Source organism: Castor canadensis, chromosome 18, assembly GCF_047511655.1.
Source record: "Castor canadensis chromosome 18, mCasCan1.hap1v2, whole genome shotgun sequence".
Lineage (NCBI taxonomy): Eukaryota > Metazoa > Chordata > Mammalia > Rodentia > Castoridae > Castor > Castor canadensis.
This window is the reverse complement of record NC_133403.1, coordinates 69,456-173,071: the sequence shown is the minus strand read 5'-3', so window position 1 is coordinate 173,071 and position 103,616 is coordinate 69,456. Positions and strand designations below refer to the sequence as shown.

At 53.6% G+C, this 103,616-nt stretch overlaps 2 protein-coding genes across 3 annotated transcripts; one reads left to right on the top strand and one right to left on the bottom strand.

Annotated features, from left to right (window-relative positions):
- The first annotated feature begins 773 nt into the window (after positions 1-773).
- On the top strand, positions 774-6,209 carry Lhfpl7 (LHFPL tetraspan subfamily member 7). The gene is made up of 3 exons (XM_020186883.2): positions 774-974; positions 1,720-1,858; positions 5,956-6,209. The coding sequence occupies exons 1-3, from the start codon at positions 774-776 to the stop codon at positions 6,207-6,209; spliced, it is 594 nt and encodes a 197-aa protein (XP_020042472.2).
- Positions 6,210-9,837: 3,628 nt separating this feature from the next.
- Sgsm1 (small G protein signaling modulator 1) lies at positions 9,838-83,213 on the bottom strand. 2 transcript variants are annotated; one of them, XM_074061195.1, is made up of 26 exons: positions 83,119-83,213; positions 82,991-83,034; positions 60,383-60,458; positions 57,017-57,179; positions 54,852-55,004; positions 52,518-52,585; positions 52,135-52,280; positions 51,873-52,004; positions 48,849-48,973; positions 44,586-44,653; positions 43,461-43,624; positions 43,198-43,330; positions 39,831-39,995; positions 38,049-38,187; positions 36,864-36,928; positions 34,757-34,902; positions 31,024-31,152; positions 25,535-25,717; positions 24,605-24,673; positions 22,353-22,940; positions 18,287-18,411; positions 16,997-17,079; positions 16,052-16,161; positions 13,852-13,948; positions 13,323-13,490; positions 9,838-11,796 (listed from the first exon to the last, which is right to left on the bottom strand). In XM_074061195.1, exons 1-26 carry the CDS (start codon positions 83,135-83,137, stop codon positions 11,708-11,710), a joined length of 3,447 nt encoding a protein of 1,148 aa, XP_073917296.1. In that variant the 5' UTR covers positions 83,138-83,213; the 3' UTR covers positions 9,838-11,707. The 2 variants fall into 2 exon arrangements, with proteins under 2 accessions (XP_073917296.1, XP_073917297.1); XM_074061196.1 differs by lacking the exon at positions 39,831-39,995.
- Between the last annotated feature and the right edge of the window lie 20,403 nt (positions 83,214-103,616).

Below are 103,616 nucleotides of genomic sequence, written 5' to 3'. Positions count from 1 at the left end.
CACGAGAGAGAGAGAGAGAGAGAGAGAGAGAGAGAGAGAGAGAGAGAGCAAGAGCTGAGCTGTGTGCAAGGCCTCTTTTCTTCATAAGTCACCCGGTCTCTTTCCATTGTTACAACAATGGAAAATGGACCAAAACAATGACATGTATAATCCAGGCGCCTTCACGAGTTCCCACAGGACTTGCTATGGGCTGAACATTTGCGCTCCCTAATTCATAGGTTGAAACCCACCCCAGAAGGCAGCACTATTAGGGTACAGGGCCTTTGGGGCCTCTGTAACCAGGACAAACGGGCAACAGGCGTCCATCCTAAACACATCAGCCTGGTGCCTGCAGGGGAAGCTGAGTGCAGCACGCAGAATAAATCCGTCCACACAGGCGCAAGAGGCACGCTGTCCGGCGAGGCAAAAATCCTCCCAAAGCAGTGACCACGTCCCTCAGGGGTGGGCAGGGCGGCTGCTGAAACCCGCTGGCCTTGTGGGCGGCAGCCCTTTGAACAGGGAAGGCTTGCTGAGAGAACGAGCGAGTGAGGGAACCAAGCAGGGATGGATGGATGAACGAGTGGCAGGGAGGGGCCTGGCTGGCCCAGTGCTGCCCCTCAGAGGGGACGGGGCACGGCTTGCAGGCCGACATTGATTCTTGGCCTCAGGAGTTCATCTTCTCCCCCACCTGTGGCCAGTGGCTCCTCCAGCTGCGATGACCTGGACTCTGACCACAGGGCCTGGCCGGGGCACCACTGATCTTACCTTTGATCCACAGGTCACCACGCCTCCTGATGATGGCTGGAGTAAGGGCCACCCTGGGGCTGTCTCTCACCTGCATCTCAGCCCTCAGCCTCGTCTCCCCTGCCTGGTTCCAGATGCCCACCTTCTCCTTTGGCGTCCTCACCTACTGCTCCTGGCCTCAGGGGGACAGCTGGAACCAGAGCTGTGTGACCTTCAGGTCCCTGAAGGACATTCCTGACTTTGCGTGGAAGGTGAGACCTACTTGTCACACCACTGGACCCTGGGAGACACAGTCAAAGCCACCAACACAGAGAAGTGCTCCTGCAGGGTGGGGTCTGAGGTCCTTTCCTCACCACAGGGCGCCCCAGTACCTTTGAGTGGCCCACAAATGTCCCCTGAGAACTGAGCACACAATATCTTAAACCACAGCCCTTTGCACAACTTTGTAAAATGGCCGGTGCTGGGTCCACTTGGAGCTGCTGACTCTGCAGGTGTGGGGTGGCTGGGCTCCCCGTACTTTAGCAAACAGGATGATTCTGAAGCTTTGTGCACGTTAGGACAGGGGACCCCTTCTTCAGGACACTGTGCTGCCACCTGCTGGAAAATCACCCTACCTGGCCACCGTCAGCCCTGTTAGGTTTGATAACGAAAGCCAAATTGTTGAAGACCTTGTTGTGATGCAAGGTGCCAAAATCAACCACCGGGGGGCTGGGAGAATGGGTGCTTAGCCCAGCACGTCTGGGGTTGATTACAGGGCCTTGAAGATGGATGACAAAGGTGGAGTGACAGCCCCGCCCGTGCTGCTCTGGACGAGGCAGGCGTGGTGAGCTGTCAGTCTGGGTTTTCTTTCTGGCTCTGCTGATTCCCTGGGCTGCTGGGGGAACGGGGTTACAGCAGCTCAGACCCCTTGGGAGGTCTGGGTGTCTCAGTAGCCACTTACTGATCAGAGCGAGCCTCCCAGCCCCTTTTCTATCTCTCTCTCTCTCTCCTGGGCAGGTGGCTGCCGCGCCGCTCCTGGGTGGCTGGGTCCTGCTGGCTGGCAGTGCTTTTCTCCTCCTGGCCTGGACCCTGGCCCCCAGAGGGCTGTGCCCAAGAAGGGGCAGTGGCCTTACGCCAGGGGTCCAGGCAGCTGCAGGTAAAGTGTCTGTATTAATATGGAATGAATGACTGAAGGAATGAACGAACGAGCTTGTAAGTCAGGCCTCTGAGGCCAGATCTCCAGGATGAGCACTAGACTTGTGGATTATTCCTAGTCCCTGAACAATTCCAGAGTTGGAGAAGGGAGGGGACACCCTCAGTGCCACCCGTTCTTCACCAACCTCGTTCTAATGCTCTGCCCCCCTTTGTTTTGCCTCACCCATCCACGTTCTGTCACCTTTACCCCAGTTGGGTAGGTTGTGCACTGCACTTGCTAAGCCATGAACACCTGTGCCGTGGGAGGCCTGCTTGTCTCCAAGCCACAGCCCTCGGGGCACCGTTGTGTCGCCTGAGTCTTGATTGGCATCCTCGAACAATTAAATCCTCATCATCCCCACCAGGGTCTCAACAACCAGTGCTTCCAGCCACACACTGGACAAACAGGTCCTGCTGCAAAGGAAATCGGATCCTCGGGCTGGGCTGACTGGCTGTGGTTCCTTCACACTCAGAGTGAAACCCGAACTCAGGGCCCATTTACCAGCCCCCCATCTTCCACCTCTGCCAGGGCTGGTGCTCCCTGGGCCTCCCCTGCCAAGGTCACACTCTCACTGCCTGGCAGGGGTCCTCCCTGAGCCGCCCCCCCCCCCCCCCCGTGTCCTGGTCATGCTTTGCACAGCACACCTGAAACACCCCACCTGCCACCTGGATGGCTTCCGTCTTTCTCCACTGCAAGCTCAGCTCCGGGAGGGAAAGGGCAAGTCCCTCTGCCTCGGTATCTCCAGCACGTAGCTTCACACATGACGGAGACCCCCCCACCCATATTTGTGGAGTCATTGGATGAGGGTACAGCCCTGTCCCAGGCCTGCTGGGGCAGCGTCCAGCCATAATTTGTCTTAGTCTGTTTTGCTTTAGTTTAAGGAAATATCTGAGACTGGATAACTTTATGGAGAAAAGACATTTGTGTTTATCCTGGTTCTGGGGGGTCCAAGGTCAGGGGCTGCATCTGGTGGTGGCCTCCTTGCTGGGAGGGTCCCACATCAGTGCAGGCACCAGGTGCAACAGACAGGGCGTCTATGTGCATCTGTCTCCTCTCTCTCCCTCTCTCTCTCTCTCTCTCTCTCTCTCTCTCTCTCTCTCTCTCTCCCCCTCTCCTTCCTTATAAAGCCACCAGGATTGAGTCATGGGAGCTCCCTCCTGACAGCTTTATCTAACTCTAACCCCTCCCTTGGGCCCTCCTGTAAACACTCTCTGAATTCCCCACAATAGGGATTAAATGTCAACACACAAATCCTAGAGGGACACCCAAGCCACATCCAAACCCCAGCACGACTGACACAGTGGATGGCAGACACCGTGGGAGTGAGCACAGGATGGCAGGAAACCTCGCCGTGCTGAGGGGTGAAAGCACCTGCCTGGGGGCCACTGTGAGCTGAGACCAAAAGGTGACAGGAGTCAGCCAACGGCAGAGGGACATTGCAGCAAGGGCAAGGTGAAGCTGTAGGGAGGCCAGGCAAGTGGACCCTGTGGAGGGGGTCAGCAGAGGGGCACCTGTGGAGGCCAGGGACCCAGCTCATTTCACTAGTGTCTTCATCTCCCACAGTGCCCTTGGCCTCAAATTTATGTTTACTGTTATTATTTTGGGGTACTGGGGTTGAACTTGGGGCCTGGCACTTAATAGGCAGATGCTCTGCCACTGTGGTTTTTAGTTTGTTTTGTGCTGGGGTCACTTTTCCATCTCCTGAGTAGCCGGGATTACAGACATAACCCACCATGCCCAGTCCTGATTCATTATTTTTATATATCTAAGATTCTCAGGATTTATTCTTCAGTCAGGGACCAGTGGCTCACGCCTGTAATCCCAGCTACTCAGATGGTAGAGATCAGGAGGAACATGGTTCAAGTCCAGCGTGGGCAAATAGTTCAAGAGACCCTATCTCAAAAAAAAAAAAAAAGCCCACCACAAAAAAAAGAGCTGGTGGAGTGGCTCAAGTGGTAGAGCGCTTGGCTAGCAAGCCTGAGGCCCCGAGTTCAAACCCCAGCACACACAAAAAAATTACATACAGCTAGATACATAGTTTAAATTATTCCTGAAGACATATACCTTTAAAACAATAGAAATGACTATACTGTTACAAAGGAGATGAAACAATGTATCTTTACTTTGTTGTAATTTAGAGTTATTTTTATTCATGTTATTTAGTGTAAATTTAGGTATTAGTGAAATGCATGGCACTGAATAAGTTTAGGTGTTCTGCTGGTGGACACCACCACCTGTCCACCCATGGAACTTAGTTTATAAACGGAGAGTCTATAACTTACACGCTAACTCTGCACCCCCTCCCTCACCCGTTCTTTCTGTCACCATGAACTTGAGCACAGGTGAATCCGTGCAATCTTTGTCCTTTTGTGGCTGGCTTCTTTCAGAGTTCTTACAGGTTGTAGCGTATCTCAGAATTTCCTTCCTTTTCAAAGGCTTAATAATATTCCATTATCCAAAAGGTATACACATTTCAACAGTACATGTTACACATGTATAACATATACATGTCGCTGAGGCCCAGCGGCTCACGCCTGTAATCTTAGTGATCTGGAACGTGGAGATTAGGAGGACTGGGGTTCAAGGCCAGCCAACGCAAAAGACCCCACCTCAACCAAAGGCTGGGCGTGGTGGTGCCTGCCTGGCATCCCAGCAGACATGTAACTGAGACCCTGTTTCAGAAATAGCAAAGCAAAAATGGCTGGGGTGTGGCTGAAGCAGTAGAGCTCAAATCCTGAATTCAAGCCTTGAGTTCAAACCCCAGTACTCCATAAGTCGGGGGGCGGGCAGGTGGCAGGGTTCCAGCTTCATGGGTGAGGCCACAGTTCACTGTGGTGGTTTCCACTTCTCTGGTGATCACTACATGGCTCTAACAGTGCTGCTGGGTGAATGTGGGTGAATGTGGGTGGGTGGATGGACTGGTGGATAGCTCAGTGAATGGACACGGGTGAGCGGGAAATGGGTGTATTGGGAGATGGTGGGTGGAGGATGGGGAATGGGGTGTTGGAGACAGATGGTTCACATGCACAGGTGTGTCGATGGCAGATGAGTGAATGGATAGGCGGGAAGAGGGAGAAATGAACTGGTTAGAACATGGATGGAAGGGTGGGTGAGTGTGTGCACAGATGGGTGGAAGGGTAGCTGAGAGAAGGGTGGATAGAAGGACATGTGAATTTATAAACAAATGGATGGATGGGTGGATAGATGGATGGGTGGGTGGATGGATGGATGGGTGGATGGATGGATGGATGGATGGGTGGATGGATGGGTGGATAGATGGATGGATGGGTGGGTGGGTGGATGGATGGGTGGATGGATGGGTAGATGGATGGATGGGTGGATGGATGGGTGGATGGATGGGTGGATGGGTGGGTGGGTGGGTGGTTGGATGGATGGATGGGTGGATGGGTGGATGGGTGGGTGGATGGATGGGTGGATGGGTGGGTCGGTGGATGGGTAGATGGGTGAGTGGATGGATGGATGGATGGGTGGATGGGTGGGTGGATGGGTGGATGGGTGGGTGGATGGATGGGTGGATGGGTGGGTGGATGGATGGGTGGGTGGGTGGGTGGTTGGATGGATGGATGGGTGGATGGGTGGATGGATGGGTGGGTGGATGGATGGATGGGTGGATGGATGGGTGGGTGGATGGATGGATGGATGGATGGGTGGATGGATGGATGGGTGGATGGGTGGGTGGGTGAATGGGTGGGTGGATGGATGGGTGGATGGATGGGTGGATGGGTGGGTGGGTGGATGGATGGGTGGATGGATGGGTGGGTGGATGGATGGATGGATGGATGGGTGGATGGATGGGTGGATGGGTGGGTGGGTGAATGGGTGGGTGGATGGATGGGTGGATGGATGGGTGGATGGGTGGGTGGGTGGATGGATGGGTGGATGGGTGGGTGGATGGGTGGGTCGGTGGATGGGTAAATGGGTGGATGGAAAGATGGTGGATATGTGGGTAAGTAGCAGGGTACATGAGTGAGTCCTGGGATGGGAGATTAGTCCATACCCCTTGATCAAACACTGGCTTTCCTTTGTGCTGTCTCCAGCTGTCACCTCCATTGTGGGTCTGTTGGTTTTCCCAGTCACCCTGGCCTCTCCATTTGCCAAAGAAGCCTGTGAAGTCTCCTCCATGTACCATGGTGGGAAGTGCCAGCTGGGCTGGGGCTATGCAACTGCCATCCTCAGTGTGGTGCTGACCACCCTCCTGCCCCTCACTGAGGGGCCACGCATGGCGCAGGCCCAGGTTGTCCTCTTCTCCAGCAACACCCAGAGAATCATCCGTATAGAAATGAATAGATAAAGATCCCCAGGAAGAGCTGAAAATGTCCACAGGATGGAATCCCACTGTGGCTGCGTCCATGCCATGTGACCTCAGGCAAAGCAGGTCACCTCTCTGGACCGTCTTCTTCTCATGTAAAATGGAGCTGAAACCATGCTTGCCTCATGGGGCTGTTGTGAGATTTAACCTGCATGGTGTCTGGCACCTGGCTCTCCCTGGACCATAGCCTGGGGACTGCATCGAGAACTCAATGTCCTCATGACAGTGGGCATTGGCTGTCACTCAGACGGTGTGTCTTTTCAGACGTGGGCATTTTCTCTCTCTTCTACATAATCCCTCCTCTTGAACAATTAGAACATTCTTATTTCCCAGGACTCATCTAGTGAGCGCCTATTGTGTATAAGCTGGTGCTGTGATGGAGGGTGGGGACCCATCTCGCTCCCTGTGCAAATCATCCCAGTGATGTGGAGACATCGGGGCTCACGAGGCCCTTCAGAGCCAGGTCTGACATCTATCTTCAGGCTCCTTGTCACCTGCCCATCCCACACTGGGCCCCCATTTATAATGACCTCGTACAGGCTCCTCCCCCACCCTGCAACTTTAGGTGTGCAATGCCGGGTGCTGGGGTCACTGTGCTTTCTGCTGACCATGACCCATCACTCCTCTTTGAGACCACAGCCCTGATCTTCCCTTGGGAAGTGACCCTGAACTACTCTCTGGACACTGTGGACTTAAAGATGGATGACTGACCCCATTTGGAACACCCAGGCTGGCCAGAATGGCCGGGTCAGAGCTGGGCAGGGGACTTGGGAGAGAAGAACCATGAGATGGAGAGGTGGTGCTCTGGGGACTTCACTGGAGCACCTGGGTCCAGCCATGCCTGCCCTCCATCTGTAGGAGATGTAGGTGCAGTAAGCTTGGCTAATGTAAATCCCAGGAAGGAGTCTGATTGGCCAGCACTGGTCATGTGTCCACCGTGGGCGGGGCCTGCGAGCAGGCAGAGTGGAGGCTGGTGCTAACGGGAGGTGCTGAGCCCATGACAATATTTGATGTTGACCGGCTCACTCTCTAAGGAGGGTTATTTATTATCCCCATTTCACAGAAGGGGAACTGAGGCTCAGAGAGGCAAAGTCACTTGTCCAAAACCACACAGCTGCTCAGTGGCAGAGCTGGGATTTGAACCCAGACCTGTGGACTCCATAGTGGAAGGATTTGCTCGCTGCCCCTCCCACTCAGGTCAGGTTGGTAAAACAGCCTGGCGTCACACGTCCACCCAGGAGTGTCCACTACTCTGAAAACACATGGATCACAGAGAAGGAGCTTGTTTGTCCATCAGAGAGGACAATAAGGAAAACTTGACTTGTTTTTATTTCTCTCTCTCTGCACTATGGAGCTGGGATTTGAACTCAGAGCCCTGTACCTTTGAGGCAGGTGTTTTACCACTTGAGTCCCTAGCCCTTTTTGTCTCTGTTTCTGAGATAGGGTCTCTGTTTACGCCTGGCCAGCCTGGACGGCAATTTTATTTATACTTCCCATACAGCTGGGACGACGAGTGTGTGCACCACCACACCTGGCTTTCATTAGCTGAGATGGGGTCTTCAGAACTTTTCTCCTGTGCTGGCCTTGAACCGTGAGTCTCCTGATCTTCACCTTCTGAGTAGCTGGGATCCCAGGTGTGGCCACCACCTGTCATCCAACAGGTCTGTGCAGGGCAGGCCAGGAAGAGCTGCACAAGGGGGTCTGTGCCTCCTGGGGCTGCAGGCTCAAGTGCTTCAGAAACCTAAGCTCAGAGAGCCACGGCCCTTCCTGACCAAGCAGTCAGAGGCAGAGTCAGTGAGGCATTGCTTCCGCCCAGAGCGTACAGCCTCCCCCAGCCTCTCCCCCCAGCCTCCCCCAGCCTCTCCCGACTCCCCCCAGCCTCAACCCAGTCTCCCCAGCCTCTCTCCACAGCCTCCTCTCAGCCTCTTCCCTCAGCCTCTCCATGCCCTCCTCCAGTGGCCTCCATCAGATCCCACCCTATCTGCATTCTCTTGACCTGCAGAGACTCACCTAGAACCTGACTGAGGCAGATGGTGGGGACACAGGGACAAGGGGTTCCCACCAGGAACGTTGTCCCAATGGCCATGCTGAGGGGCTGCAGTAAGGAGAAGGTCCAGCACAAGCCAGAGCCAAGGGAAGCTTTGTCACCCCAAGTCACAGATGTGAGAAGTCAGGCTTGGAGACACGGAGCTCCTAGCCACGCCACACAGCCCTAGGTAGCAGATCCCCTGCAAACTCCTCCTCAGCTTTGCTGGCCCCTTAGGAAGCCTGGATTTCTCTGTGTAAACCTGGAAGTCGTTTTTTGTTTTGTGTTTTTTTAACTTTTCAGTGCTGGGGAAGAAACCAGGACCTTGTGCACGCCAGGCACCAGCCCCAACCCAGCTGCACACGGCCAGCTCAAACCTGAACTTTCCACGGTGCTCCTGGGAGTGGTCCAGTTTCTGCAACTGAAGACCATGATTTCACTTGGTCCAGGTTTAGAGACCACGGGGTGACCCACTGCCTGGGACTGTGGTCCCAAAAGGCAGCCACCATGAGACGCAGGCAGGGCTGTGGGGACCCAGGCCCTGAGGGGTGTCAGAGGTCTCGGCTGGGAGATGCTGACAGCATCGGGGTATAGGTATTGACCTGAAGGCACAGTCCATGCCAAATGGCTGGCCAAGGGGGCCTGCGGTGCACTGGACTTGGGGGAAGGTAAAGTGGACTGCTTCAAAAAATGGCTCTACAGTCAGCCCTCGGATCTGTGGGAGAGGGGCTCCCAGATGCCTGCGGATACCAACAGCCAGGAGGCCGCAGCCCCTTCCATAAAGCGATGTAGGATTTCACAGAAGCTGACATAAGTCAGGGTCACATCCGATAGATGGAAGTGACCGTCACACTGCATTGTTCAGGGCACAGTGACAGGAAGAAGACCATCTGGATTCAGCACAGAGGCCCAGTTCTTCAGTGAAGTCCTCAGAGGCCGACTTCTTGACCCTGCCTGTGTCCGAGCTCCTTCTCAATGTCGCTTGTCAAACTGCCCCACCTTTGGGTCTGTGCTCTGACAGAATGTGCCAGAGACAAAGGCCAGGCCACAAGACACCTGGCACGTGTCTGCTTACCCTCTTGGATCCGCTGTCACGGCTGTACACAGAAGCCTGAGCTAGCTTTCCAGAGGATGAGAGACATGTGACTCAGTTTCCCCCACTCAGCCCGCAGCCAGCCAGACGCATGACACAGGGTGGCTTCTTTGGTGGCCAGGTGACGATTGACATAGGAAGAGATCAGAAGAGCTGCCCAGCGGAACACAGTCCCAACTGCTGACCACAGAATCAGGAACAAAACACATGGCTACCTGCAGCCATCATCTTTCTGTGGTTTGTTGGGTGCATTGCTGGTGGTGACAGCCAGCTGTGATAAGAAGTCAAGAGTGACTCGAGTCACCAGCCTCAACCTCTCTGGGGAGAAGTCAGGTCGCTGTCGTGAGGCTTTGACCCCACCTGGGGATAGGGTGGGGTGGGTGGGGATCGGGTGCAAGGACTCAAGATTTCAGAAGCAAACACTTATTTTCCTTTCAAATTAAAAAAATAAATAAATCCGAAACCAAGAAACAAAAAAATCAACGCAGATCCACGTGTTTCTCTGCTCATATATATTTTCTCTAGATACAGACACAACTCTTCAGTAAACATTTGCAAGATACGTGGGCAACGCTGACAAAAACGGCACTTGATGGACAGACCAAGTCCCACACAGTCACGTCCAGGACACAGGGACACACACGCAGACAGACGTCAGAACTGAATAAATATGGGTCACTCCACACCATGACCACACGCGCTCGGGAAGTAGGAGGGAAAGCAGAGATCTGTGCTGTGCTCTGAGACTAGTCTGTTACAAAAATAAACAGGAATCAGGAGGTCTGGGACCCGGCCATGCCAAAATAATGTCCTCTGTTGGGACAGCTGAGTGCCAAATAAACCTTTATCTGTCAGGACAGGCTTCCTTCTTGAGTCTTCTCCCATGGCAAGGGGCCAGGGGACTGGGATGGGGGCTGTGACTCTAGCAGCAGCTGAAGGCGTCACCTCCCCTGCTTGGTGACTGGGGCAGGGGCTACTGTCCATCCAGCCTTCCATGGAGCTGTCCACAGGGTCCGGGGGACATCCAGGCCTCTCTCTGTCCATCCCGCCCCCCTGTCTGTCTGCCCATCCTGAGGAGGGTGGGAATCAAATGCAGCAGAGTGAGGCTGAGGGACAGAAGTCATCCCAAGCCAGCAGGGCAAGGGCTCTGTCCGTCCATGCCAGAGCTTCAGTCCCCATGTCCTCCCCTCTTTGAAGTCCTAGCTGGCACCCCAACCACCCAAGAGGCTGCAGATTCTCCCCGCTCTACAAAGGGACACATGGGCTGCAGGACCCGCACGTACTCAGGGCTGTTTGTGGAGAGGTGGCCATTGGCGGGAAGGTGGAAAGGGGACTGTCCTAGACCCAGCATGGCCCTGGCTCCAGTTCTCATGTAAAACACAGGCCAAGTGTCCCCCTCCTTCCTCCTCTTTCCTGAGTGAGCAAAGCCCTCCCTGACGAGGACATCTCTGGGCCTCCGGGCCCCACACCCATAGGAGTGCGGAGAGCCAGGCCTCCCCTGGGAGGAGGACAGTGGGCGCTCTGCCCTGGACGGGGCCTGAACCTCAGACTCTGACATTTCTGGCTCTGTCTCACTTCAAGAATGACCTCTTGCCATTAGGCAGAGAAGAAAAGAAAGAAATGGAAGGAAAAGGCATCCTGGGCTCCAAGGGCAATGTGCGAAGGACTTCCTGTGCTTTTCCTAACTGGGAGCGGGAGGCCCTGGCAGAAGATGGCTTCCTACAAAGAAAGCGGCCAGGTCCCTCTGGAGCCCTCTAAGCCAGTGCTTTTCAACAGGAGGCAGTTTTGCCGGCAGGGGACATCTAGCGATGTCATGACCGGGGTTAGGGCGGTCAGGGGTGCTGTTCAACACCCTACAATGCACAGAGCGTCCCCATCACAGGCAATTTGCTGGCTTCAAACGTCACCAGTGCTGAGAGGAGAGACCCTGCTGTAAGCCAGGCTCCCAGGCATGTTCTGGAATATTCCGAAGGGTTTTAGGGTATGGAGGGAGCCCGAAAGAGCTCTCCTACATCTATTCCCTAAAAAGTGCCTTTCCTAGTCTCACCAGGAAAGATGAGAAAGGGACAGGGGACCAAGGAGGAGGACAGCTGGGATAGGAGGCCTCCTTTACCCACCTATGACCCCAACTCCACGAGAGGGAGAAATCCCAGCCTCGGCCATCTTTGGTCAAACAGGAAAACTTAAAGCTGAGCTGACGGGGCCACCCCCAGTCCCACTGTCCCGAGCCAGTCAGGGGCGTCTTTCTCTCTGCACAGACGTCCATGCTCAGCAGACACCAGGACCTCGCTTGGCCGCTCCGGGAGGAGGAGAGGGCAGAGGACAGGCAGGTGGCGCCCAGCCGGCCGGCCGGCCTGGTCGTCACTTGTTCTCAATCAGTGTCTGCACTTTGTACACGAGGTCCCGGGCCAGCTGCAGGACTTGCTTCGTGTCATGTCGCTCTGCCATTTCTGAAAGAACAGAAGGCAAATCCCATGAGCCACTTCTGTGCTCATCTTGGGAGCCCCCCCACCCCCAGGTAGCAGCACAGAATGGCTCTGGAAGCAGAGACGCGGGGACAAGCTTGCACCTCCAGACCCATTCATAAGGCGAGCAACAGAAAAGCAGCTGAGGTGCAAGGTTACCATGGAGCCAGGTGCCATGTCTCATGCCTGTAATCCCAGCTACTCAGGAGGCAGAGAGCAGGAGGATCATGGAGCAAAGGCAGCCAAGGTAAACAGTTCTCGAGACCCTATCTCAAAAAACCCTTCACAAAAAAGGGCTGGTGGAATGGCTCAAGTGTTAGAGCACCTGCCTAGTAAGTGCAAGGCCCTGAGTTCAAATCCCAGCACCAGCAAAACAAAAAACAGAAAAAAAAGAGCAGAGCCCTGGCAGGCACAGTGTCTGCAGAAGAGGGTGGAGGAGAGAAGGAAAGAGAAACAAAAATAATTGTGAGAGCCACAAAACGTTTAGATCGGCAAACCTTTACATGAAGCAGAATAACCCTATAAACTTAGACATTTATCCCAAAGAAACCAAGACCATGGCTCCTAAGCTGGGTGCCAAGGCTCCCCAGGGCTCCACCATGCGTGAGTGCCAGTCAGTGGGGGACCTCCTCCCACGGCCTGGTTCTCAGGGGCTCAGCACCCTGTGAACACCATGGTGGGACAGGAGATGAGGTGGCAGGTGTGACCTGATGACGGCACAGTCCAACAGGAACAACTCAGAACCCATAATAAGTAAGTGAAGTTATTCAAGAATGAAATTAAAATGTTTCTTTCAATTTGCAGGAGTTATTCTCCTTTGTGGAATGGTTACTAAGCTGATAAGATGTTGCAATTTATTAAGCTGTTCGGACCCAACTACCAAATGGAACTTTTGGCTTTGTCTGCTGTGATTTTTTTGTTTTGTTTTGTTTTTTGAGATGGGGGGGGTCTAGTACGGAGCCCAGGTTGGCCTCGAACTCACAATCCTCCTGCTTCTGCCTCCTGAGTGCTGGGACTACAGGCGTGCACCACCACGCCGGGCTGTACAGGTTTTACAGACACGTTAGAGTACAATGCACTCAGCAAACCCCTAGTTTTAGTTTTTAAATAATGATAACAGTAGCAACAGCTTTCATCTCCAGCCCCGACATGGGCCAGGGGTCATGTGACAAAATGTGTCACGTGGTCTCCTTTGGTCCTGGGGACTGCCCTACAGGGACAGGGTGCTACACCAAGGCCCAGACATGAGAGGTCTGGAGCCCCTCAGTCGCAGCCCCGCCCCCAGCCTCGGCCCCGCCCTCAGTCGCAGCCCCGCCCCCAGCCTCGGCCCCGCCCTCAGCCTCGGCCCCGCCCCCAGCCTCGGCCACGCCCCCAGCTTCGGCCCCCGCCCCCCGTCTCGGCCACGCCCCCAGCTTCGGCCACGCCCCCAGCCTCGGCCACGCCCCCAGTCTCGGCCCCGCCCTCAGCCTCGGCCCCGCCCTCAGCCTCGGCCCCGCCCCGCCGTGCGTCACCATTGAAGAACTTGATGATCTCCGTGAAGTCCATGTTGTTCTCCAGGATGATGTCACGGTAGACCTCCACCAGGGCCAGCGCGATGAACAGCACGTAGTGGGCGGACGACACGTGCTTGGCTGCCCAGATGGTCTCCCAGACGGAGAAGACGTCGTCGTAGACGAGCTCTACAGGGACGGGCGCGGGGACAGCGCGCACCTGGTCAGGTCTCGGATGGCGAAGCTGCACTTCGCACGCGAGGCACGCGCGACATAACCCTATTCCTAGGGTCAGAGGGGCGTCTGCGAAGCAGCGTGACGCTGGCTTTGGAGGTGGCTCTGCCATTCCTGGCTCAGCCCCGGTTGTCACCTGTGACGTGGTGACACGCCCAGCCCGGCTGCACAGCGTCACTGCCAGGCCAGCAGGTGCACCGAGGGTGACACGTGTCCTTCTGCTGCCTAGGCTCCAGGACCTGCATCTCCCCGGGGTTCCCTCCCCTCAGGCTCTGCTGCAGAGTGTGGGGACAAGGCTCCAGTTTGGGGCCCATACCTCGCTTGAAGTCCAGCAGGAACCAGCGGTAGCAGAAGTAGAAGTGAGTGTAATCCCCATTTTGATGCATCAGCTCAAACAGCTCTGAGTCCAGGATCTGTGGGAGGAAGGGCACATCGGTCTTGGGGAGAGGCTGGGGACAGCAGAGTCAATGATGGCCCCAGCAGCCAGGTGCGATGAAAAGTGACCAGAGGATTGGAACAGACATCTCTCCAAAGATTACAAATGATGAGTGAGCACACAGAAGATGCTGGGCCCAGCAATCATTAGGGAAATGCAAGTTAAAGCCAGGCATTTCTCAAGGAGTTAACACAGTTATGGCAAGGTTCCCAATCCCACACGGAGGGTTAATTCCAAGAGAAATGAAGACATATGTCCACAAAAATTTTGTACATGGTCGTGCACAGCAGGACCATTCAAAACAGCCCTCAGCTGGAAATGACCGGAAACAGTCCACATGCAACAGACGAATCGACAAACAAAACGTTGTATGGCGGGTCACAGAATATTATTGTGTAATAAAATGAACATACTAGCAAACAACTCACAGAAAGCAATTCAAATGAATCAAAAGAAAATTTAAAAAAGGAAATATACTAAAAAGGAAATATTAGTATCAAGTAAGGCTGGGGGTTTGGCTCAAGTGGTAAAGCACCTGTGTAGCAAGCGTGAGGTCCTGAGTTCAAACCCTAGTACCACCAAAAAAAGAGACAGCACAAGTAAAATCACATGGAGTTCTAATTGTACCCAAGACATTGGCTGAGACTTGGACGTGTGACAATATCAAGTGAGCGTAGACTGTGTTAAAAACCCTTAGACACTGCAGAGAAACCATATAGTCCTCTGGAGGGACCCGGCCACGTCCAGCAGAGCCACAGACACATAGGATGCACAGACATGCTCTGATGCAGCTGCACATATGGGAGATGTGCACAAACCTTCCACGGCTGCAGAGTTCCTAAAGCCCAAACCCGACCTCCAGGTCCTCCAGACAAACCAAACCAAACCAAAACAGAAACAACCTGGAGCCTACCATCAGGGAAATGGGCAGGTAAAATGGGACCTCACGTGTGATATGCTCCCAAGAGGGAAGGGGGACTTCAAGGACAGTGCTGAAGAGGGTCATACGCCCGAGACTGAGCACAAGGACAGAAAAGCCACACTATTTAAAGTGCTGCATCAGAGGGGAGCTTGAGATTTGAGATTTGGAGTCATCAGTTGTTTAGCAAAGCAGGTTTTGTTTTTGGTGGAACTGGGGCTTGAACTCTGGCCTTTGCACTTTCAAAGCAGGTGCTGTACCACTTAAGCCACACCTCCTTTACATTTTGCTCTGGTTATTTTGGAGATGGGGTCTCAAGAACTATTTTTCTGGGCTGGCCTCAAACCACAATCTTCCTGATCTCAGCATCCCAAGCAGCCAGCTTTACAGGCGTGAGCCACTGGAGTCCAGCTAAAACAGGACTCTTGATAAACATCCCGTCTAGACAGTGGCCACCCCAGGGAGGACAGGAATGGGGTCCTTGAAGGCCGAAATTCGGGCAGGGTGGAAATGTGAGTGTTTGTCGTATTAACGTTTCTACCTATTTTACGTTCAAAATATTTGGTGACATTTTCTAACTTCTCCAAAGAAGAACCAGAACTTGGATTATTTTGTAGTGCCATTGCTGGTGTGTGGATGACAAGGTACCCCATCATTTCCTGGGGTTCACAAACACCTCGCCACCCCTTGCACTCCATGGGGTGAGTGTCTCCATCCCTCTGGGGAGTAGAACGGTGAAAGAGCCAGCATTTCCTTCAGCACTTCCCCAGCTTGACTTTGAGTGAGAGTTAGTGGGGAGCCCCCTAAGACACTGGGCACAAGTCTCAGGGCTTCTGATTGGCTGGGGGAGGAAGTTATAATTTGCATTTATAACAAGTGCTCAAGTCTCAGGGCTTCTGATTGGCCAGAGGAGGAAGCAGTCATTTGCATTTATAACAAGCTCTCCGGTTATGCTGCTGGCCCATAGCAGGCATGGGGCTGAGCCCTATAAATTTAGTCACTTATCTCATTTCCATAACTAATAATTTATTGGGAGTCACATCAGTGGGTAAATAACCCATTTTCCAGATGGGGAAACTGAGACCCTGGAAAGGAAAGCCTATGCCATATACAGCCTCAAGTAGCAGAACAGGGTCCCCAGCAGGACGCACAGGGACGTACCTGGATCAGGGACCTCATGTTGGCGAAGTGGGTGTCCATAGCACCCCCGTGGGGGAAGTTCTGGGTCATCCTCTTCATGAGCTCCGTGAAGCAGCTGAAGGCCAGGGCCTCTGGGGAGCAGCGCAGGACAAGGGTCAGTTGCACCCCTGCCCAGACCGGGGCTCCCACAGGGATGGCCTGGAGCCCAGTGCACTGTACCCGCAGCAAATGGGACAGATGGACAGGTGGACAGACAGGGAGGGCCCGGGGTTCCCATAAAGGGCAGAGCTCTCACAGATCCCCTGCTGTGCTTTCCTGTGAGAGGAGGGGGAGGAGGGGGGATAAAGGGGAGAAGGGGGTTATGTCTTGTCCCTGACCTAGGGGACAGAGGCCAGTGAGTATGGTGCTGGGATTTGTGGGGTTACCATGGTTAGTAAGATCCCTTTTATTTCTAGTTTGTTGAGTTCTTGTCGTGAAACAGTGTTGGACTGTCTGATGTTGCCCTATATCAGTTAAGGTGACTGTGGGTGTTCTGTCCTTTAGTTTATCACTGTGGTGACTTACATCGTCGGATTTTTGTGTGAGTCACCCCTCATTCCTGGAGAAAGCATGGTGTGCAACCCTTTTGTACCTTGCTGGTTCTGCGCTGGTGTTTTGATGAGGTTTTTGCTCTTCTATTCATGAAGGACATTGGTCTGCAGTTCTCGTGGGGGACTTGTCTGGTATGTGAGCAGGGCGGGTGAGGAGCCCTCCCTACCGTCCTGATTCTTCTTTCAGTGCTGAAGGATTCAGGGTGGAGCCCGTGGGCCTGGGGGTTTCTTGGGGTTTCCTATAGATATTCCTACAGTCAGTGATTAGCTGGGGTGTGGCAGGCTCCTGGCGTGGGGCACTGTGGCCTGCGAGAACCTTGACCTCCATGGAGTCACAAGGTGAGGTGGACCCTTCCTGGGGCGGGAGGACACTCACCGTCATCCAGGATGACCAGCAGTGGAGCCAGAAGATCACACATGCCCTGGACATAGCCGATCTCGATGTGCTGCCAGATGTAGCTGCGAGAGAGGAAGGCCCATGATGGTACCAGCTCGGGCCTGCACCCCACTGGACCCAAGGCACCCCGAGTCTCCCCAGCTTGCTTCTTTTTCTGGTGTTTTGAGGCTGGCCTTGAATTTAGATCCTTCTGCCTCCAGGAGGGCACTGCATCTTTTACTTTTCAAAACAGTTATAGGAAATGAGTCTCATTTTGCTCACTCTTCACAGAGGGGGACACTGAGACACGAGAGGTAAATGACACACTTGGTCATCTACTTAGTAATGAATGACATCAGAATATGAACCCAGGACGCCCTACCTGGTGCATGTGGTCATAAATTCCATGTTAAATGCTTTCTTTAGATTTTTCTTAGTTTTATAAAAGTCACTGCCTCTGGGAGGCTCTCCAGGATTTGTCCTCATGCCCATACCAGGCCACAGTCAGTTCAGACTGCCTTCTGTCCAAGCACTACTGTCTTTTTGATGTAATATTCATCATACTGAAGTGTAGCTTAGCAGTGAGAGACCTGTGTCATACACTACCGGATGCAGGGTCTTGCTTGTCTTACCCAGTGTGCAGTGTCCAGTCAATCAGATCTGGCACTTAGTGTCTCACTCTGCACACTCACTAAGCGGCCAGCAGTCTGACTCCAGGCAACAGCCACGACCACAGAAGGGAGGAGACAAACTCTGATTCCCTTCAGCGAGGTGTGGGCCACTGTCACATTTTAGGAAATGCCAAGAGAAATTATTTAATAATGAGCTCCGTCACTGCCTGGCTGGACACCACAGCCATGAGGCTCCCTGAGTGTCACAGTCTCACCAGCGGGTGACACCTGTGTCCCCTGTGGGTGACACTTATTCTACGGACTGATGGAGGACTAAGAGGAGCATGGCAAGCGCTGGCGACAGTGCCGGGTATACAGCAAGTGCTTAATCGAATCCCGTGTTAGCACCGTCACTTAGCTGTCTGCTAACGAAGGACTCCAGCTGGGTGTGGTGCTAGCTGCCCAGGCTGAGGCCCGCGGGATCCCCCTTGTCCCCAACCTGCACCTGATGCTGTGCAGCCCCCACATCACGTCCCACGTCATGTCCCCTCACACCTGCACACGTCACACCCCCGCCCCCGCACATGACGTCACCCGCACACGACGTCATCCTGCACATGACGTCACTCCGCACATGACATCACCCCGCACATGACGTCAGTCCCCCCTCCCCCCGCACCTGCACATGACGTTACGCAGCCGCTCCAGGTTGGCTGGCGTGAAGAACCAGTAGCTGCGGTCGCAGCGCTGCACATCCTTCTCGATGCGGTGCAGGTTCACCGTGTACAGGTCCAGCAGCTCCGGCTACGAGGAGGACACGGTCACCCAGGTCCCCAGGGACGGTCCCCTCCTCCCCCTGGTCCTGTTCTGTCCCCTCCTCCCCCATCCTGTCCTGGGGTCCCCCCATCCTGGGCACATGGGAGGAGCGTCCCCCACAGTGGTCAGCTGCTTGACCCTGGCTGCCGGCTTCCTGGGACCCGTCCCGGGAAACCTCTCCTACTCCGTTCCTTTCTCAAACAGAACCACTGGTGAGGTGTGGGGCCCTCATCTTATGATGAGATGAGGCTAGGCTACAACTGGGGCTGGATCTGCCTGCCCCCCCCAAAAAAAAACCGCACAGGAAGTGAAAGAATTGAAGGCATCCAGTCCTGGAGCCATACTGGACCACAGCCTTGACCACCAACCCCCTGAAATGGATCAATGATAAGGAAAGACAATAAGGAGCTTTTAAGGGTCAAAGTCACCCAGAAAAGCAAGAACCTGGGTTTTGCCTGGAAGGAGCAGGCAAACCTGGAGAATTGAGCACAGGTTTAACTGTTGGTGCCTCTGCCAAGGGATGGATCGAACAAGCGACCTTCCCCAAGCAAGGTGGGGGGGGTGGGAACCACCCCCACCCAGTAAGGAAGACCTAGGAAAAAGCCCCAGTAGTTCTGGGATCCAAACAGAACTGCCCGACTGAACCTTGATCACCAGCAGTAAATTTGGTGTGAACATCTCTCTGGATGACTGGAAGACAACGGTCAGTCTGTAACCCAAATTCCCACTGCCTGGGCCATGTGAAAGGTCAGAGCATCTAGTTTAAAGTCATCTTGGCTTCATTATGCTCCTGGTCCTAGGATAAACAGCTGGGGTGGCTCACATCTGTAATCACCTGTACTTGAGAGGCACACATTAGGAGGATTGTGGTTTGAGGCCAGTTCGGGCAAAAAACTAGCAAGACCCCATCTTAGTCAAGAAGCCAGGTGTGGCGGTGTGCGCCTGTGGTCCCAGCTACACTGGAGACATAGGTAGGAGGACTGTGGTCTGAGGCCAGCCCAGCAAGAACTTATCTGAAAAGCAGCCAAAGCAAAAAGGGCTAGGGGTGCAGCTCTTGTGGTACAGCCATCGCTTCACAAGTGCAAAGCCCTGAGTTCAAACCCAGTATCTCCAAAATCATCCCTCTTGAGGAATCTGCTTCACTCATTGGATAAAATCCCATGAAAAATGAGCTCGAGTTCAAATCACAAAACACTCAGAGAAAGAGGACCATGAACGACAGCAGGAATAGAAGACAACAGAGTCAGAACCACAGGACCTCCGTCAGTACCAGCTCCAGGGACAGAATATAAAATACGTTTGTTTAATACATTTAAAGAAGTAAAGGCAAGAGTCTACAAAATAATCAAGCCAGCCACTTCATAGCCTATTTGAAAAAAACCAAGTAACCTTCAAAAACCGTGTTAAACACTCGTTTAGAGAAACATAATAGAAAATCAGACAGCTTTTTTTTTCACTTGCTGGACAAGTGGTCTACACCGAGCTACAACCCAGCCCAAAAGTGAGGTGCTCGTGAGTGTCCAGTTAAGAACAGGTCTGAGGAGCTCATCTGGGTCCAGCAGGGAAACAGACAGACAGACATGCTGAGGTGAAGCAGAAGGAAAGTACATGGTAGCAGCGTGAGGTCTCACACACATTTAGACCCACAGATGGAGAGAAAAGGGGGACATGGCCACAGCTGCAGGAGTAACAGACACTTTCCAGAACTGAACAAAGACAGCAATTTGCAGATCCACAAAGCCCAACAAATAACTGGGAAGGGAACACAAAAGGAAATCCACATCTCGACACACAATACAGAAAAGAGAATCTTGAAAGTAGAGAGACCGGGTGTGATGGCTCACGCTTGTAATCCCAGCTACTTGGGAGGCTGAGATCAGGAGGATCTCAAATGGAGGCCAGCCTGGGCAAATAGTTCTGGAGACTCCAGCTCCAAAATAAACAGAGCAAAATGGAGTGGAGATGTGGCTCAAGTGGTAGAGCGCAAAGCCCTGGGTTCAAACACCAGTCCCACCAAAAAAAAGAAGAGCAGGCAGTGGGGAAGGTGAGGCTGCGTAAAGGAACCGCAAGTGAACAGGTGGCGTTCTCCACGGCAACCATGGATTCAGAAGGAAGTCAGATGCTCCTCCAGTTAGCCTGGGGTCACAGCCCGCTAAGCTTGTCCTGAGGTGCAGTATGGGGTCAAAACACATTTACTGCCCAGCCGCTGAGCACCGGAGCTCAGCCGCATGCACAGAGGCGATGAGGGCTGTCCCCTCCTGACAGGCTGACTGTGAGTGTCATGGGTGACCGTGAGTGCCATGGGTTGACTGAGTGTCACAGGATGACCGTGAGTGTCTCAGGGATGACTGTTAGTAACACAGGATGACCGTGGGTGTCTTGGGGTGACCATGAGTGTCACCAAATGACCATGAGTGTCACAGGGTGACCATGAGTGTCATGGGTTGACCGTTGTCTTATCACTGAAAAGTTCCACATTCCAGACCGAAAGCCCAGACAGTGCATTCTTGCCCCATTGTGAGGCTGAAAACATCGCAGTGTCCACTCCATCTGGAGCCACACATTCAGTAAGACATCGTCCAAGGACGTCAGAGAGCAAATGCCACTAGAGATGAACTCTGCTCAGAAGGGACATCACAGGCACAGGCACCCAGCCTCCACCATGATGGAAGAACAAACTGTGAGCGACACCGAGGTCAGCGCAAACGTGGGAAGTGAGGACTAGACCCCGGAAACAGGGCCGAGCTGGGGAGAGGACGCCAGGGACCAGGGATGGGGCGCGGGGGCTGTGGCTGGTGAGCAAGGGCGTCTGAGGACACAGCTGGAAACTGCGGAAGGCTGGACGCAGACCAGAGATTGGCAATGTCCAGGGAAAGCGACGTGCTGCACCGAGAAGTCACTGTGGGAAACCAGTCCTGTTCCTGCCCTCGAAACTGGGGGCTGGGGTTGGATGGGGGATCGGAAGCTACGTGTTCTGTTTCCACGGGGTCAATCGATAATGCATAAAACAAACAAACAAAAAAACCTCAAGAAGCAGCAACAGAAGTGCGTGCAGTTGTGCAATCACGGCAGATGTTTGGGCAGAATAAGAAAACACGCGTGACTCTCGGGAGGCTAATGGGGAGAGAAAGGACAGACAGCTGGGGTTTTTTTTTCTCTTTTTTTTCTTTAAGAGATAGAGTCTCGCCATGTCCCTTACAATGTGCCAAAGCACACAGGACTTTAGTGTGACAATTCCGCAAATAACCTGGGAAAAAAGGCACTGAACAGAGGGGGAAATGCCACGGTGATTTGCCAGTGCTGAGACTTGAACCCAGGACTGCTCATGTGCTCCTGAAACCCTTCACTTCTGGGACCAGAAGCACCTGGGGGTTTTTGAGGTTTGGAATTTTTGCAGGTGTACAATGAGCTATTTTGGGTTGGCACCAAGTCTGAACAGGAAGTTCATTTGGCTTCATATCACCTGTGCTCTTACCCTGAAGGTCATTTTGTACATTTTATGTGCAACCCATTATACGAGGTTGGGTGTTGAATTTTCCACCCTGCTGTCAGGTTGGCACTCACAAAGATTCAAATCTTGGAGCATTTTGTTAAACAGGTTTTTAAAAAATTTCTGAGGTGGGGTCTCTCCAGTCTGCCTGGGGTCATGCCATCCTCCCGCTCAGCCTCTCAAGTAGCTGGGACGGACTACAGGCGCGCACCACTGTACCTGGCTGAGGGCATTTGGATTTCGGATTTTCGATTAGAGACATTTGCCCTTTGTTACCCTCTGTCCCTAAAGGGTTTCTACAGTGAATCTCCCATGATAGGGAAAATGAGACAAACCAGACCCCCCTCCTGGGTTGCTCACATTCAGCGAGGTTTGAGGTCCAGCCTCACCTTCCCCAACCTAGAGGTGGAAATTCGTGTGAGGAGTCCCGGGGACTTACGGAGTAGGTCACACCACTGGAAGACACGGGTGATGCCTCATTGTTGGCAGCGGTCACGGCCAGGGAAGCCAGGGCAGGGAAGAGGCTCTCCATCTCCGGCTCCTCTGAGAGATTGTCCTCACTGTCCCCCTGGCTGTGTTTCTCCACCTCGCTGCCCCGCCAGCTCTCCATCGCAGCACCGTCCTTGTCAGGCAGGGCCGCATCCAGGCTGCCAGTGATGGACATGAACTCGTCCATGCTCTCGTTGGCCAGGAGGTCACTCTCCAGGCTGTCCTGCACGGCCAGCTCCTCGCGGGGGGCCTCTTCCCGGGACGTGGTGGTCTCACTGCTCTGCCCGTCGTCCACGCTGCCGTCTCCAGGTCGGAGCACAGGGGGGACGCTGCGCTGGGCGTCCAAGACACTGTCTTCGGTGCTGAGGCTGGGCTCCGAGTGCTCTGACAGGCCCGAGGAGAAGTTGTGGGAAGAAGGGTGACCGGAGTCTGGAGAGCAAGTGCCGTTGGCCAGGCTCCCATTGGGCACCTTGGGCTGTTTCTCCTCCAGCCTGCCTTCCCCCTCCACCTGCTCCACCTCATCCACTGACTCAAACACCTGAGGGGAAGGTGCAAAGAGATGGGCCAGGATGTCTGCTGTAGCCTTGTGTACAGCAGCACCTAAATAGCCAGCTGCGGGGGATCAGGTTCAGCACGGAAAACACACACAGAGGAATACTATACAGCCAGTGAAAAGAGTGAGGTAGAACCAGGAGTAATGTATGCTCCCGTTTGTGACAAATAAATAAGTAATCTGTGCACTGTGTAGCAACAGGACAATCCAGAAGGAATAGAGAGAGCATTGCAGTGGACTCTGAGGAGGGTTTCCAGGGAATTGATGTGAGGACAAAATAACTTTTCACCACACAGACTTTTGTCTTTTAATAAAACTGGATTATTTCCATGTAGCTGAGTCTAATGGGTCAACTTTCAAAACTAGTTAGGAATAGAAACATAAAAATGCCTCCAGAGCACACTTTAAAGATTTATGTGGGGTTTTTTGGAGGAGGGGGTCTTTGGTCTGCATCTATTCAAACACTGACAGTGAAATAAAGGTTCAAAGGCACATGTCCATTTCCCCTCTGTGTGGTGATGTCGCTCACTTGATATAAAGTTAGCTGACCACCTCCATGCTGCTCCACTGTTTCCACAGTGGAGGCAACCCCAATTCTGCACGGATATTGACATTTCCTCCCCTACAGGACATTTTTGGATTTGCATTTTTCTTTAACAGTAAGCGAGATCATGTGACATTATCAAAGCCATCTTTGTTTCTGTGTGCTGAGGCCCCCAGAGGCTCTGGAGGGCCACTGGGGACAATGGCCATGGTCATGAATAGGAGGCAGGGATGGAGGAAGCCTCTGCTGGGAATGTGTTCATGGATCTCCCAGGGGACGCACGTGGTCATGGGGTCTGCGTGTGGCCATGGGGTCTGCGTGTGTGTGTTTATGGCTCTCCCAGGGCACATGGTCATGGGGTCCCTGTGTGTTTATGGATCTCACAGGGGATGTGGTCATGGGGTCCATGGTCCACGTGGCCGGGCGACCACGGATAAGGCGTCACCCTGCTGACCACACAGACGTGTCCTTGTCACTGTATTCCCACAGCACTTACGTTGCATTAGGGGCTGTGAGTCATCAGATGACTTAAAGTATAGGGAGGCCGTGGGCTTGTTCTGTGCAGACACTGCGCCATTTTACAGAAAGGACATTAGTCCCTGGACCTTGGTATCCATGGAAGCACTCCGCTGTGGATACCAAGGGAGGCCCTGCTGTACTTGCGGTCTAAAGTCCATCTTTAACGCTAGTGAGAAGCGAAAGCCCATAAACCAAAGAGTGACCAGCAGGTGATGGACATCCAATCCCAGGATAGGATTGGGGGCGGGGCCTGGGCAGGAGGCGGGGCGTGGGTCAGAGTGGGCATTGGCAGAAGGGGCGGGGGCTTGGGAGGGGCCGGGGGATGTCAATGGGCGGGGTCTGGGCATAGGGAGGAGGGGTGGGGCCACTGGGGGGGCGGTGATGGGGCGGGGCAGGGGAGAGGAGCCGTGGCAGTGGGTGGGGCATTGCAGGAGGGGGCGTGATAGTGGGCGGGACTCAGGCATGGGAAGGGTGTGTGTGGCTTGGGAGGAGGGGCGTGCGGCAGTGGGCGGGGCATGGGAAGAGGCGTGGCAAGTGCGGAGGGCGTGACAGGGGGCGTGGCGGGGGCGTGGCCTCCCGACCTCACCTGCGTGCTGCTGCTGGAGTCGCTCTGCAGGCGGAGGTTCTGGCGGCCGGAGCTGCAGCTCTGCGAAGACTATGGAGAGATGGTAGCAGGGTGGGGGTGAGGCTGGGCTTTCGGCCATGGAGGCTGCGTCCAGCCCTGTCCTCCTGGGGCGTCCCCACCCGGGGCTTCAGCCTCTGAGCTGTGCAGCAGAGAGGGACCTCTCCTGCTTCCCAGAACCTCTTCTTCTGGGGTCCCTGCCTGCCCCCCATAACTGCTCTGTAGGATCTAGTCCTCGTGGCTACCATTGCTGCTCGTGTGAGTGTGGCTAGTTTTCCTCGCCCTGTGACCCCTCCGTCTCTCCCACTCTGCAGCCAATGACATCAGCAGCCTTGGCCAAGCAGTGTGCACAGAGAGGTCAGCACACTGGGGGTGACTGGCCACTGACAGCTGGCACCACAGTGACCCGCGTCCCGTCCAGCTTGGAGCAGGGCCTCCTGCTGATCCCTAGGCCCAGTAGCAAAGCCACCAGCATGTGTTGCTGTAGGAAGTCCCTGGCTTCAGGGACAGCTGTTATGTGGCACTATTATGGTGACTGATGCGCCATGCGAGCTCCAGCTCTGAGCTGTTCAGCTGGAGGTTTTGTGAGGACAGACGTCTTGCTGGACCACTGGGATGCTCTGGGCATTCCCAATGATGCTGGCACAGGACACTCAACAAGCATTCATTGACTTACTGGAGCAGGAGACCCCAGAGCTGGGAGAACCCAGAGTGAGTGCTGGTATCCAAACCCAGATCTAATTCCCAAGTCACCCCCTCCCCACACACAAAGAAAAGCAGCAGCTAAGACTGAGATGGTCCCACAGCCCTGCACACCCAGCTTTCCTGCTTAGAACAGCTGCTGAATGGGTCCTGGCCTTCCCCACCCTTGCCCCCGCCTGCCAGCTGCCTCACCTCGTTGCTGATGGTGGAGTCCCTGTGCACCATCCGGTGCAGGTGGCCGTCCAAGCTGGCCCCCGATGAGCACTTGGCCAAGGCAGCTGCGTGGGACTCCCGCTCCCGTTGCCGCACGATGGCCTCGCAGCCCAGCCACTCGGACATAGTCTGTGTGTAGCAGGCATGGGTCTGCTCGTCCACCTGCCAGGGCACATGTGAGGTCACCTGACGTGCTGGGCCCTGAGCAGAGCCAGCCTGACCTGGAAGGGAATGGCTTGACCCACCTAACCGCCATGCAGGTACCACACACCAGATGTCAACTAAGCACCTATTATGTGACACCTGGCACTCGGAGCACACGTGAGCAGGCCTCTGTCCTCCTTCTCTCCCTCCCTCTCTCCTTTCTCTTTCCCTCTCTCATTTCTCCCTGCCTTCTTTCCTTTCTCTCTCCCCCTTTCTTCCTTCTTCCTGTCTCCCTTCCCCTCTGGTCTTCTCTTCATCCCTCCATCCCTCCTCCTTCTCTTCCCTTTCCCTCCACCTCCTCCCCCATTCCTCTGTCTCCCCCTCCCTCCCTCACACATCCAACTACCTGTTGAGCCCCTACTTGTGCCATAGTCTCCAAGGCTCTAAAAATACCAGCATGAGAAGACCACTTCTTTCCTTTTCCTTCTTGACTTCCTCATTCATTCATCCACCCATTCATTTAACTTGATAATCACCCACTGTATACAAGGCACCAAGATGGGCATATGGAATATGAGCAAGATTCTGATATCCATTCATCCTTCCACTCATCCATCCACCTGTCATCCATCCATTCACCCACCCATTCACCCATCATCCATCCATCCATCCATCCATCCACTCATCCACTCACCCATGACCCATCCATCCACTCATCTATCCATCCATCCACTCATCTATCCATCCATTCACCCACCCATTCACCCATCATCCATCCATCCACCCATCCATCCACCCATCCACCCATCCATCCATCCACCCATCCATCCATCCACCATCCATCCACCCATCTCTCCATCCATCCATCCATCCATCCACCCATCCCTCCATCCATCCATCCATGATCTATCCATCCATCCATCCCTCCATCCATCCCTGCATCCACTCACTCAACTCATTGACTGACAGCATCCTGTGTGTGCATCATGGGCCCAGGAGCTGAAGCTACGAAGAAAAATAAAACGAACATGCTGCCTTTCCTTCCTGGCAGAAGGGCCTGGGATTTCAAGCTGTTTCCTTGCAGGTACTGAAGACAGGTGAGAGCTTTCATTGTTCCCAGTCGTGCAGCCCAGCTGACTGAGCTTCTGCACCTGCCAGATACCTTGGCACCAACAGGACAGACAGCTGATCTGAGGGATGCAGAGGCAGGAGCAGGAGAAGGGAGTGCAGGGGATCTGTCCTCTCCTGGGCCACTCAGACAGGGTCAAGAGCCTGACCTCCCCAAGGCTTCACCTCCCAATCCCCCCACCATCCTAGGCCAAGCTTCCACCACCCCTCACCTGGAGGAGCTTGGCAGCCTCCTCCCAGGTCTCTGCTTGCCCCACCCTGGTCCCTTCTGTTCAGGTCCCACTGTGCAGCCTCTGCCCTTGGTTCCTGTCCAGCTCCCCAGCCATTATGTTACAGCTGTTCATGACCACACCGTTTCTGCATCTCCCACACAAACACATGGGCCACATGCCACATCGTGCTGGCCCCTGAGCCCCTCCTCACCCTCTGCCTCCAAAACAAAGCCCCACCAGCTCCTCTCAGGTCTCCTCTGAGCGGCCTCCCCCCAGCCTGGCTTAGATGCCCTGCTGCTCTTCAGCCTTGGAGTGGCCTTGGGGTACCACTGCAAGAGTCCACCTAGTGCATCTCTGGGTCCCCAGACCCTCAGATTCCTGTTACTGTGGCCACCAGGCATGGGGCAAAGTGTCAGTCACCTCCTGGGGGCTCACAATAAGAGACCACAGGAAGTGACATTATAGGGAGAGGGGTCATTGGTTCTTCTATGCGGCTAGCACCTCCTGCATCCCCACGTTGATAGCACCAGTCACAGTAGCCAGAATAAGGAATCAGCCCATCAGTGGATGAACGGGCAAAGAAAATGTGGTGTATTTGCACAATGGAGTATTATTCAGCCACAAAAAAGAATGAAATTATGTCCTTTGCAGGAAAATGGAACTGGCGATCAAAGTGTTGAGCAAAAGAAGCCAGAATGACAAATACCATGTGTTTTCTCTCACTTGTGGTATCTACTCCCTAAAATGAGTGGCGGGATGTTTGAGGGGTGAAGGGAGGGGGCTTGGGGGTGACCATGCTAGAAGTATGTTAGATATGAAAAGGTGACATTGCTTTCTAAGGGGGGAGGGGAAGAGGGGGAATGAAATGGGTGAATTTGGTCAGAGTACGTGGTATTCCTATCGCAAGATCACCACGAAACCCCTTTGTACAACTAATAAGTGCAAGCAGAGGATGGAAAAGCTCTTTTTACCCAACGCATACCAATTCACACATTTATGGGTTACAGGCAGCCATAGACTGGACACAGCGTGGGGACTGTGTGGAGTACAGTGTCCTTCTCCTCACACGTTTGCCCCGTCTCTCCTGCTGTTTTGAGAGTCTCACGACGCCCAGAGCCCAGGTCGGCCCGGGACTGTCACGTGCTGGGATTACACGTGTGCACCACCATGCCCAGCAGCTCCTGTCACTTCTGTGTCACTTCCAGCCCTCTCGTACTTCTCTATTTGATCAGGGCTGGGCTTCGGCATCAAGTGGGAACCGAGTGACATCAGTCAGTCATATTCTATTCGTCTCTAAGTTAGCAGCTTCTGTTTATAGCAAGTCACACTGGCTCCCTATCCATGCAGGGATACACAATGTCTTCCAAAATAAGCTATATGAGTTTTAAGTGGATCAGTTTCTGTAAGAAAAATGTCAAGGCAAGAATAGTGGCAGGCGACATACAGATAGGAAGAAAAAGTGCCAGCAGATTTAAAAAAACTAATATGAACAAAATCACACAAACTACCTAGTTGGTGAATTTTGTACTGATTATATGTTGAAATGGTAACTTGTTATATACACTGGGCTTGGAAATGTACTATTATAACCAATTTCCCCATGACGGAACATCACACATGCATGTGCTCACGCTTGAATGCATGCACACAGTGAAACACGCACAGTCCCGAATGCACACGTGAGCACACGCGAGCACACACCACACACCACGCATGCACGAGCACACACGTGCACACTGCACGAGCCGATGCAGCATCTGGTGACAGCCCAGGGAGGCCTGGCCCTGGTCGTCCCACAGAGCCCGAGCCTTGGTTTTGTGAACACACTGTTGCTGTGTGAGGTGTCACCAGTGACGGGCTGGGTGATGGGCACCCAGGACCTCTGCAGTATTTCTGCAACTTCCGGTGACTTACAGTTATTTTAAAATATGAATTGCACGCTGTTTTCTGCAGTGCTGGGGATCGAACCTAGGCCCTGCACACACCAGGCAAGTGCTCCACCACTGAGCCGCACCCCAATCCTCTCTTTTTATGTTTTGAATTTGGCTGTTAAAGCATTTCTCCATCACGTGTGCGCTGCTGTCATCCAGACGGCATCAGGTGGACGAACACATGGATCAATGGCCAGAACAGAAACCCAGAAGCAGACACAGGCCCTGTGTGCAATGCAAACCCTTAACACGTGCAACTGTAGCAGCTGGATGCCCAGGGCCACAGATAACCCCCAGCCCACGATGCCTGCGTGGAAATGAGCTCAAAGTGGGTAAGAGAGACGTGAAGGTGATACGCACACCCAGAAAACCTCTACAAAGAACATAGGAGATCTTGAGGGCCTGCCGCTAGGCAGAGAGTCAGACTTGACCCCAAAAGTGTAACTGATGAAAGACCAATCTATAAATTGACTTCATCAAACTAAAAAATGTGTCTCACAAAAGACAGAGTAAGATGAACAGGCGAGTCCAGACTGGGAGGGAGTCGTCACCGACCACTCATGTGACAAAGGTCTGTTCCGTGAGCACAGAGAGACCTCACGCTCAACTCAAACCAAACAGGCCGGCCAGGCGTGTGGTCACCCCTGTAATCCCAGAACTCAGGAGGCTGAGCAGGCGGATGGAGGGTTGGGGGCCAGCCTGGGACATATAGACCCTCTCTCAAAACACCAGTTCCCCCAAAGCAGTCTGCTCAGACAGTGGACAGAGGTGACCAGAGAAGACCTGCAATGGCCGAAAAGCATGCGGAGAGCAGTTCCACTGCGCCAGCCTCTGGAGAGCGTGAGGTAACCACAGTGAGATGTCACCGCACTCCTGACAGTGAAGACACCAGGTGCTGGAAAGGACCCAGGTGTGGATCTCTATTCAGTGCCGGGGGATACAGAATGGTCCATCCGTGCAAAAAAAGTCACCATTCCCAATAAAAGTAAGCACGCAAGCACCTCGTGACCTGGAAATGGCACTATTACGCATTTATCCCAGAGAAACGACAAAAACCTGCAAGTAGGGCTGGGCGAGGCGGCTCATGCCTATAATCCCAGCTTCCTGGGAGGTGGAGATCGAGAGGATCATACTTTGAGTTGAGTCCGGTTCAAAAGAAAGCAAGACCCCATCTCAATCAACAAACTGGGTGTACTGGCACACTCTGGTGCTCCCAACTACATAGGAGGCCTAAGTAGGAGGATGACAGTCTGAGGCCAGCCCCAGGCAAAAACAAGAGAACTTGTCTGAAAAATAACTAAAGCAGACAGGGCAGAGGGTGTGCCTCAAGTATGCCTGTCTAGCAAGTGCAAGCCCTGAGTTCAAATCCCAGTACTGGCGCCCAAAAAATCCCAAACCAAAAACCCACCTGCACTTCAATATCCATTGAAGCTTTATTGTACAGTTGAAAAAAATAATGAAAAAAAAAAAGAGCCACCTTCCAACTGTGGAATATCCACACCAGGGAGTACTACACAGGCATAAAAAGGAGTCCACTGTGCGCAAACTGAGACAAATGTGTGAGTGAGACAAGGTGATAACTGAAGGTTGCATGTTGTGACATTCGGCAGGAAACGGCGAGAGGCTAGCCAGGAGTCAGGGGTGGGCGAGGGAGGGAGACGGGGTGGCTATGAATGTACAAACCAGGCCAGCAGAGCTCAGAGAAGTTCAATGTTGGTGGCCACGTGAACACAGATCTCACGTGAGGATGCGGAAGAGAGCGAGTACACGCACACGAGTAAACGGGCGCACGTGAGGTGGGGACCCCAGAAAGGCAGCAGGGCTGCGTCTGTCAACTGTGGGCTGCTAGTCACCTTCATCACTGTTCCCCAGATGGGGACACAGCATGCCTTCGACTGCACATGAACCTATAATGACCTCAAATACGATTCCACAAGTCTTGGGCTGTGTCCACACTGCCCTCGAGGTTCCTGTGTCCCCACATCTCCCCCACCTAGCTCCAACATGGGGTCAAGGCTCCCAGAGACCCCGGAGGCTGCTCACGGTGACTGACCTCCTTCCTCTCAGCCTCCGTCATCCCAAAGTGGTAGTGGCCCAGGAGGAAGGGCCACACGGCCTTGCGGATCTCGGGTTGGACGCCCCCATAGTACACCAGCCGCAGCAGCTCCTGTTCCTCGTAGCTCTGTAGTGGGCGGGGAGGGGGGTGGACAGGGTTTGGTCAGCAGAGTGCCGGGGCAGCTTGTGACCCCCGTCCTGCTGTGGGCAGCCCGCAGAGGTTCTGGGGTGAATGAGCAAATGCAGCTGTTTACATCTGGAGCATCACAAAGGCCCACGAGCTATAACCCTCGTGGTGGGACCTTTAAGACTGGTGGGCAGTCTTAGGGCATTGGGGGTGTGTCCTTAAAGGGACTCAGCCCCTTATCCTCCTCTGTCTGTCACCCTGGACCCAACAGGGTGAATGGGCCTCATCCACCATGTGCTCCCACCAGGATGGGCTGTGTCCAAAGCAATCAGGTATCATACAGACAGCTTTGCCAATGCTGTGCAGAAGTCAGGAAATTATTGTGGGTGAGGCTGCAAATTCTTCATTACAACTCTACTTCCAGGTTGGGCCTGGTGGTGTGATTCTGTAATCCCGCCCTGGGGAGCTGAGGAAGGAGGACCCTAGTTTGAGGCCGGCCTGGGCTGCACAGTGACACCCTGCCTCCTCTCCTGGAGCCCACTGGACTCCACCCCCAGCATCCTTGGCAGCTAGAAGCTGCCATGTGACTGTCTGGCCAATGGGGCAAGAGAGGAAGGGAGGTAAGCAGTTTCCAGGGCGGGGGAGGAAGCAGGTGGGTGCCCCCCAATCTACTTCCTGTGCTACTTCCCTAGACAGTGGGGTCACAAAGCTAGGGGAACCTGAGCCTGGGAGGAGAACCCACTCACCACAAATGCCCACCAGGACAGAGAGAGAGAGTGAGAGAGAGAGAGAGAGAGAGAGAGAGAGAGACAGACAGAGAGAATGACAGAGAGACAGAGACAGAGAGAGAGACACACACACACACACAGAGACAGTGAAAGACAGACAGAGACAGAGAGACAGACATACAGAAAGAAAGAGAGACAGACAGAGACAGAGAGAAAGGCAGAGACAGAGATACACTGAGAGACAGCGAGAGCATGACAGAGAGAGACAGAGAGAGACAGAGTGAAAGACAGAGACAGAGTGACAGTGAGACAGAAGGACACAGACAGATAGAAAGACAGAGAGAGGCAGACATACAGACAGAGACAGGGTGAGAGAAAGGCAGAGAGATAGAGACAGAGACAGACATAAAGAGAGACAGACAGACAGACAGAGACAGAGAGAAAGGCAGAGAGACAGAGATAGAGAGACAGAGAGAGAGAGAGAGAAACCCCGTGGCTCAGGCAACTAAAGTGGGGAGTGTTTGTTACCGGGGCTCGGCACCCCATGGAGGGTGAGAAGTTGCCATATGCAGTGTTCGGGGAAAACTATCCGTTTCTGATGGATTCCGTGTTTCACCCCGTTTGCCCCTAGACTGAAACCTCCCAAATTCCGCAGTGCTTGGGGAACTTCCAGAAAACACAGACTCGGGCTCCACTCCCAGGCGTGCTAAGTCAGTAAAGCTGGAGCCCAGCCCAGAAATCTATAAATCTTTAAAATTCCTCAGCAAATGTGCACATGCAGAGACTCTCAGGGCTATGAACTGTGACCTTCAAGAAAGCGAGCTGGATCCTCTCTTTAGATTTCAAACACACATCAATCAGTTTGACTTGTAACGTTCAAAATAAAAATGCTGGTACAGAAAGCTACGTGCTCAGAACGGGGGGTTGCAATATTTGAAATAGTTTTTTTAAGTGAGGGAGAAAGAAGTGTGGTGCTCACACCTGTAATCCCAGCACTTGCGAGGTGGAGGAGGGGGATTGAGAGTTTAAGCCAGCCTGGGCTACATAAGGAGACTGTCTCAAAAATAAAATCTGCATCTCTACATATTCATGGCTATATGCGTTTGTATCTATAGATATCGATATAAAATACGGAGAAGCTATAAACGATGTTATATGTAACACAGAGTTACAGATAGCTGTAAAGATACATCTATATATAAATCCATGAAGGATATCTACATAAGATTATAGATAAGCAGGCCAGGTGCAGTGGCTCACACCTGTAATCCCAGCTACTTGGGACATAGAGATTGGGAGGATCACGGTTTGAAACCAGCCTGGGCAAAGAAGTGAGTGAGACCTCATTTCAACAAACAAGCCAGGCATGGAGATGTTTGCCTGTAATCCTAGCTAAGCAGGAGGCACAGGTAGGAGGATTCAGTTCAGGCCAGTCAGGGCACGAATGCAGGACTCTGTGCAAAAATGGCTGGGGGTGTGGGTCAGGAGGAGAGCACCTGCCTAGCCAGGTGGTCAAGGGTTTAAACTCCAGAACCACTAAAAAAAGTTATATGCCTTATTTGTCATTTTTTGGGTTGCTATGCTAAATTGGCATTACTCCTGAAATGTAAAAAACAATTATTTTTGGCCAAAAGAACAACCAGCCTTCTGTTAGTCTAGGTTTGGGACCCGATTTGTTTTACTCACAGAGTCCCCTGTTACCCTGAGGGTGCACGACACAGCTCCTTTATGGGGTGTGGAGCCGCCGGCCTCTGTCCCCCACCCCCCACCCGGCTGCCCAGCAGCTGGTGGTAGAGACGCCTGGCAGGGGCCTCCACGTCCACCGTGATGGGCACACAGCCCTTCTGCAAGCCCACCCTTGCGCAGGTAAGCCAGGGCTTCCCAAAGTGGTTTCCACCTCCCCCGGGCCTCGGGGCCACTTTCCCAACAAAGGAAAGGGTGTTGCTTGTATTTTACTCGGGCAATGATGACCCCAGGTGAACCGTGGAGTGCTGGACCCTCAGGCCCCAAGATGGAGAAAGAGTTCTGGGCAGGTGTGCAAGGTCCTCTTTGCTTTTATTTCCTTGGTGATGTTGGGGTTTGAACTTAGGGTCTTGCATTTGCTAGGCCGGCATCCACCACCCGAGCCACAGCCCAAGCACCTTGTGCCTTTTTCTTTCTCAGACATGGTCTCGAGCTTTTGCCCAGGGCTGACCTCAGACCGTGTGCCTTCTGAGTAGCTGGGATTACAGACGTGCACACCACACCCAGCCCCGAATGGCCCTCCAGCTCCTCCTTTGAGCTTAGCAAATCTCATCAGTTTCAACTGGATTCTGAACTTGAGCCCAAGTCTCAGCAGCCAGTGTAGGGTCGAGCATACAACCGGTGCCTAATGATGAATGCCTAACCACAGATCCATTCTTTACCACTTCCAGGGGAGCACGCCGGCCGGGTATCCCTAGGCAAGAAGTGTTTCAGGCTTCAGATTTTCTTGGATTTTGGAATATTTGCAGACATATAACCAGCTATCTAACACGAAACCCATGACACACTGCCTGAGCTCATGTCATAGGGTGTTTTTAGGGCACATGCATTTTGACTGACCCTGTCACGTGAGGTCAGGTGTGGGATTTTCCACTGGTTTCCCGTCCGTGCTCAGGACATTTTGGATTCTGGGGCATTTTGAGTCTTAGGTTAGTCACGTTCAACCCCCTGACCCTCCACCCTAAGGGCCCACACGAGCTGCGGGTCTGGGGAGCCTCAGGACTTCCTGGGAAGAGAGGGTCAAGGTGTCCAGGTGCACACGGAGCCCAGGCATGGCGACTTGGTCCCCACAGCAGGGTTTATCTCCGTGACAAGACAGCGTCCCTCTAAGACAGCCCGCCTGGCTCACTTACTGTGCTGTCCTGGAGGTACCGCTCCCAGATCCCGGCCGTCAGCCCCCGGCCAGCGTCACAGGGCACGTCTGGAGACACAGCCATGGCATTGACCAGCGCGGACAGGTGGGTCCTCACCGTGGACAGGTGTCGGCAGTAGGCCAGCCCTGGGGGGGCACAAGCACCAGGATCCTCCTGACACCCTCGCCTGTCTCCTGGGGCCTCCACAGCTCTGTCCCTCTCGTCTCCCTGAACCCCATGAGCAGCGAATTCTTGTCACCCCTTTTCCAGACAAGGAAAGCGAGGGTAGGAGTGGCGATGTCACTTTGCTGGCTTGGCTGCTGAACCTAGGGGAGTCTGTCACCTTTGTCTGCCTCAGTCGGGGGTCACCTCCCTCTTCTGCTGGAAGCCAGGGAAGGAAGGGCCAGGGACCCCGGGCTGGGCTCACTGTGCTTTGATCCATGAAGAGAGAGAACGAGAGAACGAGGACTCCCGGCCCCACAGGCTGGAGGATGAGGACGTCATCCTCCAGCAAGTCAGGCCTGGAAGATGCTAGGCACTGCTTTGTTTTCTGAAATGGCCTGGCCCCACTAAAAGATGTCCACAGCATGCCACCCCTCACCAGCTCCACCCTGGGCACCTGGACGGTGCTGGCCCAGTGACCGAGTCAAGGTGGGCAACTGCTGGCTGTGTCCCTTCCTCCTGGCCGTCTCACCCTCAGTCCCCAGAGAGGACCTGAGCAGCGGGAGCCTGAGTACTTGCCCTTCCCAACAGTGGGGTAAACGGTCACAAGGCGACCCCAGGAGAGATGCCCACCCTCCTGAACCCCATATGCAGTGAATTCTTGTCACCCCCTCTCCCAGGCAAGGGATGGAGGGCAGGAATGCAGGATGTCACTTTGCTTCTCTAACCTGGCACACACCACCTGCCAGGGGCTGCTGGCTGGCTTGACTCAGATCATTGATTCCCTACCATACTCCTATGAAGCCATACTGCCTTTGCCTCCATGGTTTAGAGGGGGAAACTAAGGCAAGGCTGCTTACATCTTTTGCCTGGGTTGCCTTTCTAGGAAGTGTGGAGATGGGATTTGGACCCAGGACTCTGAGCTCTCAACCATCATCAGGGATGTCACATGTCACCATCTGATGACATCGTTCCAGGCCCATCCCCACCACACTCCTTCCTCAGGGAGATCGTCCGTTAGGCTCAGGACACACTTGCCCAAGGGCAGCTGGGATCGCGCAGGAGAACCACACCTTTATCTGAGCGGCGCTCACACTGTCCCAACCTCTCCAGTCCCGTGTGAGAGGGTGGCACGGATATTACACAGGCCCAGCCAGGTCTTATGAGACTCGTCTAGTCTAGGGCCAGTCATGGTGGTGCATGACTGTAATCCCAGCTACAAGGGAGGCTTCAGTAGGAAGATCTCAGTCCAGGCCCACTGGGCAAAAAACCTGAGCCCCTATCCCAAAATAACTAAAACAAAAAGATCTGGAATGTGGCTAGAGTGGTAGAGCTCTTGCCTAGAAAGTACAAAGCCCTGGGTTCAAACCCCAGAACCGCCTTCTAGAATCCCTGAAAACACACCGTTTTTTTCCTCTGGCAGCTCAGCTGTGAAGCTGGGAAAATAAAAGAACCAATCTGACAGAGCGAAAAAGACAGGCTGTGGTCGAGCTGGCCAGGGTTCAAGTCCCAGCCCCTGCCTGTGGGTTGTGTGACCCTGGGATGTCACTCTGTCCTCTGTGCCTTGGTCTCCTTGTTTAAGTGGGAATAATTAAATATGTGCATTGCAAATCGAAATTTCAGGGTCAGGCCATCTGACTGACATTGATTGAGCATCTGTAGCTCAATCAATTCAACCCTGGGTCCCTCCACAGCAATGGTGAACACTGAACCAGATTCCTGCCCCCAGGTGGCCCCAGTGTCACTACCTCTCTCAGGACCCAGGGACAAAATTTCTCCCGTCTGTAGAAGGGGAAACCGAGGCTCAGGGAGGTGGATGTAAGTTCCCTGCCACCAGCTGTCCAGGAAATAGAGCTTGAGTTAGGCCCTCCTGACATCGCTGGCATACAGCAAGCACTCAACAAATGGTCCCAGAGATCACACGGGCAACAAGACCTGTACGCACATCCGTAGAAGGCTCTGGAAAGGATCTGGTACTTCATGTTGTCACACAGCAGCTTCAGAGGAGCCCTGAAGGCAGAGAAAGAGGAGGCACTAGGAGGAGACACACACCCACGGCCTCCCCCAACCGTGGCCTCCTCCACTCGCAGCCCTCTTTGCCCAAGGGCCAGCAGGAGGACCATGGGGAGGGCCACCATGAGTTCTAACTTATGGCACCATCGCCACCTGTTTTTCTTTTTGGAATCACCCATTGCTCTTTGCTCTGTGGACTGGGGTGGAGAGGGATAACCATCCAGTACTGACCCCGGCTACAGTCATAGTGATTGGCTCAGAGATGGTCATGTGACCCAGCCCGGGCCAATGAGAATCAGCCCTGAGATTTTGTTGGCATTCCCAGGAAACACACCCTTCTTTTTTTCCTGTGAGTTTCTAAGCCAGTGGGATATGATGGTGGCTTCTGGAAGCCACCTTCACCATCGTTGGTGGCAGTGGGGGGGGGGGGGCGGTGTGCCTGAGAACAGATCCGTCACACAGGCAGGTACAGCCAATGTGTGAAGACCACAGAGGGATTGCTGCTTTGGCACCTGGATCCATGGGCCAGGTGCCATGCTGGTCACCTGACTTTTCCTTATAAAGTCATGTTTGGTGCCATTTTGTGGAGGAGCTGAGACAGATGTGGTTGTTGTCATATGTCTGGGTTTTTCCTTCCAGGCACATGGTAGGGCTGCATTTCCTGGCCCCTTGAGAGTGGGAACACGGAATTCAGAGTACAAAGGATGTGTAATTCTTCTAGGTGGAGCATTTACTGTTGGGTCAATCCCCTCCATTCCCTCTGACACCGTGACACATGGCTGTCCCACAGCCAGGCCTCTTAGTGAGAGGAAGTGGGGCTCCCAGCTGACCCAGGATGGACACACAGCACCTCACATCAACATTTGCTGTCAGAAGCCACCGAGATGTCGAGACTGTTTGTTACTGCAGCATAGCCGTCCTTATCATGGCTGACGTACGTAAGTAAACTCCAAGGGTAGGACTTCAAGGACAAGAGTTAGCCCTGCACCGACTGACTCCCATGCTCTACTCACTGCAGGGCAAGAAACAGGCTCTGCAACCCTCTGGTCCGCAACCGTTAGTCCACAGTCCTTCGTCCATCTCAGTCCCTCCCACCTGTGGCCCAAGCCCTGCCTACCTCTCGTGGTTGCAGCCATTGGTGGAGCTGCCATCTGCCAAGCCACTCTGTGAGCAGGAGGAGCAGGACGACTTCCTGGGGCTGGGTTGCCATAGCGATGGGAGGTTGCCCACGGAGACATCCATCAGATCCTGGGGAACTGCAGTGTTAGAATAAGGGGCAGAAGAAGAGCCCTGGTCAAGTCTATGTGGGTCCCAGAAACCTCACCCCAATGCAAGCTGCTCCCCTTCCCCAGGCTGGCACAGGTATGGAAAGACACCGAATGTGACAGTAGGAAACACAACCCCAGTCACAGTCTCACTCAGGTTCTGAGCCCACCGGATCCAGTGAAAGCCATCACCAAGATATGGAGCTCCAGCAGATGGCAGAGCTAACGAGGTCCAAAGAAAGAAGAGACCACAGCCAAGAAGACCCCAGGCCCAATCCCAGAGCAGGCGGCCTTGCCTTGCCATGTTGTCATCTACGTGGTCCAGGGGTGGAGGGGACCTTGTGGGTGCTTCTGGGGGAGGATGAAGCAACCAAGTCCCCAGAGACAGACCTCCTGGGGCAAGAGGCCCATGGAGTCTGAGGAGCGAGGAGGGCGGCAGGGATGTCCCCATGCTGAGCTGTGAAGCTGCTTCACCAGGTGAATCCAAACAGACGGGTGGCCCCAAGTCACATGACGACCCATCAGAAGGCCATGTGCCCACCTGAGCCCACACAGTGAGGCAGAGACCTCAAGACTGCATTTTCTATAGGGCTTTGTTACAGCAGCCACACTTGAGAAACCCTGCTTTCCTAACTCCTACCTGTTGTGATCCCAGGACACAAGACTCAGTTTCCCTGATTTTTTGTTTTTTCAGCTTTATGAAAACCACATCTACAAAGCTTCAGGAAAAAAACGCTGGTGTGACATGCATCACAATTCTGTCTCTTGGGCAGTTTTGTTTTGTCTATGACGGAGCTTGGTGAACTTGTTCTGTAAAAGGCCAGGTAGTATTTTAGGCTCAGGGGCCATTTGGCCTCAGTCAGTACACCCAGCTCACATGTACCTGTCCACACACAAAGGAACAGAAAGAAGCAGGAGACCGTCCCAACACCTCATGGTGATGGACGCTGCAGTGAACGTCTTGTCGTTCTCACGTCACAAAACGTTACTCACGTGAGAACATAAAAACTGCTCAGTGCGTGACTGAATGGAGTGGGCTGGATTTGGTCATGGTTGGCCGTGGTTTTCGAGCCTGGCTCTAGGAAGTGAGAGGTGCATGTTTTCCCCAGCTGCCGTGGCCCCTCAAGGACATAGCTTTTACCTTGGACCTTCCGTTGAGCTCCAAGAGGAGAGGGACATGTGCACCTGTCCCCCTTGTCATCACAGCTCAGCAGCTGACAGGGTCACAGTACCCGCTGGACAGAGAAGGAAGCCGACTACAGAATGTGGCTTGTACAGCCACCCAAAATAGTTTCCTTCCCATGCAGACCCACCCAAGCTGGCCAAGAGAGCCAGAGAGCCCCCTAAAATGCTCTAGAAAGACACCCCCAGTTCTTAGCTCGTCTCAGGGAAGGATCGCTTGGTGTAGCCCAGGTATGGCGTGCCTAGATCCTAGCCCTCACACTACAGGCTTCACCAGGGTGTCCCTCACTACTGAGCCCAAACACTCCAGCTGTCTCCTGCAGGGGGGATCCTGGGGGGCATAACAACAGCCATTGTCACCTCCTTCCATCTCTCTTGGACCAAGCTTCAAATGACAACATGGCAGAGATGGCTGGCACCCAGCCCCTGGGGGAGGGGAAACCGGACATTACTGGGGGGCTTCTCCCGTAGGCCTGGCGTGGGGAAGGCAGTATCTTGTCTTGCTCGTGCCCACCGAGTTCCCTTGGCCACCACCAGCACGGAGCGCCCAGCAGGAACCATCGTCCAGGAAGGCCCCACAGAGATGAGGCAGGTGCTGCCCAAGAGGTCGGAGGTGACTTAAGACAAAACAAAAGAACCGGTGAGGTGGGAGGCTGAGGTGCGCAGGGCAGGGAGACGCCAGAACCACGTTTACCTGCCCGGCTTGCAGGCATGTTGTGTTTGATTTGAGGAAGAAAGTGGGTGTTCACAGAGTGCCTACTGTGTGCTGGGTGCTGGACTAGTTTTGTCTTATCAACTGTGGGTACTCTATAAAGCGTGCATTTATTTTCCATTTTGCAGAAATAACAGGCTCAGAATGGCGAGACCTGGCTCCACCCAAGCCTTGGCAGTATGTCCAAAATGTCACCATTTTAACACGTGATCAATATAAAATTATTTGATGAAACATTTTAGATTCTTCTTTGTCCATACAAAGTCTTCAAAGCTGGCTGGTGTTTTGCATTTACAGCATGTATGTTTCTGGTGCTCGGTGGGCACAGAGGGCACAGGGGAGATGAGACACTGAAGGCAGGGCCTCTGTGGCCACTTCTCCCTTCCCCCGCTGAAGTTGTTTTCTTATTATTTGGGATGACCATCTGCAATTTCCTTTTTTTCTGTGAAGGGCGGGTGCTAATATTTTTGTCTGTGCCACAATTACTGACTTTGCTGCTGTGGCCACAGACAGTATACAAATGAACGGCTGTGACCGTGTTCTAATAAAACTTTATTCATAGAATCAGGCAGTGGGCCTGATGTGGCTGATGGCAGGGGCTTGTTGACTGCAGAGAGGACGTCATCCTTGTCACAGGTGAAAACCACGGATGACTGTTTCTTGAACGCTGTGTGATTTGGGCCCCTGAGGACATTAGCCAAGGATGGAGGTCACCATTTCCACATGGGCTGAACCTGGCCTTGAGTATGAAGGTGGTGACACCACAGCCCTGTTTCCACCTGTCAGAGTGGTGGTCAGTGCTCTGAAGCTGGACCACCTGCAGCAAAGCCCAGATGTGTCAAGAATTCGCTGTGTGACCTTGGATTGGTGGCTTGACCTTGCTGTGCCTCCGTTTTCCCCTCTGCCCGAGGCTGTGCTGTGGTGAGGAGAGCACAGAGTACAGGAGGAGCAGACTCTGAGCAAAACCTGGGGCAGGGTGTGACAGTGCTGCAGAGCTGAGGGACACAGTGCTGTCTTTTTCCTCTAAGCCAGTGGCTGTCCATGGGGGGGCAGCTTGGTCCCCTTGGAGGACACTTGCAGGTCTAGATGTTTTTCCTGTTGTCTGCTGGAGGGTGCTGGCACCCCACAGGGCCCAGGACAGTCTCCTCGGACAGCATGGGGTGTGCAGCACGGGGTCAGGAGCCCCATCCTAAGCAACAGACTGAGCTGGTCTCCCTCGGAGGCAGACCAGGATTCAAGTGCAGGTGACTTGGAAGCAAGGCAGAGACGGGGGGACGCAGGACAGGGAAGGAAGGGCTGAGGACAATTGTCACCCTGAGCGAGTTTCCACTCTGGGTAGCATGTTTAACTCCCTGGGGATCTCTGGGGACAGCAGTGCACACACCATCTGCTCCCTGAGGGATGAGGCCTCGGGGTGCTTATATACTGGCCCCTGTCTGTCGTGGTCATGGGCTGAGGGTGGCTCCCAGCGTGGCCTATGATCAGGGAGAAGTGACCTTGGTGGCCAGAGAGACCCCTCAGGTGAAGAGGCACTGAGGCAGGGCGCTGGCAGCTGAACAGCAGGCCCAGGATGGGTGCACAGAGGATGACAGGCCCCCAAATAAGCATCTGTCATCCTGCCTGGCTCCCTTCTCTCCTATGGGACAGTTCTGGTGCCACAGAGAGGCCGGGAGGGCTCGGTGCCCCAAGAATGGGCTGGATCAGACGTGGTCATGACTCTAACATGGGGGACATTCAGGAACTGAGGCTTTACTGTGAACTCGCCAGGAAGGAGCATCCCAGGTGAAAACCCTGGAGACGAAAGCTGACTGCCAAGCTGCCCCAGGCCCAGATCAGATTTGGCTGTGGTGAGAGCCAGGATGTCACAGGGCCCAGCACCACTGTCCTCCCCGGCCACAGGACGCTGCTTATTGCCCAGCACATGGTCACTTAAGCAAAGGGAGGCTCAGGACCTCTGCTGGGATCAAATAAAATGGGCTGAGCAGAAAGAACCTGCACTCAACACTGATGTGTGCGCCAGCCACACGCACGGTCCTGAACTAACACCAGGAGCACTTTCCAAAGGTGAATTCCCTGGGTGCTGATGACACTGCGTGATCGTGACACCCCACCATTCCGACACTCCGCGATCATGACACCCGCAATTGTGACACCGTGCAATCATGACACCCCACGATCTGACACCCCACCATCCCAACACCCTGTGATTATGACACCCTGCAATCATGACACCCCACGATCCTGACACCCTGCATTTGTGACACCCCGTGATCCTGACATCCAGCAACTGTGATACCCTGTGATCGTGACACCCCACGATCCTGACACCCCCACGATCTGACACCCTACCATCCTGACACCCCACGATCCTGACACCCTGCATTTGTGGCACCCCGTGATCCTGACACCCCGCAATTGTGACACCCTGCGATCGTGACACCCCACGATCCTGACACCCCGCAATTGTGACACCCTGCGATCGTGACACCCCACGATCCTGACACCCCCACGATCTGACACCCTACCATCCCGACACCCTGCGGCCGTGACAACTGATCTTCATGGCAAGGTGCCATAGCTGAGCACCTGCTTCAGTCACTACAGAAATTGTTTGGCAGCTGCTGTCATCCACGGACCTGGCTCTGTCCTTTGCTGCTCCCGGTGGCTCCAGTACAAGCCCTTATCCCAGGGCTGTGCACCGATGGCCTTTTCATGTCACTGGGCCTCAATAATCAGAAGTAAGACATTAAGGAGAAGCTTGTGGTGATGGGCACATTCGCACATCCTCTGGCCCACACCTTCTGTCACTTCACAGCAGTCCTGGGAGATGGGCCCCACTTTACAGATGAGAAAATGGAGGGCTGAGGTGTCAAGTGACCTGTCCAAGTGCCACCAGGATGCCAGAGCCAGGACACCATTACTACTCCATGTCACCTCCTGCCCAGGGGCATCTAGATTAGCTGGGCAGTTCTCATTCAGGGGAAACTGAGGACACACGGAGGGCAGATCCCCTCCTGGCCAGGACTCCAGGCCCCTTCTTCCAGCTGCAAAGGTTTACAGGAGGGAGCATGGGGGGACGACCCCAGGCCCAGGGACATGGGGCTCACCGAGCTCTGACTGCATGCCAGGGTAGATGATCCGGAACACGTAATCTGTGGCCTCATCGTCCTCCTTGTCTGAAGACGTGGACTCGGAGGAGCCCGGAGGGCTTCGCTTGCGCAGTTTGGGAAATACTTTGCCCTGAAAGACCGAGACCCAGTGCAAGGTCCCCGGGCACAGCTGTCCCCGGGACCTGCACAGCTGAGGGTCTCGGGCCACTCCCCAGGGCTGGTCCCCACCTTAGCCTCCCCAGGACCCCAGGGCCACTCACCTTCCCACGCTGGGACCAGAGGGGAGGGTCCAGCTGCCCGTGGGGGAGCAGCCCGTTCTCCAGGCACGAGAGGAACTGCAGCAGGTGCCCCCCCTTGGGAAAGTGGAAGGGTGACCTCTGGATGCCGTCCTGGCTGACCAGCACCACGGTCCCTCCGCTGTCCACTGCCACCACGACCGGCCAGAGAAGACCAGCAGGAAGTCACTATGAGGCCTAGTGACAGAGCCCACTCTGCAGCCACAGGTTCCCAGGGTTCCCAGCCAGACCCCTGCAGGGCCTGCTCTGAGGCAAGGCCTGGGAGAAAGGTCGATGTGGTTTACCCGCCCCTCCATGTCCACCTCTGGGGACCAGTGTGGGAAAGAGCAAGGAAAGGTCATGAACAGAGTGGTTGGCTTCCCTAATGTGACCAAGACCAGGATGTCCCAGACACCACCCCTCCTCAAGAACCCTCTGCAAATCTACAGGAACTTGTCAGGACCGTGGTGAGCACCTAGTGTGTACCAGCTGGAAGGGTGAGCACTTAGTGTATACAGCTGGCACAGTGAGTGCTTACTGTATACCAGCATGCACATTAAAAGCACTGTCTTTTCCTAACAGCCACAACACCCTCTGTGAGACCTATTTGTAATTGCCTATTTTACATACGATGAAAGCAAGGATCAGAGAGGTTAAGCCTCTTTCTCAAGGTCACACAGCTGATAGGTGGTACAGCCTGGAGTGGAACCCACGCATGTCTCATTAAGAAGGCGTGAGCGGCTGTGCTACACACCTTTGCTTTCTGAGGCGGGACGGCCCTGTGCTGTCTGTTCTGAAAGGAAGACTCAGTTATTCACAGTCTGCAGAGCACAGGGACCAGGGTCCAGCTGCTGCTTCACCTCTAACACGGGAGGTCACTCCTGTCACTGTGTTGTGACGATGACGTGACAGGCACCCCCATTTTACAGATGACATCCAGGCTTGGAGAGGTAAACCCATGTGCTTGAGGTTGCACAGGCAATATGGGGGATCCACCACAACGTCTCACCATGCTAACAGATGGATGGGTGGAGGCAGGCATGGATTCTAGAGAAGCACCAGGCCAGCCCCCTGTGGTCCCCCAGGCCCCCCGGTCCACCTGGTCCCTACCTTGCTGGTGGCAGTGCAGATAGACGATCTCCTCCAGGCGGATGGTCATGGCGTAGTCCCAGTAGACGCTGGAAGGGAACAGAGGGTTAGGCTTGCGGGAAGCCCATGTACGCCATTGTGGAGGTGCTCAGGAAGGCAGAAGCCGCCCGAAGACACCACCACCCTCACCAGTTACCTGGTCCCAGCATCTCGGCTTTCTGAGGGAACCCCTCCCCCACCCACGAGGTTCAGGGGAGCCCCACCCCAGCAGCTCTCCAGTCCAGGACTCTGGAATAGTCATCGGACCCAGACCTGGCCATCAGCACATTCCTGTGTCCTGGGCACAGCGACTGGTGCAGGGATGGCCCCGAGACCCAAGCAGAACCAATGAGATTCAACGATCAGATTTATATCCCAGTGTCTGGGACAGACACTCCCTTCTGTCTGTCCTAGAGAGAGGTGGTGAGGCTAGAAGCCTGGAGGTGTCCAGGACCACGGCTGAGGACAGAGTCAACAGATGAGAGAGTTCAGGTGTCATTACTCGAGTCCCTGGATCCACCTGTGCCTGAAGCTTGCTGACCCTGAATCTTCAGTTCATGGGAACAATATTAAGTCAGCTAGTCACTAGTGTCTAAAGGTCTTGACTAGCCCAGACCACCATGTGTCCACGGGCAGGCGTGAGAACAGCCGATCCACAGCGCTGACCTCATGGGTCGCAGGCTTGAAGGTGACTCTGAGCCTCAGTTTCCTCAGCTGTGATGCAGGGTCTCCGTGAGACACCTCTAGTGAGGATGAAGTGGAAGCAGCTGCTCCCAGCCAGGGCGGCCATCCCCGGGGGAGGAGGGACCCCTCGAACTGCAGCGTCGGCCTGGGGACTCCCAGTCGGTCTGGCTGGATGTTCTCTGAACCGCGCTGCCCGAGTTGTACAATCTGCCCCCTTCCCCTCCCTTCATGGCAGGCAGTGGACGCCATCCCCCTTGGCCCTCCCAGGCCATCCCCCCAACCCTGACAAGGGTCTCCCCATCTGATCCCGTTTTGTCCCATTTCGTGGAGGACCCACAGTAAGAGGCTTCAAGGTCAGGCGGAGTTCGAATCCCGCAGCCTGCCCCCCGCGGCCCTTGGAAATGGCATTGGGGCAGAAACTCCTTCCCTGGCCAGCCACACCAGAGGGTACCGAAGGGGACATCCTTGGATGGTGGTCAAGTGCACGGAAGTAGCCATCTCCTTCCGCTCACTTACGTGACTTCTGGCTCCTAATTTTACAGAAGAGTAAACTGAGGCCCAGGGATGTGAGGCTGACTGTCACCAGTTGGGAAGGAGCAAGGACCAGCTTTATTTTTAGCTTGACACATTTTAACAGCTTTATGGAGCTGTACTTTACATATTGTGAAATCCCTGTTTTCTGAGTACAGTCTGATGATGTGGTAGCATCACCACCACCTTCACAACACCTCCATCACCCCCAAAGCCCCCTCCCGCCTATCTGCAGGTCCTCCAGACCTCCCCCCTGTCCTAGGCAACAGTCTGTGTTGACCATAGGTCGTCCTCTTCTGGACAGTTCACCTAAACAGAACTGTGGTTGGCCTCTTTCATCTCGCACGATGCTCTCAGGACAGCCCATCCTTTTTCTCTAGTAAATAGTAGTTCACTGCATGCTGTAATCGGTTCTTCACTTGATGGACATCTGAGCTGCCTGTAGGTTGGAGCTTTGGAGAAAATGATGTTTGAACATTTGTGTGCAGGGCTTTGCAGCTCTCCTGGGTAGATCCCTGGTGGTGGCATTTCTGGGTCATATGTACGGATGTGGCACAAGAAATGCCCAAACTGTAAAGTGCTGTCCCGCAGCAGTGGAGAAAGGACCCACTGCTCCACACGGCAGGACGGGGAGATTTGAACAAAGTCTGGCATGGCTCCAGAGCCGGTGGTCACCTCTTTGGTGGTATTTCCTCTCTAACACCAGGAAACCTACTGAAAAGCCAGGATCGCAGTTATGTGGGAGGGAGTGACGGCTGGGGACAGACAGAAGAGCTTCTGTGCCTTCTCAAGGGCTGCCTCTTTGTCTCCAACACCTCTTGGTCACAAAGAGGATGCTGAAGCCCCTTCCCCACACGGCAACCCCCACATTTCTGACCCCTGGCTGTTGTTTTCCACTGAGCCCAGGTTCTGGGTGAGAATCCCACAGGGCAGTGACCGTGCAGGTTCAGATTCAGCTGGAACTCATTATTTCAGGACCTACCACGTGCCTGTTCACAAACTGAGGAAAAGATAATGCAGACACGTGGAGCCCCTGCCGTGAGCTGGAGAGACAGGCAATGATGGCGTGAGTTCCTCCCCACAACACTGGCATCCAGCATTTCTGCCCGCACAATCCTGCACTCGCGCCCACACAGTGATCAGGGTCACGTTTAAAGCTGTGATGTCTGTAGAGGACATCGTGTCTGAGAAGCCCCTGGAGGCCCACACGGAATGCTTGAATTCTGGGGAGACCATCGCACCCAACTCCCTCATCTGACAGAAGGGGGAAACTGAGGCCTGAGAGGTGGAGGGACGTGCCCCAGGCCATCCCGAGGGACCTGGCCCTGCAGCCTGGCTGTCCGAGGTCCTCACTAGTGTGACACCTGCTCTGAGAACGTAGAGGTCTTCTTGTCCTCACACAGTGCCTGGCTTGTGGCAGGAGCTCCGTCGTCATCTGATAAAGGAGCCCATGGCTTCCCTGCTTCATTTCACAAAGATCACCTGAGCACCGACTGTGTGCTCAGTCTGTGGGGTGTTGGGGTAAGAGGTGAGCAGCAAGGCAGGGTCCTTGATTTCGACTTCAAGGATCTGATGATCTGAGACCGCAGATAGATGAGGACAGACTGGCCATGTGACTGACCTTCTGTGGATGCTATGAGGAGGGGGTCCCAGGGCTGTGGGAACCACACTCAGCTGGATGGTCAGGGAGGAGCCGATGCCACGATTCAGGGTGAACAGGGGAGGTTCCAGGCCCGGGCTCTCCTTGGCCGATACCTCGGTCCTCCCTGAGAGGCCAGAGCCGAATTACGTCAGCTTGGGATGGACTGCAATCGTCACCGAGGATGGGGAGAGACCTGAGCCGGAAGTGGCCAGTTCAGAAAACCCAGTAATCATGCTAAGGCCCAGATCGATCACAGGCTACCTTTTAAACAGAACACGTATGTGAGGTTATGCTTCTTGAAGAGCCCTCAGCTTTCACAGACATTTACAGATATTCACAGATGGATGTACACGAGGTGTACATGTTGCTTCAGAGTGGTGTGCAGGGCTCAGGGCTTGGCTGGTGGTCACACGAGTTGGGTGATGGGTACCTGTGTCCTCTATTTTATGTTAAAAGTTCTTTATCACAAAAAGGTTTTTAAGAAGGCTAGAAAGTGTGGAAAAAAAGAAAAGACCAGAAGTGGGTTTAGACTAGCCAAAGCACAGCTTTTCCTCCCCAGTGACACCCATGACTCCTTCAGCTGAAATACTTGGGCCTCCTGTGGCACCTTGGGGTCCCCTGACCCTGGCTGAGTCCATCCTCACTGGGCTAGAACACAGGCATTAGGGTTTGGGTCTGGCACATGTGTTAGAGGTGTGGTCACCAGCCTGTGCCACTATGCAGAGGTGGGGGGGCCTTTAAGAGGCGGGGCCTAGTGGGAGGAAGTGAGCCACAGGCCCAGAGGCAACAGTCAGACAACCATGGGTGGAACCTCTGAAACCATGGGCCCAGTAAACCTTTTCTCCTTGTAAATCCTTTATCTCAGGCATTTAGCCACAGTGATGGAAAGTGAGTAACAGAGTGACATTCTGAAGACTTTGCTGGGTCTGACATGTTGCAGACATCACAGGAAAGAAGGCCACGGGACCACCACATGGGTCATCCCATAGGACGCAACGCCACAGGACGGAGACCCACAGGTCACTTCCACAGGAGAAGTAGCCACAGGGACCAGGACCTATGGGTCATTTCCACAGAAGATGAGGCCACGGGAACCGACACCCACAAGTCATCCCATTCCCATCTTACTGAGTGCTGGGGAAGGGTGGGCAGAGATGGGAAAGGTCTTGCCACTGAAGGCTCACGGGACTTTGTAAAGCTCTCTCTCTGGGTAGCAGTATGGCTGGGGTGTCCAGTGGGTCTCCAGACCCTTCCATGTCCCCATTTCCCCATGAGGCCACAGCTGCAGGCACAGTGGTAGGCAGGGACTGAGCACTGGCCTCCCTTCTGCAGGAGGGAGCTACCCTGTGCCAAAGAGAGAAGAGGGACCCGGGGACACAGTGTCCTACCTCTTCTCATAGTCCAGGTCCCCCATTGACCCATTCATTAGCTGGTTGGGTGTCCACTTCAAGGTCATGACATCAGCCGTCTGGTGCAGGGACAGGTACCCTGGCACAGCCTCCATGTCGTCCCTCTGTAGAGAGAGGGGAGGACTCAGGCCTGGCCACTGTGCTGGAAACCCAGTGGACACAGGCCCTGGCCCATCTGACTCAATGATGTGATGGGTGATTCACTTCAAGGTCATGGCCACTCAGAAGACCCTAATCCTCCCAGATGGTCATGCTAAGCAAAGCGCCTGCTGTCACCCTTCCAGGACAGGTTCTACAGAGTCCAGCTGTGAAGCCAGACACCACAGCACTGTCACACTCAGGTCTCCCTCCATGGCTCTGTCAACGAGGCATTTATCTTGGCCAGTCTTAAGGGGGAGAGAGATGGCAGCTGAGCTCATCCTGTAGACATTACCCCAAATCCTGCTTCCCCAGTACCCCATGCTTCTGCCTGCAGCCAGACCCTCTGACCTCCCAGAATTTGCCTGCGGGAATTCTCTCCTGATTTATTTCATACCAAGTGGGTGGGCAGGCAATGTCAACATCGCTCTTACACAAAGGAGGCAGCCCCTCCACCAAGTCCACCCCAACAACAGGCAGACATTTACTGAGCACCAAGTGTGTACGGAGCCTGCCCAGCATCACACGTCTCAGGTGAGCCGCACGTGCTCACAGCCCCACAAGTGAGCAGCACTGTAATATTCCATCCATCCCAAGATGCACGTTCTGCTTCTTTAGCAGTTTAATGTCCCTAAAATGGAGACGTGTCATGGTAAGTGTCCTCTCAAGTGACGTGGCCGTCACTGCCTGGTCTCACAAAAACTCAGCCTCTGCTGCCCACACTGTCATCGCTCACACTGAGTTCTGTGCATGGTGGTGATTTCATTCGGAGGAGGTGCTATTTTAAATGTCTTCAGAACCATAAGGCTGTGATGCAGCACTGAACTGAAAAGTTACTGTGACACAGAGAGGCAGGGAGCAGGCAGCCCCGAGTGCTCGGGTGACACTGGAAAAGGGACACACTGCTCATCCCTGCAGGGCATCCATCATTCCAGAGCCTTTGCACAGCAGCAGCCTGGGACTCTGTGGGACTTCAGAGCCATCTTGAGATGGGAATGGACCTGGGAGGTGTCACCAAACTCTGTGTCAAGGGATTGACAGGGATTATTTTTGCCTTTGTGAGCCATTCAGGCTCAGTTGCAACCACTCAGCTCTGACACCATAGCCTGAAAGCCATCATAGACCATACAAGAACTAATGGTCGTGTTTCAATAAAATTTTATTTACAAATACCAGTGGAGGGCCACATTTGGCCCATGGTCATAGTTTACTGCTCTTTTCTCTTGATGGAACAGAAAACAGCAAGCAGAAAAATTAGGGGATCAGTGTGTGTGCTTAGAAGATGGATGTATGATTAAGATTAAAAGTCAAGCAGGAATATTCTATGTCCAAGTACATCTCAAAGAGCTGTTTCAGAGGTAGGTGGGAATCTGCAAGTAGCACAGAAACTATTTGTGATACAACAGCATTGCACATTTCTGGATGGATTTGTGAAAGCAAGTGGCTTCCTGGCTTCCCACACCCAAGGAAATGGGGTCAGTTCTCACCATGGTGCAGACACTATGGCTCAGAGGGAGATGGGACTTGCTTGGGTCAACCAGTGATCAAAACTGTGACCCCACAGCCCTCCCTGCTTCCTCCTGCTGAGCCCAAACACCATGCTGGCCCTGTGATCTCATGGCCTTAGGGAGGGGACAGTCAAAGGGGACAGAAGCTGTGTATGTGGGAGCCCAGTCAGCTGCTGGAGTGAAGGTGACTGACTAATGGCACCAGCGGGTTTGAGTCAAATCAATGCCACTGCTGAATTCACCTACATGGGCTTCAAGGTTACCATGATGGACGGTACCTATAAGGGCTGTTGTGACAGTTAAATGAGTCAATACAGTTGAAGGAATTTCATGCACCAAATCCCTCAATAGATATCAGTCATGAAGACTGTCTTCTGGACACCCCACCCATCCAGTACACAGCAGGCCAGTGTAAATGTTTACTGAATGAGTGAGCAAATGGATGGAGAGATGGTAGATGGACAGGGATGCAGAGGAATGGAGTAGAATATTAATGGAAAACTGGATGGGTGTAAAAATGGAGAGATGGATGGGTGAGAGGACAAAAATATAAACAGATGAATGAACAAATAGAGGGTAAAGTCATGGAAGGAAAGATGGGTGATGGGCAGAATAGAAGAGAGCTGACTGGCTGGTCAGCCAGCTAGACACCACGGCAGATGGATGGGCAGATGGGTGGGTGGACGGATGGATGGATAGATAGGTGGATTGATGGATAGATGGATGGATAGTGGATGGATAGATTGATGGATGGATGGGTGGATGGATGGATTGGTGGATGGATGGACACATGGATGGATAGGTGGATGGGTGGATGGATGAATGGATGGATAGATGGATGGGTAGGCAGATGGATGGATAGGTGGATTGAAGGATGGATGGATAGATGGATTGATGGATGGATGGATAGATAGGTGGATTGATGGATAGATGGATGAATAGGTGGGTGGATGGATGGATGGATAGTGGATGGATAGATTGATGGATGGATGGGTGGATGGATGGATTGGTGGATGGATGGACACATGGATGGATAGGTGGATGGGTGGATGGATGAATGGATGGATAGATGGATGGGTAGGCAGATGGATGGATGGGTGGATGGATGGATGGACAGATGGATGGATAGGTGGATGATGGATGGATGGGTAGGTGGAAGGGTGGATAAATGGATAGAAGATGGATGGATAGGTGGATGGGTGGGTGGATGGATGGGTAGATGAATGGATAGATGGATAGATAGGTAGATGGATGGATGGCTAGATGGATGGGTGGACAACCTGCAGCCAGAGGGAACTCCTCCTCTCTACTCTGGAGCCATACCCCCATACCATGATCTTGTCCACCATTAACTCACCGGCTGAACCAGGACATTGTTCTTGCCGTAAAGCAGGGTGGCTCTGGAGTTCTGGTGCAGAGACTCCACGTAGTCCCGGGCAGAAAGGGATGGCCGGTCATCCATGCTACCACTTGAATGCCTCTTCTGGATCTGGTCATAAAATGGGAATGGGAGAATGGGGCCTGGAGTGACCTTCAGGCACCTATGCTGCTCCTGCACCCAGACCGAGTCCAGACCATGACCCGAGTCCTTCCCGTGGCACCAGTGCCACATCACTCACACAGAGGGCTGGGCGCTTGGTGGGTGAGTCCTGTCGCAGGTGCGAGCTGTGAATGCGGTGCCTTTGGACCAGCTCGTCGGCTGAGGGGTCGGTCCAGAAGTGATCTGCGGTCTTCATCTTGGTGTACTCCAAGGCACAGGGTCCCACTGCAAAACACACAGGGGCTGGGGACTCAGTTCCCCCAAAGTCCACCCACCCATCTACCGCAGATGGGCTGCCCATTTCAGTGCCCTTCCCCCAGTCAGCCGGGACCCCCCAGGCTCATACACGGATGAGACCAGAACAAGGTCCTGGGAGCACGGGGCAGCTGACTGCTATGTTCTGATGGGGCTGGGCCACTGGAAGACGCTCCTGACACCCGAGCCCAGAGCACCAGGTCTTACCCAGCAAGGACGCAAGGATGGGGCCGTCCACCGGGTCCATCAACAGGGCTTCTTTCTCATAGTATTTACTAGCAAGAGAAAAGGACACGCAGGTTTGGAAGGTGACCAGCAGAGGGCACACAGCTGGCAGGCTGGGCTCAGAGCCTCCGCTGCCCATCTGGAAGGGGACACCAACATTGCAGGGCCATGGAGGACTTGTGAGTGACCACAGCAGGTGAAAGGCATTTAGCGTGGTGTTACGTGTGCACCTGCCTCACACGTGGCTGTGAAAGGCTGTGTGGGGGCCTGGCTGACTCTATCTGTGTCTGTCACACCTCCCACTGGGGACAGGACACCACTGAGAGACTCGGGTGACGCCTGCCATCCCACTGCTGAGGCACAGGGATGCTGTTGTGTGCAGAAAGACTGAGCCAAAGGCTCTGCAGTCATGATAAGTCACGTTGATAGCACTGACTGTGTGCTAAAAAAATCCCCTGAAATCTGGCCGGCACAATATTATGGGATGGCATCTATATGATGTTCGTGCTGAATGTTTGGGGATTTGCTTGCGAGTTATGGTGTGATGGCTTCTAATTCCCTGAAAACTCGTGCAATCTAACCAATTTCCAGGTTAGAAAGGACCGTGTTCTGACCTCCTCAGGACTTTGGGCCCAGAGAGGGTAAGTGACTTGCTCTGAGTCGCACAGCAGGCAGATGAGGCTTGGGCTATGTCCACTGCAACTTGCTCTTGCTGTCATATAGCAGGGGTGAAGCACATAGTCTGGAGTCAGACAGACTGGGTGGGTGTTCAGCTTGGCCATTGTACCTCGCTGTGTGTCCCTGGACAAGTGAACCTCCTCTCTGGGCTTCAGTAGTCCAGGTGTAAAATGGGAAGAATGACAGAATTCACCTCCCTGGGCTACTGGGCAGATTAAACCATGATCTGCATTTACAGCAAGAGCAGAGAGCTCGACACCAGGAGGTCCTGGCTAAACTCTGGCAATGTCACTGTCATCTGACCCCAAGGAAACCCTCAGTCCACCAGAACACTGGCTGAGCCAGGACTGGCCTGCCCTGGACTTGCTGGATATCAGGGTTGAACACTTGGAGTCAACTCTGAAGACAGTGCTTGAAGACATTTCCCACAGTCAGCCTTCATCTCACAAATGGCACCGCCGTGCCTCGGAGACACCCTTACAAAATGGCGGGCAGGACTGGGAACAAGAGGTGACTGTAAAGGAAGGCTTCACGGGATGGTGGAGAGGGGTTATCTGTAGGTTGGTCAGTTCCTCTGGGACAATTCTGTATCCTGATTGGTGTTGGCCACACAAAACCATCCACGAGTTAAAGTTTCATAGCACCATATGCCAAAAAAAAATGTGCGCGTATGTACAACGTGGTGAAATCCAAATGAAGCCTGTAGCTCAGTCAACAGCACTGGTACCAAGGTCAGGTTCCTGGTGTGGACAATGGCACCATTGTTACAGAAGAGGTTATCACTGGGTCGGTGGATAGTGCTGTGGACTAATTTTCAACTTCTTTGTGAATCTGAAGTACAGCTTAATGAAAAACAGCAGGCTGACATTGCTGCTTGCATAAACTCCTAATTCCTTTTGATTGACTTATTCAGCAGAAAACACCAGGTCACTCAGAGACCATAACTAAAGAGACCCAGGACTCACGGGCCTTCATGGGAGGGTGGAGAGGACGGCTGGACACCCGGGCTTGGTGGCTCTTGGTTTCTCTCTTGACTCTTTGCAGCTGTTGGTCTCCCACCGGGGTCACTGTCCCCACCTGCCTGGCTAATGTGGCACCATGTCCCTCAAATGGAGCTCCCTCGTTACTCTCCCAGGACAATTTCCTGGGCCGCCCAGAGATTAAACAGTACCCCATGGGCGGGAACCCCCCCACTCATACGACCATGGTTACTGTTGCTGAATGTGAACTTCCTGAGGAAAGGGACTCTGCTGTGTGCTTGCACACACACCTTCCTAGTAAAGGGCAAAGAATTAAAATAATTAAATAATTTTAAAAAATAATTAAAAATTAATAAATAATACATAATCCTGTGCCATTTAGCAAAGGAGACAACAGAGGCACAGAGAGGTCAAGTGATTCTCCTGAGGGCACACAGTACCAAGTGGAGTTGCCCACAGGAGAAGAAACCCAAGACCGCTACTTCCTGCATGGTGATCAAACACCTAGATCTTCTCAGGTCCCGGGGTCCGCCAGCTTAGGCACACACCCCAGAGGCTGTTTTATTAGTCAATCACTTACAAAGCTAACATGACAAGGAAGCAGCTTGTGCATGAGGCTGCGATTCCCACAGCCGCTAGTGGGGGAGGCAGAGCGCACCTGCTGTTTTCCACCAGGTAATGCACGACTTTGTCCAGGACTTTCTCAAACAAGGCCGTGCGGATCCACAGGTGCTTGATTGCTAGCGGGGACAGGTTGGGCAGCTTCGGCAGCTTCCGCACGTTGTCCTGGAGGCCCTGGATCTGGTTTCGCCTTGAAGACCAGTGAGAGAGAAGATTCTCACCAAAGAGGGCATCCCCAGGGTGACTGGACGATGGTCACTCTAGGAGATGGATGAGCTGGAACCGCTCCTCGCAATGGGACATTGAAAACAGTGAGGGTGAAGATGAGGCTAAAAAGACACTTTCACATGGTGTTGATGAGCAAGGAGAGCCCTCTCCTCTGTCCTCTCTCAGCCTTCTTCCTCCGATTCTCTCTCCCCTCTCTCTCTGTCCCCTCCCTCCTTTTCCTCTCTTTCCTCTGCTTCCCTCTCTCTCCCTCTCTCTCTCTCTCTCTCTCTCTCTCTGAGAAAGGACTTCTGGCCAAGAGGACCTTGGACTGCAGACTCTTCAGTGGCTCCCACTGCCCCCAGGCAGGAGGCTTTTCATCATGGCAGCAGGGCACTCTGAGGTGTCCTCCTTGTCCCTGTCCCCTGCCCCCCAGCCTCCCATTCCATCCACTCGGCCAGGGGGGCTCTGCACAGGTGCCGAGGCTCCCGGCTCTCCTCTGAAATCTTTCCATGGCTTCTGCTTCCTCTTACCCCATTCCTGCTGGTCCCTCCTCACTCCTGAGGTCTCAGAAGCATCTCCTCCTACAGGAAGCCCTCCTGGACCACTAAAGCTGCCCTGCGCTCCCTCAGCCTGCTCCCTTTCCTGTCTCTCCTCCACTCTGTGATCCTGTGCACTAAGAGATTCATTTTTTGTATATAAAATACTTTCTGGGAGTCCCCCATGTGACAAGCTCAGGTCCCCTTCACCTCCAGGGTCCAGCATTCAGGGGCGGCCCAGAGCCAGTGTGCCTGGATGAGTGACGGCATAAACGAACGAAGGCTCCTAGTCACTCTGGGGCCTCTCTGACCCCCGCACTGGGAAGCCCCCCATGTGTGAGGCCCCTGGAATCCACCCTTGAAAGTTATCTGCACCCAGGAGTTCAGCAGATGGACTAGAAGTCACCCAAGTCCAGGTGCTGGCAGAGCCCAGCCCCAAGCTCTGCACTGGTCACGGCCCTGGACAGGACACTGGAGGAGGCATTGCTTCACCCTTGGCAAAGAGGGAAAACTTGGGGTGTCTGTAGCTTGGATCGGAAGGTCCCCAAGGGCTGGGGTCTTCAAGGCTTGGCCCTCGGGTGGCTGCTGTTAAAGGTGGTGGAACCTCTAAGAGGGGGCCAGGGGAGTCTTGGGAAATTTGGGGTGCTCTCAAGTGGGATTGGGGGACCCTAGCCTCTTCCCCAGATGAGGAATGCAGAGTATGTTTTTTCTCCCCTTCCCTTGCCTGTGGCAGATGTGGTCAGTCAACCCACGTGCACTTCCCAAGGTCAGCTCTGAATCTTTCTCGGCGGGGTCCCCAGGAGCCACAGCACCAACGGGAGCTGAAAGCCCCACTCATCCCCTGCCCAGGCTCCAGGTAGGGGGCCCCTGGGGGCGGCAATGACAACAGGCACCCTGAACCTCACTCAGTCGCCAAGCCTCCCAGAGCACAGGTCACCAGTCATGAAGACAAGTGAGCGAAGCCTCCCTGCGAGGCACCTGGCCATGTGGACACAGCTCCTGCTCTCCCATCAACCTCCACCATCTTGCACTTAGAAGAGTGAGCAGCTCCCACTGGACCCTTCCTCTCTCAACAGCTGTTTCCCTGGCATGAACCGGGACGGGACACCGTCCGGGTGCTGGGACATGTGAGTGTCCGGCTGCTCTCGAGTAATCAGGGAGAGCAACAACAATCAACTCAACACAAACAAACCAATGAACGAAATGGCAGTGGCAACCGGGAGGAAAACGAATGGTGAGGTGAGGAGAGGAAGGGGCCGGGGTGAGTTCACGGTGCTAGGGTGTGAATGACAAGAAACCGGCCACAGAGGACGGGAGGTGCACATGCAAAGGCCCCGAGGCAGGGAAGAAGCTCACGGGTCTGAGGAGCATGAAGGAAGGGGACAGTGCTCGGGAGTGGGCTCTGCGGGGCCCAGGGAGGGTGCGACCGTCCTGCCCGGTGCCCCGGGCCTGCACTCACGCGCTCTCGATGAGCTGCTCCAGGTCCTGGACCTTGCGGCTCAGCTCCTCGGCCGGCGGGAAGCTCCTGCCCACCTTCATGAACAGAGCTGCGATCTTGTTGCTGCGCAGGAAGCCGGCTGCCCGCCGCCGCAGCCCGTGCAGGACACAGGCCTCCACCGCCGCTGTGGGGACATGGCGGTCAGCAGGCCCCATCCTGTCCACGCTCCTGCACTTAGTGTGGCCCAGAGCACCCATCAGAGAGAGGCAGCTTGGACAGGTGGAGCCCCAGAACCACCCCACTCAGGCCAGCGTCACGGGAAAACCTCATGTGACCTCCACCTGCTGCACCTCCGCAGGTGGCTAACCTGGTCACAGCCTGAGATGGACCGCGTCTGCTCACACCCTCTGCCGGCCACCGGCCCATGTGTGACTATGGGCAGTGACTTCCCTGCCCTGTGCCTCAGCTTCCTTGTCTGTAAAGGGGGGACAGTGTCAGTAGCAACCTTGTAAAGCTGCCGTGAGGACAGGTGGAAACTGCAGCGCACGAGGTGGGAGAGCTGGGCACCTAGCGAGTGCTTTATAAATGGCCATTATTCCTGTTGCAGGGGAAGGAGGCTGGACCACAGCACTGCTGGGCTTAATCAGGGTTAAAAATCACACCATCAATATCACCGCCACCACCACCAGCACCATCGTCACCACCATCACCACCACTACCATCACCATTGTCACCACCATCACCACCATTGTCACCACCATCACCACCAGCACCATTGTCACCACCATCACTGCCACCAGCACCATTGTCACCACCATCACCACCACCATTATCACCACCATCACCACCACCACCATCACCACCATTGTCACCACCATCACCACCGCCACCAGCACCATTGTCACCACCATCACCGCGACCAGCACCATTGTCACCATCACCACTATTGTCACCACCATCACCGCCACCGCCACCAGCACCATTGTCACCACCATCACCACCGCCACCAGCACCATTGTCACCACCACCATCACCATGACCATCTTCACCACCATCACCAACCCCATTCTGTGCACACCGTGATCTCAGTACAGCTAACATCTGTGGGTCTTGTTTAATCTCTGCCATGGCCAAGAAGGAAGGAAACCATCCCCACTTTTCAGATGTGGACATTGAGGCTCAGACAGGTGAGCTGATTTGCTCAAGGCCACCAGCAAATATGCGACAGACCCAGGATTGAAATGTGAGTGAAGGCGTGCCACGTGTAGGACCTGGGAAAGGAACTTTCACAGCCATCTTCCATGTCTTCTTCCCCGGAGGCCCTGCCCAGCTCTCCTCAGAGCAGGACACCTGCGTTAAGCCTGGTTCGTCACAAGCCTGCTGTGTGGTCACAGCAAGTGATCTGCTCCCTCTGGGCTTAATGGCCCCATCTGGTAAATCAGCCTTTGCAGGCCCTTGATGACCCTGCTCTTCCTCCTGTACTTCTGGCCGCTCTCTATCTTCTCACTTCTGTGTCACACTGGTATACCATAGGTGCATAATCAGTGCTCACTGACAAGGTGAGTATCTAATAAGACCTACTCCTTATTGGGCACCTGCTGGGTGTCAGGTAACTCTCAGGATGTACCTCATCCCATGCTTGAACAAAGCCCATGGGGTGGCGTTGACACCCACAGGACAGTGACCAGTGCTCCCGGCACAGAGCTCTGCTAAGATGTGTAGGAGAAAGATGGAGAGGTTAGCTGCCGGTCCCTAAGCTGGCAATGTTATTTGGTTTTTGAATGAACGTTTAAATATTTTCTTCTGTGTCCATGCATTTAAAAATATCTTGGGTGAGATTCTCTTAAAATCTTTTTTTTTTCACTACTGGGATTTGAACTCAAGGCCTCGCACTTGCTAGGCAGGTGCTCTACCAGTTGAGCCACTCCGCCAGCCCTTTTGGCTTTCAGTTACTGTTTTGGTAGAGTCTTGTCCTTTTCTCTGGGGCTGGCTATGGACCATAACCCTTACCCCATAACCCTTACCCATGCCTCCCACGTAGCTGGGATTACAGGCACTCACCAGCATGCCTGGTTTGTTAGATCTCTGCCTCCTAAGAAGCTGGGTTCACATGTGTGCACCATGGTGCCTGGCCCTTTAAACATCTTAATTTTAGCCAGGCGTGATGGTGCACACCTGTAATCCCAGCACTTGTGAGGTTGAGGCTCTCCTGGGCTACATAAGAAGACCCTGTCTTAAAAACAAATAATTCTAACTTACATACACAGTTCTTGTCATTTGTTTAAACTGAGATTTTACACATCACTTTGTTCTTTCTGACAGTGGATGAAAGAAACCTTGATGGGGTCTTTGGGCTTCACTGCCCCCTCAACATCTCCCACCCAGAACCTTTGGCCAGAGGTGGAGAATTGTGGTAATTATTCTTATCACTTTCGATCCTCCAAGAATACAACTGGTAGGTTTGTCAGCAACCTCTGACACAGATGTGTGTCACCTTACTTGCAATTAAAAATGTCCAGAAGAAAATAAAAAGCCATAGGGACATAACACAAAATAAAAACAATAAAGTGTAAATATATAAATATTCCAACATGAGTATGATTTGTGTGCGCATATCTCTATGTTTAAATAAACACCTTGCACTTAAAAATAAGACTTTGCCAGGGTCACCCCACAGGGAAGTGGCAGAGGTAGGATTTGAACCCAGGATTGCCTGACTGGAGAGGGGTGGACAGAGGTTCCGGGTCCCGGGCATGGAGAAGTGGGCTCGGCAGGTGTGGGCCCCCCGGGAAGGAGGGCCAGGCGTCCTTGCTGAGCCTCTGCAGGAGGCCAAGGTCATGGGGATGGGGGTGGAGGGCGTAAGTGAGAAACTTCTGGGAGGGAGAAGAAATCCCCACACCTCTTCACTACGAGCCACGCTGCACCGGGCTGAGCCTGTCTCTGGCCATTGTCAAAGCCAGTGTGAACCACGGGGTGGCCAGTTATTTCTGGAGCCTCGTGTGTGCACAGAGGTGGTTGGACAGACAAGGGTGAGTCACATCCAAGCCCTGGGCCACTGCCTGTGCCAGGTGAGCTGGATGCGACCTGGGGACGTCAGGGGCTCCTCAGTCCCTTCTTCAGGTTCCCTTCCGCCCTCTCCCTGCTCCTAGCTAGAGCCACAGGCCTGGGAACCACTTACAGCTGGGGAGGTTGGTCAGCGTGAACCGAGCCCACGGGAGGAAAAGCCACACTCCAGTGGTGGCCTCTTCCCACGTGTGGAAGCCAGCAGCGTCCCTTCAGGATCCCAAAATGACCCTGGAGCCACACAGCCAGGCAGGCTCACAGTCCGCCCCCCAGGAGTCCCAGAGAGGGAGCCACTTTCCAGCCATGGGCAGGTCACTGACTCACCGCAGAAGGAGATGATATGACTGCTGTCTTCGTGGACAAACTTGCGCGTGACGGCCTCCTCCATGATCTGTTTCACCTGCAGGGCAGACACAGTAGAGGGGACCATGTGGCTGGTGTGCAGATATCCCATGGGTGCGGCCACCTCCCAGAAGCCTTGCCGGGCTGCAGGGACTGTGGTGACCCATTTCCTTCCACGCCTCACTGCCTTGTACGTCTGTGGCTTATGTGGCCACGAGCCTCCCAGTTCACTCATTTGTCGGGGTTCTTTGTAGGGTGGCCTGTGGCTCCTCTCAGAGGTCACGCAGAAAGTCTCCCTGACCGTGATACCCAAGCAGTCCTCACCCATGCCACATGAGAGAGCTCTTCAGAGAACTGGCCACCATTCCAGCCATTGCCTTACTGGTTTACCGGCTGCACCCCACTTCCAGAATATAAGTCCCCTGGGGCAAAAACTTCATTCTCCTTGTCCACTGCTGCACCTGGGGCCTAGAACTGTGCCTGGAGCATAGTAGGTGTTCAATATGGAGCTCCTCAATGAACGAGTGGATCAGGACATACAGAAACAGGAGGTGCCATGTGACAGGCAGCCTGTGGATCAGAACATACAGACACCAGACAGCCAGCCTGGACTCCAGGACACTGGGATTGGATCCCTGCTCCGGACCTGCCCTGTGGGTTTGGAGTGTGCAGCACCGTGTGGGGCAGAGCCAGTCCAGGTGGGGATGAGACCCAGCTCGGGTTTGACTTAACCATACTCAATGGCCAGAAAGTGTCCTGGTGCCCCCAAGGATCCAGGCACGGGGACACAACGTGAGGGTGCGTCCATGGCTCTGCTCTGGGAGCTGACCCTTGGGGACCTCAACACGGCTCAGTGTCCCTGGTCACAATCACCAGACCCGTCATGCTCTGGGCCTCAGTTTCCCCACCCTGAGACTGAGGAGGTCAGAAGGTCCCAAAGGCCGGCAGAACTGGACGTCACTGGGGGGTTGCATGGGTGAAAGTAGCAAAGTCCTGTTCTCCATGCTATTTCCTGTGGCCCATCAGAACCAGCACCAGTGCATCGGGTGTCTGTCACCAGGAATCCATGTGTCTGTCTGACACCAGACATCCACCCATGTGTCTGTCACCAGGCATCAATGTGTCTGTGGGATAGTCCTCACCTCTCCCAGCCCTGGCCAATGTCACCTGTTCAGGACCACAGACCACCTCATATAAGGGCCCACAGCCACCGCCCTGTTCACACCTGTCAGAATTATCACAAATCGGGCACCAGCTGTCTTCCTACCCGACGCTGAACCCCATGAGGGCTCCCAGCTTCACAGCAATGTCACAATATTCACCCCAACTTCCAGCTCACAGTAGGCACTCAGTAATGACTTCTCACACATAGTAGGAACTCAGTAATGACTTCTCACACAGAGTAGGAACTCAGTAATGACTTCTCGCACACAGTAGGAACTCAGTAATGACTTCTCACACGCAGTAGGAACTCAGTAATGACTTCTCGCATGCAGTAAGAACTCAGTAATGACTTCTCGCACACAGTAGGAACTCAGTAATGACTTCTCACACGCAGTAGGAACTCAGTAATGACTTCTCGCACACAGTAGGAACTCAGTAATGACTTCTCACACGCAGTAGGAACTTAGTAATGACTTCTCGCATGCAGTAAGAACTCAGTAATGACTTCTCACATGCAGTAGGAACTTAGTAATGACTTCTCGCACACAGTAGGAACTCAGTAATGACTTCTCGCATGCAGTAAGAACTCAGTAACATGTTCTCGCACACAGTAGGAACTCAGTAATGACTTCTCACACACAGTAGGAACTCAGTAACCAGTTCTCGCACACAGTAGGAACTCCGTAATGACTTCTCACACGCAGTAGGAACTCAGTAATGCCTTCTCGCATGCAGTAAGAACTCAGTAACATGTTCTCGCACACAGTAGGAACTCAGTAATGACTTCTCACACACAGTAGGAACTCAGTAACATGTTCTCGCACACAGTAGGAACTCAGTAATGACTTCTCATACACAGTAGGAACTCAGTAACATGTTCTCGCACACAGTAGGAACTCAGTAATGAGTTCTTGCATGCAGTAGATAACTCTGTAAATGAAGAGTAACGGCTTGAGGAATTGCTGCGTTGACCTTTGGTACAAGATTTCAGCTGAAACAATTTCTTGTCACCACAATCTCAGGAAGCAGAGTGACAGAATGACCACCATTTGTCAAAGGAGGAAACAGAGGCCCAGAGAGGTGTGGTGACTCACCAGGGGTCACACAGCTGGCGGGACAGTGGTCCATCTGTGATGTGGCTCTAAGCCACCTGGCCCGGGAGGGTTGGCCACCCTCTCCCTCTGCAGGTCCTTGTCCCCTCCTTCCCTCACTCCCCGTAGATGCTCTGAGAACCCCACAGACCCTGAGGGAGAGATGGGCACGGGTTCCAGCTCAGCTCAGCAATGCAGCAGGAGGATGACAGGACAGGTGGGCTCAGGGGAGGGATCATGGGTCAGGGGTCGGTCGTGGAGCCAGGAAAGCTACACTGAGAATTGGGGTCGAAAGGTGGAGGTCACAGCCCGGAGCAGCCACTGACCACCCGTAGGGCCCCAGCAAATCCCTTCACCTCCGCAGGAAATGGTGCCAACTTGGAGTCAGTCAAGGCTGTTGCCGGATCCTCAAATACCCAGAACCCAACCATCTCTCACCAGCTCTTGGGTCCGAGTCCCCATTACCTCTGAACTGAGTCAGTGCTGGTCTTGAGTCCACCCCGAGAGGCCTGGCTCGTCCTGACATGCCAGTACATTTGGTAAAAGGACACAGAGGACCAAGCAACATCACACACCAGAACAGGTCCTGTCCCCTGCAGCACAGCACACTGAGGGTGCAAAACAAGTCCGAATCAACTTAAAAAGTGGGAATGACACAAAGCACCCACACGGATGCACCGGAATGAAACTGGCAAGAGTGAGAATTAAACGGCCCGTTCTTAACAAGTCAGACACGAACTCACAAGAGAAATTAAACAACATCTCAAGATCAACGAAAAGGAAGCACGAGATACTAAACCTACTGGATACAGCAAAGTCAGTGCCGAGGGGAAATTAAGCCAGAAATGCTCAACTGACAGGAGGAAGATCTCAGGTCAGCAATTTACCTTGTGCCTTAAGAAGCCAGCTACCGAGGAGCAAATAAACCCAACACAGCAGAAGGAGCTGGGAAAAACAAAGAACAGAAAAACAGAAAATTCACAAAACCAAGAGTTTGTTTTTCCCAAAAGTTCAACAAAATTTAAAAAGTTTTAGCTACATTAGAGCTAAAATGAAAGGGGCCGTTACAGCTGACACCACAGAGAAAGGACTGCAGGAATCGTGTTGTTCGGGCGGTGCCATGGGTCACGCCTGTAATCCTAGCTATTTGCGAGGCGAGATTAGGAGGATCTGGCAGTTTAATTCCAGACCAGGCAAAAAGTTCACAAGACCCCATCTCGATCACTGGCTGGGTAAGGTGATGCACGCCTGTCTTCCCAGCTGCACAAGTGGGAGGGTCATGGTTCAGGCCAGCCTGGCCATAAATGTGAGTCCATATCTGAAAATAACTAAAAAAGCTGGGGGAGGGGGACGGGAAACAGCCCAGGTGTCTAGGGGACGAACAGTTAAACAACTGTGGTAGGTCCATTCAGTGGAATAGTATTCAGCCTTAAAAATGAACATTCGGGGGTGGGGGGCGGGGGCCAAAAAAATAACATTCTGCCACGTGGTGCAACGTCACTGAGCCTGAGGAACTGTGCTCTGAGAAACAAGCCACGAGCAGACGGCAGCTGGACGGCGCCACTCCCAGAAGGGACAGGGAGGAGGACGGGCGTGGCCAGGGTGGCTACTGTTCGGTGAACACAAATGGATGCACAGCTTCAGTCCGCGAGGGGAAGCTCTGACCCTGAAATTAGGAGCTGCGCACTTACGGGCACGAGGCCACTTTCATAGCCCGCACACCTTATGGTGGTCTAAATGTGCTTATGTTCTCTGACGGGGCGTAAATGAGTATTATAAACTTGGATGCTTTTCTATTTATTTCTACTTTTCTATTACTGTATTACTGCGGTACTGGGAAAAGTTCTTATGGTACAAACTATGAACACTTTTGAGTTATTTTGAATATATATTTAAGCCCATTAGAGCACATCCCTCTTCTGCTCAGATGCCTCCCAGGGCTCCTGTGTCACTCACTCCTGGTGACAGTCCAGCTCTCACTGTGGCCACCAGGCGCTGCAGGAATTGGACCCCAGGGTCCTGCTGACCACTGCACACACTGGCCTCCTTCCCCGGTGGGCGCCCACCTCACTCCCTTTGCACTTCCTGCTCCCCTCGCCTGGCGTACTCTTTCCCCAAGCCACATGGTTCCAAGGTCACCTTCCCTGGTCACCTTACTTAAAACGTGACCTGCGCCCCCCCGCCACTCAACACGCCTCTCTGCACGTCACCTCTGTACTTCTCATGTACTCTGTTCCCTGACTTCAGAGTCCCTCTGCTCAGTGACGTCAGGAATTCTCCTGGGACCCGCGTGAGCTCCACGGGTACGGCTGAGCGGATGCCTCAGTCCCACGGCGAGTTAGGTGAGGCGGTGCAGGGACACGGCACGTTACCGATGACGGCACGTCAGTGATGTGCAGGGGGGCGACCCGCTTTGGCTGTGAACCAATAAAACTTTATTCCTGAAGACAAGCGGAGGGCCTGATGCACTGCTGACCCTGCATACTCCTGGTTGGCCTGCCTGGCTGTCCAGGTGGTCCAGTCTGGGGCAGCATTTAGGGTGTGGGCTAATGTGGCCTATGACCCCACCTAGCAGACCCCAGTCCTGTGCAATGACCTGTGTAAGCAGGTGTAGACCTCAATTGATGCCCTTCAGAGGTGGCCATCTGCTCGCCACCTTCAGGAGTGGCTCTGAGGCGGAGTCTTGCTGCCTGCCTGTTTTGTTCCCTATGGGAAGCACAGAAAGCACTGGGCCCCATGTGCTCTGTGTCCCCAAAGCAAGCCATGAGGTTCCTCCAGCCATGGGGGAAACCCCAGACTTCTCTCAGACCTCAGGGTGGGGTGGGAGCCAGGCTTGGGATGTCCCAGACCTGTGGCCATCCAGTAGGTGCTCCTGTCCCTCAGGGCCTCAGTTTATAGACAAATTCATGTCTTCCCTGCCTCCCTCCTTTTCTCTGTCTTTCTTCCTCCCCTCCTGGGTCCTGGGTATTCAAACCAGACCTACAATGCTAGGCAAGGTCCACCATTTGAGCCACAGCCCAGACCTTTTGTTTTGAAATGGGGTCTTGCTAACTTTGTGCAGGCTGGCCTCAGATTCACAATCCTCCTGCCTCCATCTCCCGAGTAGTTGGGATTTCAGGTGTGAGCCACCATGCCTGCCTCCAGCTCCCAGTTTTTACCCTGTGCTCGTTCCTTCCTTCCTTCCTTCCTTCCTTCCTTCCTTCCTTCCTTCCTTCCTTCCTTCCTTCCTTCCTTCCTTCCTCCCTCCCTCCCTCCCTCCCTCCCTCCCTCCCTCCCTCCCTCCCTCCCTTCCTTCCTTCCTGTCATTCCTCATCCACCCTGGGCATCTGATCCTCCGATCTGCCACCTGTCCCACCATGATCGGTGAGATGTGCCCCCCCACAGTCATATGGTGAAATCGTAAGGCCAGAAAGTGAGCGTTTGGAGACAAGAGCTTCACAGGGTGGTGAACTGTTCGTTCTGGTGACCTCAGAGAAAGAGGAAATTTGGACACAGACACACAGAGAGAGGCCTGGGACAGATCCTGTCCTCACTGACTTGCCGACAACTTGATCTTGGACTTCCAGCTTCCAGAACTGTGAGCAAATTAATTCCTGCTGTTTGAGCTGCCCAGTCTGTGGCATTCTGTTACAGCTGCCCTGGCAAACACATCCACCATCAGCCTTCTCGTCCCTGAGGCTGAGCTGCTGAGACATGGCTGCCCGCCTGTGAGGACAGGTGGCGTCGGACCGGAGGGAGCCTCCTCCCAGGTCTCCCTCGTCCCCAGGGTGGCCCACCCCCCACGACTCACATGTGTGAGATGGTAGCCCCACTCCAGATAGCTCTGAGGGGCTGTCCCCATCATGGCCACTCCCCAGTGGCCACTCCTGCTGGCCTCCCTTCCCTTCCCTGTGTTGACGCGTCACAAACCTCCAGCACGTGGTTCCCATCTCAAGCCCAGACTGCAGAGCCAAGCAGCAAGAGAGACCAGGTGTAACAGTGCCAGCACCCACTGACCTTGAAACCCCGCTGTACAGGACACGGGTGGCGTGGTGTGGACAGCGCTGTCCTGGAGGGGCTTTCAGTCTAATGACACGGGCTGACGAGGTGAGAGAAGGAAAGGGACGTTCGATGCAGGGCAGCACTGCTCGCCTCCTGTCCCCACCACAGCATCAGCCTCACCTGGACCAGGTGGCGCCCCCCTCAGACTGCTGAGTCTGAAGCCTGGGGCATTTATTACGCCCTCCACGTGATCCCGACGCACGCACAAATTGCTTCAGACAATTTGAGAGCGAGGGAAAGTGGAGGACGTTTGGGAAGAGGGGGTGGGGACCATGAAACAAGGGCCTTCCTCAGGAAGGAAGGGATTCAGTTCCCATGAAACCCTTCCGTCCTGTGTCCTGTCCAGCTGCCCCCTTCTCCCTCTGCAGCTTCTAGGCCAAGGGGTTAAAAAGCCACCACAGAGTGCCACGTCCAAACTCATGGACTCCCTTTACTAAACTCTCAGTTTGGGGGAACCATCTGTTTTCTATCAGTGCCCTGACTGTGCACACACCAAAGGCTGCATTTCCCGTGAATGTGGAAACCCAGAGAGGGTCAGCCCCTCTTCTGAATCACACAGCAGGGAAGTTGGCTGTGGCACCGAGCCCAGGGCTGTCTGGTTTGGAGCCTCTCACTCTGGGGATGGATCAGACTGGGATGAGGGATAGAAGTAGGGGTGTAGCACTGAGGGTGGGTGCAGGTGAGGACCCCTCCCCACCACACTGGCTCCCAGCTACCAGCTAGAACACCTCACGAGAAGTTAGTAACAGGCTGGCAGCCCAAAGGCCAGGGCAGGAAATTTAAAAAGCTGGTGATCAGCAGCAGGCAGAGTCTCCACAGAAGGTCCCTGGCATTGTCCCCACATCCCCTCGATGTAGGAAGAGAGAGGCTGCCACCCAGCAGGAGGGGAGGAGCCCTTGGAGACCCCAGACCAGATGGCCATGGCCTGGCCCTAGGAGGCAGATGGAAATCTCAATTACTGTCACCTCACCTCGCAGGTTCCTGGACTTGGTTCCCCTTGGAGGATGGCAGATTCCAGGGACCCCGGTGGCCCAGGGCAGGGGTGGCACCTGGCTTCCTGGCTCACTGTGGCCTGTGTGATTTTCTAAGTGTTTACCACTTTGAGCACACACCATGTTCTGGGGACTGTGTGTGAGCACAGTTTCCAAATTCTCCAATTTTACATCTGGGGAAGCCGAGGCCAGAAATTTAGATGACCCCCAGGTCCTGCAGGGGCAGCAGGAGTCAGACCTGCTCTGACAGATCCCAGGCCTCACAGCAGAAATCAGAGGTCATTTCGAGCCCAAAGTTTGTCTTATCCACCAGCTGCACTTACTGCATGCCAGGTGCTTTGTAGAAAATACCTTATTTAGTGCTCAAAAATCTTCATTTTTAGACCTATAGTGAGCTGGGAGCATGGCTCAAGTGTTAGAGTGCCTGCCAAGCAAGCTTGAGGCCCTGGGTTCAAACTCCAGGACTGCCTAAGTAAATAGATAAGTAAAAATAAAAAAGATGTATAGGGCTGGGGTGTCACTGAGTGGTGGAGTGTGTGCTTAGCCTCTGTGAGGCCGCAGGTTTGATCCCTATCACCAAGCTCAGAGGGTTTAGGCAAATTTCCCAGGGTTGCACAGCCAGGGAGGATGCAGCTTGGACTCAAACCCAGGTCTCTCTGATAGCCCGACCTGGAGCTCTGCCTCCATCCCTGCCCAGTACAGGGTCATCTGAAGCCCAAGGAGCTGGCAGCTCTGTGGGAAGGGACTCCCAGCTTCTCTAAACCTGGGAACCAAAAGCGGCACTGAGCCAGAAGTGGGGTGACAGAGCAAAATGGGGGCTCAGGCAAAGACCCCACCAACCATACCCCGAAAGGTCCACATAGTTGGACGCTTTAATTCCTGTGTCCACTCCCTGGAGTCCTCCACCTTGCACCCCTCTAATGATGGAGCTCATGGCATTGAGGAGGGGGTGTCTGGGGTCAGTGGACAGAGGCTAAGCCTGGAGGCCACTGAGCTGGGGGTGCTGGGCAGCTGGCCAGCATCAAGAAGAACCTGGAATAACATGGGGCTCCACTGAGACCTGCAGACCAGGCCGGCATCCAGCAGGAAGTCTACAAGTGACCTCCTGGATCCGGTGCTCTGTGTGGGGGAGGAGGGCGGGACACAGCAGGCGCTCACAGACCTTAGGTAAACCAGGAGGAACCCTGAGAAGCTACTCCATCTTCCCTGTGTTTCCCACCTGGAGCTGCTCAGGGCCTGTGAGGAGCTCCACCCCTCCACTCTCCGCCCCTGTCAGCCTCTGAGCACCTGTTCCACCTACCTTCAGCCCCACCTCTGCTTCCAGAGCCCAGCCCTGTAAATATTTAAACAGCACAAACAGAGAAGTAATCTCAGAAGGGAGTTGGCAGGCTGGGAAACCTGGCTAGACAGTCAAGCCCCAAGGAGCCTTGGGCCTGCCCTGCCTCCTCCCCTCCGCACACCGGCCCAGGCCCAGGCCCTCTCACACAGCCCACCTCCAGCTACCGGGTTCCAATGGCGCCTCCCTGCTGTGCTGGGTTAACCTCTGTAGTCCAATCTGAGGGCAGCCATGCACAGCTGTCACAGGGTTATGGAAACTGCAGGCCAAGGGCCACCAGCACGACCCAGCACACAGCTGACGCCATGAGCAGGGAGCCACCAGGCCCAGGTCAAATCCAGTTCTGCTACTGGCAGGGTGACTTCAGGCCTGTTTCCTCATGGTGAAGTGGGGATGGGACCTGTGCCACCTCCCGGGGGCACTGTGGGAGGATTCTCTGAGCAAGCCACCCGGCATTCAGCAGAGAACAGTCACCTCCTGGGTAGGTGAGGCGGAGACAACCATGTCCCCCATGCCCCTACTCAGGAGCCCAGTCATGTGTCCTTGAGGGGCTTCCATTGCCCATCTTGAACAGCCTCAGGAGTCCTACCTTTACCCTTCCCCCGCTCAGTCCTAGGACTCGGCATGGCCTGGCTGTCTCCAAACACCTGTGCGTATCTGTTCAATGTCCATCGCGCTCTCTCTCAAACACCTGGAGCCAGGCTCAGTACACAGTACACAGTAAGTGCTCAATATATGTGGGTGATCAGCTTGGTTGTGTAATATCACCCACACCTGCAGCTAGTACTGATCTGAGGCCAGGCTGCCAGAGTTTTCCTTCAAAGGGTCAGAGATATTTTGGGTAGGACTGACAGGTAAAATAGAACGTGGCCAGATACATCCAAATTTCACCACATAAAGAATCAAATATTGCATGAAGTATGGGCTGTTTCTCTGAAATTCCAATTTAACTGGGAATTCTGAACTTTATTTGGTAACCTGGCAATATTTGCTTAATCTGGAGACCCTGGATCCCAGCCACATACAGTCTAGGTTTGGGTTTACAAACATTTCAAGACGTTTTAAGAAGATCTGGCCTTAAGGGTGGGCATGAGGGGCTGGGTTTTGCCCACAGGGACCCTTGGGGACCCACAAGGCACCCTGCGCAGGACCAATGGCACCAGAGTAAGTCAGCCTGAGTAAGGGTCCTGGAGCTGCTCGCTGCTCCTGGGCCTGTAGCCTCTGCAGGGCTCAGCCTCCAGGGTCACCTGGGCTGCAGGTGATTGGCACCTAGCTGGGCGGGGGGACGGGTGGAGAAGAATGATGGGTGGGGAGTGAGTGACATGAACCAGCACCCTGTCCATGGGGCGGAGTCCTGGGCTCCCTGAGTCCTACCTCCCTAAGAGTCGGGCAGAGGAGAGGGTGCTAATGCATGGCCCCTTGAGGTGGCTCCAAAATAATACCCGGTACGAGGGGAGAAGTGACCAAAAGGTCCCTGGGCAACCACTGGACACTGGAGTGGTGATAGAGGGCAGTGCTGCCACCCTGCTTGCCTCAAAGGTACCTTGGTAGCCTGACATCCCAGGATCCCTGACCCCAGGATCTAAGCTCACCTGTACGCACACAGTGCCTTCTGCCAGGCACCCCTTCCTGCCCACTCCGGCTGGTGCCTGCAACCTGGACTTCAAACTTCATACAAGGCACCATCTCCCTGAAGGCTTCCTGGCCTCTCTGTCCCCCCATGAGAGGACAAGGACCACCTGTTCCATGTTCCACTCATGCCTCCTTTCTGCACTCATCACATGAAGCAGAACTGTCATCCAATCGCTCAACGTTAACCGACCCCAACACGAGCCCAGTTGTCTGCAGTTGGAGAACCAGGTTCTGTGAGAACAAATAACCTGAGAGGCCAGGGAGGGCTTCCTGGAGGTGGTGATAGAGCAAGATCTGAACTTCAGCTAGAAGCTCATTCTCTGTCCTTAGTTCTCCAACTCTGAGGCAGGGAGAAAAAATCCTCCCATTCCCCAGAACTGTCCCCACAGAGCTGCCTTGGAGCTCAAGGAAGGAGCAGGTGTAAGGACCATGTGGCAGAGAAAATCACTGTGGAGAGCTGGCAGTTTTTAATTTTTTAACTTGCTGCAGGCGAGGCAAGCAGGAGATAAGCTGGGGGAGGGCAGGGGTATTTTGGGAAGCTCCAAGGCACAGACATAGACAGACCTGGAGAAGGGAAGGGGGGCATTGCTGCCCTCAAGCCGCTTCATAGGGTGGTGGACCTTCCTGTCCTGCCTCTCCACGCACTCCCTCACATGCCATCCCAGGCGGGGGACCTGTGGGTCCTCCTCCCTCCAGCTGGCCTTCAGTTGTCCAGTCCCCTGACATACCTGATCCCACCTGGTTCTCAGCTCTGGAAAACCCCCCAGCCCTTCAGGGCCAAGCCCCCCTCCGCCAGGCTGTTGTGCCCCCTCTTCGCCCCCGCTCCTCCAGTCATGTCCACACAACACCATGCAAGCATCACACTCTGGACGGGACGCCAGAGTCCAGGCGCAGTTCTGGCTTTCTGTCCTTTCTCAGCCTCTGCTTTCCCATCAGGAACTGGTGACACTGGTTCGTGACTCCCAGGTGTCAGATATCAGCTGGTCCCTGGTATCCCATGGTTCTGTATCTGGGGAACGTGTAAAAAGACGGTGTAATGCAATGCACTGTAAGCTGCTGGATAACGGGGCGGGGCAGGCGACAGAGAAAGAATGAGTAATGGGGGTTAATCTGATTGAAGCATAATCAATGCATGGTGAAATACCAAGGTGAACCCCTAAACTATCAACACACAAAGTGAAGGACAGGAAGGCAATACAGGTCCTGTCGGGGTGGCACCAGTGCAGGGAGGACATGAGGAGAGGGTGAAGGAGGCAGATATGGTGGATGTACTTTGTATTCACGAATGAAAAGAGAACGATGACACCTGCTGAAGTTGTCCTAAGAAGAGGGGATGAGGGATGAGGGAGAACCATGGCGGGGGGGAGTGAATCTAATTAAGAAACAGTGTAAGCACCTACATAAATGTCTCAATGTGTCCCCTGGACAACTCATACACGTTAATGTCACAACTCTCTGTACAGAACACAGCTAGGCTTTTCTCTTATTCCCTAAATGATACCGTATGACAACCGTTTACACAGCCTGACTGTGTCAGGTATTTTAAGCCATCTGAGGTGACATGTGGTATATATACAGGAGGGTATGCTTACTTGTATGTCAACACACACCCTTTCATACAAGGGAGGGTGCACGTGTCACTGTTACTACCCCAGGTGCCCGACGAGGCCCCTAGCCCATAAGAAGCCGGGATTTGAGTCAAGGCCTCTTGCTCCAGAGCCCCTGTTGTCTTAGGCGAGGACGCCAGCAGCCAGGCAGCTGATGCGCCTGTTCCCTTGGCCCCTGCATCATGGCCACAGCCAAGGCCCCACTCTCAGAGCTGGAGTCCAGCAGCACCTGTGCCCCAGGCCACCAATCCTCAGGTCCACCTCTCCCAGTACGCCTGGAACCCCCATTCCTCTCTCTTCTCCAGGTAAATTCTCCCAGGAGAACGGTGCAATCAGAGAGAACTGTCCAATGCAAAATGCCTACAACAGGGCAAAAGGAGCCTATCTGAAATGCTGCAGGCCACGACCTTCTGGAAAAGTACAGATGAGAAGGAAACCAGGGCTTGCTAGGGGTTGGAAGGGGAGGGACAGTGGGGCACAGATGGTGGGAACACACTGGTGACACTGCAGGATGGGGACCTGTTACTGTGCACTGGTCCAGGCCAGCAGAATGTGCACCCCCAGGAGAGAGACCGGTGGAGACCACAGGCTCTGGTGATGGTGACGTCGGCTGTTAACAATCACAGTGCACCACCCTGGTGAGAGGGGCAAGGCTGGGCGTGTAGGGATGGGGGTATGGGTAATCTTGCACCTTCACTCAGTTTGGCTGGGAGCCTAAAATTGCTCTAACAATTAAACCTGTTAGGAAAAAGAATGTCCTCCGCCCACTGCACACAGAGGACCTGAGAGGAGAGCCCCAGCTTCCAAACAGGCTCCTCCACATACAGCCCTGGGGGCTTCACAGAGGTGTCTGGTGTGACAGCTCAAAGCCCTCCCTCCCACCTCCCAGGGGATAAGGGGGACAGGACACTCAGGATCACAGGGGTCCACCTTTCCCAGTCCACCCCTAACCTGTGTCCTCTGTCTCCTCCTCATCCCTGCCCCCTTGCTTTCACAAATGCTGTGAGTTGCCTTGTGCCTTGGTGCCTTTGTCCTCCCATTCCCAGCTCCGTACACAGCAGCTCTTGCATCAAGAAACTATCAGCTCACATGACACCACCTCTGAAAAGCCCACCCTGATTGCTACCCCTGGCTCATCCCAGCCCCTTCTCCCATTTGCTGTTGCCGCATCTACTTCTGAATTCATATTTTTTCTTCATGTGTTGACATGTGGGTCCCTCCCTCTAGGAGGGCAGGGCACTCAGCTGTGTCTTCCCAGTACCTAGCAGGACAAGACCTCAGCAAAGGCTGTCCTGGGATCACTAGCAGTTCCTGTCACTCCCACGTGGCACAGATAATGGAAGCAAGGCCACAGAGGGGTCCCATGCTCAGGGACGAGTGGATGGCATACATCGGCATCCTCCAGCTCCTCCCTCCTCACCTGCCCAGGTGAGGGTGCTGGAGCTCGCGGGCACAGAGACCTCCACTTGGCACTGCCAGCCTGGCCAGTTAATGGTTTACTGGTTCCGTGTAAACAGGTGCCCAGCTGTTCCCAGCAGTCTGAGCACAGGCCAACCCACTGGGATCGGGAAGGAGAGGTGTCCTGGGGCTGGAGATGAGGTGCTTCTAGTGAGTCAGCCTTATCACCCTGTCCAGGTGCCTCGGACACCCCTAGGCAAAAAGGGGTGCTGGCTCTGGAACGTCACCTGGTGCATCTTGCATGAAGGTCCTCAGGCTGAGCCCCCAATACAGCTAGTAATGGGGATGATGGGCCGTGAGGATGATCTGACCCCTGGCCTCTGACTCCAGGCTTTCACATCCCCAGCGTCCAATCCCCAGCCTGCTTCCACTCCCAGAGAATTGAGGCCTCCTGGTTCACACTCCAGCCCATGCCCTAGAGGCCGGCCAGCCTTCTCGCAGTGTTATGCTCCACCCTGGGCTGGGCTCCCCAAAAATGTGCCAACCCCACAGATATGACTCTAGAGCAACCCCCTGCCCTATCATTGCCCAAACACTGGGGAGAAGGGCTTTGGGCAGCTACTGAAATAAGAATTGAAAATTCCAGGGAGTTGCTTGAATGCTCTCACACACTCACACTCAGTCTTAGAGGGCATCCAGTATTGTCTAAGGACAGACCTCAAAGAGTTCTGCCTCTGCCTCTTGCCAGCTGTGTGTCCCTGGCAAGTCACGTCACCTCTCTGTGCTTCAATCTACTCATCTCTACACAGAACTGTCTGACGGCTGCATGCTGTCTAGAACACGGTAGAATTTCCCGGACACGTCCATACCTGTGTCACTTGTATGGTATCACAGGTATCACTGGCCATGTGGGTTTTGAGCACGTGAAGGTGACTCCGGTGACTGAGGAAATGTAGCTTAAATTGAAATTTAACAGCTGAAGTGTAAATAGGCATTTCTGATGGTGCCTAACACACCGGCCAGGGCAGGTGGCACACAGGACTCAGTCGGAAATGCCGTGGTTATTGGGGTGTTAGTTACTAGAAAACTCGCTGGTTTGGAAATGAGGAGACAGCAATCCATTCCCTGCAAGTGGGCACCGGCCATCTTGCAGGGTTTTATAGACTGAATGTCCATGTCCCCAAAGGATGGACCCTCACCGAGTGATGGTATTAGGAGGGGGCTTTGGGAGGCGATGAGGTCACAAATGGCCCTTATGAAAGTGTCCTTATGAAGGACGGCAGGGCTCTCTTGTCCCTTTCCTCAAGGGAGGTCACGCACCCAGGAGAGAATCGCCAGAGCCCACGCTGGCACCCAGATTTGGACTTCCACCCCTGCAACGGTGAACACGAACTCCATCTTTGCGGGCCTCACACGCAAGTGCTCTGTGCTGTACTTGGGTTTGGGCTGTGGACCCTGCAGTTCTTTGAGGCTGAGGGGACTCAGGCAGCAAGGACAAGGCATTGGCACAAGTTCAGGGCTGGACACCTGGCTAAGGTCAGCAGACTGGCACAAGCATGGACACCCCACTGCTGCGGGCAGGGTTCCCGCAGGTGCCCAGTGGCTGCACCCGTGGTTATGGTCGCCTGCCTGGTGGGTTCAAGACCCACTCTCCTCTGCCCCCTTCCTTTAGCTCACAGGGCTGTCTCTACCCCTCCAGGCTTGGCCAATCAGAGCACTCCATCTCACTGTGATTGGCAGGAAAGAAGCACCCAGGCTGCTGCCGTGAGGTGAGTCCTGAGTAGAACCAGTAGGAAAGCGAAGCTCTTTTTTATGCTGCGTGCCAAACTGGCAGATTGTGCCCTTAAAGCTGCCTCCTCACTGGGGTGCTGCACATAAAGCCAGCAAACACAGAGGAAAATGGTACAGAGGGATGCAGACAGATGATGTCTCATGGCGTCAGTAAAGCACCTGGAGACAGCTGTACCTGAAGCTGCCTTCACTCCAAATTTCCCAAACACTTGAGCCAAGAGATCCATTTCTACCCTCTCATCCCCCTTCACTTTGTGCTTGCATATTTATTTATTGTCTAGCTGCTTTTACTAGGGTCTATGCAAATTGAAATGGCTGGAAGATGGACTCTGCTCTTCTTAGCTGTGTGACACTGGTCCAGTTTATCAACCTCTCTGAGCTTCAGTTTCCTTATTAGAAAAGAGCGTTGCTACTTGTACCTACTCTATCAGAAGACTGCTGCTTTGTGCACAAATCGAGATAAGGGAAAACACTTAGGGTGATGTTTGGAAGTTGCTAAGATTCCAATTTACTAATTAAGCATTACAAAGTAATCATGACTAAAGTCGCAGCCCCAAGTGTCACCACACCTCTAGACAGCCTGGGGCCTCGGCGTCCTGACTTTGAAATGGACCCTTGCTGTAAAAGCAGTGTTTCTGCCCAACACAGCCACCACAATGGAGTCCCCACCACACCGTGAAGGAAAAAGCACAAGAATCTGTTACCTCCCATCTTCCTGGGTCACTAAAAACAGAAAAATATGCTGTGGCCATCTGCACTTAAAACTCCCAGCGCCTCGCCCAGAGGCTCATGGCCTCTCAGTGTTAGGACCAGGCAGCTCACAGGAACACTGGCCACCTGGAGGGGAGACCCAGGACCTGTCTCAGGACGGAAGTGGCAGCTGGAACAGTGCCTGTCACTGGAGGGCTTGGACCTCAAGAAAAACGTGTTCCTATTCAGGGGCCTCTGGGAGTCCCAGGGGAGAAAGACAGGGAAGTCCTCTGCCAGGTCAGCAGTGCTAACCCTGCAACTGAGTCCATTTGGCTCTCAGGGAGCGAACACTGTGCTGGGCCCTTGGGAACCCTGTCCACTGCCCAGCAGTGACGGCAGACCAGCAAGGGGACTATGCCCTTCCCCCAGGTAGGTGGGAGACAGTCATGGGAGAGGTGCGTGGTGCTGAATGGAAGGATCAGGATTCGAACCCAGGACCATGTGGTCTGAAGTCTGACCTCTGCCTCATTCCATATGCACAAGGGGTTGTTGCTTTTAGCTCCAGGGTAAAGCAGAGCAGACCCGGCCACTCCACTGACAGTCTCCATGACCTTCGAAAGTCACTAGCCATCTCTGTGCCTCAGTTTCCTTCTCCGTAAGAGAAGGTGTTTCATCCGGTCCATGGGGCACAGGGAAAGTAATGAGGTCACCACACAAAAGTTTGGTGTTAGCTTTTCTTTCTGAATCTTCGTTCTGTTAGAGTGGCTTTAACTGAGCCGGCATTTCCTGCAGGAGTGGCTCTCCCAAAAGCTCTCATCAGCCAGTGAATTTCTGCTTTTATTCTGTGCTGGGGATTGAACCCAGGGCTCCACACTTGCTAGACAAGCATGCTACCCGCCCTGGAACCACAGTCTCCAGTCCTTTTTACTTCTGCTTGATTCTCAGGCAGGGTCATGTGCTAACTTTGTGGGGCCAGCCTCTGACCATTATCCTCCTACCGCCCTCTATCTAATAGTTGGGATTACACGGGTTTTATTAAGTCTTCAGTACAGACTTGGCAAAGGCAGAGAAGGAGAACTTGGCTCTCAGAAAGTGGCGCCAGCCAAATCAGATGAGCCCAGTTCTTCGAAGCCTGTGGTTGTCCAGCCTGGCTCACTTAGAAAGCAGGGGGGAGGCCACAGGCCAGGACCTGCCAGGAGCGACTGGAGTGCTAGGGGCAGAGCTGCAACAAGGCCCCATCATGTTCCCTCAAGGGCTCTGCAGGAAGCAACTGCCAGCCCAGGGGTGACAAGTGCACCCTTTCCTGGCTCCCACCAGCTACTGGAGCTTGTGAGCTGCTGCAGGGCAAGGAGAGCCAGCTGGACAGCAGAGGACACACGCGGAAGCCAGAGAGCCAGGCCTCTCCTGCACCCTTGCTACGAACAGCCAGGCACCTGAGCCGGCCGGCTGCAGATGCCCATGGCCACCCAGAGCTCCTGGAAAAAGCAGGATGGGACAGAACCTGGGATGTTCAGTAATATTTGTAGAGGGAAGGGAGTGACAGGGAGAGGAGGTCCCCTCCTAGGAGCTGGCAGAAAGTGTCCATCGCAATGGCTGCTACCAGCTGAACCTCTTCATGCGCAGCTCGAAGACAAGCCTCCCTTGCTCTCTGTCTTCTATGGCTCCTTGCTATCCGTGGGGGGCAGGTCCACGTGCTGTCCCACTCATGCTGGTAGGAATGGGTCTTCCTGCCTCTCCTCCTTCTCTGTCACATATCTGACCCCAGCCATGTTTTCAGGGACTTCTCTGAAGCTCATAGTTCCCTCCCACTGCCCCTGACAGTCAGGGTCATGAGACCCTGACTGATCCATGGACTGACTGTGTGGCTTTAACATGGCTGTTCAACATCTCCATGCGTTCAGTTCCTCGTGTGTCAGGAACAGATGAGGACTGTCCTCCTTCAGGCTGCTGTGAGGAATGGCAATGCCTAGGGACACTGCACATGCTGCCCACACTGCAACCCCACAAGGACATTCTTCATGTTGCAGCCTCTCTCCTGGACCCACACTCGCTCACGGTGACACTGAATCGGGCTGGGGACGGCTGCCCCAGCTGACAAAGCTGAGGGACAGGAGTGCCCCCTCATGCCCTCTGGATCCCAACTATGCACACCAAACAGTTTATAAGAGGTGTGATTAGGACGCCTGAGTCAAACCAGCTGGAGAAGTGAGGGAGGTCAGCTGACAGCACAACCTCATCCGAAAACCCAACCCTGAAACTTTCAACCAACGCAATGCCTGAAGTGGGAAAATTCCACACCTGAACTCAGGCGCAGGTGCACTAAAGCATTGCTTAAAATGACCTTCACAGCGTGCGGTGCCTATGGGGCATAAAAGAATTTCGGTCCTGTCCCCAGGGTGTCGTACTATGTAGATGCAAAAGCATTTTGGAAAAGGGACAGCCTGCCATTCGAGCTGGCTGCTACAGTGGCCATGGTGGGGTGGGGTGTCCCGCCTGGGCCTCTTCCTGGGGACGCCAGAAGCACCCCCAGCTGTGGTAACCAGAATGTTTGCAGACACCACATGGTCCTTGTGTGATTGTCGAATCTTTAAATACGTGCTTATATTAAACGCCTATTTATCCTTTATCTGAAATTCAAATTTAGTGGGGTGACCTGTACATTATCTGGTAATCCAGTTAGGATTTGGCAAAACTTCCTAAGAATTACAGGGTTAAGGTGGGCGAGATGGGACACACCCGGAATCTCAATACTCAGAGGTAGAGGCAGAAGGAAGGCAAGTTCAAGGCCAGCATTGGCTACACGGCGAGACTGACTCAAAAAAAAAAAATTACTGGGTTAGAGTAAAACCTAGTCGCCATGGTAACATCAGTCAGTTCCCTCCAAGCTTCAGGTCCCACCTTCCTCCACCATCCACTGCCCCCAACCAGGGCTAGAGTCACTTCCCAGAGGAGATCTGCTAGGCAGCTGTGTCAATAGCCTGCAATTACATCCTTCCTCCAGCTCCTAACACAGAGCTAAATGCAGGACTGCTTCATCACCTTCCTCCTTCTGGGGTCTCCCAGAGCCGCCCACCAGCCCCTGCTTTCTCCTCTGCAATTAAGAGGCCGCCCAGGCCCAGCAAGGCAGGAAAACAAGGCAGTTAGTCACTTTGCTTCCGTTACCAACTGTGTCACATGGCTGGCTCTTTTAATGGCTGTCGTCATGGCGACGGGAAGCCAGTCCCTGCTGCTCTGGGAACCAAAACAAAATTAAGGGGTGGTAGAGAGGACAAAGAGAGCCAGGTCGGGTTTAACTCGGGGGGATATGTACAGGCCACACTGTCCCCAGCTCTCCTGTGGTGGTACACAGGACAGACAAGTAAACCATCCCTAGAGAAGGTCAGGTGAACATGGTGGGTGTTTTCGTACCTTGCTAAGTTCTTCTTCACTATGAATAACCCTACACCCAGACACTTGTGATGGAGAGACAGGTGCTTGTCCAAGGTGGAGCAATTAGCAAACAGACGATCTCAGTCCACTCCTTCTTTTCCCCGTGTCCTCCCCACTCTTTCCCCTGCTCTAGGCGAGACCAGGACCTCTGCCTCCCCTGTGCCTGGTGGCTTCTCCTCTCTCTGCTCAGCCTCTTGGGTGCCTTTTAGCCGGCCATGCGCCCCCTGTGGTACAGGGCCTTTCGTACACACTTCCCTCTGTCAAGCTGTTTCCTCTTCTCTCCTCTCCCCTTCCCTTCCCTTCCCTCCCCTTCACACATCTTCTTTACTACCATACCCTTAGGGAAGCTTTCTCAGGCCCCTGCACCCAGTTGGTGCTCCCTGTTTTGTGGTTTCTTTTTTTTCCAGTGTGGGCCTTGTAACCCTAGCATTGTGCATGCTAGGCAAGTGCTGTACCACTGTGCTACCTCCCCAGCCCCTGAGCTCCGTCTTGTGTTCTTGGGTTGCCAGGGGCCTCTGTTTTGTAGCTGTCGTTATCCTTCTCACTGTCCTCCAGCAGATGTCCACCCCACAAGGGCAGAGACCAGACCTGTCTCTCTCACTGCTGTGCCTACAGATCTGGCTCCATGTCAGGCATATAACCCTTTATAAATAAATACATCCAGGATTTGACCCCAGCTTGGGCTGAGTCCTGGCAGTTTCCAGGTGGGCTCTGGACAGAGCTACCAGCCCCACAGCCCCTGATGGCCCCAAGTGGCTGCAGTGGCTCAGGCCAAGTGTAAGCCAATGTCAAGGTAGCCCCTCCAGAAAGAAGGGCGAGGGAAGGGAAGGGGTTCCTCTGAGTCCAAAGAGTGGGCAGAGGAAGAACTGACTTGATGTTTAGATTTCTAGGCAAAGGGCTTCCATCTTGTCCCACTAGAGCTGGGCTCTCTGACCTCCCCAAAAAGCCAAGCACAGGGAACAAAGAGCAGGGAAAGTTTGGGGGGCACCCCTACTTAACGGGGATCTCAAAGATGGCAGGCTTGTACCTGTACCCCTGAAGCGCCATGGACTGTCTGAGCCACTGTGTTCTCTCACCTGTACAGTGGGAATGAATGACACTCCCAAGGGTGTGGCACTGTGTCAGCATGAATACAGTGTGCGTGTGTGTGTGTGTGTGTGTGTGTGTGCGTGTGTGTGTGTAGTATGGGGGTGGGTAAGTGCTTTGCTCTGATGTCACACAGACCTGGGGTTAAGTCCTGACACTGCCCCTCTTGGTTGGGGGCCCCTGGGCAAGTCGTGCCCCCTCTGAGTCTCCGTTTGATTATGTGTAAAATAAGGACAATCCCAACTGGCTAAAAAGGTGTCTGCCCACAGGACACAGCACACAGATGCCCAGCAAATGGAAGCTGTGGTTCCTAGAATGTGTGGTCTCCATAAACGCAGAATTTAGAAACGACCACCAACTTGCAACTGTGAATTTGCTTCTGATTCCGTAACTGGGGTCCAACAGATCTGCCAGCCTACTGAGGTGCTGCACCTGCCCATCTTGGGAACAGAGGGGTGACAAGAGGTCCCTCTGCTCAGGAGCTTGCCTCAGCCTCCAGCTGGGCAGAAAGCTCATGCCAAGCCAGATCTGGTGGCCCCAGGAGACCAGGCCAGACCGTGGCCACCAGGAATAAGGCATTCCTCACAACCTGCCTACTGACCAGAGCTAGACGGACAAAAAGACATTGAGACCAATGCCTCTCTCTGCAGATGGGGAAACTAAGTCCTAGAGAGAGGAGGGGACTTGTGCAGGTCTCTGAGGAGCTGATAGCAGGGCTGGGAGCAGGGCTCAGCCAGAGTCCTCCTGAGATATTAGACCCTTTCTTTCATTTCCTTAAGACAATGTACGCCAGGCTCCAACACTGGAGGAGCAGCAGGACATCTAGGTGTGGTTGTAATGGGCAGCACCACAGTAGAACCTTAGCCTAAGGGTTTGTGTGCTCCACAAAGCCCACCCTGAAAGTTGTGAGAATGTGGGGTTCACAGCCCTTCCCTGAAAATAATGAGAATGTCTAGATCTGTGGGTTTTCATGGAATGGTGTCTGGACACTGCTTCCTTTGTGCCTCTGGGGAAGTCTTTACAGGGCAACCTGGAAACTTCTGGGCCTTTCTGGGGGATCCCAGGTTATGTTGCATGTTTCATTCAAAAGCGCCCAAATGTGCAGCCAGCCCTGAAGCAGATTCTTTACACAAAAAGGGACATGCCACACACAGAGACTCACCCCCGCTCTCTGAGGAGGAGGAGGGTGGGGCAGCAACAGGTAACAGCCTCCTGGCTGCTCTTGGTGGCTGTCATCACCCAGCAGGGAGGGGCTCCTCGGTGGCACTCAGTGCTGCCACCATCCTGACACCCTAATACACACACACACACACACAGGCACAAACACACACACACCCATGCACCAGGACCAGGCTGGCCATGCAAGGTCTTGAACTGAGGACTCAATACGCAGACACAGCAGTAATGGGCTGATGGATGGGGTCGGGGTTGGGGACAACATGGAGAGAACAATACACACACACTGGGTCACAACCTTACTCACTCACATACATACACATCACACAAACACACATACAGAGACTCATACAACATCAGATACAGATATACGCATACATGGTACTCATCCACACAGACACGCACATAGTACATAGACACAGCTGGATCTCCAGGAAGATACACAGGATTTTCATTTAACACACAGCCACATGTACACACACACTCAGTCCAGGCAAAATGCCACCCAGCCCCCATCACTCTAAACTCCCACCTCTACAGGGACCAGGGAGGCCGCTGGTGGTGGATCTCATGGCTGACCACTCCTCACTGACCAGGGGGAGAGTGCTGGTCAGAACAGCCACAGCCACGGGAGTGGGTCTGCGTCTCGCCGTCCCGCTGTGTGGGGGATGGGAGCCATGGGGGGTCACGGGGGGTCATGGGGGGTCATGAGGGACGCCGCCAAGGCAGCAAAGCCCCCCATGCTGTGCAGGAACTCTCACGGGACGGCCCTGTCTCCTGGAGGTGGCCCTAAGGACTGAGGATTGAGGGCCAGGGGAGAGCGGATTTATGTTCTCAATTGAGCAGCTCCATCGGCGTCCCCCCACAAGCTATGCCGCCCCGCAAAGATCTTGTCTCCCCTATGAGACCCCCAGGGAGACCCAGGCACCTGCTCCTCCACAAGTGGGGTCCCGCCAGGCACCTCCCGACGCCTCCCACCTGGAGGGTCCTGGCGCTGCATCGCAGCGTGCGCGCAGCTTCCAAACGCCCACCTGAACCCCCAAACTGCTCCCCAGCCCGCAGCCCCCTAGGTGGCCGCCCCGCCGCCAGGGATCCCCGCGGTACGAGCCTCGGTCCCCGGGCTGCGCGGGCCCCACCATGGGGTGGCCGGCGCCTACCTCCTTCTTGACGGTGCGCAGCAGCCTCTGCCGGGTCTCGGCCTCTGCGGGACAAGCGGGACAGCGCGGGTCAGCGGCGCGGGAGACGCGGGCCCGGCCTTCCTCCCGCCCCGCGCGCCCGTCCTTACCCGCGGGGCTCGAAGCCATGGCTCGCGCTCCTCGTCCCCGCGCCGCGGCTTCGGCTCCGCTGCGCTGCAGCCGCGCAGGGGCGGAGCCGGCGCGAGTGACGTCAGGGCCGCGTAAGGACCCGGCCCCGCCACCGTGGTCCCGCCCACCAGTGGCCCCGCCCCCAAAGTGACGCCCGCCCTCCAAGTGCTCCCCCCTCCCAGGGGCCCCGCCCCGCCATCGTGGCCCCGCCCCATCCTCGGGGCCCCGCCCTCGGAGCGCCAAGGTCCGGTGGCTTCTTGGACTCCAAGCCCGCACGGTCCCACCCCTACGTGGGGCGGGGAAGTTAGCGTTGGGGTTGGGTCTGGGGTTGGGGTTTATACTCATCATTTGCTGAGCGCCTGCGGTGGGCCAGCATGAGCCAGGCACTAGGCGCTGTGGGACTGAGCCTCAGCTGTGCATGTGGAAAATGGGTGTGCAAAATGGTAAAATGGTTATGTCAGAAAGACATATATCTTTTGTTTTCTTTTGTATGCAGAATCTAGATTTTAAAAAATCCGTGAACACCGACGGTAGCCTTTTGGCTACGCGGAGGAGCAGGATCAGAGGGAGGAGGGCAGAGGGCAAGAAGGTGATGGAGGGGGTGAAAATGGGCTCAGTGCACAATGCAAAGTAGGAAAATGCTATAATGAAACCCACTATTTTGTAAAATTCATAATAAAAAATGAATACAAAGCCAAGTGTGGGTGGCACATGCCTATAATCCCAGCATTCCAGAGGGTGAGGCAGGAGGATGGTGGGTTCAAGGCCAGTCTGGCTGCGTCTAAAATAAAATGGGCAAGTACTGTATAAAGTGGGTATCCTAAGTCCCACACTTAAGTGAGATGTTGGCTGGATAGTGATCAACACAAAGCCAGGGGGAAGGTCAACTGTTTATTATTATTATTGTGATAGTGGCGTTGGAGGTCTTCTCCATCCAGAAGTGGCTCCCTCTAGGTCCAGTGGGGGAGGGGCAAAGTCCTCCCAGGAGTCCCCTCAATGGGAAGCCCCTGTCAGCCAGGGTCTCCAGAGCTGGGCAGGACAAAGCCTTGTTCCACAGCTGTCACCAGTCTCCTTCCAGCTCCCTGATGGTGGCCACTCAAACACAACTTTGGTCAACAAATACTTATGGAGTCCCAACCATGTACCTGACTCCTGGGCTGGAAATGTTGAAGTGAGCAAGACAGACAAAAAGCCCTGGAGGCCAAGAGGCAGACAGCAAAATACACAATCGAGTGATGTCATATGTTGGAAGGTTCTGGAGGAAAAGCAAGGAGGTAAAGAGAGGGGATAGACAAGTGGGTTTGTACTATGAAACAGGGTGGTTGTGGAGGCACAGAGCAGACAGAAAAAGCCATGGGGTTTTCTGGAGGAAGGGTCAGTCCAGCAAAGGGACAGCAAGAGCTGTCCCACTGAGGGTGACAAGTGCCACGGAGGCCCGAGGGCTGGGGCAGCACGAGCCAGGATGACATGGTGAGATGTGGGCCTGGGGGTGGTGGGCTGAGTTCTGGAGGGCCTCAAAGGTCACGTCCAGGATTTGCTCTGTCTCCATCCTGGTCCCCTCAGTCCTCCCTTTATAAGGTCTGGGCGTGTCTCAGCGCACTCTGTCCCTGCAGGGTCTCCTCTTTTCCATTTGTCAGGGTCGGCCCTCAGTTCAGAAGCCAATTTTGGCTTAGTAAGGCAAAGAGGGGAATGAACTGGCAAGATAATTTCTGTCTCCAGAGTCCACGGGAGCCTGGAGCCCTGGAAAGCTCAGGAAGGCCAAAGAGCAGGCACCCACCCGTGGCAGGGACAGGTGGCTGGGGTGGGACGGCACAGTGCCATCTTTTAAGGTTCTTCTCTGGGGAGGGGATGTCTGAAGGACATCTGAAGGACACATACCTGCTCTTGGCTAGCTGAGGGGAGTTTTAGTCACAATATGGTCCCCCCCCATCCCCAGGACACTGGGGACTGAGAAATGAGAAATGAGAAATGGCTGCTCACAGCCAGAACAGAAACAACCGCCTAACCTTATACTGAAGACCTACTTGCTGAGCCTGTGCTGAGGGCATCAGGCTTTGGTCCTTGATGGTACTGAACCCACACCACCCCGAATGCTCACATCGTGGACGAAGGAAGCCCAGCCAGGGCTGCGCTCAAGTTCAACAGTGAAAAGTGGCTGCCCAAATTCTGGCCTCAGGCCCAAGGAACTGATCCCGGGGTTTGCCTCCTCAGCTGTATCCCAAGGTCAGCAGGGCGCCTGTGACCCTCTAGGGAAGCAGTTTTCAGAACTCATGGTTTTCCCTTCTGTGCCAAAGCCAGAGTCTGGGACACTGACGTAGGCTGGACCTATCTTGAAAACTTGGAATTTTCCCTCCAAAATAAAAGACTTGATTGTGTTTGGCTCCATGGCAACAGGAAGGCCTTCTGTTGCAGGACCACTCGTCATTAGGACACAGTCCTTTAGGTTGGGAAGGGTTCCATGGAGCCCAAAGACTTCCCCGGATCTGGGCATCTTGTGGCCTCATCCAGGCCTGGCGGGAAGCTGGACGGGCTTCACCAGCAGCGCCTCTCCAGCGCCCTCTACTGACAACGCTGGGTATACACGAGAATCGCTTTAGCAAGCAGCCTAGTGCAGGAACAGACATTGAAGGATTAGCGTGAGACTCCTCAGTCCGTGGTGATGGAAGGGTAGCGACAGGGGGCAATTTGTCTGACACTGTGCTCGCCATATCACTTAACCCCCTGAGGTGGGCTCCTCCCTTCTCTGCCTCTTACCCGGGAGGCCCCGGAACATGACCAGCTGAACTCAGGCCAAGGCTCTCTCACTACCCACCATGTACAGCCGTTCTGTTGGCAGGTGCTGGGTGCCCTGTGCCGCAAGCCCAGGCTCCTGTTGCTGGGATGGTTGATTCTGAGTCAGACATTTGCTACAGCATTGCTCTGGGTGTGTCTGAGGGTTTCTAGATGAGATGGAAACAGAATCCCGATATGGAGTAAAGCAGGTGGCTTAACTGAGGGGGGTGGGTCTAATGCAATCAGTTGAAGACCCAAAGAGAAGAAAGGCTTAGGAAGTGGAAATTCCCCTGCCTGACCACCCAGCCCTCTGGACTCAGGCTGGAGGGGAGCCACCAGCTCTCCAGGTCTGCAGCTTGCCGATTGCAGGGTGTGGGCGCCTCAGCCACCATCGCTGTGTGAGCAAATTTTAGAGTAAACCTCTTTATGTATGTATATAATATATACATGTGTGTGTGTGCATGTGTAAGTGTGTATATACAGCTGCCTCCGCATATCTGTGGATTCAACAAACCACAGAGAGACGCTCTGAGCATGCAGAGTTCTTTGTTATTTTCCCTAAACAGCACAGAAGAGCAACTGTTTGTGCAGCATTTCCACTGTATTCGAGTTGTAACCAGCTAGGGATGATTTGACGTACACAAGAGGTGCACGGGTGATACACAAGCACTACACCATATATGCAAGGACTGGAGTCTCGGGTTCCTCATATGGCTGTATTTAAATTTATATGTGTGTTTGCATGTGCCTTGATATGTACACACGTGTCCTGTTGGTTCTGATTCTTTGGGGGACTCTAATAGGACTGTTAACCCCCTCCCATCCCCTGGGGATGACAGGTGCACACCACCACACCGACTTTTTCTGTTGAGTTGGGGTCTAGCAAACCTTTTTGCCCAAGCTGGCCTGGAACCTTGACCCTCCTGATCCCAACCTCCCGCACAGATGATAGTAAAATGCTGCTGAGTCCAGCCATTGGTTGAGGTGGGGGGGGGTCTCGAAAACCTTTTTCCCTGCTGGCCTTAAACCTCAATCCTCTTGATCTCTGCCTCCTGATTATCTGGGATCACAGGTGTGATCCACCATGCCTGGCTTTAGAAACCTTTTAAACAGTAACACCCACTTCCCCTCCACCCAACCCCATAACCACTTTCTGTCTGTATAGGTTTGTCTGCTCTGAGCACTTCATATGTAAAGTACATCATCTAGTATGTAAACTTTTACACTGGCTTGTTATTTAGCTTAATGTTTTTGTGGTTCACTCATGCTGCAGCACTCCTTTTCATGGCTGAATAATATTTCCCTGTATGGGTATTTGTTCATCCATTTCTCATGGATGGAATTTGGATTCTCTTCACCTTTTGGGTTCTATGAACACATACATTCCAGTTTTTGTGTGAACATGTCTTATTTAACTTGGGTAAATGCTGTGTTAGTCCAATTTTTATTGCTATAATGAGATACCTGGGCAGGCTGCTTTATAAAGGAAAGAGATTTGTTTCGGCTCATGGTTCTGGAGTTACAGGTCCTGAGGTGGAGACAGGGAGCACGTGTGGACGTCTACTGTCTCCCCTCTTCCTATAGCTGCCGGGATTCGGGATTCGGTTACACGCTCAACCCTAAGGACCTCATCTAACCCCTAAGGACCTCATCTGATCCTGATCACATCCCTGAGGCCCCATCTTTAAACCATGGTCAAATTAATTCTCCACCCTCTTATTTCCTCACGGTGGGGTTAGAAACACTTGGGGAGCTGCAAGGTCCTTCGGCGGTTCTGCAGCTCGCACCGCAGGAATTCTTTCCCACGGGCCTGTGCCATTTTGCGGTCCTCCTGCCCTGGTGGAGGGTTCCCTCTTTCCGATCCTTGCCCAAGCTACTTAACATTGCAATTGTGCTGTGCCGGCCTCACCGGCTTGGACCAATGGCGCTGGGAGTCTTTCACACACAGTGTGAAACACTTGTGGTGTTTCTTCGTTTCCAAAATATCTGTTCAACTCCTTTGGTTGTCTTTTTGTTGAGTTCACAAATTCTTCAGGTATTCTTGATTCTAGATCTTTTTTACATATATGATTTATAAGTATTTTTGCTCACTCTGTGAAAGCACCTTAAGATAGTGCACAAATAGTTTACATTTTATGAAGTGCAAATTATCTGTCTTTTCTTCTGCTGTTTTTACTTTTGGCGGCACAGCTAAGAGGCCACTGCTCAGCCCCAGGTCTTGAATCTTTGCCCCTATGTGTTTTTATAGCTCTTACCCAGACCACTTAGCATTGCTCGTTAGGTGGTGTGAGGAAGGTCCAGCTGTACTTGTGTGTGCACGCTCAGTCGTCACCACCCCACTGTCCCCATCAAGCCGTGTGACGATGTCTCTAGTCCCTGGATCATAGACCTAGGGTTTGCTTCTGGACTCAGTTCTGTCTCCTTGTCTGTGTGGCTGTCCTCACACTGCTACCACAGGGCTGTGGGAACTGTAAGAAACTGACCATTCAATCTGGATTTTCTTTTCCATTTTTTATTATAAATAATTTTTACTGGGATATATTCATTGTATGGGGGATTCATAGTGACAGTTCTGATTGAGCTTGTATTGCACGTTGGTTAAATCACTGCCATCGTCTGTCCTCCACTCAGCGCCTTCCCCACCCCACTTAAAGCGATTGCAATTTGTCCCATTCCATGTAGGTAGATGAGTCCATCCACCATATACCCTCTCCTGGGGATCTTTCTCTTTTGGTAGTACTGGGGTTTGAACTCAGGGCTTCATGCTTGCTAGGCAGACGCTCTACCATCTGAGCCACTCGGCCCCAAGCCTGGGGCTCTGTTGACATCCTATATGACCTTTAAAGCCACTTCCCCACTTTTGCAAAAATGGCTGTTGGGACTTCACAGTGACTTCCATAAATACTTTGGGGACATTGTCACCTCAGCATTAAGTCTTCCAGTGCAGAGCACAGGATGTCTTTGCATTTTTCTGCGTTAGTTCCTCCCCATTTTCTTTTGAAGCACCTGCGACAGGGCGGAGAGTCTTGCACCTGGCAGACTCACATCTAAACTGATCTTTGTGATGTTTGTGAGAGGTTCTTTTTTCACTTCCTTTCCTAGCAATCCGCACACTGACTTTTGTGTGTCAGTCTCGTACCCAGCAGGTTTGATAAATTCACTTACTAGCTGTCAGAGTTCTTCAAATGTGGATTCTTTGAGCTTTTTCTAAATGTAAATGATGTCACCAGTGATATCTGAATGTATTCATATACATACATACATGTGTTCTTATGTGCACACAGACACACAAATATATACATGTACACGAGGATACATGAGTTACGTCACTAGGGAGTGTATACACGCTTGTACATGCAAACGATGTCATTGGTGGGCATAGATACATGAGTACATATACACGTCACCTCTCAATTGGTATGCCTTTTATATGAAATATCACCTGACTGATGTCTAGAAATTCCAGTACAAGGCTGAATAACAGTGGTGAAAACCAGCACCCCTGTTTCGTTCCTGGTCTCGGGCGGGGGCTTTTCTTCCTCCTCGTGGAGTGGGTGGGATTCGGGGAACCTCTGGGTCTCTGTCCCGCTGGCTGCCTCTCCACCTTTCCCTAGATGATTGTAGTGGCTGCTGGGCGTCTGTGTCTACACATGTATGTGTGTGTGTACGTGTATATGTGTACACACACACATTCGATCGACCTACAGTAACTGCACATGTTCACGCGGTGCAGTGTGACACGTCAACACAGACACACGTGTGCTGGTCAGATCAGGGTAAATTGGCTTATCTCTGCCCCAACACGTATCATTTCTTTCTGTTGGGAACTTTCAGAACCCTCTCTCCTGGCTACTTTGAAATATGAATTTTGTGCAGCAGCCTGCTGAGGCGAGGTCTATGCCGTCCATCAGCTCCTGTCCACGTCCACCCTTGCCTGTGGACTTCAGAGGATCCAGCCAATTCACACCATGCCGGCCCAGCTGGCTTCTTTCACAGCCTCTGTTGTGAGCTCCGCTCCTCGTGATGCTGTGCGGTGGGGACTCAGCCTCAGCCACGCGAGGTCTCCCCTCTGCCCTCAGCTCACAGGGCGCCATCTCTGGGTTCTTGCAATTTTCTGCCCGAGAGGCGCTCCGTGTACCACTCTATGCCCACCCTGTGGTTTCTAGCGAGGCTTTGGGCCACATGGCAGTTACTGGAGGGACTGGAGACAGCTACGTCTATGTGAATCTGCCCCAGATACAAACCACCACGCTCAGGGGGTGTCCCTGTGGGAAGACTGTGGTGTCACATGGACCTGGAGGAGGAGTTGTTAGCGTCTGTCCTGCTGTTCCTCATGGGGAGCTCTCCTTGGACCACTCCTGAGCTCTGTCCACTGCACCCCGCTCAGTGATGTGACCTGAACCTTTGCTGCTGTCACAGCTGTACCCCGAGTGCAGCAGCTCTGTCAGTTTCTGTCCTTTCCTTGGGAACTTGGAGTTCTGGCGACTCCAGAACTCTGCACAGAGCCAGAAGTCAGCTTCTGACAACTCATAAAAGCCGTGTCCCCACACAGGATGCAGATGTGAATGATGTCTGTGACTAAATCAAGGTCCAAGTAGGTCAAAGGTCAAAGACACAGTGCCATTTATTTCTTGTCCCATCAAGCATGTGTGACTTACGCCGTTGCTGTTGACCTTGAACCTTGACCTTGTCTTGAAGAAGTGTTTGTCAGCTTTCTCTGTTGTAAGGTTTCTCCACAGGGTCTCCTTATACAGCCCAGGCTGCCCTTGAACTCACGGTCTTCCTGCCTCCACCTCCCTAGGGCTGGGATTACAGCTGGTACTTATTGTAGGGGTGTCTCAACTTCTGAAAACAGAGAAGAAAAGGAAAGGGAGAAGAGCTTTTTCTTATCACCTATAAACAGACTCCATTTAAAGTAAACACCATGACCCCATAAAAGCAGGGCTGGGGAATCCACGAGACTGATGTTTGTAACAACTTAAGCTGAGTCTTCTGTCAGAACATGGCACAGTTGAGTGAATAGGGCTCATTGCTTTCACCCTGCAGATTCACAGAGCATGTTCCCTCTTCTCATCGCATTGATTTCCCATAAAACCAGATATAAAAATGAGACCGAGACGAAGTGACCCATGCCCAGGTCCCAGAGGGGCAGAGCTGGGATTTGAGCCTAGGGACCCCAGGGCTCACCATCCCCACCATCAGCACCTCAGCATCAAGTGCTGAACCAGCTCACCACATAGCACTGATCCAAAAGGACCACACAGTCCTGTGCCAGGGGCCCTGTCCTCCTCCTTCCAGTCCCCCCAGGTGGAAGGCTGTGCCCAGGAAGGAGTCCAGCCTGACCCCAGGGGTCTCACAGGAGGGGTGGGGTCTCCCCTCCTGGGAGGGCTCCGTGTCCACAGGACAGGCTGTCACCAGGGGTCTCACAGGTTGTGGGAGGGCTTCATGTCCACAAGACAGCATGTCCCCAGGGCTCTCACTCAGGTCCTGGCAGGGTTCCGTGTCCACAGGATAGGCTGCCCCAGTCCTCTGTTGTGCCCAGTCCTACAAAGGGTATCTCCAGCCTCTTGTAGCAGAATAAGGAGAGGGGAAGGAGGCAGCATGGGATAGAGGGGGACAGATGGGGTTTATCTTCTTCTGTTTGGGGTAAGCAGAGAGCTTACCGGTCCTCCGACTCCCCCATAAACACCCATCCCATCATCGTGTCATCACTGTTTGGGATCTGAGTTCTTCAAGTGAGAACATGCGACATTTGACCCGTTGAACTTGGCCCATCTCCCTCAGCACGATGACCTCCAAGTCCATCCATTTTTCTGCAAATGACATAATTAATTCCTCTTCTCCTTGAGGCTGAGTAGTGTTCCATGGAGTGTATGTATCAGTCACATTTTCTTTATCCATTCCTTGATTGTCGGCTCCTTGGCTGAGTACAGTTTGCTGTTGTGAGCAAAGCTGTGGTAGCCACGGGTGTGCAGGTGTCTCTCGCATGCAGATATACACCCGAGAGTGGGATGGTGGATCATAGGGTGGGTCTATTGTAGTTTTTTGAGGGGCCCCTGCCCTAATTTCCACAGATGGTGGTGACACTGGCTTACACTCCCACCAACAGTGTATGGGGTTCTTTCTCCCGTGTCTTCGCCAGCATCTGTTTTGCTTGTTTTCTTGCTGACTGGGTGAGATGGGATCTCAGTGTTTTTTTTAATGCACACGTGTGGACATGTCATAAGCAGCCACTGTTCTGTAAGCGTTTTCAACCCTAATACAACATGGATGACTCACTGCAGGTTGTCACGGACTTGTAGAGTCAAAAAGCCATTTCTCTGTCCCTCCACAGAGGCCCTAGAAAGTCAGCTTAGACGATCCAAAGTCTTCTGGAAAAATGCTGGTGGTGGAGATGACTGCCAAGAATTTGAGTTAAAATAATTAAAAGAATTGTTTCCTAAATGTGAAGGCAAAACAACAATATTTACACATTTCTCCTATAATGAATAACAGAAATACATAACTCCATTTAAATATCACAAGTACAGGTTTAATTTTCCAAAAGTGTACTTTACCAGGAAAAATCCCAGTTTTTATCCTCTCACTGGGAAATACTTTTTATTGGAAAATTGATCCAGAATTGGGTTCTGTTTGTTTGGGAGGCATTTGTGATTCTTTTTTTTTTGGTGGGACTGGGGTTTGAACTCAGGGCTCTACTTCTTGAGCCGTACCTCCAGTCCATTTTGCTCTAGTTAATTTTGGAGAGGGGATCTTGCTAACTCTTTGCCCTAGATGGCCTCAAACCTTGATATCCTTGATTTTCAGTTTCCAGCCTCCCAAGTAGCCAGGATTACAGGCGTGAGCCATCTGCAGTATCAGCCTGTAATGCATTTCAGATAAATTAGGGCATGCATCTATCCACGTGTATACTTGAAGCTGTCAGTGATAAGCGTAACAAAGGAATTTCTCATAAAAACTGGGATTTTGTTTCTTTGGTTGAGGAAAGATATAGTAACAGCTTTTCTTTCTTTTGCTTTTTCTTCTTTTCTTTTTTTTGGATGTATCTTACAAGTTGCCCAGGCTAGTCTTGAACTCCTGGACTCAAGTGATCTTCCTGCCTCAGTCTCCTGAGTAGCTGACTACAGGTGTGCCCCCTATGCCCGACTTTCACAGCTTGGGCATGGATCCTACTGGGATCTCCCCTGCAGACAAGGACGGAACTGAAGACTGCTTGCTTCTGAGTTCATTTGGTGGAGGGAGTGGGGAGCAGGGTCTGGGGACAGGGGCGTGAGGAGGGCAGGAGGACAGCATGGACAAGGGGAAGACATGGCCGAATTACCATGGTTGTTATAGAGCCGCAGAGCAGAGAGGACCTGGTGTCAGAGAGATGCATACTCAGCTGGGGAGGACACCTTGCCTGTGCCCTGCCTGGGGTCTCTGAACACTGGGCCTGTGAGCAGCGAAGGCAGAGCCCTTTTCTGGACACGGGCAGATAGGGAGGAACACAAAAACTGTGTCCACAGGACCTAGAAACCAGCACTGGGGAGGATGGTGTGAGAGAGAGACCTGGCCCTGTCAGCACAGGGAGCTGAGGCACACGAGCCTGGCCTCTCTTACGGAGCCTTACTGGCCACCATGTGTGGGCCACACTCCTGGCCTCTCTGCCATTCTCTTCCTAATGTCACTGTGACCCTGTGTCAGGTGTCCCTCTGGTCCTCAGGACTCATGCCCTTAGTGGGAGCCCAGCTCTCTTCACAGCTCAGGTCCTGTTGTGCCCTGGTAAGTTCCCACCCCACACATGAGAAATCAAGACACAGAGAGGTGCTGTCACCCGCTTGGAGTCACACAGCACACCCTGGACAAAGGGTTCTAAGTCCAAGTGCAGAGGGGACAGTGCCACAGAAGCTGCTGTCTATGCACACCTTGATATTCTTGCCATACAGGATTTACTGACATCAAAAAGTATGCAAGAACTCCACACTTCTTCCTTACGCTGATAAAGTTTACCACTGCGGTTATCAAGTAACCTGAGACTCGTCTGGGTTTGTAGCTCAGCGAGGCCCTGGGTTCCCTCCCCAGCATGGCCAAAAACAAGTGAGTAAAGAAGTAAATAAAATTCAGCTCTCTCTCCTTAGTTACAGCCGCCAGTCACTTTGTTCCAGTTCTCATCACAGTCATATCCAGGGAATCCCATCCTGCTGACTACAAACCTGAATTTCTTTCTATAGCACTAGTTTGTTCTTAGGAAAAGGGGTCCTTGATTTTGAATCTTTTGGGCCTAAAAAATGTTTTAAGTTTTGGTTATTAGTGTTGCCAATCTTACTGGCTCAGCTTGAGGGATTTTTTGTCTTTAGTTTGAGATAGAGATCATGAGGAGGCAAGAAATGTCTGTATGAGGCTCCATGGGGCCTGTGTTGTCCACACAGGGACTGGACCTGCCAGCTGCTCCTGGGGCCGCCGTGAGGAAAACCTTCTGCAGTAGGGGCCATGTTGTCCTTTTGCAAGAAGGTGCCACAGGCAGGTCACAGCCACAGGCAGGTCACAGGTAGGTCACAGCCACAGGCAGGTCACAGCCACAGGCATATCACAGCCACAGGAAGGATCACAGTCACAGGCAGGTCACAGTCACAGGCAGGTCACAGCCACAGGCAGGTCACAGTCACAGGCAGGTCACAGGTAGGTCACAGCCACAGGCAGGTCACAGCCACAGGCATATCACAGCCACAGGAAGGATCACAGCCACAGGCAGGTCACAGTCACAGGCAGGTCACAGCCACAGGCAGGTCACAGTCACAGGCAGGTCACAGCCACAGGCAGGTCACAGTCGCAGGCAGGTCACAGCCACAAGCAGGTCCACATTCACAGTCACAGGCAGGGCCACCCCACAAATCCTGCTCCCCTTTACATGGGAAGTGTGTTAGGAAATCAGGTCTTCCTTACTCTGTGTCCCTAGGAGGACAAACCCAAGCACCACTGCCACCATTATTCCATAAGAGAAGCAGCATATTCACATCCACAGGGCAGGAAGGACAGAAGTCCAGAAGGAAGGACAGAATCACACCTTTGGCCTCCAGGGGCACTCACACCCACACTTGCTGCAAAAAACCTCAGGCAAAGGACTTGAGTGGCTGTTTGTTAACGCTTCCTAGCTGGGGACCTTGGTGGAGGGCTACCTGCCTCCACCTCCCTCCTGGTGGGGTGAACGGATGAGGAAAGCGCTCACCACAGGGGCCCCACAAACCACAGGAGTCAACACTGACCTGTTGACTCGGCAGCAGCGCCACCTAGTGGGTCCTTTGCGTATGACACACCAGTAGGCAGAGCGGGCAGAGAAGTCAGGCCATCCTTGCCAGGCTCCAGGCTGAGGCCTGTCTGAGAGAAACATTTGCATCTGGGAAGCCGGAGTTGAGGCTGAAAGCTCTAGAAGAGGCAAGGGAATGAAATCAAGAACAAGAGCGGGAACAAGGCAGCAGGCAGCGGTGGGAACTGCCGTTGAGCCCATATTACGGGGCAGCTGTGGACCACCCCCTCCAGAGCACGTGGTGCTGCCAGACCCTTTGAACTTTCAGGAGAAACAGGGACTCTGCATTGTAATGCAAACTGCTCCATTTTAAATGCTGCCACATACAAAATGTTATTAAAAATGTAGCACAAGCCAGACCCTACCCTGTATTAGCTGTGTGACTTTGGTCAAGCTCCTTAACGCCTCTGAGTAAGGGGGTAAGAACACACCTAGTTTGTGACCTTAGTGATTTGCATTGATGGCTTCATTCCGTCTTTACCGTGGTGTGGTGAGGCGGTGTCACTGCCATCACCTGATTCTTTCAGTTGAGCAAGCAGGCACAGAAAAGTGAAAAACCTGCCTGGTAACCCATGGTAGCACTATAGACAGAATGCTGTTTCCCCAAAATTTGTGTGCCAAAGTCCCCACCCCGAGTGGATGGCATTTGGGGTGGGGCCTTTGGGAGGAGATTAGGTTTAGGTGACATCGTGAGAAGACTGTTGTCCTAACGAGAAGAGGAAGGACCAGTGCTTGCTCGCTCGCTCGCTCTCTGCCCTGTGAGGTCACTGTGAGGAGCCAGCTGCGGCACAGAAGCGGGAACTCGGATCCATCACAGCTCCGCCTGGGGCTTCCCGGCCTCCAGATCCAGGAAACGAATGTCTGTCCTGTCGGCCACTTGGCCAAATACTGTCCTAGCAGCTGGAGCTGAGTAGGACAAGCGATAGGCGTCACGAAGACTAAAACGATGCAGTGTGGAAGTGGCGGGTGGAGTGGCCATGGCTGTGGTTCTGTTATCACAACAGAAGCGCTCAGGGCCGTTCTCGCCTCAGTCACTGAAGCCACTGGACCTCAGTCCAGAGACTGATGGGGACTGCGTTCTCTACTGCTTCCTTTACTCGGAGGCGTCCGGCTGCTCTGTGCTTGAGTTCCTAATGAAAAGACGCATACAAGACTTGCCACAGGTGCAGGGTCTGACATGATGGTGGCTGCTTCAGCGCTACGACGTTTGGTAGCAGCGGAACTTTGACTTTTGACTTTGCCTGGGCTCACCACAGGCAGTTTGATGCTTTGTCAGGACGCTGAGCGGTGGCAGGGAGCCTCGGGGGTCCCCGGGAAACAACTCCACATGGTGCTGGACGCTCGTTGGTTAGCTGCTTTGAATGCATTTCTGACCTAGGATGTTTCAACTTCTGGTGGCTGAGCAGGGCTGCAGTGAGGACCATCACAGGGCAGGTTCTGGGACACACAGTGTGGGCAGCACTGCGTTCTGGGTTGGCACAGTGGGAGCTGGTGCTGGGGATACACTGGTTCCTGCTTCTCTTTCTGGCACGTGTGACCGTGAAGAGCCACCCAGAAGAGGCTGAGCACACTGCTCCACCTTGTTGGTGCAGGGCTTGTCAATTGGACTTGCTTAGGTCAACAGAATAGGAGGTGGGGTATGAAACCAGCAGGTGCCGCTCATGGGCTCGTGTGCCCTGCCTGTCCTCCTCTGCTTCAGTCACTTGCCACCAGAAGAACATGCTCTGGTGGCCCCAGAAGGTGGAGACCCATGGTGACAGTGTGAATTCAGTGGCAGCATGAATGGAGCTCAGCCCTGGCTGAGAGAGCTGAAACCCACCTGCAGGCCCTCGAGCAAAAGCAGCCACTGAAATCTGAGGTGTCTGCTGTCCCCCCAAACTGACTTTTCTTGATAAGAAAGCACAAGGGGTCTGTGGTTACAGATGGGACAGTCTGACAGCTGCTGGGACTTCAGCTGGGGTTGGGTTGGGGGCACAGGCAGCTCAGCCTTGCTCCCCTCCCTTTGGAAGTCAAGAGCAAGGGGTCACTGGTCAGGTCAGGAAAGGTCAGCATTACCCTACAGCCAAGCTCAGATTTCTTTACTCACAGTGGAAGCATTGCTCCTGGTGTGGACCGACCGCGTCCCCAAAGTCATATTCCGAAATAGGAATCCTCCAGGTGATGGCGCTACGAGGAGAGGCTTTGGAGGTGAAGCGGTCAGAGGGTAGGGGCCTCACGTGGGATTGGTGCCCTCAGAAAAGGGACCCAGGTTGCTGTCTCGTCCTTGTTCTCCATGTGAGGCCCGAGTCTGGCCATGCTGGCGCCTCGATGGAGAGACAGTTTCCTCCTTGAGGACGAACCGAGCGAAGCATTGCAGAACCCTCTGCCCCGTAACCAATCACGACTTTCCAGGCCACTGATCTACTTTTCCAAATAAAATGAACGTCTCCTCACGTCAGTGAGGGCTAGGTGACTGCTTCCATCGGTGTGAACACTCCATGACCTATGGGATCTCTTGCTATTGAATATCTGGGTTAAACACAGTTCCACCTTTAAGTGTAATTTTGTTTTTTAACACCCTTTGTTATCTTTTTTTCTTTTTGAAGTACTGGGGCTTGAACTCAGGGCTTACCCCTTCAGCCACTCCACCAGCCCTTTTTTTTTTTTTTTTTTTGTGGTGGGCTTCTTTGATATAGGTTCATGCAAACTATTTGCCCAGGCTGGCTTCAAACCACAGTCCTCCTGATCTCTGCCTCCTGAGTAGCTGGGATTGCAGGCGTGAGTCACTAGCTCCCAGTTTCATTGTCATCTTAGGATGTGGTTCCAAGGTTAGAACCTGATTGCAAGTGGTGGCATGTAAGATGGAGGATGACTGGTGGTGCCAGGCAAGGCTCTGGTGAGGTTGGAGGTCAGAGGCTGCTAAGACATATTCAGATCCCTCCTCCCACACCACACGCCACTCACTGTCACCTCGGCTCGCCTGGGGTGATGCAGGGTGCAGGGGGCGAGGGTCTGGAAGGGCGTGAATAGGATGGAAGGACACGACGTGTAGACGTGATGACAGCAGAAGGAGCCACCACACACTGTCTGAAACGGGGGACGGGAGCGTCACGGAGGGTGAATGCCGCACGCACGCATGGGACTATCATGTGAAGCTCTCACATTATCAATGCACAAAGCTTCAAAAATTAAATTCAGAAGAAAACAAACAACAGAAGTGTGAGTAACATCTTTTCAGGAAAAGCTTCAAAGATCATAATTTCATTTGAAAAAGTCAGGCTCCTGAGAAATCAGACTCCTCGGCTTCCATCCTGAGTGCTCTGCTTGTCCCCAGGCATGAGGAGGACAGGACAAGAGGACAAGGAGGACGAAGACAAGGAGGGGCCGAATCGCACTTAGGAGAAGACATTCATCCTCAAAATGACTGACGTGAGAGAAGGCAGCGAGGAGCCACGTCCACACGACAAAGGGAAGCAAAAGAAGGAGATGGTGAGAATTTCTTCATTCCTGCCCACAGGAGCCCGAGGTGTGCAGCTGGCTCTGCCCAGGCGGAGGCGCTGTTAGAAGGAACACAAACCCAGGGCCCCATCATCTATGTCACCCGAGATTGTGGTTCTGCTGGAAGACTGCGGCACTTGCAAGCTGTTGATGGTCAGTTCCTTGTGCCACACTGACTGCTTGATGTTTTCCTCTTCCAATCTTTGTGCCACCCCGAAAGCCTCCTACCCCCAGCACAGCATTGGCACCACCCAGGTGACAGTGACAGAGATGCCAGCAGGTGAGACTTGGTGCAGCAACTCTGCCCCAGCCATGGGCTCATGTGTGGTCCGGGCTGCAGGTGCCACTGTCCTCGTCCAACACTGGCCCTGGGTTACCATTGCCCTCAGGGTGGTGGAGTTGGGGGGGTCACAGGCGGTTCCCAGGAATGGGACCCTAAACCTCTCCTTCAGAGCCAGGCTCTGAGATGGCTGCCCTTCTGGTCAGTGTGTCCTGGGGTGACCGTGACATGAGGGCTGAGGGATCAGAACGGGGGAGAACTGGAAGAGGGAGTAGGGTGTGCGCTGAGTACGAACGGTATTTCAGGAGTTGCATCGGCAGGCGAGGAAGACCCTCCCTCACGACCAGGGTGGCAGCGTGGAATCGGCACAGAGCCTTGATGGAGCAGAAAAAGCAGAGGAAAGTCAAATTTTCTTTCGTTGCCCGTCTCTCCCTCCCTCCCTCCCTCCTTCCTTCCTTCCTCTCTGCGGAGGTAGGGTGCCCTTCTCCTGCCTCTGCCGTCGGGGTTCTGGGCTCTGGGCTCTGGGGTTTGTGCAGTGGCCTCTGGGCCTCTGGCCTCAGGTGTCACACTAAGGGTGAGACCATTGCTTCCCTGGCCTGGCCTGGGCCATGCTCCTGTTCCCCTGCTTTTGCCAGCAGACAGAGGGTGCGGCTTTCCAGCCTCCACAGCTGCACAACCATCCTGTAAGAGTCCTCAGCCGTCACCTCATGGTCGGCCCCCCATCTGTGGGCTCCTCATCTGCAGTCGACCAGCTGCTGGTTGAAAGTATTAAGAAAGTTGGTTGATCTGAGCATGTGCACAGTTTTACTTGTCATTATTTCCTACACAACCCAGCACAGCAACGCCTTGCACGGCATGACGGGTAAGTGATGCAGAGACGATTCAGAGCCATCTCCCACCAGCCACAAACATGGCCCTAAAATGCAGATGTAAAGCTACTAGAAGAAAACGGGGGATGCTTCAGAACGTTGAAATGGGCAAAGATTGTTTTTGGAGACGACCCCAAGAGTGCACGAACAAAAGCCAAAATAGACAAATGGAGTCACACCAAACCCAGAAGCTTCCGCTCAGCAAAGGAAACGGTCAGAAGAAGTGGTGGGGGGGAAATGTTTGCAAAGCCACCAGCTGGCCAGGCTTGGTGTCCAGGATGTACAAAGGACTCCAAAAGCTTCATAGCAAACAAAACAAAAACTCGCTGAAAACATGGGCAATAGACGCAAATAGACATTTCTCAAGAGAAAATGTGGAAATGGCCAGTGAGTATCAGAACAAAATGCTCACCACCGCTGATTACCAGGGAAACACAAGTAACCTCACCCCAGTTACAATGGCTGTCGCCAGGAAGACAGACGGGGATGTGGTGAAGGGGACCCTACTGCTGCTGCTGGGTGTCTGTTAGCACGGCCATCATGGAAAACACTACGGTGTTTCCTCAGCAACTGAGTAGAACCCCGTAGGGTCCTGCAATCCCACCCCCGGGAGAATATCCAAAGGGACGGAAATCGGCCACCCAGGAGACGTCTGCTCTGCTACGTCCTGTGGCGTCCACAGTGGCCAGGAAATGGCTGCAGTCTGTGTCCATCGTCTCATGGATGGGTGTGGCACAAGGGAATACTATCCAGCCATGAAGAAGAGTGAATTCCCGTCATTTGCAGCAACATGAATGGAGCTGGAGGACATTACAATAAGTGAAGTAAGACAGACAGACAGACAGACAGACAAGCACCACATGTTCTCACTCATATGAGGGGTCTAATAATGTTCATCTTGTGGAAGCTGAGGAGGAGTGGAGGCTACGGGAGGCTGGTGGGAGTGGAGGTTAAGGAGGCTGAGGCAGAGGGAGGAAGTGATGGGGAAAGGGGAACGGGTGGTGTTACTGTAGAGCAGGAGAAAGAGTCGGGGTGCAGTTGCACAGTGGGGTGACTGCAGAAGACAAAAGTGTCTTTGCGTTCTGAAAGCAGGGAGGAAGGGTTTGGGGAGTGTTTGCCATAAAGAAATGACAATGGCTTGAGAGGCACAGGTTAAGCCTGGTTTGGATATCACACAGTGTGTCAGTCACCCCATTAACCCACAATTTAATACATGTGACATGTGTGTGTCAAGCATGGATGGGCACTTGTGAAAACATGCAAACACTCTGCCATTTTATCCTATTTATTTTTTAATGAAGGTTAAACTCAGGGTTTTGTGATTGCTGGACAGGTGCTCTAGCACTCCAGTCATACTTCCAGTGCTTTTTGCTCTGACTGTTGTTGAGATGGGGTCTCACTTTTTATGTCCTGGCCGGTCTGAACCACAATCCTCCTATCTGTGCTGCCCCAGTAGCTGGGGTGACAGGTGTGTGCCGACGCACTCAGACATTGGTTGAGATGGGGTCTCGCTAACTGTTTGCCTGGGCTGAGCTCAAATCCCACTCTTACTAATGTCCATCTCCTGAGCAGCTGGAATTGCAAGCATAAGCCACTGTGCTACTTTATATAAAGGACCCGAGCATTTCTGGTATCCCTTGTGGTCCTGAAACCAATCTGCCAATACCTAGGGACGGCAGCACCTCACTGGCTTTGTCTCTCTACTGAGGTCACGTGGACATGGGTAGAGGGGAGCCAGTTTCCCGAACGTCCCTCACTGGCCTCTTCCTCCTGGTAGCCACACCCTGTGCGGTGTCTTCTCACACTGACCGGGGTTGATCTGGTGCCACCTTGAGATCAGGTTTAGATCAGGTTGCCACGTTGGCTGCCTTGTTGCTGTCAGTTGGAAGATGTCCGTCTCTGCACCAGAAGCTGGGGGAGCAAGCCCTGGGATTTTGCATCTAAACCAGCCGTCTGGTGGTTTATGCTCGATGGAGAGCACCGGAGTGAGCAAGTCATATTATCCTCACAGCCTGGCTGTGCTGGGTCAGCAGCGTATTGCTGGCGTATGAGGGCTGTCGGGGGCTTGGAGTCAAGGTCAGGACAGGTGGACACTCAGACTCATCCATAGCGATGGGTGAGGATCCCATCTTTTAATCGGTTACTTCACTTTTCCTTCTGGCCGCTGTCAGTACTCTCCTGTGAGAGTCCCAATCCAGATGGTGGGGCTCCACCTCAGGCCAGGTAAAGCCGGAGCTCTGCAGATGGGAGCTGGGAGCTGGTGCACTTTGCAGCCTCCCGGGGACACTGATGCAAAGCCCCCAGGCTCTGGTGTTTGCTTCTGCATTTGTGGACTCGAACGTGTTGCATGGTGTGCCTCAGTTTCCTCATCTTAAACACATGAGGGAGTTGCATCATTGGCACTTCTGGGGTCAGAGCTTGATGCATGGTGTCCCCTGGTCCCTCTCTCCTTATCCACCCACATCCCAGAGAGCCAGCAGGTGGCTGTCACTTCGGGGAGTCCTGGGCAGGCACATGGCCGGTCTCTCTTCTGGATCAGGCCAGCACCTCACACTAATGAGGGACCATTAATACATCATGGTGAGGAGGGCGCTTGGGAAGCAGGGAAGGGACAGAGGGGAGGTCTGGTTCCTAGTGACTCTGCAGAGTGCCATTCATTCTGTTCTTTTCTCTGGCAAGGCTGTGCTGATTTTTCTCTGCTGATTCGCCCCACCTCACCTCTGTTGGGCTCTCCTTTATTCTCTTTCATGAGTCTGTCCCACAACCTGTAGTGTCCATGGACAGTGAAACTACACCTTTCCCAAAGGTGTTGCAGGAGACCTGCTGGAGAACGACCCAGGTGTCCTGGGCAGTCAGTGAATGATGTGGCCAGGTGTGATGAGACCTGGATTGAGAGGCCATGCTGCCCGCGTGTGGGCTGGATGTCCTGGCATCCTGGGGTGTCACGGCATTTTGTCTTCTCTCCTCTCTCCTCACCTGCCTCGTGGGTTATCCATCCGCCAGGTGAACCAAAATCTTAAGCCGGGACCTTAGTGAGGTGGTTACTCCTAGGGCAGCAGGGCTGCTTCTGGGACCCTGGACACCACAGGCACCTTCCTTGTCACCCCTGAGAAGCACAAAGATTTTTCAGGAAAATCTTAACAAAGACTGTGCCACCTGGAGGAACAAAACCAATGTGTAAGTTCAACAGATATAATCACTCCCTAGTGTGTGTCAGAAAGCAATACTATTTATACGATTTATCATTGTACTGAGTACCAAGCATAATAATAATAATAATAATAATAATGTATTATTATATTATAAATAAAATAAAATATAATCATAATAATATGTAATAATGCTCTTTAAGTGCATTATTACATTGGATCCTCATAACAATCCTGTGTGCTTAGTCTATGTTTATTAATTTTCTGGATGAGGAAACTGGGGCTAGTTCAAGGTCACAGAACTAATACAGGCGGAGCTGCAATCTGAGTGAAGGAAGCTTTACTGCAGAGCCCACTGCAGTCACCACAAAGAGAATTCACCCCAGCTTTTAACATAGTCTCTGACATATGGAAGGTGCAGGTTAACAGAAAAGCGACATGACTTTGCCAAAGATGCAGGATGTTCTTCGTGAAACTTCTTTCTCCTTTAACCCTTGATACATTATGACGATATTACATTAAAATAAAATTCAGTGACAGCATTTAAGTATGGTTGACAGGGCATAAAGTTCAGAAAGCTTACTGTGCATGTGACACTAACCAAGATGGAACCTTTCTATGCTCAGTTTGTTCACTCGTTAAATGGCGG

Coding starts and splice junctions, on each gene's coding strand:
- Sgsm1 (XM_074061195.1), bottom strand. Junction 57,180..60,382: donor TCATATCATCTCCTTCTGCG/GTGAGTCAGTGA, acceptor ATGTCCCCACAG/CGGCGGTGGAGGCCTGTGTC. Junction 31,153..34,756: donor GGTACCTCCAGGACAGCACA/GTAAGTGAGCCA, acceptor CGCCCACTACAG/AGCTACGAGGAACAGGAGCT.
- Lhfpl7 (XM_020186883.2), top strand. CDS start 774: ATGATGGCTGGAGTAAGGGCCACCCTGGGGCTGTCTCTCACCTGCATC. Junction 975..1,719: donor TTCCTGACTTTGCGTGGAAG/GTGAGACCTACT, acceptor TCTCCTGGGCAG/GTGGCTGCCGCGCCGCTCCT. Junction 1,859..5,955: donor AGGGGTCCAGGCAGCTGCAG/GTAAAGTGTCTG, acceptor TGCTGTCTCCAG/CTGTCACCTCCATTGTGGGT.